This window comes from Artemia sp. Qi Xiang Cuo, chromosome 15, assembly GCF_049724085.1.
Source record: "Artemia sp. Qi Xiang Cuo chromosome 15, ASM4972408v1, whole genome shotgun sequence".
In the NCBI taxonomy this organism is placed as follows: Eukaryota; Metazoa; Arthropoda; class Branchiopoda; order Anostraca; family Artemiidae; genus Artemia; species Artemia sp. Qi Xiang Cuo.
This window is the reverse complement of record NC_142808.1, coordinates 18410191-18554369: the sequence shown is the minus strand read 5'-3', so window position 1 is coordinate 18554369 and position 144179 is coordinate 18410191. Positions and strand designations below refer to the sequence as shown.

Genomic DNA, 144179 nt, shown 5'->3' with positions numbered 1-144179 from the left:
TCAGTCTGTCCAGCTCCACTGGTGAGCAACAGAATCTCGGTGCATCCTGGGGGACTAATCTTTGTGGATTTTGGAGAAATGGAAACAAGGCTGCAACTGGCAAATGGTCGGAATTATCAGAAAGCAATACTTCGTTCTTAATGGAGTGTAGTGATGAAAAAATATTGTCAATTAATGTTGCTGTCTTGTTAGAAATCCTTGTCGGTATGTTTATACAAGGAGCTAATCCATACGAAATTAGTAAAGACAAATGATTAGAAGCCTGTCTAGATGACGGTTCCGCAAGGTCAAGGTTAAAGTCGCCCATCAATACAACTTCGGATTTTTCAGCATATTTTTTCCAAGAGCATCTTCTAATGTTTCCATAAATCAAGTTAGAGATCCACTTGGAGAACGATATACTTTGCCTATTATTACCCTTTCTTTAGTGTTGAATGGGACTTCTATAAAAAGTGACTCAAATACCTTTTTATTATTTGTATATAAATCATGTCTTAGTACAATCTGAAAATTATTTCGGATGTAAAATCCGAATCCGCCTTTTTGGGCCGTCTTGCGGTTGAGAAATATCGACATATAACCGGGAATATCCAAAAGTACCTGATTTTTCTCACTTAAAAATGTTTCACACAGACCGATAATTGCAGGGCACGGATTCCTGCATAATAATTGAATATCGTCAAACGAGGAATTCAGACCCAGAATGGTGAGATTCACAATCGGAAATACATCACCCCAGCGAGCTCCTGAGTCCCGAAACCCCAGCTCCTCTACAAACACACTATCAATAATATACTCAAAAATTTCATAGAAATTCATATCGGCGCTTTACCAACTGGATTATTTATAAGTTCATTAAAATTAACTCTCCGACATTCATTATCATTTAATTTCCCTAGTGTTATGTTAGCCTTAATCCCCAATAGAGAATCAGTCTCAGCTAAGCATGGGCACTGTTTCTGTTTTCTGTTTCTGTTCTGTTTTTAAAGTACCTGTTTCTGTTCTGTTTATGCGAGAAACAAGAACAGAAACAGATGACCTGTATTCTATTTATCTGTTCTGTTCTGTTTCTGTTTTTATAATAGCTATTTCGCCCTGTTTCTGTTTTTTTCCTACCTGTTTTTCTTCTGTTTCTGATTTTATTTAAGTGATACGAGAATGAGATACTTGAGAATTTTGAACTTTCAAAATGATTTTTCAAACATAATTTGAAATTGTATAGAAGCGTGGTTACACCTCACGCGATTTCTAGAATTGGAACGTAAGTAAAATGATGGAACTCAGTCTGTCAGGCGTATCAAATAGTGCTGCTTTATTGATACAGCTAGGCAGAATTAGGGACTAGGAATCAGATAATAGTAGGTGTTTTTGTAAGTGTTAGCAGTGGATAATCCAGGGAGGACCCGGCTCCCCCTCCAAGATTTTTTCCTGCACCCTCATTCCTTACTTTTATTTCCTTTTTTTCACTCCTTTGTTTAGAATAAATTTGCCCCCCCCCCAAGATTTTGCTCATTGGTTGCCTGTCACACTAGGCCTAACCAGAGATTTTACTTTAGATCCGCCCCTGAATGTTAAGACGGTAAAGGTGCAGTTCAGTTCCACTAAACGACGTATTTCTTACAGTATGTTATTCCATCAACTGAGCAGGAAAGTTGCACAGTTACTGTCCAGGAGAAGCAGGATTCAAATAAATCACTTATTACTGTGTATCCTGGTTCTAGTGGTAGCGGTAGGGCCTCTGTCTCCTACATTACACGATTACATGGGAAATAATTTGCACCATTAGACGCGAGAACTTTAATCTAACTTGTTTTTATGGAATTTATGCTGCTAAATAACATTGACTTGCTACGATTACTGTGCTGACCTATACATGATAAATACTGATTATTAATTTGTAAAATTCTCTTAAATGCTTATTCAGAGAGTAATGTAAATGTATTGAAATCTTGTCCAGTAGAAATATAAGTTTTTGCTAGCAAATCTTTATTGCATCATCCTAACAAGATAGCCAAATATACTTTTTCTCATGTTACTAAAATCATCTCTAAAATCAATAGAAAACCTTTCAAGGTAAAGTCTAGAGTTGAAACTAGCTGATTTTCTGGAAGGGAAAAATTCTTATAAAAGGCTGATATACTTTTCTCATTCAGTAAGATACCAATCTTCCGGTGAACACAGTATTATTTACCATACAGCAAAAGAAAATTAAAAAAATTAACACTAAATGGTGAAATATTTCATGTATCTGTCTCAAAAATACCAATTATAGATATGCTAATTCCCGTAAAAATTAATATTGTGCTTCAAATGGTCTAAGTTGTTATGAAACCGTAGTTGGGATATGTCATTTTGCCTTTATAAGCAGACATATTCTTTGACTTATTGTGCCAACAAAATAGCTCAGGAGGCAATTGGTCCCTTTTCCCCCAGTTATGCCAGTGAGGTGAAAGAGGTCAGATATTTGGGTGGAGGTGCAATTTTTAAAATAGTAGGCTACTGGAAGGTGCTTCTAATTTTGTAAAAAATCCTAAAATCAACCTTTGTGCTAAGAAAAGCATGATGTCATCTTCTGATGAAAACTTGGATGTTCCAACTGAAACTTCTAAGCTATCTCTCTGGGTATCCCATTTGAAAAAGGAATCACAGAAAGTATGAGGTGAAATTTCTGTAAAGTGTCTCTAAAGGCTAAGGGAGTCTCTACCACGACATTTATATACCATCTTAAAAGGAAGAATATAATTTATGTGCACAAAAAAAGTATATGCGGCTTGTGCAGTAAATAACAAACCCAAAGCAACTAAAAAAAAAATATATATCAAGTCAGGCTGCAGCCCTAAGGAAAACTCCCAATAGCAAAGCAAGTGACACAGAGGATAATGAATTAGTGAAATATTGAATAAGAAGAGTAGACATACGACCATTCCTTATTTCTAATCATAGGCAGCGCGATAGCGCTGCCTAATTAAAGAACGATGTGGGCACAATGTTTTTTTTCCTCCATACCTGGGAACTTCGTATCGCAACCCTCGGGGTGAGGGTTTTAAGTTATGCCCTGAGGGCATATAAGAACGATGTTGGCACAATGTATCATTTATTGTTTTTTTTCCTTTAGAGCAGGGCACTTCATATGAAAAGGGTCGTCGTAGAAACTTCAAAAGGGGCTCATTGGAAATCGAAAGTTCTAGTGCCCTTTTTAATAGTCGAAAGTGGTTGGACGGCAACTAGCCCCCACGCCCATCATTCCCCCAGACATCCAATCAAAATTTTGAGATGGTCATTTTGTTCAGCGTAGTTGATTTCAAGATAGAAAATATGTTTTGAGGATGACACTCCCCCACAACCCTCAGGGCAAGGGTTTTAAGTTATGCCCTGGGGACATACAAGGTTTTTATAGAATGCGTTGTCATAGAAACTTCAAAACAGGCTCATTCGATTGGAAATTCAAAGGGCTAGTGCCCTTTTTAATTGTCGAAAGTGATATGAGGGCATCTATCCCCCCCCACGCCCATCATTCTCCCAAACACATCCAATCAAAATTTTGAGATAACCATTTTATTCAGCGTAGTTGATTTCTAGAAAGTAATGACACTCTCCCATAACCCTCAGGGTAAGGGTTTTAAGTTATGCCTGGGGGCATATAAGGTTTTTATAGAAGGCGTTGTCGTAGAAACTAAAAAAAGGTTCATTCGATAGGAAATTCAAAGGGCGAGTGCCCATTTTAATAGTCTTAAGTGATTGGAGGGCAACTAGCCCCAAGGAGCGACCCGGCTCAATGGTAACCGAAATTCTAGAAAACGGGTTTTTGATAGCAATACATACATCAAAAGAATCAGATTTCAATACTGAATTCAAATATATAATTTTCATCAAGTTTAGTCCTAACCATCAAAAGTTACGCGCCTGAGAAAATTTGTCAGATTTTCGAAAAAAGGGGGAAAGACCCCTAAAAGCTATAAAACCTTAATGAAAATCACGTCATCATATTCAGCGTATCAGAGAACCCTGCTGTAGAGGTTTCAAGCTTCTATCTACAAAAATGTGGAACATTGCATTTTTTGCCAGAAGAAAGATCACGGATGCGTGTATATTTGTTTTTTTTTTTTTTCCCAGGGGTGATCGTATTGACCAAGTGGTCCTAGAATATCGTGGGAGGGCTCATTGGAACGGAAATTAAAAGTTCTAGTGCCCTTTTTAAGTGACCAAGAAAATGGAGGGCAACTAGGCCCCCTCTCACGCTCATTTTTTCCCAAAATCACCTGATCAAAATGTTGATATAGCCATTTGGTTCAGCATGGTCAAAATACGATAAAAATGTCTTTTAGGATGACTTAATCCCCCAAAGTCTCTGGGGGGAGGGCTGAAAGTTATGAACTTTACTCATTGTTAACATATTGTATTGGTTATTGGACAGTATACAGACGTATTCAGCGGGGATTTTTTCTGGTAGGTGGGGAGAGTGGGTGGGTCGGGGGTTATATGGGAGGATCTTTCCATGAAGGAAGTCTTCATGAGGGAAGGGGCATTGCTATGAAGGGGCGCTGGATTTCCCAGCATTATTAAAGAAAAAGTTTAGAAATTAAATAGAAAAAACAAGTTTTTCAACTGATCAACTGATTGTAATTAAGGGGTCATTTTTAAAGAATTGGAACAAAAAATCGAACTTTAGCTTAAACAGCAGGGTATTGACTAGGGGGCGAACCCCCTAATATACGTGTTAAAAATTTATGAATACAGAAGTTCGTTGCGTTAGTTAATTCGTAAGTTACGTATATTTATTACTAATAAAAACGTTCGTAAATAAAATTAAACAAGTTTCGAGAAAGCCATTTAACCAAATAAAAGTAAAATTAATATGCAAATTTTATTTTAATTATTCATATACGGTGAGCCAAAATCAAAACCTGCGTCAATTCAAAACGTTCAAAAATTAAATTAAAAAAAACAAGTTTTTTTAACTGAAAATAAGGAACGACGTTAAAATTTAAAACGAACAGAAATTATTCCGTATATGAAGGGGGCTGTCCCCTCCTCAATGCCTCGCTCTTTACGCTAAAGTTTGACTTTCTCACAACTCTATTTTTTTAAACAATAAAAAAAGTTTAGCGTAAAGAGCGAGGCATTGAGGAGGGGACAGCCCCCTTCATATACGGAATAATTTCTGTTCGTTTTATGTTTTAACGTCGTTCCTTACTTTCAGTTAAAAAAAACTTGTTTTTTTTATTTAATAACATACATATGATGATTTTCGTTCCTTAAAATCTTGATTATTTTTATTTATGAAAGTTATTAAAAGTGAAAACATCATACAATTTTTTTAAATTAGAATAAAGTGAAAAATTGGATCAAAGTCGGCGATACCCCAGCCACGGTACCCGTGGCAACAGTCGTGGTCACCTCCTCAGAAATAACTTTGCCTGTGGAGACATATGAAAGCCACGGGTCGAAAATGTGATTTTTTTGGAAATTTTTGGGGAGTGGGGCTACATTAGATATTTTCCAGCAACTCTTTTAAAAGTAATTTACAAGACCTAAGTTTCATATGTTTACAATTTCTACTTGTCTTAATAGTTTTTTTAAGGGTCTTAAGAGGGGAATCATTCATATTCCCTTGTGGGTTCTGGCATTAAAAAAAATCAATCAAAATCAATTTGGCTAAGAACGTGTACATGTTTACTCTTTCAAACACTTCGAGGTAACGAACTGTTAGTAAGGAGCGATGCGGCTCAATAATAAAACTCTAAGAAACTTTCTTGATAACAATAGATACATCAAAAGTATTTAATTTTGATGCCTATTTAAAATATGAAAAATTCATCAAATTTTATGTTACCCATTAACAGTTACCAACCTGAGAAAATTTTCCAAATTTTTGTTAAAGCTGGTAAATACAAGACATCAAGTGATCTTATCACGCTATCAGATTCAGAATCAGAAAATCACGCTATCAGATTGAGCACGTCACAGAACCCCGGTGAGATCAGGAGACGGCTCATTTGATCTGAAATCAAAAGTTCTAGTACCGTTTTTAAGTGAACAAAAATATTGAAGGGTAGCTAGCCCGCCCCTCTCCCCAAGCCTCTCTTTTCCTCAAAGTCGTCCAATCAAAATTGTGAGACAGCAATTTTGCTCAGAATAGTCGAAAGATCTAATAACGATGTATCTCAGGGTGACTTGACTTCTCATAGCCCCGTGGGGATGGACTTTGAGCTATGAACTTTGCCCATTGTTTACAAATAGAATCGGTTACTGGGAAGTATACGGATGTTATCAGGGAGGTCTGTGGGGAAGGGATATTTTCTACAAGAAAATTTTTCATTGGATGGGAAGTTTGGTGAACTTTCCAGAGAAAAGTTAACGTGGGGGGAATATTTGCCAGAATTCATATATAAAATTTACGTATTTTTCCGTATGAGAGTTATCACCAGGAATAATTCTTCAAGGGGAAACTTTCCATTGGAGGAGGAGGGTTCGAGAAAAAATTATCACGAAGGGGTGATTACAGGTTTGAATTGAAAAAAATATTCAGAAATCAAATACAATCAAGTGTTTTTTTTTCGAATGCGAGTATGCAAAGGAGAATTTCTCAGGCGGAATCGTAAGCGAGAAACTGTGTGAAGGGAATTTACAGCGAGGATGGAATTATACGGGGGTAATTTTCCAGCAGACTGTTTTACGTGCAAAATCTTCCCATGGAATTTTTTTTGAGGGAGTGGGAAATTTATTATTTGAAAAACGATCAGAAATTAAACTAAAAAAAATAATTTTTCAACTGGAAGTAAGGATTAGAATTAAAACATAAAACGAAACGAAACTATTCCGTATATAAGGGGGCTGCCTCCTGTTCAATGCTCACTCTTTACGTTCCAGTTGGAATTTCATACAAATTCTTAAAGAACCACTTCCGAAACACAAGGATCATTTAATTAGATTAACTAACTTTTTTTAAAGTGTTTAAAAACTATAGTGCGAAAAGAGGGGCATTGAGGAGGAGGCAGACCCCTCACAATCAGAATAATATCTGTTTGTTTTAAGATTTAATCCTGTTCCTTACTTTCAGTTGGATTTTTTTTTTATTTATTGTCCTGTAGTGGCTGCTGACGTTGTTTCATTTGTTTATAGCACACCCGAAATTAAGTAACGCCTCTCTCAGTTTTGGCTGTAAATTCCTTATCTCTGCGTTTTTTTGTATTTTTTTAGCATAAAAAGCGATCGCTTTCACTGGAAACGATTATTCATTTTCTCGATCTAAAAGATGAAAGGAAAACTTTTTATTGTGGTATTTGCTGTTCTTACATGTGTCTTCGCACATGTAGCAGAACTGAGAAGTTCTGCTAGAATTGAGAAGGAGGTAAACAAAAGTTTTTTACTGTCTTTTTAACCCGACATTAATTTAATAAGGATTATAGATAAAATTATCGTGCCCTAAGTAAAAAAAAAAACATTTTATAGCAGAATTATAACTATGCTGAAGTAATCTACCATTCCTTTTATAATGCTGGTAACCTCTCGATTGCGGCTGGTACCACTAGAGGCAATACATCTTGATATAGCCTGGTACAATTTGAGTTGAATGATTAATTGAATATTGAGTAAAAATACAATTTCAAAAATATTTAAAAAATTGAATAACAACCGAAGGAAACATGATAATTTGATTAACAGAATTATGCTGTACACTATAAAACAAAAACTTAATTGTTTTTTATGCTTGATATATATCCTTGACAAGTATATGGGATAATCATGCCTGGGGTAGGGGGGCAGCTTGGTTGCAGGGTCAAAAATTGACCACAATATTCACAAGCAGCATAAGATAAGGAACGTAATGGAACTAATTGTTTTGCATTAGGATTTGCAAAAAAAGCTTTTTTTTTCAGAGTCATAACTCAACAGTGTTGCCTAGAATTTTCCTGTCATTCTATCTGTAGCCTAAATAGTTGTAGATTCAGGCATGTTGTCTAGAGGTAGGGGAGAAGGAAGACTGGATTCTTCTCCAGAAGGGTCAAAATCTATGTTAGACAATGAAACACAAGAAACACACTAAGAAGTTAAAAAGCTGATTTAACTTATATATATATATATATATTATAATAAAACACTATAATATGGAGAACATTACAAGATTTAAAGTCCAGCTTCCTGGGAACGCTGTTTGGAAAATGAGTGACAAATTTGTCAATGCTGACGTGAATTTCACAATGCACATTTAAAAGAGGTAAGTTCACATCAATAACGTCACATCACATGACAAATAAATAAAACTTACTTCTTAATAACCTCGAAAATGCTGCAATGACTATAAAGCTTAAATAAAGCACACGAGAATGAAAAAGGGTTTTATGACAAAAAAAATGTCAATTTCTGTATATCATTGTCCTTTGCCATTTCTATATGTTCTATTAAAGCTTTTATAAGACAAAAACTACACAAAAGACTCATGCTGCTCAATCCACCTTGTTTTACACATCATGAAAAAACTGATCTTTCAGAATTTTAGTTAGGGTATAGTTTGTTTTAGCTGAAGTATAGAGGATCACAATAACTTCTCTTATAATTCCTGTTACATTCCTGTTAAAGGAACATTAGAGCTTTTTAAAATATACAGGTTGAACAAGGTTAAGGCAGGGGCATCAAGATGTATTTGTCGCTTCTTTTTTAATCTCAGCTACAGCTCCACAATTAGTTAATACCCACTTAGTTGAGTGGCTCACAAAGCGAGACTTAAGAAACTCACCAGTTGTCTCATCGAATACGATACTGGCATCACTCAATCAGTTGATTCTGGGATGTTTGACGTACATAGGTAGTATTCATGCATACTATTTTCAAATGCTCCTTTAGTCTAACCTCCGGTCACTCGTATGATATAGTAAAAGTTCCCTGAAAATTCATCAGTTTGACAGGGGAGCGTCATCATTGCATACGTACCATCATTCCTTTGACTTCGGATTAGAATATTCTACCATCCAAAAACACAACTACTCTACTATAAGCTGCAATCAAGCTTTATTTTCATTCTCCTGTTTCAAAAGCTGTCCATTTACTCCGTTATGTACAAATCTGTAGGGCATGTTAGTGGTCTTAATAAGGGCTTCCTACCTTTAACAGCATTACGATGATACCTGGAAGCCCCATGCGCTACCAGGTGCCGTTTATCTCCATTAGCTTTGTGAACTTTGTTAAAGACTGGGTTGCCAGCTTTGGAAGAGCAATTTTTTTTTCTTTAGTCCTCAGCAGCTCCTGTCACAAACAGAACATAATATTTACAAAAAAGACCTTTTTTGAAGTTGGAATACAGAATGTGATAAGAAATAGCCCCTTTTGAGTTTCAACAGTCTTTTATTTTGTGGGGTTTTCAATTATATTGATTGTGTTTAACAGCATGGCGATGATACTTGGAAGCTCCATGCGTTACCAGGTGGCTTTCAATATAATTCTCAGAAAAAGGTTATAAGGGTTGGTTGCAATTGAGGGGTTAGTCTCAAAAACTTTCACTGAACTATTGGGGACGTCTTGGGAGCTCACTCTGCTTGCTTGAAGGCTAATCGTGTCGAGTCAAATCCTCCTCTGATTGATTCCAAAATCAGAGAACTGTCTAGTATTTCTGGCTGCATTTTTACATTCTGAACAATTAGCAAAGATATTCAAATAATTAGAGCAGTTATAACAACTCATACGCGCAAATTCAAGAAGCAAGACTATCAAAATTGACTGCCTTTATTTTCTCAATGTAATGGGAGATCAGCCACATGTGACATGAAAGGCACTCGAGAGTTTAACATGCTTTATAATTAACAGATTTTGAAGACAAAGGATAATTGTAATGTGGACGGTTTCTCAACAACAAATAGTGACACAATACATAGAAGAACGGATCTATTTTTGAATATTTGGTGACTAAACGCATATGATAAATGTCTCGGCCAGTTTGAACACACCACAACAATTTTAGATAATGTACCAAAAACAATAAAGTCTAGGTACTCAGGGGACGCCACCCCCTTCTATGTTCAAGTTTACCTTCAATGCTCGAGGCATTTATCTAGAGCTATATCTGACAAGATTAGAGGAATCACGCTATTGTCAGAGTAGTGACTGTTAAATTTGACAAAAGTTTTGATTGGAGTTTATTATAGTAGTTTATTATTATTTGGCCCGTTTCTTAACTCATCAAATTCAAGGTTTTCCCTTCAATGTTCTATTTGTCAGTGAGTGGCAAGACCATAGCACTTTGGTAAAACGACAGAAACGTCAATTTAGAGAAGAAGGAAGTAAGAACTTCCATATAAGGTCTTTAGCACATTGATGAGTAAAACAATGGGCTTATCATGTTCCCTTCAAAACAGTGTGATTTTTCAGTGGTATTTGTGTTTTCGGTTGTTTCAGGTTTGGCTCCAATCTGTTGCCACCTGCTTCCAAATAAATGAATGCACATGGTTTAAACTGTCTTGAGCTGATCAAGCCTTTACAAAAAAGGTCTGGCGAAAAAAAAAATTTAACTTTTATTTTGGTAAAGATGATAGCGTTGAAAGGTGAGGTTTGTGGCTCTTTGACGTTTCAAACCCACAGATGCGCATTTTCAATCACTCATCAATCCTTCGCAAAAGGCATTTTCTTTTCTGAAAAGCTATTAAATGTTCTATGGTTGCTGCGATTGCTGCAAAAATGAACAAACCACGGATCAATGGCACCAAAAGTTTAAAAATAGTTTTTTTTCAAAAATTGTCTTCTATAAGAAGTTGTCATTTTTGATTGAATCAGAGATGGTAATAAATATTTACATTAATCTTAATAGTAAAACTATATTGCAAAAAATTTTCGATGAAAATATAAAAAAAAGCCTGAGAGCTATCAAAATGATGCTGAACGGAAATGAAAAGTGAAGTATTTGAATTGACACAATTCAAATTTCAAAGTTTATAAAATAACAGCAGCCTCCCCCCAACCTTTTACCACAAGGAAATCCCTTTTCTTACATGCGGAGCATTGCTTTGTCTCCTTTTTCTTCTATTTTATTACATCTATTTGTGAATTGCTTTCTAAGTTAGCACCAAGTTGTTTTTAAAATGCAGTCTGTAGCCTAAATAAGTCAGTTGAAAACCTAAATAGAGAAGGTTCATTCCTTCCCATCATGTCAGCAGTTACCAGTAGCCCTGGCAAATTAGAAGCGAAACGTAAAGGAGTCTGTACTTAGCCCAGAAGGTGCTATAATTAGGCTACAGAGACCTAGGTTAGCCCCTTCTCAGACAATTGAGTATTTATCTTTCCACTGTTTTTCCTTGAGTTTGGCATGGCTGACTAAGCACAAACTTATTAAGTAATTTGGTTAAGACTACTGGTTTGGTTCATTCCCGTTTTTTTCTGTATGTTTCTTTTTTAGAAACATACAGGAATTTTTTTTGTTTATGATTTGATCTAGGTGACAAGTTACAGGTTAAATGTATTATTTATTATAATTGACTTGTATAAACATTGCAATTACTGTTTGATAAGATAATTTTATCATTCTGGTTCCTGTTTATAATTGATGGCAGGTGTTGCTGATGACTAACCCCTATAATAAGCACGATAAATGGCAGATGGCTCCATATTATTTTAATCTTAAAGGCCATGATGCCTCCCCCCCTCAACATATTATTTTATTCTAGAGTTATCCTTTTTTCTATTTTATGTGTTTTATTATCATTATCTATCTTTTAATATTTTATCTGATTAAATTTCTATATCTGGAGGTATGCGGTAGGTTATAATGTAAAAATGTATTTATTTATTATAATTGTGATGTATATGCATTTTAATTGCTGTATGAAAAAGCACAGTTGCATTATTTTGATTCCTATTTTTCAACGCAGGCAGTTGCTGCACGTGTTTTGTTTCATTGATATGGTTGTTGTCGTTGTTTGGGGTTTGAAGCGTTTGACCAATAGGTCATATGCGTTCGTATCACTCGATTGTTCTGTGCCTTCTGTAATAACTAGGTTGCTTGGGTGTCACTTTGGTCAATATTCACTGAACCTGATCATGTATTACTTATCTTGCTATTGGCAGGGGGTAATTCACGTGCAGCAACTGCCTGCGTTGAAAAACAGGAATCAAAATAATGCAACTGTGCTTTGTCATACAGCAATTAAAATACATATACAATAAAATTATAATAAATAATACATATTTACATTGTAGCCTATCCCATACCTCCAGATATAGAAATTTAATCAGATAAAATCATTCCAGGATTCCCCCATCCAAACTTGTAAAATATCACTTATTAAAATTCTCCCAGAAAATCTCTTTCTCACAGTAAAACCTCCCAGAGGAAAATCCCCCCCTCTACAAAAAAATTTACCCAAAAATCTCTGTATGAAAATATAACGGAACAAAGGGGGGAATTGCAAAACTTGCAGCCCTTTCCAAAAGGACTAAGGCGGTCATCCCCAAAGGCATTCCTTTTGGACTTCTCAAATTCGGTGAACCAAATGTTCATTTCAAAATTGATACCCCCCTCCCTAGGAAGGGTCAAAGTGGGGGGCTAGTTGCCAAAAAATTTTTTTGTCACTTTAAAAGGGCACTAGAACTTTTGATTTCCACTCAATTAATTCCGCTCTATATAGATAACCCTGAGCCGGAGACAATCACTCCTCTGGGGGAAAAAGAAGAAAAAGCAAACAAGTATATGTGATCTTACGTCTGCCAAGAAATAGAAATTCCGCACGTTTGTAGATATAAACATTGCTCTATGACAATCTGAACTTAATGGTGTAATTTTCATTAAGGTCCATTGACTTTTTGGGGGTGTTTCTGCCCCTTCTTGAAAATCCGTCAAGTTAAGTCAGGCTTGTAACTTTTGATCAGTAATATTAAACTTAATGGACTCTTAACTTTTAGAATCAGCACAAAAAGTTAATTTATTTTATTTATCTACTGATTTTGAAATTCCGTTTTTTAGAGCTTTAGTCACTTTTGGGCCGATCTGCTCTTTACTGACAGCTATTCCTTACCAAAAATTGTTTGATAAGTCCAACTGGTTATATTATCTTCCATTGTGAGTGGTAGCTGTATAGCAAAACTATAAGATTTAAAGGGAGTATAAAGCTTAAACACCATTTTATTCTGGCTGATTTCTGCATTTAGGGTAAATCATTTTCATTTTTAGGATAATCCTAATTTGCTGAATCATGGATTGGAACCTTCTTCTGGTAAATGTCCTACTGCGTGTATAAGTGGATGCTGTCCATATTATATGGTACGATATTTTCTTTTTCTAATAGACTTTTACACTTTATTTCATCCAGCGAAGCAAGAAAGATGAGATTCTTTTTGTTACAAAAAAAGGCAAAATTAACAGCAAAATTAGCAATCTAGAGAAATTCCATTAACAAGATTTAACTTGAATCCATGGGATGGCGTCAATACTGGGAGGAACAGATGGGGTTTGATATCAAATAAAAGATAAAACTAAATGTAGTCCTTATTAAAGCTCTATTATACGGGTTCGCTGTCTTTTAATGCACCTCTTAATTTGAATGGTTTAAGGCAGGAGAAGAAAGGTTTATCGATTTGACTTATAGACACTGCTGAAATTTATGCTTAGTTTATAATACCCATACCAGGGAAGTTTTTTAAAGATGGTTTTCTACCCTGAGCCAAATGAAATTGATCGACCCAGAAAGTCTTGTGGGTATCTCAGAATTAATCAAACAAGAAGAAGAAGAAGAAGGGTGTTGAAGCTATATTTCAATGATATTCATTCCGTATCTGGATGTCCAAATTCCGGATGGCAACACAAGTTTTACAGTTACTGGGATATTCTTCTATTTCCAAGTAGTTCTTCTGGAATGATGAAGGGACATAATGAAAGGTTTCTTTAATCATGACAAGCACATCTTGAATGTCACTCAAATCATTTAAGGATAGACAGGGGTTAAAAAAAAAATAACTTAAAACACCTGTAAACTGGAAAAATGTCAAATGGACTGCCACAGGGAAGATGACAATGGAAGTTCCTAAAATGAAAATTGTTTATATTGTAGAGATGTTAATTCATAAAAAAAAAATTAAACGATGAAAACAAAGACGCCAACAAACAGAACTTCAGGAGACTGACATCATATGTTTTATTAAAGTAAAGATAGGAATAGGTCATATCATAGCTTTCTACTTGAAAAAAGTGTGGCTCTGGGCCATTACTTTTCAAAACTGGGTAGATTTGCTGCTGCTAAACTATGATATATATGTAGATACGATAAATGCCCCTTTGTTTACTTAAGAATTTTGTTTATAACGATTTAAAATTTCCAGACCTAATTTTGTCCTTAAAGTATAGGCCTAGCACATGGATAAGGCTCGTTCCTTTATCATCTTTAGAAGAATTTCTATTATATCACATAATAAATTCATACGGACACAACACACACTGGTGATCCTAGTCATAAGAAAAAAAACTTTTCCCATTAGTATACAGGCTTTACCCTTTAAATCATCTCCCCATCCCCGATCCTCCAAAATTACTATTTTTTAAATTTTATTCTTAATTAAATGCTAAAACAATGAAATTTGAGTTTTAAGAGCTTTTAAAAAAGCTTCTTGTTCTAATTAAACTGCCCTTGTGCTTCAGAGGTTGCTTTTAAAGAATTGGGACAAAATTCAAACTTTAGCGTAAAGAGCGAGGAATTGAGAAGGAGGTAACTCCCTTCATATACGTAATAGTTTCTGTTCGTTTTAAGTTTAAATGTTGCATCTTACTTTCAGTTGAAAAAACCTGTCTTTTTTATGTAATTTCTGATCGTTTTTTAAATAATCCTAGGAAATCGGGCCCCAACTCCACGGAGAAATACCCTTCCCACGGAAATATCCACTTGACAATTTAATCCCAGTAAAAATTTACCCAGAACAATTACTTTAACAATTAAATTAAAATGTATACATGCTTCCCAATAACAATTACCTTACGTAAACAATGGGCAAATTTTATAACTTAAAGACCTTTCCCCTGGACCTGTGGGGGGATTTTATATCCAATGACATAGTTATTAGGTTTTTTTTAACTATGACGAAAAGATTTCTATTTCAAAATTTTGATCGGACGATTTTCGGGTCAATGGGGTGGGGGAGGGGGCCTAAGCGCCCTCCAGTCCTTTTGGTCACTTAAAAAGGGCACTGAAATTTTTGATTAAATTTTAAATGAGACCTCTCACGATATTTAAGGACCACTAGAATGATAAAAAAAAAAAAAAAATTTTAAAACAACAACAAATAAACACGTATCCGTGATGTTTCTTCTGGTAAAAAAAAAAAATATAAAGTTGTGCATTTTTGCAGATGGGAGCTTGAAACTTCTAGAGTACGGTTTTATGATACACTGATTCTGATGGTGCGATTTTAATTAAGATTCTATGAATTTTGGGTAGGGGGTTCCTCTTTTTTCAAAAATCAGGCAAACTTTTTCAGGCTCGTAACTGTTAATGGGTAACACTAAATGAAATTTATTTAGTGTTACCCAATATATTTCTAATTTTTACCAGAGGTATTTCGTTGTTTTTCAATTTTTTGATATAAAATTAAAAATATACTGTCATTGGATGGGAAAATTTTTTGGAGGTTTTCAAATTCTGTTAACCCAATTACAGTTTCCCAATTTTCTCAAAAGCTTTTTGCTTTTTTTCTTTTTTTTTTTTAGTTCAGTATTTCGGGACAGCAGATAGGCCCGCAAGACTCTTCCAGGTAAAATTTATTATCTAGCATCGGTAATTTTGGAAACCCATACATAATTAATGGTAATATTTCGCTCTCTTTCACAGAATTGAATAAGAGAAAAAAGTGGGACGAAGAGGAATTTTCAGGCAAAGAAATATTTTATAATATTCCAGCAATCAAGAGCATCAAAAAAATCTGAAAAACCGGGAAAAATTTGAAAAAGAGTTAAATTGACCGTTTTAAAAATAGATAAAAGGAAGAATGTCACAAATTTATTTTGGGGGAAAGGAAAACTATTATGGCTGAATAGTGGCCGAAACTCTAAAAAACGGAATTTCGATACCAATAGATATATAAAAAGAATCGGCTTATTATGCTGATTTCAAATATATAAGTTTTATTAAGTTTAATGCTACCCATTAATGACTCCCCGGCTGAGAAAATTTACCTGATTTTTGGGGAAAAGGGGAACCCCCTAAAATTCATAGAATCTTAATGAAAATCACATCATCAGGTTCAGCGTATCGGAAAACCCTACTGTAGAAGTTCCAAGCTTCTATCTGCAAAAATGTGGAATTTTGCATTTTTTGCCAGAAGAAACATCACGGATACGTGTTTATTTGTTGTTTTTTTTTGGTTTTGTTTTGTTTCCAGTGGTGATCTTATCGATCCAGTGGTCCAAACTATCATGAGAGGTCTCATTTGAACGGAAATAAAAAAAAATCTAGTGCCCTTTTTAAGTGAACAAAAGGGCAACTAGGCCCCCCCCCCAAATCGACCGATTAAAATTTTGAGATAGTAATTTTGTTCATCATAGTTGAAAGATCCAATAACTATGCTTTTGGATATAACGTTACCCCTCCACCCCCCCCCAGCTTCAGGGTAAAGGTATGTAAGTTATTAAATTTGCTCATTATTTACGTAGGGTATTTGTTATTGGGAAACATGCATTCATTTTAAGGTGGAGGGACGAATTTTGTGCTGGGGTTTTTTCCAAGGGGGTATTTTCCATGGGCGGGGAAGTTTCCCGTTGGTGATGTTGTCTAGGGAATTATACAGTAGGGGAATTTGCAAGAATTCCAATACAAAATTCTTTTTATATATCTTGCTTCCTCTTTTTCGTCTCAATTTTACGCGTGGAGTTGTTAAGGATAATTGTCTTGGGTAAACTTTCATCGGAGTTGAATTGTCAAGTGGATACTTCCGCAGGAAAGATATTTTTTGTGGAGCTCAGGCCACTTTTCCTGTGATTATTTAAAAAACGATCAGAAATCCCAAAATAAAACAGGTTTTTTTCTACTGAAAGTAAGGAACAACTTTTAAACTTAAAACAAACAGAAATTATTACGTGTATGAAAGGGATTGCCTCCTCCTCAATTTCTCGCTCCTTACTCTAAAGTTTGAATTTTGTCCCAATTCTATAAGAGTAATATCTGAAACACAAGGGCCATTTAACTAGAACAAGAAGCTTTTTTGAAAGCTCTTAACAACTCAAATTTCAGATTAGAAACTCAAAAACTCAAGATCTAAAATTAGATTAAAAAATGAGGATTATAGAGTATTTTGCGGGCAAAATTCCATCATAGGCAGTGCAATCGCCCTGCCTAAGTTAACAACGATGTTGGCACAATGCATTATTTATTTATTTATTTTTTATTTAGACCAGGGCACTTCATATCGAAGGAGATGTCGTAGAAACTTCAAAAAGACTAATTCGATTGGAAATTGGAGTGGCTTGTGCCTTTTTTAATAGACGAAAGGGATTGGAAGGCAACTAACTCCCCTTCCACGCCCACCATTTCCCCAAACACATTCAATCTAAATTTTGAGATAGCCATTTTGTTCAGCGTAGTTGATTTCCACATAGAAATTATGTTTTGAGGAGGACACTCACGAACAGTCCTCAGGGCAAGGGTTGTAAGTTATGCCATGGGTGCATATAAGGTTATTATAGAAAGCGGTGTCGTAGAAACTTAAAAAAATGCTCATTTGATTGGAAATTCAAAGGGCTAGTGCCCTTTTAAATAGTCAAAAGTAATTGGAGGGCAACTAAACCCTCTCCCATGCCCACCTTTTCCCCAAACACATCCAATCAAAATTTTGAGATAGCTATTTTGTTCAACGTAGTTAAAAGTTCTGGAAATGAGGTCTTTGAGGGTGACACTCCCCCCACAACCCTCAGAGCAATGGTTGTAAGTTATGCCCTGGGGGCATATAAGGTTTTTATAGAAAGTGTTGTTGTGGGAAATTCAAAAAAGGCTCATTTGATTGGAGATCGAAATGGCTAGTGCCCTTTTTAATAGTAGAAAGCGATCGGAAGGCAACCAACACCTCTTCCACGCCCACGTTTTATCCGAACACATCCAATCAAAATTTTGAGATAGCCATTTTGTTTAAAGTAGTTGAAAGGTCCGAAAATTATATCTTTTAGGATGACACTGCCCCCACAGCCCTCAGGGAAAAGGTTGTAAGTTATGCCCTGGGGGCATAAAAGGGTTTTATTGAAAGCTTTGTCGTAGAAACCTGAAAAAGGGCTCATTCAATTTGAATTAAAACGCCAAGTGCCCTTTTTAATAGTCGAAAGTGATTGGAGGGCAAGTAACCTTCCTCTCACGCCCATTAATTCTCCAAATATATCCAATCAAAATTTTGAGATAGACATTTGGTTCAACGTAGTTGCAAGGTTCGGAAATTATGTCTTTGAGGATGACAACCCCCTCATAGCCCTCAGGGCATGGGCTGTAACTTATGCCCTGGGGCATATAAGGTTTTTTTTAGAAAGCGTTGTCGTAGAAACTTCAAAAAGGGTTCATTCAATTGGAAATTGAAAGGGCTAGTGCCCTTTTTTACAGGCGAAAGTGATCAGAGGGTAACTAACCCCCCTCTCACGCCCAACTTTTTCTCAAACACATACAATCAAAATTTTGAGATGGCAATTTTCTTAAACGTAGTTGAAAGTTCTGGAAATTAGGTGTTTGAGGATGACAACCTGACCCCCAGCCCGCAGAGGGAAAAAGTTTTTTATTAAAAAAAAAGCAACACATTAACAACAAAACCCGAAGTTTATTACACTTGTATGGGCAGACATCACCCTTTACAAAACCTTACATACACAATTACTACCAGCCATCCTTAGAGCAGAGCAAGGGTGATACCCTGGGGGTATATAAGGTTTTTTGAAAGCGTTGTCATAGAAACTAAAAAAAGGCTCGTCAGATTGGAAATTCAAAGGGGTAGTTCCTTTTTTAATAATTAAAAGTGATTAGAGAGCAACTAACGTCCCTCTTACGGCCATCATTTCTCCGAAGACTTCCAATCAAAATTTTGAGATAGCCATTTTGTTTAACGTTGTTGAAAGTTCTGGAAATTAGGTTTTTGAGGATGACAACCCCCTCACAGCCATAAGGGCAAGGGTTGTAATTTATGTCCTGGGGGCATATAAAGTGTTTGTACTTGCTTACTTGTTCTTTTTGCACGTTCAAGCCGCGTCCAGGCTCATCGTTGCGCCCAGCAGATAACGACATGTCTTCTTCCGTAGGTTTCACTCGAGGGTGGAAGGCTCTAAGATTTCAAGCTACTGGCGATCCCAGTGACGGTCATATGTTTGGAATCTTCTGATTGGCTCCAGATCGGACTTAATTGTTGCTAGCAACGTCTTGTTTCGGCCTCCCGCCCTCTTCTTCTACGCTGAGAGTGGTAGACATTTGAGGCAGTTTTTGCTTATATGGGCATCTGGTCTTCGCATTGTATGGCCAAACCATCTCAGTCTCCTCTACTTAATAATGTCAGAGACAAGTGGGCGATCCCCACATCTACTCCTGACTTCGTCATTCGAGATTCTATTTGAGAGACGGATGCCCAGGATATGGTGCATGCATTTCTGGTTGAAGATATTCAAGCTCAACGCTTCGTTGCTCTCAGTGACCACGTTTCACATTCATAGAGGAGAATAGAGAGAACCATAGCTTCATACACTCGGAGCTTCGTGCATGGCCATATTTCTCTCCACTTCCAGATATTCTTCCGTAGTTGAAGGAAGACACTCCAGGCTGACGATATGCGGCTCTGGATTTCTTCTGAAGATTCGCCAGCAGGGTTTACCATTTAGCTGGGGTATTTGAACAACTGGATGTCCTCGATCTGATTACCGTTTAGGGTCACAGGGGTCTCATACATCCCATCCGTTCGCATGGATTTTGTTTTCGGTAGGCTTATTTGGAGACCAGTCGAGAGTGCCTTGACTGCCACGTCAGTTATCATAGTCTGGGCTTCGGAACGGATTCAGCAAGCATGTTCACATCGTCAGCATAGTCAAGATCTGTGACAGAGATGGACAGGCTCACTGCAACGCCTTTATACTTGTCCAGGACCTTGAGGATCCAATCAATGACGAAGTGGAACAAAGTTGGTGAAAGGACACAGCCTTGACGTAAACCCTCCTCGATCGGGGCCAGAACTGAAAGATCGCCGTCAGCACTTACCCAGGCCTTTTTTCCAGCATAGTATGCCTTGAGCAGATTGATGATCTTCTCAGGTATACCGTCCTCTCTCATTGCTTCTTATTTGACATCACGATGGACCGAATCAAACGCGGTAATGAAGTCTATGAAGATTTGAATTGTTTCCTACTGGTGTTTAAACCGGTGTTCCAGGATCTGTCACAGGCTAAAAATCTGGTGCCAGCAATCCATGCCCGGCCTGAATCCTGCTTGGTTGGGTCACGTTCGGCTATTTCTGGTGTCTCTGAATTTATTTAAAAGTATGACTGCGAAACGATTGGCAGCAATGGGGATATGGGATATACCTTGGTAGGTTTTGCAGTCCATTGGGTCTTCTTTCTTAAATATAGGGGCAATTATAGAGGTCTTCCAGTCATCTGGGATGTATTCATTGTCCCAGCCTTTGGTGATCACGCTATGAAGTTCATCCACCACCACTTCGGGCAGAGCTTCCAGTAGCTCGGCAGGAATCCCATCTATTCCTGTGCTTTTATGGTTTTTAAAAACTTAGATTGCCTTAATTACTTCATCCCTGGAGGGTGGGTCCGCACATACATTTTTATAAGCCTGGTTGTGCGGGGGATTATGTGGTGCTGTAAGTGGTTGATTCTGGTTACTATTGTCTCCTGGTCTCAATAGTTTTTGGAAGTGAACTCGCCATCTTTTGATACCTTCCTCAGTGCTTGTGAGTATTTTTCCATCATGTCGTCTTAAGCTAGGGGATAGTAGTTTGCTTCTTCTTCCCAGTGAATTTTCCAAGTATTTGATAGAGTTTTTGTGTATCATTCTGTGTTGCGTCTCTTTCTACATCACTGGCAACCTTAGACCAGTAGGTTTTTTTTGTCAGCCCTTGCCTATTTGTGACATTCCTGTCGTAGAACTTTGTGTCTGTCTTGTTGGTTATCTCTTTTTTCTTGGCAGAGAGTTTGAGCGTCTTTTCTGAGATTCATTTCTTGGTTTTACGCTTGACAAACCCAATTATATTTGTGGCGGTTTCATTGATGTGGTCTCTGAATTTGCTCCATTTCTTTTCAATCTTTATTTTGGAGAAGTTGGGGTGTTGATCCGCCAGGGTTGATTACTCGGTGTCATCTTGAAGGACAGCGAAGCGGTTCGAGAGTTCAAGGACAAATGCTCCTCAGTACTCATCTACTTTCAGCTTCGACACATCTTTTTTCTGGTTCGGCATAGTTGTCTTCCTTGAGCTAAGTCTGTACTTTAGCCTTGTTTTCAGCAAGAAGTGGTCAGATCCACTTTTCGATCCCGAGTAAGCACCTCTGTGCACTCTCGAGTCAAACATCATGGATTTGCATCGTCTGGATACAAGGAGATAATCTATTTGGGTCTTTACTCTTCCATCACGGGAATCCCATGTATATGTATGACACGACTTGTGCCTAAGCCAGGTGTTAGCCACAGCGAGATTGTTCTGCATTGCAAACACCAAAAGCATGTTTCCATTTTTGCACCTGTCTCCAAGGCCGTGCTTGTCAATCGCCTGTTCCGATTTATTCAGCTTTCGCCAATTCTGGCATTGATGTCACCTCCAATTAGGAGGAAATCTTTCCGGGGAATCTTATCAATGACTGTCTGCAGGTCACTGTAAAAGTGATCTTTTTGCTGTTCAGTGGCATCTCTTATTGGGGCGTAAACGCTGAGGACAGTCAGATTATTCGTGTGACCTTTAATTCCTTGCCTGTACGATTCTCTCAGACAGAGGCTCATATCCGACGGGCCCAGTGGCCGCTTTGTGGGACAACAGGATGCATACTCCTTTTAGGCCAGATACATCAAATGGTCCCGAGGATTATTGGAATTGGAACAAAGTTCAGATTTTAGTGTAAAGAGCGAGGTATTGACTAGGGAGCGAACCAAATAATTAAGTAATGAGGAATCATCACGTAACTGTATAGCTCTTCTGAAATGAAAATAATAATTTACAAAAAAATTATCCAGTGAAAGAAAAAAACATCTGGGTTCACATAAAACAGAAAAACAGTTTAATTTTCTAAAACCTAATGGGAAACAAAAATAATATGGATATAAAACTCATGATTTATAGATATTATAATATATCAATTTGATTTAAATATATTAATAGATCTACAGATCCAAAGACTTTCGAATGTACAAAGGATCGTAGTTTTTCGAATAAGTAGCGTTATTAAGGAAATCGCTTTCAACCTTTACTCAAGCCAGAGAAAAACTGACACATTACGAAAAACTGTTTTTACTCAATCCAAAGAAGAACTGACACATCGCCTTTACTTGGAACCAATATGACTCAACAGATTTAACACCAAAATAGTTTTTTTAACACCAAGGAGTTGTTCCTTTGGCGCATTTTCACTAGAAAAACTGGGTTTTTGGCGTATTTTCATTTTATGACAGCAAAAGTTTAAATCCAACATCTGGTAACACTGGCTTTAAGATAAAAGGAAGAAGAGAGATGAGACTTATGCTTTGCTTACTACTTAACCGTTTGTAGGTTTTAGAGAAGGATCCAGGATAGTGTCAAATTTTGAAAACTCATTACCTAGAGCCACACATTTTTTAAATGTGAAGCTATAAGTAGGGAAGCCCTTGTAGATTTGGTACGAACACATGTGCTGCCATCTATAATCGAGTCTAATGGTTTTTCTCACTGAGGATGTTTTTTCATGGTTTTTCTCACTTTGATGGATGTTTCTTGGATGTCAATAACAATTTATGTATGTTTTCATGGTTTTTCTCACTTTGATTGTTGTTTTCTTGGATGTCAACAACAATTGCTGGGTGTTTCTTGGATGTCAACAGCAATTTATGTATGTTTTTATGTTTTTTTCCCACTGAGGATGTTTTTTCATGGTTTTTCTCACTGTTTGATGGATGTCAACATAAGTTCAACAACATTGCTGAATGTAGACATCTGGTTATTGGATGATGGTTATGGGTATTGGTCAATTTATTTATTGTTTTCTTGGATGTCGACATAAGTTCAACAACATTGCTGAATGTAGACATATGGTTTTTGGATGATGGTTATGGGTATTGGTCAATTTATTTATTGTTTTCTTGGATGTTAACATAATTTCAACAGCAACATGGATGTAGACATCTGGATATTGGATGATGGTTATGTGTGTTGCTAAATTTATTTGTTGTTTTCTTAAATGTCAACATAAGTCCAACAACAAAATGGATGTCAACAACAATTGCTGTTGTTTTCTTGGATTTCAACATAAGTTCACATCAACAATTGCTGGATTATCGAGTCTAACGGGTCAGGGTCAATGACACCTCTTTCTAGGTCAATTCATTTGTTGTTTCCAAATGTTATTGATCAAGTCTAACGGGACAAGATCATGTGTCTCTTTCTAAGCAAATCAGGGAGTTAGGTAAGGTTTGCCATTACATCACAATTCGCCCTTGAGATTGTTTATATAACGGACATGCGTTGAGGTTCACTAAGTCTAGAGTTAGCAGTGTGATAACATAAGTGAACAAATTGAGTTAGAAATATCCTTTTATTGCAACTGTTCTATAGCCTACGTAAAGGACATTATCATGATTTTGAACATTCTCATGAACCTACTACACGTTTAGACAGTGTAGACATAGGGATAGAGGAGAAAAATCAGGACGAAATAAGGAGAAAAATCATACATGATATGGAGAGAAATTTAAACAGATTGTAAGCAAACTCACATAAGACAAGGTTTGATATTCCAGAAAAGGAAGATCGAAAGAAGAGACTGGGAAAAGAGGGCTTTCTCTAAAGAGATACCTCAAAATATAGTATAAAAGACAATGATGAAAACTCGAAGAAAAACTTGCATAGTGCAAGATATAGCAATGAATATTATAATGAATATGATCTAAGAGAAGGGGAAAAGTGGCCCTTTAAGAGACAACATAAGAGTTTATTCAATGGAATGGATTTTAAACATCAAAAATCGTTCTGGAAGAGTTCTCATATACCATTTTACAATAAATCTCATTACTGATTTGATTGATAAGTTATGTATCGTAACCTTGCAATAAATTTGTTTGTACTATATTAATTTTCTCCTACTCGATAAGCCTAGAGTACGAATACCAACAGAGACTTCTGTACATGAATAGTTCAGATTGAATAGATCACCATATAGAGTTTTATCAATCCCCAGTCTAGTTTTCTATCAAAGATAAAAAATAAATCATTCTTCTAATCTTTATTCGTTTGATATATCAATATTTATAATAGTTTTTATATACACAATCTCGGGTTCAAATACGTGAACCTCATTTTCTTCAATTACCATTATATCTAGCAAAGGGGGCATCTCCTGAAATAAATTCTCTCGTATTCTTATGGGCAAACTAACAGCCAACCGCTCATCGTCCTTTATACAGACTCGGCCCGAAGGTCCCTGCCGTACCAAGTCGTCAGATGTATATGATAGTCCATCATCTGTATAATGAACTTCTAGCACGTCGTCATCATCATCTGTACTTTCAATCTCGGGTTTCCACAAAAGAAGGTCCTCAATTTCCGTGAGCTCCCACTTTGTCCATATATCCTAAAAAGATCGAGAACACTATGATAAAAAAAGCTCAGTGGAAAGGTATAGTCTCCTTAAATTTACTGAAGGGTGTTCTATAAATGTAATAAACAGGGTTACTTACAATTTTTCATTATATCCATAATTTTCATATCTAAAATTCATCAATTAGCCGGATATGGTTTTTTTTTATTTTTTACATACGGAACGAGATTTAATGTCCTTGATAAAAGCCTGTTTGAGATTTAATGTCTATGATAAAACCTGGAGAAAAGCTTTTCAAGAACTAAGTTTTTCAACTAAAAGTAAAGAACTGCTACATTATATCAAAGATAAGCAGAAATAAAGTCGAATAATAGCAAGAGAAAAGTATTTTCCATAAATTTCTTACAAAACTAGAGTTTACACAAGAAAATCTAAAAATTCTAGATCTGAAAACCCAAAACAGACAATTAACTATTCTAATTAATTATTTCAGGCCAGTCATACCACAAAATAATAAAGTTAAATTTTAAAATAATAAACTCCGGGAAACAACCACACATGAAAATCTAAAAAACCCTGAGAATCTGAAAAACCACAAAAGCTAATTAACTATTCTAATTCAGGATTTCAGGTAAGTCAAACCATGAAATACTAAAGTAAACTAGAGACTAACCTACTGAAAAGCGGCCAGTATAGGTACAGTATGCCGAGAGAGAAAGAGATCCCTGAAAAGCAGCCTGATAAACAGTAAAAAGCTTGTTACTCCTTTGCTCTATCTCTCAAAAGTTGCAACGCACCGTTTACTTCATGTAATGTGGAATTCATATTTTCTTTATGTTTCTCTTGAGATGATATTGAGAACCCTGACATACTTCAGAAGAGGTACCCCTCCCCCACCCCCTATACAGCGAGAGAGTTTTCTTCTGCATTTTCTTAAAGAAGAGAAAAAGTTAGCTAAATTCTGAATTTTACCAAAGAAAATGAAAAAAAGCTTCCACTTCAGCTCTTAATTTCACACAGAAATAAAAAATTTAAAGCTCTGTTCTAAATTTACCAATGAGATTACATTTTATCGGACCAGAGAAATGTATTTTCTATAATTTTCTTATAAAAACTAGAGTTTACACACGAAAATCTAAAAATTCTAGATCTGAAAACCCAAAACAGTCAATTAACTATTCTAATTAATGATTTCAGGCAAGTCATACCACAAAATACTAAAGTTAAATTTTCAAATAATAATCTCCAGGAAACAAACACCCACGAAAATCTAAAAAATGTAGATCTGAAAACCCAAAACAGCTAATTAACTATTCTAATTCATGATTTCAGGTAAGTCAGACCATGAAATACTAAAGTAAACTAGAGACTAACCTACTGAAAAGCGGCCAGTATAGGTACAGTATTCCGAGAGAGAAAGAGGTCCCTGAAAAGCAGCCTGGGAAACAGTAAAAAGCTTTTTATACTATGCTCCATCTCTCAAAAAGTTGCAACGCACCGTTTACTTCATGTAATCTGGAATTTATATTTTCTTTATTTTTCTCTTGAGATGATATTGAGAACCCTGAAATGCTTCAGAAGAGGTACCCCCCTGCCCCCTATATAGCGAGAGATTTCTCTTCTGATTTTTCATAAAGAAGAGAAAACAGTTAGCTAAATTCTGAATTTTACCAAAGAAAATGAAAAAAAGCTTCCACTTCAGCTCTTAATTTCACAAAGACATAAAAAATTTAAAGCTCTGTTCTAAATTTACCTATGAGATTACATTTTATCGAACCAGAGAAATGTATTTTCCATAATTTTCTTACAAAAACTAGAGTTTACACACGAAAGTCTAAAAAATCTAGGTCTGAAAACACCAAACAGTCAATTAACTATTCTAATTAATGATTTCAGGCAAGTCAAACCACGAAATACTAAAGTTAAATTTTCAAATAATAAACTCCAGGAAACAAACATCCACTAAAATCTAAAAAACGTTGATCTGAAAACCCAAAACAGCTAATTAACTATTCTAATTCATGATTTCAGGTAAGTCAAACCATGAAATACTAAAGTAAACTAGAGACTAACCTACTGAAAAGCGGCCAGTATAGGTACAGTATGCTGAGCGAGAAAGAGGTCCCTGAAAAGCAGCCTGGGAAGCACTAAAAAGATGCTTCTTTTTGGTCGAATTAGCGACAGTCAATCCTTTGAATTGCAAGAGGGGATGGGATGTTAGTTCTAATAAACAGTTTCATATAGTATTTGTTTTCCATTTTGAGTACTCAGTGTTTATATGGGAGAGGTTATACCCCCTCCCCCCAAAAAAAATCTCCACTCTGCGATGTTTATAGTCCTTAGAAAGCATAAAATACGCTCTTTTTTCCACTAACTAAACCTCTCACGCCTCCTCCCACCATTCATCACAATTTAGTTCTTTCAATTGTAGATATAACTCAAATAGTTTCATTTTCACACACGTTTAAAACCATTAAAATCTTCACACTTGTGATTTAACCTAGCCTGTGTGTGAATAAGAATCAAAAGGGGAGCTTCGTAAACAAATCTTCTCGCATGCGCGTTGTCTAAATTAACAAAAACAAGGGTGGTGGCTAGACACGGAAATGATTTAGGCTACAGGCTTTGCGTAATTCTAGACGGTTTGAAACAGGGATGGTAAAATTAGAAATGGTAAAATTATATCTATGTCTCTTAACAAAATACATCTTTTATTAACAGAACGGAAAAAGATTGCTTTTGCAGACAATTATACCTAATGAGAGGAGTGTTCTATTTTCAAATGACTTTGATGAAAGAAAATAATGTTTTAGTTAAATCTTAAAAGTTTTACCTTCCCGGAAAGGAACTGATGGGGCATTTAAATGCTCTTATTTTCAAATTCATGGATTTTATCTACTCTTTAGATGATTAAAAGTTTAAGAGGCTTTCATAAAAATCTTTCTTTCACTAATTTCCTTTCTTCAGTAAAACCAAAACACACACACACACACACACAAAAACACAAAACACACACACACACACACAAACACACACACAAACACAAAAACACAAAAACAATAACAATAACACACAAAACACACACAAAAAAACACACACAAACAAAAACACAAAAACAAAAACACACACACACACACAAAAACACAAAACACACACACACAAAAAACCACACACACACACGCAATCACACACACACGCACGCAAAAACACACACACACACACACAACACACACACAAAAAAACACACACACACGCAAAAACACAAACACACACAAACAAACAAACACACTAACAAAAACACACACAAACAAACACAAAAAAAAAAAAACAAAAAACATACACACAGATAAAAACACACAACAAAAAACATACACACTCAAAAACATACACACACGCACAAAAACACACACACACACAAACAAAAGCACGCACACAAAAACACACACACACAAAAACAGACACAAAAAAACACACATACAAAAACGCACACACACACAAGAACACACACGCACAAAAACACACAAACAAAAAACACACACACCGATGATAAAGCCTTTCGGTTGTGGAATTGAAATATGATGCAATTTGAATACCCCTAAAATTATAAGGTCTTCAAACTATGTTAGCAAGAAATCTAATGATGTAAAAGGAAAATATAAGCTAGAAAAGCGTTTTCTGTGCAATTATATCCCCACTAGCAGGGGAATCTGACACCAAAAATTTTATTTTATGCTAATAACCCTTTGAAATTCGAATTCGTATTTGAGCTTGGTATTGAGTTATTGTTTGAAATTAATCCTTATAAACTATTTCATTAGCTTAGAACAGGTCTTCATAGAAGGAAATTAAATGTTCTAGTGCCTTTTTTAAGTACTCGAAAGATTGGAGGTTACCCCTTACTTAAACCTCGTACTTTATACTCTAATTTTGACTTGTGTCACAATTTTTCAAAAACTACTTCCAAAGGCCGTCGAAGTTGAACGAGAAGCATTTTTTAAGAGTTTTTAATACTATAGCGTAAAGAGCGAGGGTTGAGAAAGGGGCAGTTCCCCTAAAATACAGAATAATTACTGTTTGTTTTTAATTTCTATGTTGATCATTACTTACAGTTGAAAAAATTCCGTTGTTTTTAAAACTAACATGATCAGAAATAGAGTTCTAAAATGATTTAAACTTAAAACAGTGTCTGATTAACGTTTAGGCTTCGGATCTCTCTTTCTTTATTGACAAACCAGGCAAAGAAGAGAGCAAACGAAGCAACTAATCTTTGTGTTTTATTAAATTAAAAAACAGATTTTTATAAGTGAAAGTAAGGAGCAACATTTAAAAAAAATGATAGTATCAAACAAAAAATCTTACAATGTTCGAGTTACTCATAGCAATTCTTTGTTTAACGAATCTCTAGTTCAATACAGACTGCTCCAATAAACAATAATCATGAACTTATATTGAAAAAGAAAGTAACGGTCCAACAATTAGATTAGTCTATGTTATTAAACAATTTCAAAACATGCAAATGTCCCCTCTCACTATCATATAGAACTCTTCAGGATGAAACCATTATAAAAATCATATAAAATATTATCTTTAATTCTCAGCGCAACTTATTTTTCGATCCAAAATCTAAGAGCCTGAGAGAATTTGTCTGATTTTCGAAAAAAAGGGGAAAGACATCATTAAGATAAAAGAATTTTAATGAAAATCAAAGCATTGAATTCAAAATATCAAAGAATCCTACTGTAGAGGTTTCAAACTCTTATCAGTAAAAATATGGGATTTTGCATTTTTGAAAGAATGTGGGGATTTTGGCACGGGGAATTAATTTTACATGAGGGGGGGGGGGGTTTCCAAGGGTGAAATTTTTAGGGGAATTTTCAGGGGGGAACTTTAAAAAAATTTTACCAAGGAGACTGAACGGACAGAATTCGAACTACAACGTAAAATTCAATATTATTACATAGAAATACCAAAACCATAGGTTAGATTAGCTTAGGTTAACCTAGTGTAAGTTAACCTAAAAATGTTACGTGCACACACGTAACCTAATGGCCCCGCTCCTCCTCCGAGCCCCCCGAAGGTTCCCCCTCTCCCCAAGGCCCTCTGGGCTCCCCAAGGGCCCCCCGTCCCCCAAAGGGCCCCCGAGCTTCAAAGAGATCCCCCACCTCCCCTCCCCCCTACATAGAAATACCAAAACCATAGGTTAGATTAGGTTAGGTTACCTAATATAACCCATGGTTTTGGTATTTCTATGTAGGGGGGAGGGGAGGGGGAGGAGAGGTGGGGGGATCTTTGGGGCCCGGGAAGCCTATGGGAGGGGGAGGGGACCCTTTGGGGGGCTTGGAGGGGGAGGGGCATTAGGTTACGTGTGCGCACGTAACATTTTTAGTTTAACTTACACTAGGTTAACCTAAGCTAATATAACCTATGGTTTTGGTATTTCTATGTAATAATATGGAATTTTACGTTATAGTTCGAATTTTGTCCGTTCCGTCTCCTTGGGAAAATTTTTTAAAATTCCCCCCTGAAAAACCCAGAAAATTTCACCCTTTGAAACCCCCCTCCTCATGTAAAATTAATTCCCCGTGCCAAAATCCCCCCATTCTGTCAAAAATGTAAAATCCCATGTTTTTACTGATAAGAGTTTGAAACCTCTACAGTAGGGTTCTTTAATATGTTGAATTCAATGCTATGATTTTCATTAAAATTCTATTATCTTAATGATGTCTTTCCCCCTTTTTTTGAAAATAAGACAAATTTTCTCAGGCTCGTAGATTTTGGATCGAAAAATAAGTTGCGCTGGGAATTAAAGATAATATTTTATCTGATTTTTATAATGGTTTCATCCTGAAGAGTTCTATATGATAGTGAGAGGGGATATTTGCATGTTTTTCAAATTGTTTAATAACATAGACTAATCTAGTTGTTGGACCGTTACTTTCTTTTGCAAAATAAATTCGTGCTTATTGTTTATTAGAGCAGTCTGTATTGAACTAGAGATTCGTTAAACAAAGAATTGCTATGAGTAACTCAAACATTGTAAGATTTTTTGTTTGATACTATCATTTTTTTTAAGTGTTGCTCCTTACTTACACTTACAAAAATATGATTTTTAATTTAATAAAACACGAAGATTAGTTGCTTCGTTTGCTCTCTTCTTTGCCTGGTTTGTCAATAAAGAAAGAAAGATCCGAAGCCTAAACGTTAATCAGACACCGTTTTAAGTTTAAATCATTTTAGAACTCTATTTCTGATCATCTTAATTTTAAAAACAACGGAATTTTTTCAACTGTAAGTAATGATCAACATAGAAATTAAAAACAAACAGTAATTATTCTGTATTTTAGGGGAACTGACCCTTTCTCAACCCTCGCTCTTTACGCTATAGTATTAAAAACTCTTAAAAAATGCTTCTCGTTCAACTTCGACGGCTTTTGGAAGTAGTTTTTTGAAAAATTGTGACAAAAAGTCAAAATTAGTGTATAAAGCACGAGGTTTAAGTAAGGGGTAACCTCCAATCTTTCGAGTACTTAAAAAAGGCAATAGAACATTTAATTTCCTTCTATAAAGATCTGTTCTAAGCTAATGAAATAGTTTATAAGGATTAATTTCAAATAATTACTCAATACCAAGCTCAAATGCGAATTTCATTTTCAAAGGGTTATTAGCATAAAATTGAATTTTTGGTGGTAGATTTACCTGCTAGTGGGGATATAATTGCATAGAAAACGTTGTTCTAGCTTATATTTTCCTTTTACCTCTTTAGATTTCTTGCTAACATAGTTTGAAGACCTTATGATTTTAGGGGTATTCGAATTGCATCATATTTCAATTCCACAACCGAAAGGCTTTATCATCAGTGTGTGTGTTTTTGTGCGTGTGTGTTTTTATGTGTGTGTGCGTTTTTGTATGTGTGTTTTTTGTGTCTATTTTTGTGTGTGTCTGTTTATGTGTGTAGTTCTTTTGTTTTTGTATGTTCGTGTTTTTGCGTGTGTGTGTTTTTTTTCGCGTGTGTGTGTCTGTTTTTGTGTGTTTGTTTTGTGTTTGTGTGTTTTTGTGTTTTTATTTGGGTGTGTGTGTTTTTTTTGTTTGTGTTTTGTGTGTGTGTGTGTGTGTGTTTTTGTTTGTTTTTGTGTGTGTTTTTATGTGTGCGTGTGTTTTTGGGTTTGTGTTTGTGTGTGTGTGTGTATTTTTTTTGTTTGTGTGTTTTCGTGCGTGTGTGTTTTTGTGTGTGTTTGTGTGTGTGTGTGCTTTTGTTTGTGTGTGTGTGTGTGTGTTTTGCGTGTATGTGTGTTTTTGCGTGTGTGTGTGTGTGTGTTTTTGTGTGTGTGTTTTGTGTTTTTGTGTGTGTGTGTTTGTGTTTTTGTTTTTTGTTTTTTGTTTTGTGTTTTTGTGTTTGTGTGTGTGTGTGTTTTTTTTGTTTGTGTTTGTGTGTTTTTGCGTGTGTGTTTGTTTTTGTGTGTTTGTTTTATGTTTGTGTGTGTGTGTGTGTGTGTGTGTGTTTTTGTTTTACTGAAGAAAGGAAATTAGTGAAAGAAAGATTTTTCTGAAAGCCTCTTAAACTATCAATCATCTAAAGAGTAGATAAAATCCATGAATTCGAAAATAGGAACATTTAAATTGCCCCATCGCATCCTTTCCGGGAAGGTAAAACTTCCAATATTTAACTAAAACATTATTTTCTTTCATCAAAGTCATTTGAAAATAGAACACTCCTCTCCTTAGGTATAATTGTCTGCAGAGTCAATCTTTTTCCGTTCTGTCAATAAAGGATGTATTTCGTTTAGAGACATAGATATAATTTTACCATTTCTAATTTTACCATCCATTTTGCAAACCGTCTAGAATTACGCAAAGCCTGTAGCCTAAATCATTTCCGTGTCTAGCTACCACCATTATTTTTGTTAATTTAGACAACGCGCATGCAAGAAGATTTGTTTACGAAGCTGCCCTTTTGAGACTTATTCACACACAGGTTACGTTAAGTCGCAAGTGTGAAGATTTTAATGATTTTAAACGTGTGTGAAAATGAAACTTTTTGAGTAATAACTTCAATTGAAAGAATTAAATTGCGATGAATGATGGGAGGAGGGGTGAAGGGTTTACGTAGTGGAAAAAAGAGCGTATTTTATGCTTTCTAAGGACTATAAACATCGCATAGTGGAGATTTGTTTTTTTTTTGGGGGGGGGGGGGTAAACCCTCCCCCATATAAACACTGAGTACTCAAAATGGAAAACAAACACTGTATGAAAATATTTATTATAACTAACATCCCATCCCCTCTTGCAATTCAAAGGATTTACTGTCGCTAATTTGACCAAAAAGAAGCATCTTTTTAGTGCTTCCCAGGCTACTTTTCAGGGATCTCTTTCTCTCTCAGCATACTGTACCTATACTGGCCGCTTCTCAGTAGGTTAGGCTCTAGTTTACTTTAGCATTTCATGGTTTGACTTGCCTGAAATCATGAATTAGAATAGTTAATTAGCTGTTTTGGGTTTTCAGATCCACGTTTTTAGATTTTCGTGGGTGTTTGTTTCCTGGAGTTTATTATTTGAAAATTTAACTTTAGTATTTCGTCATTACTTGCCTGAAATCATTCATTAGAATAGTTAATTGACTGTTTTGGGTTTTCAGATCTAGATTTTTTAGACTTTCGTGTGTAAACTCTAGTTTTTGTAAGAAAATTATGGAAAATACATTTCTCTGGTTCAATAAAATGTAATCTCATAGGTAAATTTAGAACAGAGCTTTAAATTTTTTATGTCTTTGTGAAATTAAGAGCTGAAGTGGAAGCTTTTTATTCATTGTCTTTGGTAAAATTCAGAATTTAGCTAACTTTTTTCTCTTCTTTAATAAAATTTAGAAGAGAACTCTCTCGCTGTTTAGGGGGCGGGGGGATACCTCTTCTGAAGTATGTCAGGGTTCTCAATATCATCTCAAGAGAAAAATAATGAAAATATGAATTCCACATTACATGAAGTAAACGGTGCGTTACAACTTTTTGAGAGATGGCGCATAGGAGTAAAAAGCTTTTTACTGTTTCCCTGGCTGCTTTTCAGGGATCTCATTCTCTCTCGGAATACTGTACCTATACTGGCCGCTTTTCAGTAGGTTAGTCTCTAGTTTACTTTAGTATTTCATGGTTTGACTTACCTGAAATCATGAATTTGAATAGTTAATTAGCTATTTTGGGTTTTCAGATCTACATTTTTTAGATTTTCGTGGGTGTTTGTTTCCTGGAGATTATTATTTGAAAATTTAACTTCAGTATTTCGTGGTTTGACTTGCCTGAAATCATTAATTAGAATAGTTAAATGACTGTTTTGGGTTTCAAGATCTAGATTTTTTAGATTTTCGTGTGCAAACTCTAGTTTTTGTAAGAAAATTATGGAAAATACATTTCTCTGGTTCGATAAAATATAATCTCATAGGTAAATTTAGAACAGAGCTTTAACTTTTTTATTTCTTTGTGAAATTAAGAGCTGAAGTGGAAGCTTTTTTTCATTTTCTTTGGTAAAATTGAGAATTTAGCTAACTTTTTCTCTTCTTTAAGAAAATTCAGAAGAAAACTCTCTCGCTGTATAGGGGGCGGGGAGGGGTACCTCTTCTGAAGTATGTCAGGGTTCTCAATATCATTTAAAGAGAAAAATAAAGAAAATATGAATTCCACATTACATGAAGTAAACGGTGCGTTGCAACTTTTGAGAGATGGAGCAAAGGAGTAACAAGCTTTTTACTGTTTATCAGGCTGCTTTTCAGGGATCTCTTTCTCTCTCGGCATACTGTACCTATACTGGCCGCTTTTCAGTAGGTTAGTCTCTAGTTTACTTTAGTATTTCATGGTTTGACTTACCTGAAATCATGAATTAGAATAGTTAATTAGCTGTTTTGGGTTTTCAGATCTACGTTTTTTAGATTTTCGTGGGTGTTTGTTTCCTGGAGTTTATTATTTGAAAATTCAACTCTAGTATTTCATGGTTTGACTTGCCTGAAATCATTAATTAGAATAGTTAATTGACTGTTTTGGGTTTTCAGATCTAGATTTTTTAGATTTTCGTGTGTAAACTCTAGTTTTATTATGGAAAATACATTTGTCTGGCTATTATTCGAATTTATGTCTGCTCATCTTTGATTTAGTGTAGAAGTTCTTTACTTTAGTTGAAAAACTTAGTTCTTGGAAAGATTTTTTCCAGGTTTTATCATAGACATTAAATCTCATACAGGCTTTTATCAAGGACATTAAATCTCGTTCCGTATGTAAAAAAAAAAAATATCCGGCTCATTGATGGATTTTAGACATGAAAATTATGGATATAATGAAAAATATTAAGTAACCCTGTTTATTACATTTAAAGAACACCCCTCAGTATATTCAAGAAGACCATACCATTCCACTGAGCTTTTTCAATCCTAGTGTTCTCGACCTTTTTAGGATATATGGACCGAGTGGGAGCTCACGGAAAGTGAGGAGCTTCTTTTGTATAAACTCGATTGAAAGTACAGATGAGGATGACGACGTGCTAGAAGTTCATTATACAGATGATGGACTATCATATACATCTGAGGACTTGGTACGGCAGGGACCTTCGGGCCGAGTCTGTATAGAGGACGATGAGCGGTTGGTTGTTAGTTTGCCCATAAGAACACGAGAGGATTTATTTCAGGAGATGCCCCCTTTGCTAGATATAATGGTATTTGAAGAAGACGGGGTTCAATTACTTGAACCCGAGATTGAATGTATACCACACCCTCTGGTAGATATAATGATAATTGAAGAAGATGAGGTTCACGTAATTGAACCCGAGATTGTGTATATAAAAACTATTATAAATATTGATATATCAAAGGAATAAAGATTAGAAGAATGATTTATTTTTTATCTTTGATAGAAAACTTGACTGGTAACACTCTATATGGTGATCTATTCAATCAGAACTTTTCCTGTACAGAAGTCTCTGTTGGTATTCGTACTCTAGGCTTATCGAGTAGGAGAAAATTAATATAGTACAAACAAATTTATTGCAAGGTTAAGATACATAACTTATCAATCAAATCAAAAATGAGATTAATTGTAAAATAATATATGAGAACTCATCCTGAACGATTTTTCATGTTTAAAATCCATTCCATTGAATAAACTCTTATGTTGTCTCTTAAAGGGCCACTTTTCCCCTTCTCTTAGATCATATTCATTACAATATTCACTACTATAGCTTGCACTATTCAGGTTTTTCTTCGAGTTTTCATCATTGTCTTTTATACTATTTTTTGAGGTATCTCTGTAGAGAAAGCCCTCTTTTCCCAGTCTCTTCTTTCGATCTTCCTTTTCTGGCATATCAAGCCTTCTTTTATGTGAGTTTGCTTGCAATATGTATAAATTTCTCTCCATATCATGTATGATTTTTGTCCTTATTTCCTCCTGATTTTTCTCCTCTATCCCTATGGTAATACTGTCTAAACTTGTAGTAGGTTCATGAGAATGTTCAAAATCATGATAATGTCCATTACATATAGAAAAGTTACAATAAAAGGATATTTCTAACTCAATTTGGTCACTCATGTTATCACCCTGCTAACTCTAGACTTAGTGAACCTCAACGCCTGACCGTTATATACAAAATCTCAAGGGCGAATTTTGATGTAATGGGAAACCTTACGTAACTCCCTGATTGGCTTAGAAAGAGACACATGATCTTGTCCCGTTAGACTCGATCAATAACATTTGGAAACAACAAATGAATTGACCTAGAAAGAGGTGTCATTGACCCTGCCCCGTTAGACTCGATAATCCAGCAATTGCTGATGTGAACTTATGTTGAAATCCAAGAAAACAACAGTAATTGTTGTTGACGTCCAAGTTGTTGTTGGACTTATGTTGACATCCAAGAAAACAACAAATAAATTGAGCAACACACATAACCATCATCCAATAACCAGATGTCTACATCCAAGTTGTTGTTGAACTTATGTTAACATCCAAGAAAACAATAAATAAATTGACCAATACCCATAACCATCATCCAATAACCAGATGTATACATTCAGCAATGTTGTTTAACTTATGTTGATATCTAAGAAAATAATAAAAAAATTGACCAATACCCATAACCAACATCCAATAACCAGATGTCTACATTCAGCAACGTTGTTGAACTTATATTGACATCCATCAAACAGTGGGAAAAACCATGAAAAAACATCCTCAGTGAGAAAAACCATAAGAACATACATAAATTGCTGTTGACATCCAAGAAACACCTAGCTATTGTTGTTGACATCCAAGAAAAGAACCATAAAAGTGAGAAAAACCATGAAAACATACATAAATTGATATTGACATCCAAGAAACATCCATCAAAGTGAGAAAAACCATGAAAAACATCCTCAGTGAGAAAAACCATTAGACTCGATTATAGATGGGAGCACATATGTTCGTACCGTATCTACAGGAGCCTCCCTACTGCTATAAAATAATCTATTCCTATCTTTACTTTAATAAAACATATGATGTCAGTTCACTGAAATTCTGTTTTTTAGCGTCTTTTCCTCCATCATTTAAAACTTTTTTTAAATAAATTAACAACTCTACGATATAAACAATTTTTGTCTTATGAACTTTCACAGTCATCTTCCCTGTGATAGTCCGTTTGACATTTTTTCCGTTTACAGGCGCTTTGATTTTTTTAAACTCCCTCTATCCTTAAATGATTTGAATGAAATTCAATTTGTGCTTGTTGTGATTACAGAAAGCTTTTTTTATGTACCTCCGTCATTCCAGAATAAAAACTTGGAAATGGAAGAATATCCCAAAAACAATAAAACTTGTGCTGCAATCCGGGATTTGAACATCCAGATACGGAATGGATATCATTGAATCTTAGGTTCAACATCCTTCTTCATCTTCTTGTTTGAATAATTCTGAGGTACCGAACAAATATACTTTTAACTTTTAATAATGCCAAAACAATACCTAATTTAAGCCCTCTGTAGCTCTACTGCCAAGCTTAGGTCAATTCACTGTGTGGCCACAAGTTTAAGAATTTACGACCTTTCTTTTTCTTCTCTTTTTCAATTGTATGCTAGCTTGAAGATGTTTACGTGATACCCCTCTTAAATGGCAACAAGACGTCCAGAGAGCCTATTTTTCTTAAATGAGTCTTTTGCCTACATCACAAAAATCATTGGTTTGGAGTTTGAATCTAAAATCAAGGTCTTTATAATAAAAAAGAATGGTTATAGCGATTGATGCTATAAGAATTGCGCAAAAAATGCGCAAATTTGTTATGTCATCTTCACAGTTTGACTACTAAATATCGTTTTTTTTTAATTTTCAAATTATTAGTGACCAATATTTTAAATATTGAGCTCTTAAGTAGTGCAGCTGAATAGTAGTGGAAGAGCTTGTGTGGTCTTTGATAAGCTCCGAGCGAGTTTTTGAGCTCCTACAAGATTGCTAAGATCACACCAAAATTTATAACCTTTAAAAATGTCAGTATAATTCCTTCACCTGTAAAACATAGTTTATAAAACAAAAACGGCAGATTGGTGGAAAATCATAAGGTATTTCAATTCTTGATTTTTCATCATTGTGGAATTATATCTTTATTGTTTTACCCATCCTATGGTGTCGTACCCTGCTGGCTGCTCTTTTGGTTCCCTAAAATGCTAGTATAAAGTAAACCATATCATTCATTATTTTTAAATGAAAAAGCTGAAATCAAACATGTGCTTCATCGTCTGTATATCTTCTGAAAATCTTCGCAATGAGCTCCGCACTTTATCTAAAAAAAAATTAATCATTAGAATTTAGCTAGTTATCCCATATGTGGTATACGAAGCATGTTCGAAAAGCGAGTTTCGTTTTCTAAGAAAAACAAGTGAAAATCAAGCACCTAAATATATTATATGAAATTACATCCTTTACACTCTCACTCCCGCTATTTTCTAGGCATTTATCATAACATGGTACAAGTTTTTATATACCCTCTCCACAGACTTGCCACCTGCGTTGGCAAGTCTGTGATAATTTTTTCTTTCTGCTGTTCATCGCTGTTGAAGCATTGACCGCCAAGGAAAGATTTGAACACAGAAAGAACTCACTAGGACAGAGGTCGATCCTGTCCGAAGGATTGTCAAATACGTCGCAGAAAATTCCTGTAGGACTTCTTACACATTTATTTTCACAGTATGGGACTGAGCAATGCCTTGAATGAAAACAATGTCTTTTGCACAATGATTCTTCTGTATCGTAGAGCGGATTTTTTTTAAAGCATTTGACTATAAACTTCTTTATTGATCCTTCCCCTCAGAGTCAAGAAGTCAATAGGTAAAATGCCTTGCCTGTTAAAAGAAAACTGTTTAGATGACTTTTTGAAGCGCCAAGATTTTCTTCACTTTGACTTTTACCGGTGATAAAGTGTACCTCCATACCATGAAATACTGCTTGGTGTCAGGGGTTTCATAAGAAATCAGGTATCATAAGGTATCATAAGGTATCAGGGGTCTCGTAACCCTGGTGACTATCTGCAATAAAAATGAATCGCCACTCTCGATATAAAAAAATCCAGTATTTCTATAGGAAAACTATAACGCTTGACAAACTATAAGTTTCAAGTTCAGGTAAGTTTCAAGTTTGTCTGCAAGTTCGGGGGACTTGTTGGTCATCTGTCAATCCTATGACAAGGTAAACTACCTTTAGACTACAAGTGGCCAACCCTATTAGGCTTAGGTTTCACTTGTTCACCGCCTGTGAGTCCAAAAAAATTCAGTCTCAGATTTTGTATTCAAGTCGAGCAGACATTGTCCGTCACGCGTCACCCCAAAATCAAATCAATCTCTTATCCCTTATTGCTATGATTATCTTACCTTAGTTCTACCCTAGGAATTAGATATGTATGGATGATAGATAGACTTATCTATCAACAAATGAAATAACATCATTTTTATACAATCCTAAAAAGGGTTTATCCCAGATTTGCCTCTCAATCGCTCGGACTATCTGTCTTGGCTTTTTCTACAATTAGCCATGTCTTGATGCCTGCAAAACACTTTATTTTCAATATAAAAAAAAATCGAGTGAAATGACTTTGGGCACCCAATATTTCAAAAGTTGGTGAAAGCCTTGTTTTTCAGTTATGATCTTCTGAAATACCCATAAAATACCCATGGGAAATGGGAAATACTAAATTATGGGAAATACCCATAAAACTTGTAGAAAGTGTAGGGTAAGTGCATTAATTGTAAATGCACGGTAGACCTGTTAATCTTGTTTAAAATATTAAACAATGGATTATAGACTCTTATTTATCTTTTGGCTGAAAGAGAGAATCACTAAACATTGCGCGTTGTGAATTTGCCAAAACGGCCAAGTTTCAAATTTTATAAGAAACTAGGAAAGGCTCATTCTAATAAAATGACTGTCATATGTCTCAGAATAACTTTGATATGCCAGACTGAAACTTAAGATGAATTGGACTTAGGCTTATTTTGCTCAGCACTGCAGGCTTATAAGTATTGTTGGAACACGGCTTTAACTGACCTGAGTAAGTTCTATTTAGAATAGATTTTCGTAAGTAAATTATTTAGATTTTAGGGCTTTTTCTTATTAAATCATTATGAGCAATTAATGAATATTTGAAAAACTAATATTATTATTCTACAACTGTCTTGTCTTTAGTTTGTTTAAGTAAACTTAAGATTATGCGAGAAATATTAGGCAAATTTTCGAAATCTGTAAACATAATACAATTTATTTTGCTTACTAATGTTTCTCCTTTCAGGGAATATGTTGTCCAAACGCCAACTTTTGTTGTCCAAATTATTGCTACGGGTGCTACCACGATTATTGCGATTGCCCATATGGCCCATATATGCTTATCCAAATGGCATCAAATCAAAATGCCTTATCGAAGAAGGAGTCACACGTATTGGTTAAAGCTGAAAGCCTTTACGAAGTAAAAAATTTAGTTTTTTGCAAAATCAAATTTAGAGCTTTGACAGCTTAATTTTAATATTTATATATCTTTGGTTAAAGAAAATTTTGTACTATAAAAGTACAAAGATTATAACACAACAAGAACACAATTTTCTAGCTTTTAACGGTAGGTTAACATAATACTTTTATAAGCAGGATGTTTGATAGTCCTCTTTCTCTGGCTTAGGTATGAAAAAGTCCCTGGCCTTGAGCCTTGTACAGGGGACATAGCACAAAGCAAGGCTCTTCTTTGCGATACCAATGTACTAGCTTCACCTGACTTTATACTATCATAGAAAGCCGTCCTTGAGGTTCTCGTTGCTCTCCTTATTTTCTTTTTCAAGAAATTTAAGCCTCCTGCAGACCCACCGCCCTAAGCCGTGTTACTTCCCATCTCTTCCTCCGGTTGGGTTTCTTTCTGAAACGGGGTTTCTCTCACTACTCATCGTTCTGATTTTAATCGGCTTTGCCCCCAATTCAGGCTTACTCTGTTCTGGATGAGAGCGACAGCTTGCGTTGTCCGTTCTTCTCTCAGCTTTACAATTCTTTCAGCCCTCCGCCATTTATTGCTTCAAGCTCTGGGAACTCTTGACTTTCGACAAAGATTCACAACGACTTTTTAGAAACTCCTTATCCAAGCTCATAGAATCTGCAGATGGAGGTTCTTCATCCATGGTTTTAAACTCTAAATTCCTTATTTTCCATCACATAACGAAAAATTCCATTTGACTTTGATTTCTGACCGCCATTTTAGGGCCCTGACTCGCAACAAAGAATTTCAAGACTCCTGTTAGGTCGCAACCTAGAGGGAGTCCCTCAAGCACACCCTAACCAAACCCTTCTGGTTTGCCATCCAGCGTGTATTGGGGGCACGAAAGATTTTTCTTCGTCTGTCTGGGCGACTGCCTGGGTGGCGGGATCAATACACAGCTCATAGGCATGAGCCTTTACTCTTTCCCTTAATCCTCCTCCAAAATTTCATTATCATTTAGTCCCCATTATGACTTACGTCAACCTCCATCATTCCACCCTTCAACAGTGCTCCCCACTCACCACCTCAATGGTCAACAAAGGGCCAAGGAGCACCAAAAATCGTGGGGTGGCTTAAATTGAGTACTTCTGGCCCTCATACGAGATTATGAAGGAGGGACTGGCCCTAGGGGATGAAACCGGTCCAAAGATGCACGCTGCCAAGATAAAGGAAGGAGCGTCCAACTACCATCTAAAACGTGCTCTACCATCCATGTCACTGATATTTCTGCCCTATACCTCTGGCTCTCTATTACCCTCCTCTATTCCTTGCTTCAGGTTTAAGTTCCGCTCCCTTGTCTTCTGAAATTTTTGGTTTCAGGCTTGGGATCGTCTATGTCTCTCTTCTTCATCCCTTGCTCCACGCTTAAGATTTCACCTAGGAAGCTCTGACTAAAGCTCCGTCATCGGTCCCAGACTACGTTATGGAATATTATATGCAAACTGAAAAGTATTATTTAATGTTATAAGATTAAGAATAATTTAGCTTAATTAGTAGCAAATCTTGCTCAAAAAATTCTTTTATTGACCGATTTCCATGAGCTCAGTGCGTTTTTAGCTTTTGGATACAGTACTCTAACATTCCAAAGGGAGATCTTAGACGGTTTGTTTAAGTTTAAAATTCTTCTCCAGGAACTTTTGTGAGTTGCCGTCATGTTGAGAAAGTTAGACGAGAGTATCAAAAGTAGCGAGAGTATCGAAAAAGTATCGTTGATCTTTCTTTAGTGGACTTTGTATTGCAGGGATAGCATTCAATGATAAGTCCCAATCATTCTCCTTTCCAAGGCTTGAAACAGGGTGAAAAGAGTCAAACAACAATCCTCAGGAGGAAGGACCTAAAAACAGAGATCAGCATCACCAGTAAAGACTGTAGAGCCTAATGTCATATTCTTTATGTTTTTTGCCTTTACCAATTCAATATTTCTTGTGGTGTAGGAAAGGGCATTCAAAAAAGTCTGAAGAGGCTAGTTAAGTTGGGTTTTTTTTTTTTTTTTTTTTTTTTTTTTTTTTTTTTTTTTTTTGTAGTTAATCATTAATTAGTAAATGAGTTGTATATACCCGCCTAGTCGCAAGTGCTTTTTGGTATCTTTCTTGGGGCGGGTATTGGCATATTTGTTAAATGTATTTTGATGTTAAATAAAATGAACTGAACTGAACATTATTCTTTAATTAACACCCTTGTCTTTCTTTAAAATTATCAACTACATGCCCTTAGCTGTTAACAAGATATTGCCAATACACTCTTCTAACAACGATTTAGTTTATAGCTTGTTTTGTTATATTCAACATCTACCTTAACTATTTCAAAAATTTTCACCTAAATAAGCTAGACTTTATTCGAGACCCAGGATAAAAAATGCTCTCGTTTCCCAATAATAAACTGTATATACAAACAATGGGCCGCTTGCGCAGGGAGGATTCCTTTCTCTGGGGGCCCTTGGCTGTAATTTTTGTGGAGATACATGTTTACATACGAAACTAACATGTGACCTACTTCAAGAGAGGTCTAGAATCTTATACGAACAAGATCAATAAACGAGACATGTGACATTACCAGATAAGGAAATTTCAAAATTGGAATATTCTTATCAGGGAGTTAGAAATACTGACGGGACAAGATATCTATTAACACGATTTCTCCATAAGACATGTTTATAAATTTGGAAGGTCTCATTGGAATTTAAAATGTATCTGTGCACAGTTGCCAGAACTAAAGGAAACTTCAGAGATTAATTGAAATTAGGGGATTTGAAAGTAGAAACGAAAAAGGTAAGGCATCTGAGGGAACGCTAACTTTATTAAGAGATACATATTATTTTTTATTTTGTAGTTCTTGACTGTTTTCTGTATAATACACAAGTATCATTTAAGCAGCGTTTTCAAGATACAATATTCTTTAACAATCTAGTATACTAAAAAGTTAATACTAATAAAGAAATTCAGAACAATCCTTAGAAATCCTTAGAAATCAACCAGTGAGACGATTATGGATTTGAGCATAAGGAACCGCAACCACCAATGACCCTATTCCCCAAGGACCTCAACCTCCAAGTTCGCCTCTCCCCAAACTCCAAGAAGCCCCCCTCCAACTTTTTGGGGACCACACCCCCATTTTCATACTTTTTGGTTTATTTTTTAACGTGAAAATTTTATTTCAACTTTTTTTTACATGTCTTAGAATGAATAAGTACATCATATGGGATTAGTGAGATGATTATGGATTTGAACTTCAAGGACCGAAACCACCAATGACCCTAGCCACCAAGGACTTCAACCTCCAAGGTTCACTCTCCCTGACCTCCACGAAGACCCCTCCAACTTTTTGGGGCCCATCTCCCTATTTTTTCATACTTTTTTGAAATTTATTTATTAACATGATATTTTTATTTCAACTTTGTTTAAGTGTCATAGAATGAACAAAAACACAATATGTGATTAGTGAGACGGTTATGGTTTTGAACATCAAGGACCACAACCAGCAAGGACTCTAAACACCAAAGACCTCAACCTCCAAGGTCCCTTCTCCCTAACCTCCAAGCGGCCCCCTCCCTCAAACTTTTTGGGGCAAATTCCACCCTTTTTTAGAACGTTTTTTTGAAGTTTATTTTTTAACATGATAATTTTATTTCAACCTTTTTTACATGTCTTAGAATAGACAAGTACACCATGTGGGATTAGTAAGATGATTATGGATTTGAACATCAAGGACCACAACCATCAATGACCCTAGCCATAAAGGACATCAGCCTCCAAGGTCCCCTCAACCAAACCCCTAAGGGGCCCCCTTCCTCAAACTTTTTGGGCCCATCCCCCCATTTTTTACACTTTTTTGCAGTTTATTTGTTTAACATGATAATTTTATTTAAAAATTTTTTTACGTGTCTTAGAATGAACATGTACACAATATGGGATTAGTGAGATGATCATGGATCTAAACAATCAATGACCCTACCCACCAAGGACCTCAACCTCCAAGGTCCCTTCTCCCCAACCTCTGAGGGGCCCCCTCCTTCCAACCTTTTGGGGCCCATCCCTCCATTTTTTAATGCTTTTTTAAAGTTTATTTTCTGAACTTTTTTTTATTTTTTTAAACTGTTTTTTTTCAACTTCTTTAATGTATCTTAAAATAACATGAAATATGCTTGTGGCTGTACTGATCCTTGTCTATGCTTGCTCATAGACCCGACGCAGCTTTCCCAGTGATACTCTATGCCTGGTTATCGACACTACCTACTTTATTGCATATCTTAGATCAGTAATTTTTCTACATTGGAAAGATTGATATCTGAATGATATTTTTGTTTAAAAAGTGAAAATGAATGATTCGAGGAAAGTGTGTACACGTGATAAAGTCATTGTTGTCTTGAATGTTGACAAGGAGAAATATTTGAACTATGAAACAAGTACAAGTGGTAGCATTATTGGAAATATATCCGTGCGTTGTCATGACCGTGAGAGTTGAAAGTGACGGGTGCACACGTAACCTAGTCTAAAATACCCTTAAAAGGTTGAATTATCTCCCTCTTGAAAGGCATTGCTTGGTGTTGGGGTATGCAAAAAGTCGTAATGTAATGTTGGGAGTAAAAAAGATGAGTACTTCAACTTGTAAAACGGGTTTAGGAGGAATATTAAGAGAACTTGTTCTCAAATGATATAATAAAGCCATTTGAAAAGTATTACTTGGTGTTTGGGTATGCAAAAAGTCGTAAAGTAATGCTGGGAGTGAAAAAAGATGTGTACTTCAGTTTATAAAACCGATTTAGGAGAAGTTTTAGGAAAAGAACTTGTTCTGAAATAATAAAATAAAAGCCTTTTGGAAAGTATTGCTTGGTGTTGGGGATATGCAAAAAGTTGTAAAGTATAGTTGAGAGTGAAAAAGATGAGTACTTCAACTTGTAAAATGGGTTTAGGAGGAATGTTAAGAAACGAACTTGTTCTGAAATAATATAAAAAACCTTTTGGAATGAATTCCTTGGTGTTGGGGTATGCAAAAAGTTGTAAAGAAATGTTGAGGGTGAAAAAAGACGAGTATTTAAACTTTTAAAACAGGTTTATGAGGAATATTAAGAAAATAATTTGTTCTGGAATAATATAATAAAGCATTTTGAAATGTGTTGCCTCGTGTTGGGGTATGCAAAAAGTCGTAAAGTAATTTTGGGACTGAAAAAAGGTTAATGCTTCAACTTGTAAAACAGGTTTAAGAGGAATATTCAGAAAAGAAGTTGTTTTGAAATGATATAATAAAGCCTTTTGAAAAGTATTGCTTGGTGTTGGGGTATGCAAAAAGTCATAAAGTATTGTTAGAAGTGAAAAAAGATGAGTACTTTAACTTACAAAACAGGTTTAGGAGGAATATTAAGAAAAGAACCTGATCTGAAATGATATAATAAAGCCTTTTGAAAAGTATTGCTTGGTGTTGGGGTATGCAAAAAGTCGTAAAGTAATGTCTGGAGTGAAAAAATATAAGTTTTTTAACTTGTAAAACAGGTTAGGAGGAATATTAAGAAAAGAACTTGTTCTGAAATAATATACTAGAGCCTTTCGACAGGTATTTTTTGGTGTTGGTGTATGCAAATAGTCTGTTGACTATATATATCAAGAAATGTTGAGGGTGAAAAAAGACGAGTATTTAAACTTTTAAAACAGGTTTATGAGGAATATTAAGAAAATAATTTGTTCTGGAATAATATAATAAAGCATTTTGAAATGTGTTGCCTCGTGTTGGGGTATGCAAAAAGTCGTAAAGTAATTTTGGGACTGAAAAAAGGTTAATGCTTCAACTTGTAAAACAGGTTTAAGAGGAATATTCAGAAAAGAAGTTGTTCTGAAATGATATAATAAAGCCTTTTGAAAAGTATTGCTTGGTGTTGGGGTATGCAAAAAGTCATAAAGTATTGTTAGAAGTGAAAAAAGATGAGTACTTTAACTTACAAAACAGGTTTAGGAGGAATATTAAGAAAAGAACCTGATCTGAAATGATATAATAAAGCCTTTTGAAAAGTATCGCTTGGTGTTGGGGTATGCAAAAAGTCGTAAAGTAATGTCTGGAGTGAAAAAATATAAGTTTTTTAACTTGTAAAACAGGTTAGGAGGAATATTAAGAAAAGAACTTGTTCTGAAATAATATACTAGAGCCTTTCGACAGGTATTTTTTGGTGTTGGTGTATGCAAATAGTCTTAAAGTAATGTTGGGAGTGAAAAAAGATGAGCACTTTAACTTGTAAAACAGGTTTAGGAGGAATTTTACGAAAAGAACTTGTTCTTATATAATATAATAAGGCCGTTTGGAAAGTATTTGCTTAGTTTTGGGGTATTCATAAAGTCATAAAGTAATATTGGAAGTAAAAAAAAGATGAATACTTCAACTTGTAAAATGGGTTTAGGAGGATTATTAAGAATTGTTCTGAAATATTACCAATTATTCTGAAATAATAAAATAAAGCCTTTTGAAATATATTGCCTGGTGTTGGAGTATGCAAAAAGTCGTAAAGTAATTTTGAGACTGAAAAAAGATTAATACTTCAACTTGTAAAACAGGTTTAGGAGGAATATTAAGGAAAGAAGTTGTTCTGAAATTATATAATAAAGCCTTTTGGAAAGTATTGCTTGGTGTTGGGGTATGCAAAAAGTCGTAAAGTATTGTTGGAAGTGAAAAAAGATGAGTACTTCAACTTATAAAATAGGTTTAGCAAGAATATTAAGAAAAGAACTGTATCTGAAATGATATAATAAAGCGAGGCCGTATCCAGGGGGGGGGGTTACCCGGTTTGAACCCCCCCCCCCCGAAATTTTTTGACCGACTCGAAAATAAGTTGAAAATTAGTAAAACCTAGGAACAAATCAGTAAAATTAGTCGGAAACTGAGTCAAAAATTAGTAAACCCCCCCCCCCCAAAAAAAGTCAAAAATTAGTAAAACCCCCCTGAACAAAAATCCTGGATACAGCCCTGTAATAAAGCCCTTTGAAAAGTATGCTTGGTGTTGGGGTATCCAAAAAGTCGGAAAGTAATGTTTGTAGTGAAAAAATATAAGTACTTTAACTTGTAAAACAGGTTTAGGAGGAATATTAAGAAAAGAACTTGTTCAGAAATGGTATAATAAAGCTTTTTAACATGTATTTTTTGGTGTTGGGGTATGCAAAAAGTCGTAAAGCAATGTTGGGAGTGAAAAAAGATGAGTACTTCAACTTGTAAAACAGGTTTAGGAGGAATGTTACGAAAAGAACTTGTTCTGATATAATATAATAAAGCCGTTTGAAAAGTATTTGATTAGTGTTGGGGTATGCAAAAAGTCATAAATTAATATTGGAAATAAAAAAAAGATGAGCACTTCAAATTGTAAAATGGGTTTAGGAGGATTATTAAAAATTGTTCTGAAATATTAGAAATTATTCTGATATAATAAAATAAAGCCTTTAGAAAAGTATTTCTTGGTGTTGGGGTACGCAAAAAGTCGGAAAGTAATGTTGTGAGTGAAAAAAGATGAGTACTTCAACTTGTAAAATCGGTTTATCGTTGATTTCGGCAATGGAATTACTTTATAAGAAAATCAAATCTTATTAATAATGCCTAATTTATTTTTAACTTGGATATTCTTATTTCTGAAAACTAAAACCCTACTTTATTAAAAAAATCAAATATTATTAAAAAAACAGATGTATTTTAAACTTGGATGTTCTTATTCTCGAAAACTAAAACCCAACTTTATTAGAAAATCAAATATTAGCCTGCTATTAAAATCAGGTGTATTTTAAACATGGATGTTCTTATTCCTAAGAACTAAACCCTACTTCTTTGGAAAATCAAATATTATTGATAGAATCGGATATATTTTAAACGTTGATGTTCCTATTTCTTGAAAACTAAAACCCAGCTTTATTAAGAAAAATCAAATATTATTAATAAAATCATATGCATTTTAATTGTGGATGTTTTTATTTCCGTAAACTAAAACCCAACTTAATAAATGAAATAAAAATTGTTAATAAAATCAAATGTATTTCAAATGTGGATATTATTATTTCTGAAAACTAAAACCCAACTTTATTGAAAAATCAAATTTTATTAATAAAATCATATGTATTTTTAATGTGAATGTCCTTATTTTCTGAAAACTAAAACCCTAGTATGATTTATCAGATGTATTTCTAACGTGCATATTCCTATTTCCAAAAACTAAAACCAAAACCTTATTGAAAAAATATCAAATATAAATAATAAAATTGGATGTATTTTAAACATGGATGTTCTTACTTCTGAAAACTAATACCCAACTTTACTGTAAAATTAAATATTATTAATAAAATCAGATGTATTTAAAACATTGATATTCTTATTTCTGAAAACTAAAACCCCCTTTATTAAAAATCAAATATTATTAATATAATCAGATATGTTTTTAACGCGGATGTTCCTATTTCCGAAAATTAAACTGAAACTTTATTAAAAAACATTATTATTAAAATCAGATGTATTTTAAATATGGATTTTCTTGTTTCTGAAAACTAAAACCAAACTATATTAAAAAATCAAATATTATCAATGGAAACAGATGTATTTTAAACGTGGATGTTCCTGTTTCTAAAAACTAAAATTCTCTCTGCCGTGTGTCAGGACGGATGTTTGCTTGTCTGCGGAGAGTTTTGAGAAAAAATTCAGCTTATCTCTCTCAGACTTTGGTAAAAGTTCTGTTAAAGTATCACGTTTTCTAATTTATCCCTTATGAGCCTGCTAGTAGTATCTTTATCTATGAAAATTCCTTTTCTTACATCACTGACCTTTTTAATAGATATTTTTAACGTTAGACGGTCTAGCATACCCTAAAAATAAAGATCATGTAAAAAAGTAATCTATAATATATATTTAATGAAATAATGATATGTAGAATATTAATATAACCATATGTTTCATACATTATTATACATTATTAACATCATTGAACAACTTTGGACATTATTAATCTGTTCCACAAAATAATTTATCATGTTCTTTCTTGATACTATATTTATTCTCTTCTCTTGGTTCATAATCAGTACAACAATCATTCATTCATTTTGAGTCATACACAATTTTTAATGAGGTTTCACCTACAGGCTCAATCTGCATTTCATCTTTGGCACTATTGGATTCATTGACTATATGATCAATAGTAGTAATAACGTCAATTTGTGCTTCATTTTCCATCAATTCATCTTTATATTCATTGATGATATTGTGTGACAATGCTCTTTTTATTTTGCTAGCGATTTCACTGTCTATTTTCATATTGTGTTTACGCAGGCAACAATTCTGGCAGGTAGACATGATATTATTTATTACATTAGTACAACAGTTGGCTTTTCTTTTCCCTTTTTCATTCTTTTCAATACTGATATCAGAACGAGGGGAATAAGATGCATCAGTAGTTAATGTGTAACTAGGACCAAGAATAAGAAAATGCCCCTTTTCATCAACTATTATTTTTATGTTGGCAATCTCTTTGAGCATTATCATCTCTGGTAATGATACTCTTGCATATCCACCATTTGTACAATGGAAATTCTTGGGTACTCCAAAGAAATCTAAACTCTTACTGTCATGACAACACACGCATAAATTTCCAATAGTGCTGCCACTTGTACTTGTTTCATAGTTCAAATACTTCTCTTTGTCAGCATTCAAGACAACAATGACTTTATCATGTGTACACACTTTCTTCTAATTTTCCATTTTCACTTTTTGAACAAAAATATGATCCAGATGTCAATCCTTCCAATGTAGAAAAATTACTGATTTAATATATGCAATAAAGTAGGTAGTGTCGATAACCGGGCATAGAGTAAACTGGGAAAGCTGCGTCGTGTTCATGAGTAAGCATAAAGAACGATTGGTACAGCCGCAAGCATGAAAAAAAACCATGTGTAAAAAATAATAAAAAAAAGTTCATAAGAAATAAACTTCAAAAAGTATTAAAAATGGGGGAGAGGGCCCCAAGAAGTTGGAGGGAGGCGCCCCTTGGAGGTTGAGGTCCTTGGTGGCTCGGGTCATTGATGGTTCAAATCCATAACCATGTACTTGTTCATTCTAATACATTTAATAAAAATTGAAATAAAATTACCATGTTAAAAAAAACTTCAAAAAAGTATAAAAATAAATGGCAGGATGGGGCCCAGCAAGTTGAAGGGAGGGCCCCTTGGAGTTCGGGGAGAGTGAACCTTGGAGGTTGACGTCCTTGATGGCTAGAGTAATTGGTGGTTGGGGTCCTTGATGTTCAAATCCATAACCATCTTACTAGTCCCATATTGTTTACTTGTCTATTCTAAGATATGTAAAAAAAAGTTGAAATAAAATTATCATGTTAAAAAAATAAAATTCAAAAAAGTATTTAAAAATGGGAGGATGGGCTCTAAAAAGTTGGAGGGAAGGGGCCCCTTGAGGTTAGGGAGAGGGGACCTTCGATGTTGAGGCCTTTGGTGGCTAGGGTCATTGCTGGTCGTGGTCCTTGATGTTCAAAACCATAACCATCTCACTAATCATATATTGTCTACTTTTTCATTCTACGACATGTAAAAAAAGTTGAAATAAAATTATCATGTTAAAAAAATAAACTTCAAAAAAGTATTTAAAAAATGGGGGGATGGGCCCAAAAAGATAGAGAGATTTGGGCCCCTTGGAGTTCGGGGAGAGTGAACCTTGGAGGTTGAGGCCCTTGATGGCTAGGGTAATTGGTGGTTGCGGTCCTTGATGTTCAAATCCATAATCGTCTCACTAATCCCATATTGTGTACTTGTTCATTCCAAGACATGTAAAAAAGTTGAATTAAAATTATCATCTTAAAATATAAACTTCAAAAAAGTATAAAAGATGAGGGATGAGCCCAAAAAGATGGAGGGAGGGGCCCCCTTGGTGGTTGGGGAGGGGTGGCATTGGAGGTTGAGGTCCTTGGTGGCTAGAGTCATTGGTGGTTGCGATCCTTGACATTCAAATCAATAATCGTCTCACTAATTCAATATTATGTACTTGTTCATTCTAAGATATGTAAAAAAAGTCGAAATAAAATTTTCAAGTTAAAAAATAGACTTCAAAAATGTATAGAAAATGGGGAGATGCTCAGAAGTTGGCGGGGGGCTCCTTGGAGTTTTGGGAGAGGGAACCTTGGAGGTTGAGGTCCTTGGTGGCTCGGGTCATTGGTGGTTGCGTTTCTTGATGTTCAAATCCATAATCACCTCACTAATCCCATATTGTGTGCTTGTTCATTCTAAGATATGTAAAAAAAAGTTGAAATAAAATTATCATGTTAAAAGATAAAATTAAAAAAGTATAAATAAATGGGGGGATCAGTCCCCAAAAAGTTAGAGGGGGGATCCTTGGAGTTTGGGGAGAGGGTACCTTGGAGGTTGAGGTCCTTGGTGGCAAGGGTCATTGGTGGTTGCGGCTCTTGATGTTCAAATCTATAATCGGCTCACTAGTTGATTTCTAAGGATTGTTCTGATTTTCTTTATTAGTATCAACTTTTTAGCATACTAGAATGTTAAACCATATTTTATATTGAAAATGCTGCTTAAATGAAACTTCTGTATTATACAGAACACAGTCGAGAACCTCCAAAATATAAAATAATATGTGTATCTTAATAGAGTTAGCAGTCCCTGAGATGCCTTATCTTTTTCGTTTCTACTTTCAAATCCCCTAAATGTCAATTAATCTCTGACGTTTCCTTTAGTTCTGGCATGTCTGTAGAGATACATTTTAAATTCCCATGAGACCTTCCAAATTTATAAACATGTCTCATAAAAAAATTGTGTCAACAGATATCTTGTCCCGTCAGTATTTCTAACTCCCTGATAAGAATGTTCCAATGTTGAAATTTCCTTATCTGGTGATGTCACATGTCCCGGTCTTTGATCTGGTTCTTACACGGATTCCAGTCCTCTTTCTAAGTAGATCACTTGTTAGTTTCGTATGTAAATATGTATCTCTACTAGTTTCATCCGTGGAAGCAAAGCAATTTGACCTTTAGATGATTTTAAAAAAAACTGCCATTTCAAAATTGTGATTGAATATCACTGGTGAGATATCAAATAAAACGGCAACGGGGGCTGTCTCTTAATGCCCTCAGTCATTTTTAAGATATTGCGCACATGCCTTTTTGATTAACTAGAAGCACAGGATGTCTTTTGGTTTACTTTAATATACCCATAACATTTATTAAGTTTCACCTTAATGCTCTTGGCATTTTCAGACGTATCAAGAATCAAACCAACTCCCTTTTTCCCATGATAAACCTTGGTTGTAGGCAATGGACACAGTGTATAATTAACTATCCTTGTCCTGAGGATGTAGGGATCCATGTCCTCACCTGATCTTATCCTGTCCTGTGGATCTTGTCTTGGGCCTGGGGTATCCTAGAAGAAATAGTAACTAAACATTTTGTCTATTTAAAGCCAAATAACTTTTTGAAATTTCAAACGGGCGGGGGTATTTGTCCTCTTATCGTCCTTCAATATCCACCTCAATATACTCTAAAAGTTATAACTAAATACCTTTTACTGTACTTTGTTAAACCTTACATGTAACTGTAATTGTTACTCCCGGTGATAATAATGATACATAACGTAAATGTTATATATTAAAAGTGCCGGCTGATAAAGAGTAAAAGAAAGTTGTTTTCCTAAAAGGGCACCCAAAATTCAGAATTTTGACCTAGGGTCTTACAAGATTAAATATTTTTTTTCGTTTCTTTTCTTTTTTTTACTTTAAGCTATCTAAAAAATACAGATTTATTATTTATGTGTTATTTTTTATGACATATATAAAGGACTCAACTAATCAGTATTCAGAATTTAAAGGTTTCTTTTTTCAGTTTGAAGTTTTGCCTCATCTCGATGCCTATCATCCCAACAAAAATGAAAAGTTGCCAATCGATTAGTGAAAACAATGCCAACGGTTAGTGCTATTGTCCACAATGACAACAGTGTTTTCGCTTATTTTTCAATGTCACAATCTTCTTTATATTACAATCTTTATTTTAGAAAACTATGGAATAGTCTAAGAATAAATAGGGTCTACTACCATTTTATTCTACTACCGACTTAGAAGTAGATATTTTTGGCTTTTTGTGAATCAATGTTGTAACAAAATAAATTTTATGTATCACTCTTGTTTATGTTTTTTTTAACCATGGCTTGGCTGTCAAAGCCTATTTTTTCTCTAGACCCGAACTGAGGACCCTTGCCCCACAAAAAAATTCTGAAATATTTTTGCAACGTCAAGTGCTAAGAAAAAACAATTTGTGTGCCACCTCCTTCCATGATAGCCAGCCTATGTTTCCTTCTAAAAGACAAAACTATGAAATCTGATAGTCATTGCTGGTGACTACTTAAATAACCTAATTCGTTCACATCATTTGGTCAGCATGGCTACTCGTGCATAAGCTTGTCCATTAATTTTCTGGTATTATCTCAGTTGATCAGAGGCAACGCTTCATTTTTGCAAAAAACAAATACCATACGGCTCCAATTTTATATTATCTATTATTGTTTTTCTCCTCAAAGGCACTTCTTATGACAGGGGTCGTCGCATAAAATTCCAAAACGGAGTTCAGCTTATTACCGACCTGGAGCCGAAAAGGAATATTGTTGTACACCGCGTTCTTTTGTGGTGGATTCTTGCCAACGGTTTCAATGTCACAAAGATTCATAGAGCCCTCAAATTTGATCGAAAACCTTACAAGAAAACGTTTGTTGACACTTTTGTCAACAAACGGTCTCAAGTAAAAACAAAGGTCAAAAAGAGATCTTTGAACTCATTTTAAAATGGGCCTTTTGTGAGATATGTGAGAATTTGCCTAACAGGAGTCGTTGTGACGTTGTGACTGACCCAAAAGAATGTGCCCGAATCATTGCGGATCCAAAATTTACATTATTTATGATGTAAAACGGATGAAAAATGGAGAGTACATTAGCTCTCGGACGGTTTATACTAACTGGGATGAGTCTTTCTATCTCTAGATGGTAAACACCAGACCGACCCAAAAGAATGAGCCCGAATCATTGCGTATCCAAAATTTACATCATTCATGATGGAAATTCATGATGGAAAATGGAGAATACAATAGCTCTCGGATGGATTATACTAACTGGGATGAGTCCTTCTATCTCTAAATGGTGAAACACCAGGCCCCAAATCGGTTGTTGAAATTAAAATCAGAGCCGGGAAGTGACTAGGTATCGCTTGATGTTTTTCCCGGTTCGAAGGTGTACTGCATGGAAGCGCACAATTAGTCTACCAAAAACGTTTGCAAGGGGGTGACATCATACCATGTAAAGGAAAATTTCAACTTAAGTGTTTATAGGAACTTTGGAAAAAATAGTTCAGTTCCAAGAGCGATTGTCATGGTCATTCACTCTTTAAAATATAAAAACTATACGGTTCGGGTCGAAAATAATGCCATGTCCACCATATCGGACAAAGTCTATTTACTTGAGGGTTGTATAAAAGTACTACCACATGACCACTATCTTACTTCAGATCGAGCTGAATGTTTAAATTATAGAAAACAACTCGGTCAGGAGAAAACTCTATAGTTGTGGAATGGAGAAGGGGGGGGGCGTCTGCTGGGGGGGGGGGGTTCCGTCACCAGCTTGGCACTGCCTTTTTTATTCATATTCCTGGTGTTTTTCCATGAATCATTTTTTTTCATGGCGCAAAGCGGTAATTTTCAAGTGTTTATTAAGTGTTTATTTTTACTTGTTATCGCTCTGTCCGGGCCTCATTGTCGGCCGCCATGACATCATCCGCTGGCTGTCCTTCCATGTTCTCCGGGGGAACGTTCGGCCCTCCGAGTGGCATGTTCAGGTGTATATTGTATATATATATATATATATATATATATATATATATATATATATATATATTATATATATATATATATATATATATATATATATATATATATATATATATATATATATATATATATATATATATATATATATATATATATTTATGATGTGATTCTTATGAATTAAAGAAATCTTGTTTTTCATTTCCTTTTGACTATTTATTCAACAGATTGAGGTTAGGTTAGTTGCATTTTGACATTGGAAGAGGATCTATCAATTTTAAACACCGTTCAGATCATTTCTCTGCGGATTAGCCATGTCCTGTAAAACAACACTTTTAATGAAAATAATTCAGAATCGTGATAAAAGTTTTTAGAGAAACTGAAAAATATCTATTATTGCTATAGTATATGGCAAGAATCTTATGATAAAATAAAGAATATTGATCCAAGCATAAAATTCATAAAAGGAATTGACCTGTTTACTAGTATTGCGCCAAACTCGTGATTGGTTATCGACGATTTAGTTGAATCTATTGTAGAATGTTCGCAAGAAATTATTGACGGTGCGGTCACATCACGAAATAATTTCTTTAACTATTGTGCTCTATAATCTTTTTCATCAGAGTAAATGTATGAGAACACTTACATTGAATTGAACCTGCTGTATCATCCATGGAGTTGTTCACGATTCAAATTCTCTTATAACTCTAAACACACAAATCTACCCTGGCAAACCGAAACTTTTAATTTCCGCAAACAATCAAGCAACTAATAAACTTTATGGATACATATTATTGGACCTGAATTACCCGCTTTTTCGCGGTTGCCATAGAAACTGATGCATTGTGTGAACCGACCTCCCCGATATGCGAATATTATGACTAGCCAGTTCTTGTGCCGTCACCGAGATTTTATTATCTAAACCGGTTGGGGAGATATTATGGGTGAGTAGTAAAATTTACGAAAGCTTACCATCGACGTAACTTTTTCATGTATTTCAGGAAAAGGGATTTTTTTATCAAAACTTGGTAATTAGTAAGCTCCTTCGGACAATGAGGTCAGATCAGTTTTTTAACGTTATTGACAAGCTTCGTAGCAAATTTCGTGAGGATATTGCACATGAAAATGCTGAATTTGGCTATTTTCTGATTTAACAAATGAGTAGCAAAAATTTTTCACACTGACAAATAGAAATGTCACGACTGACAACTGGTTTACATCGATTCCGTTTGCAGCAGAACTACTGAAAGAACCATATCAACTAACTACAGTTGGTACAGTACGAAAAAACAAGAGAGAAATTCCGGAAGAGCTGCTTGTAAGCAAAGGGAGAATCACAGGAACCTCAATGTTCTGTTTCGATCGGGAGCTGACTCTAGTGTTATATCCTCCTAAGCTATCAAAAATGGTCCAGCTTTTGTCAACTTGCCAAGAGGTTACCAGTATCACGTATCAAGCCAAGAAGCCTGAGATCATTGAGCACTACAATAAAACTAAAGGTGGTGTAGACACATTTTACAAAATTTGTTATCCAATGTCAGCGATTCGGAAGACGAACAGGTGGTCCATTTGCATGTGTTTTGGGCTTGTCAACATCGTTTGTCTCAACAATTATGTCATATAATCCTTTAATATTTCCAAATCTAGTGGAAGACCACTTTCATAAAAAGATTTTATGAATGTTCTGTTCAAAGAGTTGACCCAGCCACATATGACCACTCGCTTAGAAACCCCCACTTTGCAGTGCTCGATCAGACTTGATATCAGTCAAACAATGGAGGTGACAGGTGAAGTACATTCGGGAACGTCTGTGGAAGGGAGAAGAATGACCTGCAGCCTTTGCCCCGCACGCAGTAACCGAATGACTACCAATGTTTGCAACCACTGCAAAAAGCTGTTCTGCGGTGAACACCGTGCGAAGTCATGCATACCATGTGACTCCAAGAAATGAAAGCAACCTTTTGTGCTGTGTAAAACATTATCTGAAGATCTGTTTTTGATAATTCCCACTTACTTTTAAAATACACTTAAGTGATGAGTTTTAAAAGTCAATGTTTCTGCAAGTAGTAATTTTTACGAAAGCTTACCATCTACGTAACTTTTTGGGAAGCTTACCTTTCTAGGGTTAAGTTTAACAGAACTTAATGTTCAATTGTCAGAACGTGTTAAGCAATGAACAAAGCAACATCGATCACTTGTACATGCGCTAGCTTGCAACACAAAAACAAATTGTAAAAGAAAACGTGTTGTTCAAGCGGGTGGTACTTTCTTTTCAGTGTTACTACAGATAGTCGCCGGACTTGTAAACACTATTCTCTAGAAATGGCATAAACCCAATAAATTAACGTCAATTGAACTTTCTCTTTCACCAAAATAGCTCTTTGAAGATTTTCTTGATAAATTTATTAACAATGAAACAATTGCCTATGATGAAAAATTAATTTTGCTTCATAATGCCCTTCGTCGTTTCAACAAGCATAAACCTTATCGTGAAAAACCACTCAAAGTCATTGTCATTGATCCCCTTCAAAAATTAGTGAAAGTTTTGAAACTTTGAAAAAGGAAGATTTATTAACAAGTGTTATAGACTTGTTTTCTGAATCCTATCGTGAACAAGGTAAAAGGCTTTGTACGTATCTCGCTAAAAATGAACAAATTAATGAGAAAAAGAATGAAGTTATAATCCGGGGCAAGCCCTACAATTTCATTGATTTATTATCGGATCTGATTGCAAATCGTTTAAAAGTCGAATCCTTTGATACTCATCTATATAATTTTCTAAAGTCGTCAGATTTTCCTAAAAGTCTTATTAGCAATAAGCAAATTCAAAAAAAATTAAAATAACATAGTCCATCAACCACATTAAAGGTAGAAGATGATGATTCCAAATCTTCCTTGGGAAGCATACCTAGTGGCGTACTGAAGACGTACTGATTCACCCAGTAGTATGCAAAAGGGTAGCGGGCGGTTACGTTAAAATGGATCAAGTTTTGAAAGATGGTTATGAAAATAATGAAGAACCAAGAATTTTAAGTTCTCTCACTACACTTGCTCAAGTTGCCGGAATTAAAAATAAGCTAGCAAAACAATATTTAAAAAGGAATCCAGTTATACTCTACATCGAAATCACTGGACTAGGGATCAGGACTTTCAAAAAAGTAAAGCCTTTCATCCTCTGCATATATTACAAGCAGATCCTTTGACTCTAGACGTGATTCAAGGACGTCATAATAAACCCTACAAGTATATTTCACTTGCAATAAGTATTTTTAGTCAGTAAGTCTATACAGTTCCGTTCTAGTCGAAGAGAGATATTAAAGTTGATGAGTCTCTTGAATCCATCTTTGAACAAGATTCATATAAAAAATCCAAACAGACCGTGGGAGTAAATTTGGTAATCCACATATAAGGAATGTTTTATTGAAATATAATACAACGCTCTATCATAGAAATAGTGCTATAAAGGCAGCATTGGCTGAATGTTTAATACAAACAATTCGACTTTTAATTTCAATATATTGTACATTTAAAAATAAGGCTGCTTTTATTCATGATTTAGCTAAAATAATGTTGATTTATTATCAATGTCCTAATTGATCCTTATTCAATGCTAGCCCTCAGGAAGTTCATCATAGTGACGATACACGTTTCCATAAACAATATTCTAATGAAAAGGCTGGGAAGAAAAAATTTAATGTTGCTGATACTGTTTAAATCAATCGTACAAGAAATATTTTTGAAAAGAAAAATTGCTTGTGGTCCATTGAGCTTTTAAAAGTGTCAAAAGTCTTGGATATTAAAAATATAACGTATCGTTTTCGTGATATGAAAGATGATGAGATTCTTGGCGGTTTTTATGATTATGAATTACAAAAAGTTGGAAATAGTGAAATTTATCAAATTAAACGGGTATTAAAAACACGTACTCGCAAGGGTAAGTAACAGTTGCTTGTTTGTTGGCTATGATAAAACTCCAATCTTGTTTCATTGATATCCGCTGAAGACGTTCATAATGCCTAATGGTTTTTATGCGACATTAGTGTTCAATGTTTCTGATCCTCTCTATGACGATATGAATAACACGAGCGGTTTTTGGACAAAACTTTCCCCTGTCATTAAATTCGAGGGAAAGTATGCTCTTGTAGATTGGTTTCTTAAAATACATATGATATCCTAAGAAGCGAGCGTTAATATCACATTAAAATTAGACTACTTGATTGATCAATCGTTAATAATCAATATGTTATTAAAAATATGAATTCATTTGAATACCCCTTTGCCACATTGTTAAAGAGTTTGGGACTGTGAACGAGTTATATCCTGCTATCAACAAAAAATTTCATATCCTAAAAATAGTGCCTTTCAATTCAAATATTCAAAGGAAGAGGGTAAAATCTAAATTAGTTCACCTATGACAGTGAAAAGGTTATTCTCAACGATAATCTAGGAAAAATTCTTGGTTTTAAATATAATGTAATCAACGGTAAAAGTACAGGAAGCGCTAGTGGAAGGACTCATGTCATTTTCGCAGACCATCCTTCCACCTTTTCCTCTGACAGTAGTATATTTTTATATGCATCCTTTGTCGAGAGAGTTGGTAATACCAATTTCTCGTTCCTACGTATTCTTGAACGGAAGACCCCGTGGAAAACGGAAACGGACAACGCACCGGTGAAAAGTTGTTTGCGGTTTTTCTGCATATGAAGTCCCTTTATCCGTCGGCAATGTCTCACTACTCTTTTCCGTGTGGGAACTACAAATGGCCGGACAGTCCGTGTGTTCCAAGTGTCGTCGACATTGCCACTGTTAAGGAGAATGGACTATAAGGAGGGTTTTTCAAAATTGATGGTGAAATACCATTGGAACTTCATGACGGCAAATTGTGTCTGAATTAGCGATTGAGATAGACTCTTGCTTGAAAAAAAGAATATATATACACTTAGGTGTTTTTATTTTTTTTTTTTTCTCTTATCAGAGACAACACAATAGCGTTGGCTATAGTGAAGGCCATACGGCTCCAATGTTTTATTATTATTATTTTTTTCCCGGAGTCACTTCATATGGAAGGGGTTGTCGTAAAAAGATTTCGCTGTGTGTTGCTTAGCCAGGGATAGGTTTGAAAAATAATATATCTTCATTTATCTTATTTTCTTCAACACATCAATCAAACGCAATTAAATGGGCGTCTTTAGCTCCATCAATGGCTTCATCTACTTGTAAGGTGAATTTTGAAGGGTCCGCAGAAAAAGACCGTCTGATACATCATTGTTTCGACTATCAACTTTGTTGCCAGTAAGCGCTATTTTTCGCAGCCATTTTGCTTACGGTCCGCCATTTTTTCGACCACATGAGTAGATACTGGCAAGACTCCTTTTGTGTACGTGTATTTTTAATAACTTGTAATCAACTGTTAAGTGTCTTTAGATACTTTGGGTAACTGCGTAGTTTTAATTTGATTTAAATTTTTGTCAATCCTTGTATAATATTTGCATCTCCCCTTAGACTAGTCTGTGGCCCCAGGCGGGAAAACATTGTATCAGAGTTATTGAAATAAAAAAAAATGGATTTAGTTCGGTTTAAGAAATTATTCAGGGTCAATCAAGTCTTAAGCGTCTAACTGTCCTTAGAGTTTTCTGTAGGGTTTATAATATTTCTTGTCTAAATAGTCTTTTTGGGCATTTGGAATCAAGCCAAACTCTTACAACTTTGGTGACAATCGGATGGGGGGTATTTGCCAAACCTCCTAAGACTTTTAACCCTGCCCCCTAGATTTGGAAAAATACTTTTATTCTGGTATTTTCACTGAAAAAATTACAAAAATATAATTACCCCTCATCCTACATTTTGAAACAAGAATTTCCCCCCTTAATTTCCATGAATTGAAGCCACTCTTTTAGAATATTTTACAGTCTTTAGAATCAAGAGTATTTTACAGTCCCTAAAGTGTTATAGTTGAAGTGTTTACCTAAAAGTGTTTATTTTAGAAAATACTCTTCTCTGAGGTTGGACTAAGGTGAGTCACAGGAGCAAACAGACTCTCAAATTTACATTGAGTAATTCTCTTCTTCTTTTTACAAATAAAAAACTTTAGAAAATGAGCGAAACTTGAAACAAATCAGATACAAAAAAAAAAATTAGGACGGCCATCTAAGGTTAATACGTAAAAGTAATTCTACTAATCCTCATATGATTTATAGATGGCGTTTCAGTTCATCAATTCAAAGCTAAGTGTTTCTTTAAGTAATTCCGGTACTTTCCCATTATATGGGCACTTATAGAGTCAAGTTTGGTTAATGCTAATGAAATAAAATAGGATGAATATATAATAATGTATAAACAAATTTGGGCTATATTTTTGCAAATTAGGCGGGAGAGTAAAGCAATGCATATATTAAATACGTAACCTCACCTAGGTACCTTTTTCTCCCCCTAAACACCAAAAAACAACAGTTTAAATATAGTTCCTAGAGTTAGGTAGGTGCCCATATAATGGAAAAGTACTGTAATTCCTTATCCTCCAATTGTAGAAGATAAAAACATACTAATTGAAACTTCTAGACAAGGTTCTCGGAGAGAGATTCTCTGGTATTGAATTAAATATTTTAAACGTGGATTCGTACGAACTTCAGGGGGGGGGGCATTTTGGTTGAGACTGTGTTCAACTCCTTGGATTTAGACGTTGAACTTAAAAGGCAAGGTCTAAGCTTTTAATCACTCGGCTGTCATCTGCCAGAGCAGAGTATAAATATAAAAACTTAAGTTTGAATTTTAGGTAAATAATTTCTTAGGCAACGTTGCCTTTCCGTTGACAATTCGAACAAAATACAAATTAAAAAAAAACAGGAAAAATTTGAAGTAAAACATTGAAAAAAAATAGTTTCATTCAAATAATGAAAGTTTACATTCAAAATGGCTTATCTATAGGAGAGAAAAAACAATAGCCTTCCAAAAACTTACCTTAAACAAACTTATAAAAGGTGCGAAAAAATTAAATATTTTCATTTCGTTTTGATTATGAATGTCACATGTCACGTAGATACAACAGACTAAATATTTCGTTTGCATTGAAGCATACTTGACCTTTTCTATATACCTATACAAGGTTAGCTGAAACAAGACAAGTTCTAAGCACCAATAGAATTATAAGAAACTATTAAAAAGTATATGTGTAATTTGCAGAAATTAAAATGGATAACACTGGCACAATGAGCGTTGGATATTAAGTATACTATTAAAAATATGTAAAATCATTGTGATTTCATGGATTTTATTGTGATTTAAGCTTGTAAAAGTTTGTTCAAAGGCTGAGCTCCACTTCCATAATCATTATTTTCTGTTTGAAATCCGTAGTTGTCGTACTCGCTCTGTTTGTAATAGCCGAAATTTCCAGGTGCTTCGGGTATCTGTAAAAAAATGGAGTTAAGAAGAGGCATTATACTGGAGTGTGAAGATCAAAAGACACACATAAATTGTCATATATTTCAATTTAAGGATTTCAAGTAGCATATACATACGTAAGAAGGCTTCAGCCCCCACCCCCCTGTAATTTTGACATTTAGAGGGTTCCTTATTTAAGTAAGGCTTGTTACATTCTTGTTATATTTCTCATGCAGTTTGCCATTTTTACTCTTTTTTTAAGTTCCCCCCTCCATGGGCGTACGAAGCTCCTTCTCTGGGAGGAGGGGGGACCAGCCGATTCTGTGATAAAGAATGGGGGAGCTGAAGTTATATTTGCAGTTCACAAAACCTTAAATTGTCAGCAAGTTCTATCACACCTATGAAATCTTTATTGATAAGTAATCACCAAAAATCATAAGTCATCAATAAGCTTCAGCATTAATCAATCTTCTTGGATTAGAGCTAAATATTTCCAAGACATTATGGATAATTGCTTCTTGTAGAGAAAGAGAAGGATTTATTGAAAAAAACATCAACAAAAAATTATTGCTATTTCCCCTAAGAAGCGAAGCTTGTCCAAGGGGGAGGTAGATTTTGAATTTTATTCTGTCATTACAGCTGTTTATTTCCAGCTTTTTCAAACATTTACCTTTTATCAACTGATTTTTTAGCCATCTACCTTTTGACTGCTTTTTCAACCATCTACTTTTTCATTCATTTGCTTTTTCTGCCTTATCTGGTGTAAATTTGAATTTCTAGGGGGGTAGGTGCCGCCGTACGCCTATGCTCCCCTCCCCTTTCAAAATTTGTAGGCTAAGCTACTGGGCTATCAAGATTGTTGGCTGTTATGCCAATCCCATTTGTAAGCATTCTAGAAAAGAAGAAAAAAAAATATGCAAATGAAATTAATACACATTGGTCAATAAACACCCATTTTGATTTGATGGCGGAGTATCAAGAACATCAAATTAATGTTTTTCACTTTCTTCTCCATCTTAGGCCAGTCTGACCTAAAAACTGGGATTTTCTATGGTTTTTCTTTCGGTTGTAACAAAATGATGAACTTTACATGCGATGCACAAAGCTTCATCAGTGTTGCCACACTGAACCGTAAAAAAAATAGGCGGAAACTAATTCGGTAAATTTCGCAAGTTTTTCCTGTTCCCACAATAGACTAGTCTAAGTGATTGCTATATATCAAAGAATGTAGACCGATGGAGGGGAGGGATCATCTGCACCATTACGTAATCAAGTGATCGTTTAATATGTGATTTATGCCTTTGAACGCATTACTTAGATGTTTTAGCAAGTAATTAATTAACAAGTAATTTTTAATTTTTAATCCTGAATAAGTTTTTAATCTTGAATAAAGTTTATAATCTTATAATAATAAATACAGCGATGCATATTTTGTTTTGTTTTTTTGTTGTTCAGTGGTATATAGGCCTACATCTTTTCGATTCCTATTTGGTAACAAAACATTAGGGTTATATTCTTACGTTACTTTACTAAATCAATCCATGTTTTTTTTTTTACCCAATCAAAATCCTATGAAAAAATCTAGTTGGCTTAAACTACCAATAGTTAAATTTCGGTACTATTAAAATCTCATTGTAATGGATCTTAAGGGAGTTGAGATACCTAGCTGGGCTGCTGTCAACATATCTCCTGAACAAAATAGACGAATATAGTACCTCTTTCCCCTTCACCTCACTCTGTACTTGGTAATCAGTCGTCCTTGTGACTGTGTGATTGGTTCGACAATGTTGACCCAAATAGGGGAGAAAAATAACATTCCTGCTGTGACATATATGATTGCCCCTCTGGGAATGAATTTGGCCTTTGACAACACCCAACACAATGATAGCTGCAACATAGTGAAGGGTTTTAGGCGTTCGGCTCCCCGGAGATTACCCACCCTGAAAATACACACACCCCCCACAACCTTTAAGGCAAGGGCTGTAAGCTATTCAATTTGTTCAGTGTTTAAATATAGTATATTTTGTTGAGAAAGCTGGGCATGTTTGACCTTTACTTTCCAAAAAGACGAAGGGCATTCAGGGTAGCCTTTTAGAAAATGTTGAGAGAAGTGTTAAGTAAATACACATTATTTGCATACGGGCTGTCAAAAAGGCTAAACTCAGGAATGACTGAGTTTATTAATTTGGAACTTTCAGGAAACAATAAGGGAGATGAGCAATGACTAAAAAGGCCAACATTTTAAAAGTCCTTTTTTACAAATCAAAAGGTATTTCGACAATGATTTTCTAGGGGGGTGTTTTCATGGGGGGTAAACACCTTGACCCGTTTTTCACTATGGTGGTCGGTGTTTACCCCCCCCCCTCTCTCCCTTCTTCCCCAGGAAAATACCCCCCCTCTGGAAAATATTTCCGTTGAAAATACCCCCCCCCCACCGGAAAATACCCCACGTGGAAGATAAGGCTTTTCAAATTTGAGGATTTTAATTGAGTTTTTTTTGTTATTTCCTTAGGTGGAAGGAATTTTGGTACTTGGGTATTATGCGCCACTCACTTATATTCACGCTGTGTAAAACTCGAGAACAAACCGGTTTCTTCGTTAGTTTTTTTTTTCAGCTTAACGCGAGACAAGACAAGACAAGTGACAGAATAAATGGGAAATATAAAATTTGGGCTATATATTAGCCCTTAAGGGAGGAGGGGGGTAAAGTATTTGGCCATTTTCAAGTCAGAAAATAGTTCTTTCTAGGTACAGTCACTAAAAAATTACAGAAGAATAGGTAAGCATCTAGAAATTTAGTATCTAGAAAAAAAAAAAAAAAAAAAAAACATACCAAATCCCAGAATAAAATATATGTAATGTTTCATTTAGGTGTTTTTTTTCCATGTGTTAAGTGTTTTTTCAATGACTGTTTTTCCAAGTATTAAGTAGGCTACTATTATAAGGTTAATGTAGTGTTTCATTTGAGTGTTTTATGGATGATCGCTGATCAAAGTTTATGTTATTTGTGCCTTTTATTTATGTTATTTTACTATGTTCATGGCCGTATATTTGGCTTTAAAATACACCTCTATGTATCTATCTAATATGCAGAATAATTGTACCAAACACATTTTGTATGCAGAACCGCCATAATTTACCCCCCTCCCCTAATATGCAAATCTATAGCCCAAATTTATTTCTAAAGTAACAGTAGAAAGGCCTCAGGAGGTCCGACGATTCACCCCTGCTGCCACCTACAACTTTTTTTAACACCAAATATGGGCATAGAGTCATTAGGGAGAACACGTGGTTAATCAAAGCGATTGGGAATTTGGAACACCTGTGCTGTCAGTCATTAATCAAATTGTTTCCGGGCAAAGTTTAATAATGTCTGACAGGTACTGCTCCAGGAATAGATCCAAGTCATTAATGTTCTTGCCTCGGAAACAATTCTACTGGTCGAACTCCAAAAGATATTAATAACCAAACGCCATGGAAACAATTCACACTGAAATTACGTTTAGGGGTTATTTGGGCGAAACCGTTTTAGAAATTTTAGGGAATCATTTCGGCGAAACAGATAGACACATTTTAAAAGATGATTTAAAAGATGATTTTAGAAGAGGATTTGAGGGTGAAACTCTGTGGTCGTTATAATACACAAGTTCCATTTGAACAGTGTTGTGCTCCAGGTATGTTGCTAATGTTCAAATACTTTTTTAATTTTTCTCTTTTCAATTTTGAACTTAACTTTCCTAACTTTTATTATAAAAGAAACAAAACTATACACCATGTAAAATGTAATCGTCCATGACGACTTCTAAAATATCCATACATCATTGCAAGTACCTTTGCAATGAGTGACTCTATAACTTCAGACGCAGCCACAAGGGACTCCTTTAGGTTGCTGGTAAAGACTCATTGAAAGTTAGACTTTATTATTACCGAGAACTAGCTAAACTGATAGTTTAAGGCAATCAGAATTTTTCCCAGAATTTTTCACTCAATCGGAAAATCCTATGAAAAAAAAAAATCAAGTTGGCTTAAACTAGCAATAGTTAAATTTTGGTACTATTAAAATCTCACTGTAATGGATCTTAAGGGAGTTGAGATACCTAGCTGGGTTGCTGTCAATATATCTCCTGAACAAAATAGACGAATATAGTACCTCTTTCCCCTTCACCTCACTCTGTACTTGGCAATTAGTCGTCCTTGTGACTGTGTGATTGGATCGACAATGTTGACCCAAATAGGGGAGAAAAATAACATTCCTGCTGGGACACATATATGATTGCCCCTCTGGGAATGAATTTGGCCTTTGACAACACCCAACACAGTGATAACTGCAACATAGTGAAGGGTTCTATGTGTTTACCTCCCCGGAGATTACCCAACCTGAAATTACCCCCCCCCCCCCGGAAAACAATCCCTACGGAAAATACCCACCCCCGGAAAATACCCCCGTGGAATATACCCCCCTCCCCGCGGAAAGTACCCCCCCCCCCGCGTAAATACCCCCCCCCCCCCCCCCCCGTGGAAAATAAATCTACAAATTTGAGAATTTTATTTGAGTTTTTTTTTATTTCCGTAGGGGGAAGGAATTTTGGTACTTATGTATTATGCGCCACTCACTCAAGTTTATGCTGTGTCAAATTCGAGAAAACACCAGTTCTCTCGTTAGTTTCTTCGTTACTAGTAGAAAGGCCTCAGGAGGTCCGACGATTCACCCCTGCTGCCACCTACAACTTTTTTTAACACCAAATATGGGCATAGAGTCATTAGGGAGAACACGTGGTTAATCAAAGCGATTGGGAATTTGGAACACCTGTGCTGTCAGTCATTAATCAAATTGTTTCCGGGCAAAGTTTAATAATGTCTGACAGGTACTGCTCCAGGAATAGATCCAAGTCATTAATGTCTTTGACTCGGAAACAATTCTACTGGTCGAACTCCAAAAGATATTAATAACCAAACGCCATGGAAACAATTCTCCAAGAAACATCTTAGCGATGAATTGTTTTAGCGCGGGAATCAGGTTTCTTAGTAATTTGAAATGTGACAGTGCAGGGATGCCAAAAACAAAAGGAACTCGCTGAAATTACGTTTAGGGGTTATTTGGGCGAAACCGTTTTAGACATTTTAGGGAATTATTTCGGCGAAACAGATAGAGAAATTTTAAAAGATGATTTAAAAGATGATTTTAGAAGAGGATTTGAGGGTGAAACTCTGTGGTCGTTATAATACACAAGTTCCATTTGAACAGTGTTGTGAGGTCCCCTACCACAACCCCAAAGGGTTCCGATTCCCCCACCCCAACCCCGAAGGAAGCCCCCGGTCCTCAAAGGTTCTCCGGGCTCCCAAAGGGCCCCGGCGCCTCAAAGGCTCCTGAGCCCCCATTTTAATACTTTTTTAAGGCTTTATTATATCTTTTCAGAACAAATTATTATTTTAGGGAATTATTTCGGCGAAACAGTTAGAGACATTTTAAAAGATGATTTTTGAAGAGATTTTAGAAGAGGATTTGTGGGTGAAACTCTGTGGTCGTTATAATACACAAGTTCCATTTGAACAGTGTCATGAGGTCCTCTATCCCCAACCCCATAGGGTTCCGATCCCCCTACCCTAACCCCGAAGAAAGCCCCCGGTACCCCAACGTCCCCCAAGCTCCCAAAAGGCCAACCGGCCCTCTAGGGCCCGCTCAGAACCTTACAGACCTTCCTCGGGCCCCATCATTTTGTTTTATGCGTTGCCTGGACAAATGGACTTGGGGTGAATCGGCTGCTATTTTTGAATGCTCGTGCTCTGATATCTTCATCTTTCATAGGTCTATGTTTCACAAAGCCTATCAGATTAGCTGTATTGTTCGTTATTTTTGAAATTTCCGAGCTAGATTTCATACCCTTTCATAGGTGTGTGATGTCAGAAAATTATGATTTGGGAATGTGTAGTTTGCTATTTGGACTTTTCAGAGCTAGGATTCTTAGTCTCTCATTGGTGTTTGTTGTCTGAAACTTCTAGTTTGGGATGAGTAGTTTGCTATTTCAGGCTTTTATGAGCTAGGGTTTCCTAGTATTTCGTAGGTGAATGTTGTCAGAAAATTATGATTTGGGATATGTAAATTACTATTTCCCTCATAGCTGTTTGTTGTCTGAAACCTATAGTTTGGGATGAGTAGTTTGCTATTTTTGACTTTTCTGAGCTAGGTTTCTTAGCCTTTCATAGGTGTGTGTTGTCAGAAACTTATGATTTGGGATATGTAAATTACTATTTTTGACTTTTCTGAGCTAGATTTCTTAGCCTTTCATAGGTGTTTGTTGTCCGAAATCTATAGTTTGGGATGAGTAGTTTGCTTTTGGAATTTTCAGAGCTGGATTTCTTAGCCTTTCGTAGGTGTGTGTTGACTGAAACTTATGATTTGGGATATTTAAATTACTATTTCGGGCTTTTCTAAGCTAGATTTCTTAGTCTTTCGTTGGTCTGTGTTGTCTGAAACCTATGATTTGGGATTTGTAGTTTGCTTTTTGGACTTTTCAGAGCTAGGATTCTTAGTCCTTCTAGTTTGGGATGAGTAGTTGGCTACTTCAGGCTTTTCTGAGCTAAGGTTTCTTAGTATTTCGTAGGTGAATGTTGTCAGAAACTTATGATTTGGGATATGTAAATTACTATTTCAGGCTTTTCTACGCTAGATTTCTTGTCTTTCGTTGGTGTGTGTTGTCTGAAACCTATGATTTGGGATGTGTGGGTTGCTATTTTTTGACTTTTCTTTGACTTTACTAGTGCCCCCATATATTAGCTTTTTTATTTCTATAATTTCCCTGAAGCTTTGTAAAAGTCCTACAGACGTATCTACTATTTTTGTTTGAACAAATAAAATACTGTGATGAGGAAAATTATAAAGATGTTCTGCAATAGCTGACTCAAACTTGTCTGGAGTTTTTTTTTGTTTTAGAGCGTAATCTATTGCATTCTTGTGTTGTTGTAGCCTATTTTCTAAAGTTTGTTGCGTTCTTCCCACATAAAATTTACCACAGGAACATGGACTTTTGTATACTCCCTTTTGCAATTTTTTCGGTACCTTGTCTTCCCCTTTATTTAACAACGAGCTTATATTATGTCCTGATTTAAATGCTGTATTTATATTATGTTTTTTTAATTCTCTTCTTAATTTTTGTGATAAAATTGGTATAAAAGGCAAAGTTATGTAATTTGTTTCTTGATTTGACCAATCTTCTTCTAATATTTTTGGTTCCGTCAACTTTTTTTTTCCTTGTTTAATTATTTGATAAATCATATTTTCCGGATAGCCATTACATATTAGAATATCCTTAATAAAAATTAGTTCATTTTTTATTTATCCTGGTGATGCTAATTTTAATACCCTATCAACTAAAGAAATAGCCACACCCCTTTTTACCTGGATCGGACCTGAAATAGCCAACTACTCATCCCAAACTGTAGGTTTCAGACAACAAACACCTATGAGGGACTAAGAATCCTAGCTCTGAAAAGTCCATAAAGCAAACTACAAGTCTCAAATCATAATTTTCTGACATCACACACCTATGAAAGGCTAAGAAATCTAGCTCAGAAAAGTCAAAATAGCAAACCACTCATCCCAAATCATAGGTTTCAGTCGACACACACCTATGAAAGGCTAAGAAATCCAGCTCAGAAAAGTCAAAAAATAGCAACCCACACATCGCAAATCATAGGTTTCAGACAACACACACCAATGAAAGACAAGAAATCTAGCTTAGAAAAGCCTGAAATAGTAATTTACATATCCCAAATCATAAGTTTCTGACAACATTCACCTACGAAATACTAAAAAACCTTAGCTCAGAAAAGCCTGAAGTAGCCAACTACTCATCCCAAACTAGAAGGACTAAGAATCCTAGCTCTGAAAAGTCCAAAAGCAAACTACAAATCCCAAATCATAGGTTTCAGACAACACACACCAACGAAAGACTAAGAAATCTAGCTTAGAAAAGCCCGAAATAGTAATTTACATATCCCAAATCATAAGTTTCAGACAACAAACACCTATGAACGGCTAAGAAATCTAGCTCAGAAAAGACAAAAATAGCAATCCACCAATCCCAAATCATAGGTTTCAGACAACACACATCAACGAAAGACTAAAAAATCTAGCTCAGAAAAGCCCGAAATAGTAATTTACATATCCCAAATCATTAGTTTCAGACAACACACACCTACGAAATACTAGGAAACCTAGCTCATAATAGCCTGAAATAGCAAACTATTCATCCCAAACTATAGGTTTCAGACAACAAACGTCTATGAGAGACTAAGAATCCTAGCTCTGAAAAGTCCAACTAGCAACTTATACATCCCAAATCATAATTTTCTGACAACACACACCTATAAAAGGGTAAAAAATCCAGCTCAGAAAAGTCAAAAATAGCAAACCACCCATCCCAAATCATAGGATTCAGACAACATATACCTATGAAAGACTAAGAAATCCAACCCAAAAAAGTCCAAAATAGTAATTTACATAACCCAAACCATAAGTTTCAGACAACATTCACCTACGAAATACTAAGAAACCTTAGCTCAGAAAAGCCTGAAATAGTCAACTACTCATCCCAAACTAGAAGTTTCAGACAACAAACACCTATGAGGGACTAAGAATCCTAGCTCTGAAAAGTCCAAAAAGCAAACTACACCTCCCAAATCATAATTTTCTGAAAGCACACACCTATGGAATGCTAAGAAATCTAGCTCAGAAAAGACAAAATTAGCAAACCACTCATTCCCAAATCATAGGTTTCAGTCAACACACACCTACGAAAGGCTAAGAAATCCAGCTCAGAAAAGTCAAAAAATAGCAACCCACACATCCCAAACTATAGGTTTCAGACACCACACACCTACGAAAGACTAAGAAATCTGGTTATGAAAAGTCGGAAATAGCAAATTACATACCTCAAATCATAAGATTCAGATAACACACACCTATGAAATACTAAGAAACCTTAGCTCAGAAAAGCCTGAAATAGCAAACTATTCATCCCAAACTATAGGTTTCAGACAACAAACACCTATGAGGGACTAAGAATCCTAGCTCTGAAAAGTCTAAAAAGCAAACTAAAAATCCCAACTCATAATTTTCTGACAGCAAACACCTATGAAAGGCCAAGAAACCTAGCTCAGAACAGGTGAAAAATAGCAAATTAACCATCCCAAATCTTAGGTTTCAGACAACACATACCTATGAGTGGCTAAGAAATCCATCTCAGAAAAGTCAAAAATAGCAACCCACCCATCCCAAATCATTGGTTTCAGACAACACAAACCAACGAAAGACTAAGAAATCTAGCTTAGAAAAGCCCGAAATAGTAATTTACATATCCCGAATCATAAGTTTCAGAAAACATTCACCTACGAAATACTATGAAACCTTAGCTCAGAAAAGCCTGAAATAGCAAATTACACACCTCAAATCATAAGTTTCAGGCAACACACACCTACGAAATACTAAGAAACCTTAGCTCAGAAAGCCTGAAATAGCAAACTACTCATCCCAAACTATAGGTTTCAGACAACAAACACCTATGAGGGACTATGAATCCTAGCTTTGAAAAGTCCAAAAAGCAAACTAAAAATCCCAAATCATAGGTTCCAGACAACGCACATCAACTAAAGACTAAGAAATCTAGCTTAGAAAAGCCCGAAATAGTAATTTACATATCCCAAATCATAAGTTTCAGTCAACACACACCTACGAAATGCTTAGAAATGCAGCTCTGAAAAGTCCAAAAAGCAAACTACTCATCCCAAACTATAGGTTTCAGACAACAAACAACTATGAAAGGCTAAGAAATCTAGCTCAGAAAAGTCAAAAATAGTAATTTACATATCCCAAATCATAAGTTTCTGACAACACACACCTATGAAAGGCTAAGAAACCTAGCTCAGAAAAGTCAAAAATAGCAAACTACTCATCCCAAACTATAGGTTTCAGACAACAAACACCTATGAGGGACTAAGAAATCTAGCTCAGAAAAGCCCGAAATAGTAATTTACATATCCCAAATCATAATTTTCTGACGACATTCACCTACGAAATACTAGGGAACCCTAGCTCATAAAAGTCTGAAATAGCAAACTACTCATCCCAAACTAGAAGTTTGAGACAACAAACACCAATGAGAGACTAAGAATCCTAGCTCTGAAAAGTCCAAATAGCAAACTACACATTCCCAAATCATAATTTTCTGACAACACACACCTATAAAAGGCTAAGAAATCTAGCTCGTAAAAGTCAAAAATAGCAAACTACCAATCCAATATCATAGACTTCGGACAACACGTACCTATTATGGACTAAGATGTCAGACTCAAAAAGGTCAAAAATAGCAGCCCATACAACCTAGATCAAATTTTTCAGACGACGCACAACAACAAATGATAGGGGTCGGGGAGGGCCTTTAAGGGTCTGGGGGCCCTTGAGGGTCGGGTGGTCCTTTGGGTGCTTGGGGGACCTTTGAGGACCGGGGGCTCTCCTTCAGGGGTTGGGGTAGGGGGATCGGAACCCTTTGGGGTTGGGGATAGAGGACCTCATGACACTGTTCAAATGGAACTTGTGTATTATAACGACCACAGATTTTCACCCTCAAATCCTCTTCTAAAATCTCTTCAAAAATCATCTTAAAAATGTCTCTAACTGTTTCGCCGAAATAATTCCCTAAAATAATAATTTGTTCTGAAAATATATAATAAAGCCTTAAAAAAGTATTAAAATGGGGGCTCAGGAGCCTTTGTGGCGCCGGGGCCCTTTGGGGGCCCGGAGAACCTTTGAGGACCGGGGGCTTCCTTCGGGGTTGGGGTGGGGGAATCGGAACCCTTTGGGGTTGTGGTAGGGGACCTCACAACACTGTTCAAATGGAACTTGTGTATTACATTGACCACAGAGTTTCACCCTCAAATCCTCTTCTAAAATCATCTTTTAAATCATCTTTTAAAATTTCTCTATCTGTTTCGCCGAAATAATTCCCTAAAATGTCTAAAACGGTTTCGCCCAAATAACCCCTAAACGTAATTTCAGCGTGTTCCTTTTGTTTTTGGCATCTCTGCACTGTCGCATTTCAAATTAATAAGAAACCTGATTCCCGCACTAAAACAATTCATTGCTAAGATGTTTCTTTGAGAATTGTTTCCATGGCGTTTGGTTATTAATATCTTTTGTAGTTCGACCAGTAGAATTGTTTCCGAGGCAAAGACATTAACGACTTGGATCTATTCCTGGAGCAGTACCTGTCAGACATTATTAAACTTTGCTCGGAAACAATTTGATTAATGACTGACAGCACAGGTGTTCCAAATTCCCAATCGCTTTGATTAACCACGTGTTCTCCCTAATGACTCTATGCCCATATTTGGTGTTAAAAAAGTTGTAGGTGGCAGCAGGGGTGAATCGTCGGACCTCCTGAGGCCTTTCTACTAGTAACGAAGAAACTAACGAGAGAACTGGTGTGTTCTCGAATTTTACACAGCGTAAACTTGAGTGAGTGGCGCATAATACATAAGTACCAAAATTCCTTCCCCCTACGGAAATAAAAAAAAAAAACTCAAATAAAATTCTCAAATTTGTAGATTTATTTTCCACGGGGGGGGGGGGGGGGGCGGGGTATTTACGCGGGGGGGGGGGTACTTTCCGCGGGGAGGGGGGTATATTCCTCGGGGGTATTTTCCGGGGATGGGTATTTTCCGTAGGGATTGTTTTCCGGGGGGGGGGTAATTTCAGGTCGGGTAATCTCCGGGGAGGTAAACACCTAGAACCCTTCACTATGTTGCAGTTATCACTGTGTTGGGTGTTGTCAAAGGCCAAATTCAGTCCCAGAGGGGCAATCATATATGTGTCCCAGCAGGAATGTTATTTTTCTCCCCTATTTGGGTCAACATTGTCGATCCAATCACACAGTCACAAGGACGACTAATTGCCAAGTACAGAGTGAGGTGAAGGGGAAAGAGGTACTATATTCGTCTATTTTGTTCAGGAGATATATTGACAGCAACCCAGCTAGGTATCTCAACTCCCTTAAGATCCATTACAATGAGATTTTAATAGTACCGAAATTTAACTATTGCTAGTTTAAGGCAACTGGATTTTTTTTTTCATAGGATTTTCCGATTGAGTGAAAAATTCTGGGAAAAATTCTGATTGCCTTAAACTAACAGTTTAGCTAGTTCTCGGTAATAATAAAGTCTAACTTTCAATGAGTCTTTACCAGCAACCTAAAGGAGTCCCTTGTGGCTGCGTCTGAAGTTATAGAGTCACTCATTGCAAAGGTACTTGCAATGATGTATGGATATTTTAGAAGTCGTCATGGACGATTACATTTTACATGATGTATAATTTTGTCTCTTTTATAATAAAAGTTGAGAAGTTAAGTTCAAAATTGAAAAGAGAAAAATTAAAAAAGTATTTGAACATTAGCAACATACCCCTATGCCTTCCCAAGACCAGGACAAAATTTGCACTTTACTGAAAAAATACAAATATTTTTACTTTTAAAACTTTAATAAATCAAAAAATATTAACATTTTGATTACTAAATATCAGTATATATATATTAAACTGACAATGCACATTCATTTGTATTTTTTCAGTAAAGTGCAGATTTTGTTCTGGCCTTGGGAAGGCATAGGGGTTTTGCGCCCAACTTATGTTAATTTCTGCTCGTTTTGAGTTTGACTCGGTTAATTATTGTAATTTCTGTTCGTTTTGGGTATCATTTATTTATCGATGCTGATTTCACGCTTGGTAGATTATTTGATTTTTATTTTTGCTCATTTTTTCTTTAATGGAGTTCTTTACTTTTCTTTGAAAAACTTATTTTGTAGAAACAGTTTTTAAAATTATTTTCTGTTCGTTTTATATTGACATATTCTTTTCAGGGAAAAAGAAAATAATACTTTAAATCTTTTTGTTTTCTAAGACTTTATAGTTTGGCCTGCTATTTGTATGCTGGAGAAATATTTTCAGCAATTTTTAACAACATACACCCACACTCTTTTAAAAATCTGGACACAAATAGTACTGTTTAACTTAAATAGTACTGTTGACCTGAAATGGAAAACTTGATACCATTCGCAAAAAAGTCTGTTTACTTTCTTTGATAGCTTGAATACACTTACGCTATTTTGATTTCGCTAAATTTTAAGAGCAGAAATGGGAGGGTTGGCGTGGGAGGGCGGGAGTGGAAGGGGGATTAGTTGCCCTCAGATAAATTTTGACTATTAAAAAGGGAATCAGCCCTTTTTTATTTTCAATCGAATGAGCCCTTTTCGAAGTTCCCACGACAACGCCTTCCATACGAAGTGCCTTGGTCTAAACAACAACAACAACAAAAATAATACATTATACCCGCATCGATCTTTACTATAAAAATGTCAAGCCTTCCAATCACTTTTGACTATTAAAAATGGCACTAGGCCTTTCGATTTCCAATCGAATGAGCCCTTGTGGAAACGATAACGCTTTCTATCAACACCTTATATGCCCCCAGGGCATAAATTACAACCCTTACCCTAAGGTGTCTTAGGGTGGTTGTCTTCCTCTAAGACCGAATTTCCAGAACTTTCAACTACGTTAAACAACATGGCTATCTCAAAATTTTTATTGGATGTGTTTGGAGAAGTGGTGGGCGTGAGAGAGGTGTTAGTCGCCTTCCAATCACTTTCGACTATTAAAAAGGGCACAAGCCACTCCAATTTCCAATTGAATGAGCGCTTTTCGAAGTTTCTACGACAACTTCTTCGATACAAAGCTCTTAAGGAAATAATTAATAAATAATACATTGTGCCAACATCGGTCTTATATGCCCCCAGGTCAGAACTTTAAACCCTGGCCATGATGGCTGTGGGCTAATGTTCTCCTCAAACACATAATTTTCATCTGGAAATCAACTACGCTGAACAAAATGGCTATATCTAAATTTTGCTTGGAAGTATTTGGGGGAATAATTTTCGTGGGGGAGGGGGGGCTGGTTGCACTACTACGATTGTATACTCTTTAAAAGGGCATTATCCATTTGAATTTCCAATTAATTAAGCATGTTTAGAAGTTTCTGCGAAGACATCTTCTATATCAACGATATATAGCCCCAGGATATAGATTAAAACCTTTGCCCTGAGGGTTATGGAGGACGTTCCTCCTCAAAAACAAATTTCATAGCTGGAAATAAACTACGCTGAACAAAATGGCTATCTTAAAATTTTGAGTGAATTCAAGTCGGTGAATGATGGGTGTGGGGGGCTAGTGGCCCTCCAATCACTTTTGACTGTTAAAAAGGGCACTAGAACTCCCGATTTCCATACAAAAGGACCCCATTTGAAGTTTCCACGACAACCACTTCCATATGAAGTGCCCAGCTCTAAAGGAAAAAAATAATACATAGTATATTGTGCCAACATCGTTCTTATATGCCCTCAGGGCATAACTTAACACCCTTGCCCTGAGGGTTGTGGGGGAGTGTCCTCCTCAAAAACATTTTTTATAGCTGGAAATCAACTACGCTGAACAAAATGGTTATCTTAAAATTTTGATTGGATATGTTTGGGTGAATGATGGGCGTGGGGGGGGGGGGTTAGTTGCCCTCCAATCACTTTCCACTATTACAAACGGCACTAGCCACTCCAATTTACAATCGAATGAGCCCTTTTCGAAGTTTCTACGACAACTCCTTCGATACAAAGTGCCCGGCTGAAGAAAAAAAACACATTGTGCCCACATCGTTCTTTACTAGGCAGCGCTAGCACGCTGTCTATGATAATGCTGGGAAATCCGGCACCCCCTTCATAGCAATATCCCTTCCCCCATGAAAAATTCCTTCATGGAAAGATCCTCCCATATAACCCCCGACCCAACCACCCCCCCCCACCTACCAGAAAAAATCCCCCCTGAAAATGTCTGTATACTTCCCAATAACCATTACTATATGTTAACATTGGGTAAAGTTCTGAACTTTCAGCCCTCCCCCGGGGATTTCGGGGAATTAAGTCATCCTAAAAGACATATTTATCATATTTTCGACCATGTTGAACAAAATGGCTATCTCCGAATTTTTATCAAATGACTTTTGGGAAATAAATGAGCGTGGGAAGGGGCCTAGTTGCCCTCTATTTTTTTGGTCACTTAAAAGGGCACTAGAACTTTTAACTTCAGTTCCAATGAGCCCTCCCACGATATTCTAGGGCAAGTGGGTTGATACGATCACCCCTGGGAAAAAACAAACAAAAAAACAAATAAACACGCATCCGTGATCTTTCTTCTGGCAAAAAATACAAAATTCCACATTTTTCTAGATAGGTGCTTGAAACCTCTACAGTAGGGTTCTCTGATACGCTGAATATGATGGGGTGATTTTGACTAAGATTCTATAGTTTTTAGGAGGTCTTTCCCCTTTTTTCTAAAATCAGCCAAATTTTCTCAGGCGCGTAACTTTTGAAGGATAAGAATAAACTTGAAACTTACTGAAACTTATATATTTGAAATCAGCATTAAAATCTGATTCTTTTGATGTATCTATTGGTATCAAAATTGCGTTTCTTAGAGTTTCGGTTACCATTTAGCCGGGTCACTCCTTACTTACAGTTCGGTACCACGAATTGTTTGATGGTAGAAAGATGGCGTCTTTCATGCTTTTTGCTAACATCAGTGAGCTGTAAGATCTTAGAACAAAGATGAGTTGAAAAAATGATAATCTTTGCAGAAAGATGAAAGATCTTAGATGTAAGATCTTAGTGCTAAAAAACGGCCCTATTGTTTATAAGACAAGAGATTGTATCTTCTTAGTACGACTTCTACAGTAAACAGTATAAAAAAGAAATAAGCTTCACGACTTACGGAATCAAGCATACCACAAAAAAAGCAAAATTTACATATTTGATCATTTATCTTCCTAAAATAAGCCCCCATGCATGTAACTTCTATTTAATCTCCCCCCAATTAAAAATATATGTATATAATCAATTAAGTTTTTTAATTAAATTCAGTCATCCATCCATGAAATTTCTGACCAGTTCTTAATATCTTTTCGAAATAAATGCTAAATTGCACTTATTGAATGAATAGCATATTTAAGGGTATTCTACCTAGTCCATATCTCGTCAAGATATCAAGATTGGGACTAGTATACAAAAGATTAGTGAGATCTTATTAAGGTAAATTGATGAGTTTTCGTAAAACAAATAGATTCCCAAGGAGATCCAGGAGTTTCAACTCTTTAATTCATTTCTTTTACTCATTAACTCAACTTTTCGTTAACTCTTTAACTCTTTTACTCGTTTGTTAACTCTTTAACTCAACTCTTTTACAAAAATAGCGAGATTGACATCCAAGTGAATGTTTGAAACCTAGACTATGACCTTGACGCAGGGTCAAATATTATACAATTTTTGTTTTACGTATCCTAGAAAAACTCCCTAATTGCCTGTAGTTAAGATTATATAGAATTATAAGCATATTAGAATTGACATATAGAATATAAGGTATATTATTACAATATAGTATAATATTTTACCTCCTAGAACCACCAGAAAGCAAGGAATGTTCTCGCAGAAAGGCATGACTTTAACAATTTTCACAATAATTTCTAAAATATGTTTTCAAATAGTTGACCCATGTTCAGGCTATCCCCCCCCCTAATCCAAAAGCATATTTCTAATCGCATGTCTTTTCAAGGAAATCATACTTATGCAAGATAGTCCAGCCCTGAAATAAGGTTCTTTCGGCTGTCTAACGGCTAAAAACGATGATTTTTGCAGTTGGATGAGTATAGGGGTTTTGAACCTCCTTCTCCCCAAAATTTTTGTCCGACTCGTAAAAAAGTAGCAAAATAAATATGAACAATCTTCTGATGTTGAAGTTTTCTGCGACCCCCTCCCACCGGAAAAATTCTTCTGTAAACTTCTGTTGGCTGAGATCTTTGAAATGACCTAAAACATAAGCATGAGAATGAATAAGAGGCTTGGAGCTGACCGAAAACGAGACTATTATGAAGATATAATACAATTTAAATAAAAACAGAAATATTTTATTTTTGTTGCCAGGCTTTGGATTTATACTTTAAGGCAGTTCTTGAAATCTAATTTTCACACACTATTTGCCAAATAATTGGATCAAGATCTCTGCGTTATATAATAATAATAAATAATTTTGAATTTATGACTTGAACAATTTTACTTGTACAATTATATCTTTATGGATATGGCTTAAATAAAAGATGCAGACTATTACTGTAATTTTGAAGCTCAGCTAATGCGGTGTTTTCCTTGTTGTTCAAGGGGGGGGGGGCTGTAACTCTCACATATAAGGTTTTGACCATGGTGACTCCAATAGTTAATTCCAATATTGGGCCGATATTGGGGCTTCATTTCGATCAGCTGGTATCACTTTAATGCTTCCCAGCCTTTAAAATCCAGAAATGGCACCACAAAGTGTCATTTTTCTTGCAATGTGGCGCTCTAAAATGACATTATCGAGATAAGATTACAAAAGCTTTGAAATTACACATTAAAAATCTCTGCGAGGTTTCAGTAGCCTGCTAGTTAGAATGCTTTATCAAACTTAATAATAAGTGGATGGGGGAGTAGACATGAGGGAGGATTGTAAAATTTAGTTGACACCGTTAGATAAAGCCAACCAGAGGTACTCCCCCCTCCCCCTTAGGAAAACTCCTGGACACAATCCTGTGTTTTATATTTTCCTTAAAAATCTCCATCTTAGAGGTTGTGTCACCCTCCCTCCGAAAAGCTCTAACCATGTGCCTGAACAAAGTCCAATATAAAATTAAAATTTTTTTACAAGGAAGCGTGCCACTTGAATAAGACAGAGAATCGATTGCACTCGTGCCGCAAGATATTTCGAAAGAATAAAATCACTTAAGTCTGACAAAATCCATTCAATTTAGTTTATGAATTTTCAAATCACGAGTAATTATCTATGCTAATTTGCTCATCAATAGTCTATACAGACAATTAAGATGGTTAAAGTTCAATAATCTCCTAGAATCGGATTATTAGAATAGTAGCCATGTTAAATTAAAAAATTGAGTTAATGTTCACATTTAAGATCATGATTTTCAGGGGTGATTTTTTTTTTAAATAGGATTGCTTGTCTGATGATATCAATACATGTAAAGTGATAAGCAGCTACTTTTCCTCATTTTTAAATAAGATTTGAACAAAAATTCAACTGAAAGTAAGGAGCAATGTTAAAACACAAAACGAACCGATATCATTCCGTATTGAGGGGGAGTGCCCCTCCTCAATCCATCGTTCTTCACGCTAAAGTTTTTTAGTACTTTAAAAAAAAGTCTCTTGTTCCAATTATACGACCCTTGTGATCATTCTTTTTAATATTTTCCACATAATTTCAGTGGCATAATTTCTTCAAAATCCGGAGGGGGGTGGGGGCACAGCTGTAGCCATTTTTTCCCAAATCAAGTGAAAATGACAGTGAAAAGAGAAAAGTAAGCCATATAGTACCAGAAAGGTAAAGATATACCAAGGCCGTATCCAGGGGGGGGGGTTACCCGGTTTGAACCCCCCCCCCCCGAAATTTTGACCGAAAAAAATTAGTCTAAAAAATACCTATAAAGACGGAAATACCTGTAAAGATAGGAATAAATAGGGTAACCCCCCCCCCCCCCCCGAGCAAAAATCCTGGATCCGCTCTTGAGATATACTAAGGAAAACTTGCCCGTTTCTGTAGGTGATAGAATTATGAAGGCTTATCTTAGTTTTAAAAAATTTTTTGAAGAAAATTAATTTCAGTTGGGGGGGGGGCAAACTCAAGGGCCTGGGGGGGCGAACCAAGGCCTGGGAGGAGCATTTCCCCCTGTCCCATAGCAAATTACAACCCTGCATTATTTGCCAATTACTTTTGATTTTTAAAACCTATGCCCCTCCTACGAATTAGATCCATGAGAAGATGCCTGTGGCATCTATGAAGATGATTCATGGTTCATATGGCATCATGAAGATGTCTGTGGCATCTAACACGTTTGATATGAAAGGCTTCCAGTTATTACCCTTTGATAGAAGCGAGGGCATAACGTACTTAGAAAACAAAGAAACTTATAATTTAGCTTGAAAACCAAATTAAAAGCTAAAATATGGTCTGAGCCACATTATTCAGCGTATTTATATCATATAAACAGTAGATGAATACAAATCTTATCGACCAAAATTGACAAACCGTTTTGAATTGTTGCAACCGAAAGGGAGAAACAAAATTTGTTTTCTGGCTGAGTGCTATTCTGAGATATTTTAAAAGATAACAAATTTTACGAGCTTGGCTAAAAAGTAAAGGTAACTTTTAAAAGTAGATATTGGCACCAGTGTCGACAAAAAAAAAAATACCAACAGCATCTTGCGTCCGGAGTTTCTTGGTATTTTTTCAGTGTAATAAAAACGCAAAATCAGTGTAATTAGCAAATTTACTTTAGTAAGAAGTGTCTGATTTCAGTTTTCGAGAAAAAAAAACTTAAGAAGCTTGAAAAAATGACAAAAAATGCCAGAGGCTAGATTGCATTGTGACTTTTATCGACAATAGCACCTGTTTCCCTCTTACAATTTGTCGTACTCTTCTGAGCTGAATAGGTAGAATACCCTTAAATGTAAGCTATTCTTCAATCACATTCCATAAGAATAATTTAGCATTTATTTCGAAAAAGTATTAAGAACTGAATTTCATGAATGACTGAATATAATAAACAAAAAATGTAATTTGCTATGTATCTTTTTTTCTAAAATAAAAACAGAAAAGGGAAAATTCAAAATGGGATTGGGATGATGTTACTTGTTTTATGTCTGCGCGCTATTCTGAGACATTTTCGAACGAAAAAAAAATTTACGAGCCGAACTAAATAAAGAAAATTTTTCCCAGAAGAAATTTTGAGAAATAGGCGTGAATCTAAAACAAGACTTAAAATGTGAAATGGGACTGATATGACATTATCTGTTTTTATCTGTATGTTATTCTGATAAATTTTCAAATTGAAGAAATTTTATGAGCTGAGCAATACAAGAATCTAATATGTTAACAGAGACATTAAAATAACTGAACCAAATATAATCCTAGGTTCTTTCTGATGCAAGGCTATAGAAAATTGTTTCTCAGTGAAAGAATTTCCGATTTCGTCTGCTGCAGGTTTGTACACAGTAATCTATTTTTGAAGACAGGTTAAGCTAAATTTGACAAATAAAAAGTCGAAAACCAGCGATGATTGGAATCCGTGGCAATTCAGATTCAAGAAGATTTAGGGGGGAACATATTTTTCGAAACCTTAAGGGGGACAAAATTAAATCGTTCAAGACCTTTGGGGGGCAAATCTATAGTTTTCTGCCATTATTTGAAATGGAAATACTGAAAAAAGACATTTTCAGTGAACATATCCCAAAACATGTTTTGAAACTTTATGGAGTTAACTTCCGCCGTCCAAGAATTGACGCCAGCGTGGTAAACTATATACAATACTGAAGATTATGGGAAAGATTTTTAATCAGGGGACATGGTCCAAATACCTCCTCCCGTCTCTACGCGCCTGCTTTATCAGTCCTTTTTTATTGCCAGTTTGCTTTTGTAAACAAAAAATAGGCTTAGGGTAAATAATTGCTTTCTGGAACAACTTTCTTTAAATTTTTAAGGAAGGGGTGGAGAGATTTTCTGAGATGAGCTTTCGAAAATTATTTAAAGTTTTCATTCACTACTTCTTAGTAGTTGCTTAACTACTTTCTTAGTAGTTGAGCTCGTGTGGAAAGAGATTGTTTATTTTCACATATTATGGGTGATAGACTAGTATTAATACTCACTATTTTTTGGATGGCTTTTAATGTACAGCTTGGATCTGAGCCAGTCCGACTTGGGCTATATCGTTCTGCTTCGGTTTTCAAAATATAAAACGGGCTTGCAATAATGTTGGCCACCAGATTTGATGTTCTCTTTTGATCTCTTGTCTAAAAAAATTTAAACACCCATTAATAATTGAAAATCAAAAACTTCACATAGAAGAAATGTATTTCTTGTTGGATCAAAACAAAGACGAGGGTCCAATTTGCGTTATTTCTTACTCATGGCTGGAACTTGTATTTTACACGATGAAATAAGTCAAGAACATTGGGGAAGTAAGACAAGAAGGAAACCAATATATCAAGGGTATTTACGATTTTAGACATAGTTCTTCATATAATCCCTAGTTTTTTCGAAGCCCCCCGCCACAAAAAAAAAGAATATGTTCGAGCACACACACATGTTTAAAATTCTGAAACACAAAAAAAAGAAAATTTGTACGCTGCTAATACAAAAATAGGCATCCAAGGCTCTACGGTTAATTTCTTACACGAACATTTTGAGAAGATAAAACATTGCTTTTAGGGATATTATTTGAAAAATAGAAGGAATGGGGTGGATAAGAATAAATTGACAACCTCTTTGAAAAATAAGCAATGGGGAAAATTCCTAAGATGGTGCGCTATAGCGTACCAATCAGGTAGTCAGTAATCTACGATCCTCACAAATGAGTTTAGTGCTTTCATTATCGACAAAAACAGTGGCCTCAAATTTTAGTTTCTTGTTTTATGTAGAGTTGTCCATGGGAGTACCTAGATCTATCCTTACACAATTCTTATGAAAAACACCTAGTATAATTTTTCACAAACTTCTTTGGTGTTCATGTTTCAGAGTCATAGTTTATGACTGTCAGCACTGTTGATTCTAGTATCTAAATGGGTACTTGTATGATATAACCTAATATTCTTCATCTAAGTAGAACCTGTTTCTACTTGTAGTAACAGAACAGTAGAACAATTATTCTGCATATTATGCAGTAAGAATTGTTTTCGAACTTCACACTGTCCAAATATTTTACCCCCACGCCACCTCTAGTATGCAAACATATAGCCCAATTTGTATATTTTCTAGCTATTCTGTCACATCTCTTTGTCTTGTCTCACGCCAAGTGGATAGAAACTAGCGAAAAAACGGTTTTACAATGCGTCAATGAATGAACAACTTGAGTCGTCGGGGAAATATCATAAAACTACCTCTGAATGTTATCTCTGAGTTTTTTCTTCCAATTCTTCTATCAAAATTGTCGAGTACCATTCAATTTAGCGTACCAATCAGGAAAAAATATTCAGAACTTTTAGATGTTCGCTTATGTGAAAGAAGAGAGGCCGGTCACCGTTGCAAATTAAAATAAACCCGAATGCGAGTACTAAAGGGAAGTTTGGATCCTGAATATTTTCATTTTAAAAGAGTCCCTTAGTGAATGTATATTCATCAATTACAATTCTATTGCATGTCTAGGCAAGAAATCGTTTTTCGGCCTGTTCGTCAACATTTATGGCCTTGGTAGCGAGGGTTCATGTCATCCCCAGAGGCATATTTATTTGACCACTCAACTATGCTGAATTGAAGGACTGTCTCTATTTTGATTGGATGTCTTTGAAGAAAATGGTACAATTTAGGAGGAGGGGGGCTAGCTGCACTTCAATCTTTTTTGTAGTTTAGAAAGAGCACTAGAACTTTCAATATCCGTTCGAGTGAGCCCTCTTCTGATCTTATACGATTATTTGTTAAATACCGTATTCTGGGATTTCGGATTGGGGGTGACATGTTGGCAAATATACAGAAATTTGTCTAAGAGCGGGGAATTTTCTGCAAGGGGGAATTTTCCTTGAGGAGGAAAGCTTCCAGGAAGTCAATCGATGCTGAACTGTTTTGGCTGATATTATGGTTTTTCATTATTCTCTCTATGGTTTGTTTTTTTTTATTAGAGAAGTCATCAAGCAGTTCGTAGGAACAAATAATTTCTTAGACCACACTGCTTTTCCATTTACAAAAAATTAAACAAGAAAAACGGGTTTTAATTTCTATAAAGCAGTGAATACAAACACTTAATTAAACAAAAATACTCCGAATATTTCGGCCCCACATCCGGGACCCTTTCTCAACGGAAAAAAAAATGAAACAAAAAAAGTTCTTTTTTAAAAAACCTTAACTTACATCAACATAAAAACATACTAAACAAACAAAAGAAAAAATATAAATAAATAGGAAAACAAAACTCACATATTAAATAAACACTTCCATTCACTGGCGTATAAACAAAATCGAATTTTTATATTGATTGGAACAGGCCTTCTTACAGTATATAAATGGAAATCTATCAAAAAATGAAAATATATTTATGCTTAAACCAAAACAATAAAGGTCAGCTAACCCTCGGCCCATAACCACTAATTAGATCACACAAGTTTATCACCCATTGTTTGAATTATAAATTGAACGGATTCTTTTGCTTGCAAGCTTAGCTGCAGTTCGTTTACCTTTCCCAGCATTTAACCCAGTCTGACCTTTAGTCCGTAAGGTCATCTTTCGTATCAGAACTATTATCAAAATCAGCATTGGTTGAAAATCTTACCTGCTTTTTAATTCAACTATTATAAATCGAATTGATCCTAAAATCCCCTTCATCTCTATTGATACTAATACCCCCATTTATTATTTTTTTTATTTCTATAATTTCCCTGAAGCTTTGTAAAAGTCCTACAGGCGTATCGACTATTTTTGTTTGATCAAATAAAATACTGTGATGAGGAAAATTATGAAGATGTTCTGCAACAGCTGAATCAAACGTTTCTGGTGTTTTGTTATGATTTAGAGCGCAATCTATGGCATTCTTGTGTTGCTGTAGCCTATTTTCTAAGATCTGCTGTGTTCTTCCCACATAAAATTTACCACAAGAGCATGGAATTTTGTATACTCCCTTTGCAAATTTCTCGGTACCTTGTCTTTCCCTTTATTTAATAAAGAGCTTATAGTTTGTCCTGATTTAAATACTGTATTTATATTATGTTTTTTTAATTCTCTTCTTAATTTTTGTGACAATATTGGGATAAAAGGTAAAGTTATGTAATTTGTTTCTTGATTTGACCCATCTTCTTCTAATATTTTTGGTTCCGTCAACTTTTTTTTCCTTTTTTTAATTATTTGAGAAATCATATTTTCCGGATAGCCATTACCACAGTTTATATAATTATCCAGTATGATCATTCCCTATCTCACCCATTATAAAAACCCGGACCGAGGTGCAAGTGCTCCAAAGAACGTAAAAACATAAGCGGCATTAGATCTTTTCACGGGTAGACAAAGAATACGGAACAAGGAACAAGTACTGACAAAACCACTTGGCCGGCTCAACCAATCAGTGGACAATAAGTGCACAAATAAGGGGGAGGAGCTTTTTGTTCGCACCGAGAATGAAGACCAGAAATGATCTGCGATAAACTTACTGGATAATTCTATAAACTGTGGCCATTACCTACTAGAATATCCTTAATAAAAATTTGTTCATTGCTTATGTATTCTGGTGATGCTAATTTTAATATCCTATCAACTAAAGAAATAACCACGCCCCTTTTTACCTGGATCGGATGATTTGATGTGAAATCACCAGAATACATAAGCAATGAACTAATTTTTATTAAGGATATTCTAGTAGGTAATGGATATCCGGAAAATATGATTTCTCAAATAATTGAAAAAAGGAAAAAAAAGTTGACGGAACCAAAAATATTAGAAGAAGATGGGTCAAATCAAGAAACAAATTACATAACTTTACCTTTTATCACAATATTGTCACAAAAATTAAGGATAGAATTAAAAAAACATAATGTAAATACAGCATTTAAATCAGGACAAACTATAAGCTCTTTGTTAAATAAAGGGAAAGACAAGGTACCGAGAAATTTGCAAAAGGGAGTATACAAAATCCCATGCTCTTATGGTAAATTTTATGTGGGAAGAACACAACAGATACTTGAAAATAGGCTACAGCAACATAAGAATCCCACAGATTGCTCTCTAAAACAAAACAAAACACCAGAAACGTTTGAGTCAGCTCTTGCAGAACATGTTCATAATTTTCCTCATCATAGTATTTTATTTTATAAAACAAAAATAGTAGATACGTCTGTAGGGCTTTTACAAAGCTTCAGTAAAATTATAGAAATAAATAAAATTATATATGGGGGTATTAACGTCAATAGAGATGAAGGGTAGTTTACGATCAATTCGATTTATAATTGCTGGATCAAAAAGCAGTTAAGATTTTCAATCAATACTGATTTTGATAATAGTTCTGATACGAAAAATGACCTTGCGGACAAAAGTCAGACTTGGTTAAATGCTGGAAAAGGTAAACGAACTGCAGCTAAGCTTGCAAGCAAACGAATCTGTTCAATTTATAGTTCAAATATTGGGTGATGAACTTGTGAGATCTAATTAGGGGTTATGGGCCGGGGGTTAGCTGACCTTTATTGTTTTAGCTTAAGTATAAATATATTTTCATTTTTTGATAGATTTCCATTTATATACTGTGAGAAGGCGTGTTCCAATCAATATAAACATTCGATTTTGTTTATACGCCAGTGACTGGAAGTGTTTATTTAATATGTGAGTTTTGTTTTCATACTTATTTATATTTTTTCTTTTGTTTGTTTAGTATGTTTTTATGTTGATGTAAGTTAAGGTTTTTTAAAAAAGAACTTTTGTTGTTTCATTTTTTTTTCCGTTGAGAAAGGCTCCCGGATGTGGGGCCGGAATATTCGGAGTATTTTTGTTTAATTAAGTGTTTGTATTCACTGCTTTATAGAAATTAAAACCCGTTTTTCTTGTTTAATAGTCCGTAGGAACGATCTGTAATTAATTAACGACTCGGCCCAATTGTCGCCGAAAATCAAAAAAGTAATTTTGATAGCAATTGATACATCAAAAGAATTGGCTTTTTATGGTGATTCAAATATATACAAATTTATTAAGGTTATTGTTACCCATCAAACCCTACGAGCCTGAGAAAATTTGTCTGATTTCCCAAAAAGACCAGAAACGCCCTTAAAAATTCAAGAAATTTTAACAAAAATTACACCATTAAATTCAGCATATCAGATAACTCTACTAGGGAGGTAAAAATTTTCACCTCAGTAATAATCCTACAAGATCAGGTGACTGCTCATTCGAACGGAAATTGAAAATTCTTGTGCCCTTTCTAAGCTACCAAAAAGACTGAAGGGTAGCTAGTGCCCTTCGATGCACGAATTCCCCTCAAAGATATCCAAACAAAATTTTGAGACAGTCATTTAATTCAGCATAGTTGAATGGTCAAATAACTATGCCTATGGGGATGACATGACCCCCCCCCCCACTACTCCTGGGAGAAGAGATTTAACTTGTACAATTTGCCCATTATATATAAATATTATTTGTTTTCGGGAAATCCACGGAAATTTGTCCGGAGCCGAGATTTCTGTGTGGGGGGGGGGGAGGTTTTCTACGGGGAGACTTTTCCGTGAGGACGAAAGCTTTTTGGGGAAACTTTCCAGGAGAAATTTTACACGAGAGAAAAGAGATTTCCCTGGCATGATTTGAAAAATGGTAAGAATTCAAAAGAAAAAAACCGCGTATTATTCCGTGTATGAGGATGACTGCCCCTTCCTCATCACTCGCTCAATGCTCAAAAATTTCAATTTTTGTCCCAATTCTTTAAGAACGACTCCTGAAACACGAGGGCCTATAAATTTCATTGAGAAGTATTTACGAAGAACTTAGGACTTTCGAAGAGTTCTTGGTAACGAAATGTAACTAAGGAGCGACCCGGATCAATAGTAACCGAAACTCTAAAAAATGGAATTTTGATACCAGTAGATACATAAAAAGAATTGGGTTTGTATGCTTATTTCAAATATATAAATTCATAAAGTTTAGGCTTACCCATCAAAGTTAGGAGCCTGAAAAAATTTGCCTTATTTTCGGAAAAAGGGGAAAACACCCCCTAAAAGTGGTAAAATGTTAATGAAAATCAAACCATCAGATTCAGCGTAACAGAAAACCCAACTGTAGATGTTTCAAGTTCCTATCTGCAAAAAATGTGGAATTTTGTATTTTTTGCCAGAAAAATGATCACGGATGCGTGTTTATTTATTTATTTTCTTTCCAGGGGTGATCGTATCGATCCAGTAGTCCTAGAATATCGTGAGAGGGCTCATTCAAACGGAAATTAAAAGTTCTAGTGCCCTTTTTAAGTGACCAAAAAATTGGAAGGGAACGTGGCCCCATCCCATGCTCATGTTTTTCCCGAATTCATCCGATGAAAATTTTGAGATAGCCATTTGTTCAGCTTAGTCGAAAATCTAATTACTAAATCTTTGAAATTGAATTAGTCTCCCACAGGCCTCAGGGAAAGGGCTACGAGTCACGGATTTTGCTTATTGTTTTACGTAGCGAATTAGTTATCGTAGACCGTATGTACACTTTCAGGAATGTTTTTTTCTGGTGTGAGGAGGGTTAACGGAGGGGGTTACATGGGATAATCTTTCCATGGAGGATATTTCCTTGGGGAAAGGGACATTTCTATGAAGGGCAGGGGCGTCCCAAGGCTCGTTTTGTTCGGGGGGCGATCTTCGTAAATTTTATCGAATCGCTACCTGTTGCCGAATTTTCTGCAAAAATCAAGAATTTTGCTAAATTTTTGCCGATTTTGCTAAATTTTTGCCGAAATTTTTGCCTTCGGCTGAAATTTTACCGAATGCCAAAAAAGTTGGGGGGGGGCGCGCCGCCATAAATTTTAATAATCTATTGTTACAGAGAGTTTTTTAGTCACTTTATGGCATTTTTTTAGTTTTACCTGTATAATCCAGGATGAACATGTGCACAAAGGGAGGAGCGCTAGGGGCCTAGTCCCCTCTATCGAAACCCTACATATATGTGATTTAAGTCACTTCTTACAAAAACTTTCAAAAATATTTTTTTTGCATTCTGCCCCCCCCCCCTTCGAAAAATAAATACTGTGTACGTGCCAGATTTCTTCCTCTTCTTTTTTGCTGAAAAAAACTTTTACACATTAAGTAAAAGAATTCAGGCTGTGAACAAATGTGAACTTGAAATAAAAATTTTACGCGCAATTTGAGTGATTTCCTTTCATTTTATTCAAGCGTCTTTAAATTGGAATTAGTCGCATTGATTCCTGAAAGGTTCAATTGTGGGCAAGTTATTCTTCTTTGGCTTCTTTAAAAAAAAAAAAAAAAAAAAAGTGCTAACATAACAAGATTTCTTACCTGCTTTTCGGGCGTTTGAAATCCTAATTCAGTTTTTTGCCTCTTATTTTCTGTATTTTGTAGATCAATTCCGACGGGTTGGGTTAATACTTTAGAAGTGCTCAAAGTAGCTATTTCGATTAGACTAGGTTTCTCACTTTGCTTTTTCTAAAAATAAAATACAAAGTGAAGATAAAACTGACTTTTCTAGAAAACTAAACAAAATGAAAAAAAAATACTGAACATACTTTTCAATCCACAAGTTTCTCCTCTTTTCGGAAAATCAAAGTAAATTTCACCACCGAGAAATAAAGAATGCACTCCTAAAATTTGTCATGACGTAACATCTTCTCGCCATTTTCACAGGGTTATTAAAAAGATCCAATATTGTAAAGTCTTAGAAAAGTCTTAGAAAAGTCTTAGAAAAGTCTTAGAAAAGTGGGGTTATATTTAGAGAACAACATGGTTGACTTACAAAACTGCGTCACAAAAATAAACCTATGGAATGATACGGAAGTACAGAACAGTAGCCTCTCTTTTCTTTCTTTGATTAAATAAAAAAGAAACAACAAGTTTTTCAATTTAAAGTAAGGAGCAACATTAAAACTTAGAATGAACAGAAATTATTCGGTACATGATAGGGAATACCCTTACTCAGCCCTCGATCTTTACGCTAAAGTCTTAAAGTTCTTTAGAAATACTTCTCATTCAAATCCAATTTCTCATTCAAACACAGCATTCAAATCCTGTGTTTCAGGAACCTTTCTTAAAGAATTGGGACAAAAAAGCGAAACTTAAGTGTAAATGGCAAGGGGCAGCCCCCTCATGTATGGAATGATTTCTGTTTCAATTTAGTCTTAACATTGTTCCTTACTTTCTGCTGAAAAAATCGTTTTGTTTAATTTTTGGTGGTTTTTCAGATCGTTCAAGGAAGTTCAACCCCCCTTTCCTCGTTTAAAACTTCCCTCGGAAAATTTCTCTGAAAACTTTACTCCCCACGCAAAACCCCCGCCCCCTCTGAAAATATAACTTTTCTAACAGCAAATACCATATGCAAACAATGGGTAAATTGCACAACTTAAACCCCTTTCCCCAGGGACTGTGGGGGGGGGGGCACACCCAGATGCATAGTTATTGGAAGTTTCAACTATGCTGAAATAAATGGCTGCCTCAAAATTTCGATTGGGTATCTTTGGGAAAAAATGCGTGAGAGGGGGGGGGGGCTATTTGCCCTCCAATATCTTTTACCACTTATAAATGGCACAATAGACTTTAATTTCTACTTGAATGAGCTCTCTCCTGACCTAATAGGACGAATTGTTTGATACGATCGCCCTTATAAAAAAAAGAAAAAACACACATTCGTGATATTTATTCTGGCAAAACACAATATTTCATATTTTTGTAGATAGAAGCTTGAATCTTCTACGGTAGGGTTTTCTGATATTCTGAATCTCATGGTGGGATTTTCTTTATGATCACTTAACTTTTTGGAGGCATTTTACCCCTTTTACAGTAATTAGATGAATTTTCTCAGGCTTGTAGCTTTTGATAAAAAACCCTGCACAATTAAATTTAAGCAATTTGCAGCTAACAACCCTCTTGTCATTCTAAACGATATTATTCAATTTTGTTACTGAAACATTTTAGTTCCTCCGAAGTTTTTTCTATCTTTTTAGTGTACATGTCACAAAGTAATTGTTTCATTGACATAAATTTTATATTCAAGATAGATACAAGTAACTACAGGTATATACAAGTCCATCCTGCCTTTCTGTTATAGAAGATCAAAATAATTGTACAAAACGTGAGCATTTTTAAAACTAAAATGCTTACATACAAACTAATATGACCTAGCTATGGTTACAGGGACTATGTTCCTCCGGATCCCTCTTCGCTTAGGGTAAATCAGGTATCTCAAGATATTATCGATCTCCTATGATTATATCAGCAGTTTCTCTCAGACAAGTTAGATTTCTAGCACTTTGCTATCAAAAGTTGCTCCGTAAATTGCAAAAAAAAGAGCAAAATAATATTTACGAAATATCTTAACTATATAACTATTTGCTATCCTCGGCGAAAGAAAAATATGAAATACAGACACAGATTTTTCGTCAAAATTCAAACATACAGCCCAGCTCCTTATGTCAAAATGGCATAGAAATTGATCATTTTGAAAAGTCATATTTGGCTCTCAAGTCGCTTACTTTTTTTCGAGATTGCCTTACATCCCTTTTCTTCACTAGCGATATTAATTGGATCAGGATTATAATCATTAATTTTTTGTTGGTTTGTTTGCTGTTTTCTGATGTCGATACGCCCTTACTACTCTTATTATATAAAAAAACAAATTTTTTAACTGAAAGTAAGGAACTACGTTAAAATTTAAAACGAACAGAAAGTTTTCCGTGTATGAAAGGGGCTGTCCCCTCCTCAACGCCTCGCTCTTTACACTAAACTTTTTCAATTTTTAAAAAAAATAGTGTTGTGAGAAAGTCAAACTTTAACGTAAAGATCGAGGCGTTGAGGAGGGGACAGCCCCGTTCCTATACGGAATAATTTCTGTTCGTTTTAATTTTTGATGTCGCTCCTTACTTTCAGTTAAAAAAACTTGTTTTTTTTATTTAATTTTTGAACGTTTTTGAATTAATACAGGTTTTTATTTTGGCTAACCGTACATGAATAATTAAAAAAAAATTGAATATTAATTGTACTTTTATTTGGTTAAATGACTTTCTCGAAACCTGTTTAATTTTATTTACGAAAGTTTTTATTAGTAATAAATATACGTAACTTACGAAATAACTTACATAACGAACCTCTATATTCTTATATTTTTAATACGTATATTAGAGGGTTCGCCCCCTATTCAATACCTTGCTCTTTAAGCTAAAGTTCGAATTTTGTTCCAATTCTTTAAAAATGACCACTTAATCACAAATGCCGTTAATTAGAATAAATAACTCTTATGAAAGTACTAAATAATCTTTGGCTTAAAGAGCGAGGTATTGACTTGGGGATGAACCCAATCATATATGTAATGTTTTCTGTCGTTTTAAGTTTTGATGTTGCTCCTTACTTTCAGTTAAAAAACTTGTTTTTTTATAAATAATTTCTGATCTTTATTTAAATAATGCTGGGAAACCCGGCGCACCCTTCATAGCAATGTCCCTTCTCCCATGAAAACTTCCTTCACGGTAAGATCCTCCTACAAAACCCCCGACCCACTCCCCCCACTACCAGAAAAAATTCCCCCTGAAACCGTCTTTATGCTTCCCAATAACCAATACTATATGTTAACATTGGGTAAAGTTCATAACTTTCAGCCCTCACCCCGGGGACTTCGGGGGATTAAGTCATCCTAAGAGACATAGTTATCATATTTTCGACCATGCTGAACAAAATGGCTATCTCAAAATTTTGATCAGGTGACTATGGGAAAAAAGGTGCGTGGGAGGAGGCCTAGTTGCCCTCCATTTTTTTGGTGACTTAAAAAGGGCAGTAGAATTTTTAATTTCCGTTCGAATGAGTCCTCCCACGATATTCTAGGACCACTGGGTCGATACGATCACCCCTGGGAAAAAACAACAACAAACAAATAAACACGTACCCGTGATCTTTTTTCTGGCAAAAAATGCAAAAGTCCACATTTTTGTAGATATATAATTGAAGCTTCTACAGTATGATCCTTTGAAACGCTGAATCTGATGGTATGATATTCATTAAGATTCTATAACTTTTAGGGGGTCTTTCCCCCTTTTTTGGAAAATCAGCCAAATTTTCTCAGGCGCGTAACTTTTGAGGTAGGACTAAACTTGATGAAACTTATATATTTTAAATCAGCATTAAAATCTGATTCTTTTGATTTATCTATTGGTATCAAAATTCCGTTTTTTACAGTTTCGGTTACCATTGAGCCGGGTCACTCCTTACTTACAGTTCGTTGCCACGAACTGTTTGATTACGAGAAACTGGGAATACACAATCAGTATTCCTATTTAGAGTATAGTGATGACTTAATGTGTGCCTTATCATTTTTACGGGTTTCCTTTTGTGATCTCATCAAAATTTAAACTATATTAATAGAAGCTTTTTCGTGACCTCAGGTTTCAAGGGCATTTATTTTTATAGTTAACTTTCGGTACACTTGCAATAGTGACCTGGTCTCGTTCTGCAAAAATACTTCAAGCAGTGTTCCCAGTTTCGATTAGTTTTCACGGATAATTGTGTATATATTACACAGAGTTGGTAGGGAAAAACGGCTAGAATTTGCTCAATGGAAAACAAATTGACAAATCCCAATAAAATAAGACCAATAGAAATGCTTTTCTCCATTTCGGGTAACCCGAAAAGATCTGGTGTTGCGCATTTGTCGCACACTGTACTGAATTTAAGTTTTTCATGAATAGGTGATAGTTTTCTAAAACGCAGCAGAACTAACTAGACAAGTGCTGAATGTGAAATTTCACTTTAACCCAAAATATTAATTTAATGCAATTTAATGTAATAATTAATATATTATTTTAGCATCCTTGTTTTTTAGTTTATTTTTGTGGTCTATGCTGGCCCTTCCATATCTAAAAGGTTCTGAAAAGCTTACATATTTAAAAAATATTTAGATACAGTATTTTCTTTACGCATGTTTATAGTGCCGCACAATTTTTAGTTAAAAAAAGGTTAAAACTTTTCAAAGTTTTTAATATACAAAATTAACGACTAAGAATATACTAAGTCAAACATGAATGCAGTGAAATCTTTCAGACTTATAAGCTAGACAATGACATCGTCAAAATCATTTTTCTCAGGGATTTGAACCAACAACCATTTGAGGAGTAAACTAACTTTTTTTCTTAATTTAATTCATGATTTATTTTGTTCTTGATTAATTTTTCTTACTTTAATTTAATTATATAAAAATAAGCACAATACAAGATGAAGCTGTTAAATACTTACAAGATCTTGTGCAATAATACTAGCGAAAATTTCTGGTTCTAAATGAGGCCGTATTTTTCCTAACGAATCGATGTCGAAACTTGGTTGTTTTGATGAAAGTCCTGGCAGCATCGAAGTCGAACTTATTGAAATAACTGTTCTGGGAGAGGTAATGCTACCCTGTAATATAACAATGGACTGTAGCAGACACAGTGGCATAAATTTTATATATATATATATATATATATATATATATATATATATATATATATATATATATATATATATATATATATATATGAAACATACATACATATATATATATATATATATATATATATATATATATATATATATATATATATATATATATATATATATATATATATACACACACACACACACACACACACACACACACACACACACACACACATATATATATATATATATATATATATATATATATATATATATATATATATATATATATATATATATATATATATATATATATATATATATATATATATATATATATATATATATATATATATATATATATATATATATATATATATACATATATATAGCCTATATATATATACATATATATATATATATATATATATATATATATATATATATATATATATATATATATATATATATATATATATATATATATATATATATATATATATATATATATATATATATATATATATATATATATATATATATATATATATATATATATGTATATTTATATTTTTTTATGTGGGGGGAGGTTAAAAATTTTAAACTAGGGGAAGTAAATTTGTCTTTTCCCCAAAATTTGGACTAAATACCAAATAAAGGTATATTCAGAGAAATCATCTGCCACCCCCTCTTAAAAGGGTATTTTTCCAAAATCTAGGTATCCGGGGGAATACAAAAATTCCTGAGGGTAAAAATGGGTGGGGGTTAAAAATCTTCTCAGTAATTGAAGTCACTAGGTGGATAAAATGTGATGCAATATGAAATTGACAAAATCATAAATTTGTTAAGTTTTGAATTAATAATACAGCTTTCGTTATCACAAAAAATAAGTTCGGTTAGTTTTTTGTTCTCCCGGATCCCCTAACTATATTCTAGGACCATTGGTTCGCTACAATCACCCCTAAGAAAAAAAAAATAAAAACGCATCCGTGATCTTTCTTCTGGCAAAAATATCCGCATTTTTGCAGATAGGAGCATGAAACCTCAGAAGTAGGGTTTACTGATATGCTGAATCTAATGGTGGTATTTTTGTCCCATACAATTTAAAACTCTCTGAATTTTTGGGGTGTTTTTCCATCCTTTGGAAAATCAAGCAAATTTTCTCTTTCTTAGTCTCGTAATCTTTGATGGATAGCACTAAACTTATTAAATCTTATATTTTTGGAATCAGTATAATAAACCGATTCTTATAATATGTGTATTGGTATCAAAATTCAGAGTTTCGGTTACTATTGAGCCATGTCACTCCTTACTTATAGTTCGTTACCACGAACTGTTTGAAAAAGTGCTCTGGGGATGTATTGGCTTTATAGATCAACTTGGATATAATTTTTCCTTAACCACGAAAACTGGCAAACTCCTCAACTTTTATATCTCCTTTTTGCTTGCTCTTTTGACTAGCTTCCACCTTCAAAAGAATATGCACTAATGTACATGGGCTAATCCAACTGATTAAAATGATAAAGTTATTTCTAATGTCAGTCCATCCAGTTGACCCGAATATCGTCAGTGGAAAGGTCGCATCTTCACATTTCTAAAATAATTTCTAGTAACAGTTTGCTAGGCTATTTTCAAAAGGATCGCCACAAGGACAATATAGATCTGGAGCATCAATGTGTTAAGAACATACATTGCCCTACACTACAGATCTTCACTCTGAGAACAGCTTAGTCAACGGTTTTTGGTAGCTATCTCAGTAGCGCTAAACTGCAGATACGGCCTTTAAGAGGGACAGTGGTGATATATTGGTGCCAGATCAGCCAGTTTTTTAAAGCTCGGCTTTTTAAGACCCTTCTGGCCAAAACCTTATATCATGCTTTTACAATCTCGGCCACGAGATTGAGCAAGACTTCCAAAAAAAATGTGGCATCCAAACCAGAATTTTACGAGCGTAATTGGTAAAAATTAGCCTAAACTGGAAACCAGTACCTTAATATTACAAAAAAAAAAATTTTGATTTATAACTTACTGCTTCACAAAGTGCATTGTCATATTTCCTCTTCCCTAGCTGATCAACGTCAAAACCCGCTGGTCTAGTAAAAATTTTTGAGGAACCAATAGAAACAGCTGTAGTTGTTCCTTTATGCTCTTCTTGCTTTCTTTGTCTTGCCTCTTTTATGGCAACTCCGACCAGGCCAAAAAGGAAGAATGCAGCTATAACACTGCAGAGTACACCTCTGGAAAATACAAAGAAAGGACGCTGAAAATTATTCCAATAAAAACGAAGAGCTAAAGAGAATCGTACCTCTGGCAGTTAGACTCGTATATACGAGCCAAATTGCAAATTCGAAGGATCACCGTGAATACTCTTAGAGAAGTTTTAGAGAAGTTTTAAAATCTAACATTGAAACTTTTCCATCCCCCAGGTTACGAATTAATATCCATCATCTCTCTCCATCACCTACGAAGAGGTTAGTTTATATACTTTAAATTCTTATTATATTTACAAGATGATACATAACCGAAAGATCATTTCTCGTTTCAAACTTTACATTCTATGGATCAACTTAATGGGATTCAATCAAACAGTTCGTGATAACGAACTGTAAGTAAGGAGCGACCCGGCTCAATGGTAACCGAAACTCTAGTTTTGATACCAACAGATATATCACAAGAATCACATTTCAATGCTGAATTCAAATATATAACTTTCATCAAGTTTAGTCCTACCCATCAAAAGTTACGGGCCTGAGAAAATTTGGCTGATTTTCAAAAAGGGGGGAAATACCCCTTAAAAGTTATAGAATCTTAATGAAAAACACACCATCATATTCAGCGTATCATACAATCCTACTGTAGAGGTTTCAAGCTTCTATCTGCAAAATGTGGAATTTTTTACTTTTTGCCAGAAGAAAGATTACGGATGCGTGTTTATTTGTTTGATTTTGTTGTTTTTTCCCAGGGCTGATTGTATCGACACAGAGGGCCTAGAACTTCGGGAGAGGGCTCATTGGAACGGAAATTAAAATTTCTAGTGCTCTTTTTAAGTGACCAAAAAAATGGAGGGCGACTAGGCCCCCTCCCATGCTCATTTTTTTTCCCAAAGTCACCTGATCAAAATTTTGAGATAGCCATTTTGTTCAGCATGGTTGAAAATATGATCAGTATGTCCTTTAGGATGACTTAATCCCCCGAAGTCCCCGGGGGGAGGGCTGAAAGTTATGAACTTTACGCAATGTTAACATATAGTATTGGTTATTAGGAAGTATACAGACGTTTTCAGGGGGAATTTTTTATGGTAGTAGGGGGCTGGATGGGTCGGGGGTTATTTCGGAGGATCTTTTCAGGAAGGAAGTTTTCATGGGGAAAGGGACATTGCTATGAAGGGGTTGCCGGATCTCACAGCATTATTTAAAAAAAGATCAGAAATTAAATATAAAAAAACAAGTTTTCCAACTGAAAATAAGGAGTAACATCAAAACTTAAAACGAACAGCAAATATTACGTGTATGATTGGGTTCACCCTCTAGTCAATACCTCGCTCTTTAAGCCAAAGATGTTTTTTTCATTAGAGCTATTTATTCTAAATAACGGCCTTTGTGATTAAGGGGTCATTTTTAAAGAATTGGAACAAAATTCGAACTTTAGCTTAAAGAGCGAGGTACTGACTAGGGGGCGAGCCCCCTTATATACGTATTAAAAATATATGAATATAGAAGTTCGTTACATAAGTTAATTCGTAAGTTACGTATATTTATTACTAATAAAAACTTTCGTAAATAAAACTAAACAAGTTTCTAAAAAACCATTTAACCAAAAAAAGTAAAATTAATATACAAATTTTGTTTTAACTATTCATGTACGGTGAGCCAAAATCAAAACCTGCATTAATTCAAAAACGTTCAAAAATTAAATAAAAAAACAAGTTTTTTTAACTGAAAGTAAGGAACGATTTTAAAACATAAAACGAACAGAAATTATTCCGTATATGAAAGGTGCAATCCCCTCCTCAACGCCTCGCTCTTTATGCTAAAGTTTTACTTTCTCACAACACTTATTTTTTTTAAACAATAAAAAACTTAAGCGTAAAGAGTGAGGCGCTGAGGAGGGGACAGCCCCTTTAGTATACGGAATAATTTCTGTTCGTTTTAAGTTTTAAAGTCGTTCCTTACTTTCAGTTAAAAAAAACTTGTTTTTTTTATTTAATTACAGTGAGAAAAGGAGGTGATACCCAAACTCTTGTGTGTAGTCATTTTTTTCATTTCAAGCTTGATTTGCATATTCAATTTAGGTTTCACTCGTTTTAAGATTTATTTATTAATTTACATTAATATCTATTGTATGTTTGTTTGCATTGATTATTTATTTAATTTCTGTTTGTTTTAAGTTTCATTTATACTTCAATAGGAAAATATTTTTCTTCGTTTTAAGCTTTATTTTCATGGTCAATCTAACCATTACTCGCTTTAAGATCTATTTATTCATTTGTATTATTACTTGCTGTATGGTTTTTGCTATGATAGTTTATTTAATTTCTATTCGTTTTGGGTTTAATTTATTCTTTAATAGTAATTTCTGGTCGTTTTGAGTTTGAATTTTAACAGGTAATTTTATCTGAGGGGCTTAAGTTTAAAATGACCTTTAATTTTCTTTGAAAAACTTAATTTTCTGAAAGTTTTTTTTTTAATTAATTTGTGTTCGTTTTTGATTGCAAAGAGTTTCAAGTTTTTGAAAATTCCTCATTTCAAAATCAAACTTTTAAATACAAAAAATCAAATGTTCATCAAAGTATCAAAATTGGTATTAAAGTAACAATATCAAAGTGAAAAATGGGTTTGTGTCAACCTCGGAGTTTTTATTATCTGATGATTGAACTGTTTTTAACAAAATGGCTATTTAAAAATTGTTATCGGATGGGTTTGAGGAAAAAAGGCGTGGGGGGGGGGCTAATTAACCTTCGGTCTCTTTTGAATCTTTGAAAGTGAACTAGGACTTTCTATTTTCAATTAAATGAGCCATATCTGAAGTTTATATGAGCATCCATTCTATAAGAACCTTATTCACCCCCAGATTATAACTTACAACACCTGTCCCTGGACCCTGGGGGTTGTGTCGACCCCGGAGTTTTAATATCTGATGAGTGAACTATTTTCAACAAAATGGTCACCTCAAATTTTTATCGGATGGGTTTATCCATCCAAAACACCCAAAGGCGTGGAGGGCGAGAGGGGCTAGTTGCCCTCAGATCTTTTTCACTCTGAGAAAATGAACTACGACTTTCAATTTCCATCCAAGTGAACCCCCTCTGAGAGTTATACGAGCATCCCTTTCATAAGAACCACATACAGCCCCAGGACATAGCTTACAATGCCTGCTCCCCGGGCCCTGAGGGGCTGTGTCGACACCGGAGTTTTTGTTATCTGACCTTTGAACTATTTTCAAAAGATGGTTCTCTCAAATTTCTTATCGGATGGGTTTGAGGAAAATAGGGCGTAGAGAGGGGGGGGGCTAGTTGTCCTCTGATCTCTTTTGACTCTTAAAAAGTGAACGAGAACTTACAATTTCCAATCATGTGAGCCCTCTACCTTCCATAAAAACCATATATGCTCCCAGAGCAATACTTACAACGCCTGCCCCGGGCCCTGGGGGGAGGGGGTGTGTGTCGACACAGGATTTTTTCTTATCTGAAATTTGAACTATTTTTAATGAAATGGCCATACGTAATGGAGTTTTTGTTATACGATCGTTCAAATATTTTTAACAAAATGGCTACCTCAAATTTTTTATCAGATGTATTTGGGAAAAAAGGGCTTGTGGAGGGGGAGGGCTAGTTGCCCTCCGATCACTTTTGACTCTTAAAAAGAGCACTAGAACTCTTGATTTCCAATCGAATGAACCTCCCTTTGAAGTTTATACGACAACCTCTTCTATAATAAGTGCCTCTTGGAAAAAAAATGAATGGAGCGTAGGGGGAGGCTATCCAATTACTTTTGACTCTTAAAAAGTAAATTACAACTTCCAATTAAAATCAAATGAACCCTATATGAAGTTTATACGAGCATCCCTTCCATAACAACCATATATGCCCCCAGGGCATAACTTACAAAGCCTGCCCCCGGCCCCTGGGGGGTTATGTCGACACCGGATTTCTTTGTTATCTGACTTTTGAGCAATTTTTAACTGCTGTCATAACAAAATTTAAGATAAATATTTAAAATTATAGTAACATTTTGAACTGATGAGCTTTCAGCACTTAATATCATTATGCATCAAATATTCAGTTTAATTTATTAGCTCTTTTTAAAGTTGCTCAAGACAAATATAGTTTTCCTAGAAACAAGTGTTTGGATACTGCCCCTTTCCCTAACTGTAAATTAAAATAAAAAGCCTACTGTCTTACATATACTTAGAGTAATACAAATTACGTTTCAAATGTATTCTTTCAAAGTTCTTGGAGCATTGAAAATAAAAATAAAATTATAGAGAAATAAATTCCTGAGCGGCTCGATATTTCAAAATTTAATATTATTATACACCAAATATTCAAGTCGATGTTGTTTATGTTTTCCAAGACTGTTCAAGACGCATATAGTTTTCAGTACACCACTAATGACGCAGTAGGTTGTCGGCTTCTGCAGTAAAAAAGGAGGTGATATCAAAACTCTTACTTGTAGTAATTTTTGTTCGTTCCAAGCCTGTTTTGCATATTTAATTTTAGTTTAACTCGTTTTAAGATTTGTTTAATAATTTACATTAATATCTATTATATGTTTGTTTGCATTGATTGTCTATTTAACTTCTGTTCGTTTTAAGTTTCATTTATGCTTCAATAAAACATTTTTTTTTCGTTTTAAGCTTGATTTTCATATTCAATCTAAGCATTACTCGCTTTAAGATCTATTTATTCATTTATATTATTACTTGTTGTATGTTTTTTCCTATGATTGTTTATTTAATTTCTGTTCGTTTTGGGTTTCATTTATTGTTTAATAGTAATTTCTGGTCGTTTTGAGTTTGAATTTTGACAGGTATTTGTAACTGCTGAGCTTAAGTTTAAAATGGCCCTTAATTTTCTTTGAAAATCTTATTTTTCGGAAAATTTAGTTTTAATTTATTTTTGTTCGTTTTTGATCGCAAAAAATTTCAAGTTTTTAAAAATTCTTTATTTCAAAATCAAACTTTAAAAAAAATCAAATGTTTATCAAAGTATCAAAACTGGTGTCAAAGTAACAATATCAAAGTGAAAAAATGGGTTTGTGTCAACCTCAGACTTTTTTTTATCTGGTCTTTGACAAAATGGTTATCTAACAAAATGGTTATCTAAAAATTGTTATCGGATGGGTTTGGGGAAAAGTTGGATGGGGGGGGGGCTATTTAACCTTCAGTCTCTTTTGAATCTTTAAAAGTAAACTAGAACTTTCTATTTTCAATCAAATGATCCCTCTCTAAAGTTTATATTAGCATCCCTTCTATAAGAACCATACATATCCTGAGAGCATAACCTACAACGCCTATCCCTGGGTCCTGGGTGGTTGTGTCGACCACAGAGTTTTTATATATGATGGTTGAACTATTTTAAACAAAATAGTCACCTCAAAATTTTATCGGATGGATTTATCCATCCGATAAACTCAAAGGCGTGGAGGGCGGGAAGGGCTAGTTGCCCTCCGATCTTTTTTCACTCTGAGAAAATGAACCACAACTTTTAATTTCCATCCAAGTGAACCCTCTCTGAAGTTTATACGAGCAACCCTTTCAGAAGAACCACATACGGCTCCAGGACATAGCTTACAATGCCTGCCCCCCCGGGACCTGGGGGGTTGTATTGAATCAGGAGTTTTGTTGTCTGACCTTTGAACTATTTTGAAAAAATGGTTCTCTCAAAAGTTCTTATCGGATGGGTTTGAGGAAAAAGGGCGTGGAGAGGGGAGCTAGTTGCCCTCCGATCTCTTTTGACTCTTAAAAAGTGAACGAGAACTTTCAATTTCTAATCATATGAGCCCTCTCCGAAGTTTATACGAGCATACCTACCATAAGAACCATATATGCTCCCAGAGTATTACTTACAACGCCTGCCCGGGCTCTGGGGGGGGGGGGAACGTTGTGTCAACACAGGAGTTTTTCTTATCTGACCTTTGAACTATTTTAACGAAATTGCCATACGCAAAGGAGTTTTGTTATATGATCTTTGAAATACTCTTAACAAAATGGCTACCTCAAATTTTTTATTAGATATATTTGGGAAAAAAGGGCTTGGGGGGTTAGTTGCCCTCCGATAACTTTTGACTCTTAAAAGGGCACTAGAACTCGCGATTTCCAATCGAACGAGCCCCCTTTGAAGTTTATACGACGACCCCTTCTATATGACGAACTCTGTAAAAAAAAAAAATGGAGTGCGGGGGAGGCTAGCTGCCCTTCAATCACTTTTGACTCTTAAAAAGTGAATTACAACTTTCAATTTCCAATCAAATGAGCCCTATATGAAGTTTATACGAGAGTCCCTTCTATAATCACCATATATGCCCCCAGGGCATAACTTACAAAGCCTACCCCCGGGCCCTGGGGGGCTGTGTCGACACCGCAGTTTGTTATCGGAACTATGAACTATTTTTAACAAAATGTCCATCTCAAAAATTTAATCTGATGCAGTTAGGGCGTGAAGGGGGGGGGGGCTAGTTGCCTTCCGATCTCTTTTGACTCATAAAAAGTGAACAAGAACTTTCAATTTCCAATCAAATAAGTCCTCTCCGAAGTTTATACAAGGATTCCTTCCATAAGAATTGTATATACCCCTAGAGCATTACTCATAACGCCTGCCTCCAGGCCCTGGGGGGTTGCGTCGACACAAGAATTTTTCTTATCTGACCTTATTTTGAATGAAATGGCTATTATAAAAGTTTCATCGGATGGGCTCGGGGGAAAAAGGGTGTGTGGGGGAGGGCTAGTAGCCTTTGGATATCTTTCGACTCTTAAAAAATTGAAACTTATAATTTCCAACCAAATGAGCCCTCTCTGAAGTTTAACCGAGCATCCCTTTCATAAGAACCATATTCGTCCCCAGGACAACACTTACAACGCCTATCCCCCGGGCCGTGAGGGGAGTTTTTTTTATCTAATTTTTGAACAATTTCCAAAAACTGGCTTTCTCAAAATTTGTACCAGATGAGTTAGGGAAAAAAAGGCTAGTTGCCCTTAAGTCTGTTGCCTCTTAAAAAGTGAACTAGAACTTTCAATTTCTAATCAAATTAATCCTCTATTAATTTTATACGAGTATCCCTTTCATAAGAACCCTACATGCCCTTTGGCAAGGCCGTATCCCGGGGGGGGACTACCCATTTTGAACCTCCCCCCCCCGAAATTTTTGACCGAGTCGAAAATTAGTATAAAAAATACCTGTAAAGACAAAGCCAAGGGATATTAGAAAAAGTCCACGGGGGAAAAATCGGGTAACGAGCCCCCTTCGTGAAGTTTATACGACGACCCCTTCTATATGAAGAACTCTGGGAAAAAATAAATGGAGTGCGGGGGGAGGCTAGCTGCCCTCCAATCACTTTTGACTCTTAAAAAGTGAATTACAACTTTCCATTTCCAATCAAATGAGCCCTATATGAAGTTTATACGAGAATCCCTTCCATAATCACCATATATGCCCCCTGGGCACAACTTACAAAGCATCCCCCCGAGTCCTAGGGGGCTGTGTCGACACAGGATTTTTTTTTATCTGAACTTTGAACAAGTTTTAACAAAATGTCTATCTCAAAATTTTTATCTTATGAATTTAGGACGTGAAGGGGGGGGGGGCTAGTTGCCCTCCGATCTCTTTTAACTCTTAAAAAGTGAAGAAGAAGTTTCAATTTCCATCAAATAAGCCCTCTCCGAAGTTTATACAAGGATTCCTTCCATAAGAACTGTATATACCCCTAGAGCATTACTCATAACGCCTGCCTCCAGGCCCTGGGGGGTTGCGTCGACACAGGAATTTTTCTTAACTGACCTTTGACCTATTTTTAATGAAATGGCTATTATAAAAATTTCATTGGATGGGCTCGGGGGAAAAAGGGTGTGTGGGGGGGGGGGCTAGTAGCCTTTGGATATCTTTCGACTCTTAAAAAATTTAACTAGAACTTATAATTTCCAACCAAATGAGCCTTCTCTGAAGTTTAACCGAGCATCCCTTTCATAAGAACCATATTCGTCCCCAGGACAACACTTACACCGCCTATCCCCCAGGCCGTGTGGGTTTTTTTTATCTAATTTTTGAACAATTTCCAAAAACTGGCTTTCTCAAAATTTGTAGCAGATGAGTTCGGGAAAAAAAGGCTAGTTGCCCTTAACTCTGTTGACTCTTAAAAAGTGAACTAGAACTTTCAATTTCTAATCAAATCAATCCTCTATGAAGTTTATACGAGTATCCCTTTCATAAGAACCATACATGCCCTTAGGCAAGGCCAAATCCAAGGTGGCTACCCGGTTTGAACCCCCCCCCCGAAATTTCTGACCGAGTCGAAAATTAGTCTAAAAAAATACGTGTAAAGACAAAACCACGGGATGTTAGACAAAGTCCACGGGAAAAAATCGGGTAACCCCCCCCCCCCGAACAAAAATCCTGGATCTGCTCTTGCCCTTAGGGCATAACTTAGAACGCCTTCCCCGGGGCCCTGGGGGGTTGTATTGACACCGGAGTTTTTCTTATCTGACCTTTGAACTATTTTTAACAAAACGTCTATCTCAAAATTTTCATCAGATGGGTTTGGAAAAAGAAGGCGCATGGGGGGGGCTAGCTACCCTCGGATCTCTTTTGACTATTAAAAAGTGAGCTCGGACTTTCAATTTTCAATCAAATGAGCCCTCTCTGAATTTTATACGAGCATCCCTTTATTAAGAACCGTTTATGCCCCAGGGAATAACTTACAACGCCTGCTCCCAGCCCTGGGGGGTTGCGACGACACCTGAGCTTTTTTTATCTGACTTGTGGGCAATTTTTAACTTAATGGCTATCTCAAATTTTTTATTGGATGCATTTGGAGAAAAAGGGGCGTGGTGGGGCTAATTGCCCTCTAACCTCTTTTGACTCTGAAAAAGTGAACTAGAACTTTCAATTTCCAATTAAATGGGCTCTCCTTGAAGTTAATACGAACATCCCTTCCATTAGACCCATATATGCCCCCAGGGCATAACTTACAACGTCTGCCCCGGGCCTTGGGGGGGGGGGTTTGCCGACACCAGACCTTTTGTTATATGCTCTTTGAACTAATTTTAACAAATTAGCTATCTCAAAATTTTAATCTAATACATTTGGGAGAGAAGGGCTTGGGGGGGGGGGAGCTGGTTACCCTCCGATATCTTTTGGCGCTTAAAACGTGAACTAGAACTTTCAATTTCTAATCAAATGAGCCCTCCCTGAAGTTTATATAAGTATTCCTTCCATAAGAACCATATATGCCGCCAGGACATGGCCTATAACCCTTGCCCTGAAGACTGTGGTAGGAGTGTCCAGCTCAAACATATAATTTCCAGAACTTTCAACTACGTTGAATAAAATGGCTATATCAAAATTTTGATTGGATGTGTTTGGGCAAATGGTGGTCGTGGAAGGGGTGTTAGTTGCCTTCTAATAACTTTCGACTATAAGAAAGGGAACTAGCCATTTCAGTTTCCAATCAAAGGAGCCCTTTCGGAAGTTTCTACGACAACGCTTTCTATAAGAGCCTTATATGCCCCCAGGGCATAACTTACAACCCTTGCTCTGAGGGATGTGGGGGGGGGGTTATCCTCAAAAACCTAATTTCCTGAATTTTCAACTACGTTGAATAAAACAGCTATCTCAAAATTTTGATTGGATGTGTTTGAGGAAAAGGTAGGCGTGAGAGGAGGGTTAGTTGCCCTCCAAACACTTTTGACTATTAAAAAGAGCACTAGCCTTTTGAATTTCCAATTGAATGAGCCCTTTTTGAAGTTTCTACGACAAAGCTTTCTGTAAAAAAAAAACCTTATATGCCCCAGGGCATAACTTACAACCCTTGTCCTGAGGGCTGTGAGGGAGTGTCCTCCTCAAAAACATAATTTCTATCTGAAAATCAACTACGCTGAACAAAATGGCTATCTCAAAATTTTGATTGGATGTGTTTGGGGAACTGGTGGGCGTGGAAGGGGTGTTAAATGCCTTCCAATCACTTTTGACCCTTAAAAAGGGCACTAGAACTCTCGATTTTCTATCGAATGAGTCCCTTTTGAAGTTTCTCCGATGACCCCTTCCATATTAAGTGCCTCTGGGAAAAAAATAACAAATAATGATAAAACATTGGAGCCGTATGGCCTTTACTATAGGCAACGGTATAGCGTTGCCTCTGACAACAGTCAAGGCAGATATCACCTCGTACCTAAAGAGATTGACATATGTAACTTTTTCGGTGCCCTAATCGCAAATTAATAATGAAAGAATTTAAAATTGAATTATTTTTCAATGAAATAAAACCTTAAACATAACAAAAATCTTAATAATAAAAAAAACTTAATAACAATCATAATAAAATAACTAAACAATAAGTCGAGATCAATCTTGCAACCTATCGATAACCCGATGTTGCCTCATGGCGTTCATGATGTTTAGTTTTGAAAATCTTGTGCAAAGGGCACTTTTTTGTACTACTATCGTTTGTCCACTGAGCTGCTGAGACCGTTGCCTGAAAAGAGCTACGTATGTCAAGCCCCGGAAAAACGAAGGGTCTTTATGAAAACCAATGGTTTCCCCATTCGTGTGAATTAGGCATAAACGATAATTGGTTTACATTCTAAAATAAACACAAAATGAGAGGTTTGCTTTTCAGCTTATACAAACCGTTTATGAATAAATTTTGTCTTTCCAAGAACCCTTATGGAATTCTGCATCTGCTTAGGAAATAAGCTGAATAATAATAAACTTACGCAGTGTACGGTAAAGTGTCAAGCTCGTCAAGCTTAGCTTCGTCAATTCTGACTTTTTCATGTATACGGGCGGAAGGCTGTGGCAGTTTATCAGATAACGCAGAATCTAGAGAGGAATATCCCGTGGCATTTCGTTGATGGACACCTTCAGTATGATAGCCACGTGGTGGTATACCCGAGGGTTCAGTTTGTTTTACAGCTTCCATTGCGGCAAATATCCAATTCTCTTACTTAAAATTTCACCTGAAAATCAACTTTTCAGTCAAAAACCATGTATAAAACGTGATTATTTGAAATTATGAGTTATAAACAAAACTAATTTACATATCTGTCAGGAATTAGTTTTATACTTTATAGAGTTTTCTAGGAAGCACCCAGTGTCGTAATTTTGTCATAATCCTGAGGGGTTGGGACAAGTTGGAGCCAATTTTCCCAAATCAAGTGAAAATGACAGTGAAAACTGAAAAATGAGCCACAGAGTACCATAAAGATAAAGATATACTAAAGAAAACTGACCCGTTTCTGTGGATACTTGAATTATGCAGCCTTATCTTAGTTTTAACAAGAATTTTAGAGAAACTAAATTCCAGCTGAGGGGGTGAACTGGGATCGGGGGGGGGGGATGGCGAACTGAGGTCTGGAAGGGACAGTGGTACTTGTCTATTATATAAAGATACTCGAGAAGTGAAGTTTGGTTTATGCTAATGAAGAAAATATGATGAAAATAGAATACTTTATTAGCATTATCTATTATATAAAACACACTCGATGCAAATTGGGGTCGGGGGGGGGGTGTAAACCAAGGTCTGGAAGGGACAGTGGTACTTATCTATTATATAAAAAACACTCGAGAAGCAAAGTGTGACTTATGCTAATGAAAAAAAATGATGAAAATAGAATACTTTATTAGCGTTATCTATTATATAAAACACACTCGAGAAGTAAAGTTTGGTTTATGCTAATAAAAAAAAATAAAAAAAATGAAAATAGAATACTTTGTTGGCAAAATTATGAAAACTACAACTTGGAAATATGCTCTCAGAATGCTGAAATATTCTCAAGATTCACATCAAAACGAAGTCGGCCTTCTGCCTTTACTGCCTCCCGCCTCCTGCCACATGTACTCTACAAAGGATGAATGTAGGCTAAATGAGGGCGGGATGTACCTTGGTGCCGATTGTTTCTCCACTTTGCGGAACCCCACATTATCTCTACTTTTTGGTTAGAGGCGCTCAAGCGACCTTCACAATTTTGCTAACAAAGTACTATATTTTCATCATATCTTTCTGAGAGCATTCTGGGAGGCCGAACTTCAGTTCTCGAGTGTGTTTTATATAATAGACAAGTACTGGGACAGTTTCCCCCTGTCTAATAGCAAATTAGAGGGGGAGGGGTCAATAATATGTAAATTTGATCAATGAGTTGTTAGAAACAGAAACTTTTATCCTTTGATATTATCCTTTCCATCCTAAAAAAAAAGAAAAAAGAAATGAAAGAACAGTCAGTAAGTCCAAAAACAACTTAGTATAAAGACCATTTACTAGGACTCGAAACTGGTATTAAGATATCAAACATTACACACTGTAAAAAATGAGATATTGAAAGTGAGAGCTGCCAGGAAAAGGCCTGTCAAGGAAAATCTGAAGTTCTTCTGGGAATTTAGAAAATTAGGGTAGGCCTATTCATGGTTATGGGTCATAATTCAATATACGACTGAATTTATTCTGAACAGGGAAGGGGAACAGTTTTATGGTAATAACAAAAAAAAATATGAATCTATGGAATTTGTAGGACTCAGCAGTACAACCAGTGGCCTAGATAGGAGGTCAAGATCCCCCAAGATGTGAAAAATATACGGAGTCAACTCGGCAGAAACTAAAGAGGCTAAGCCCTCTGCTGAGCTATTGTGCCGGCGTCAATTCACGATAATTTAGGCAGGGCAGTATCCAAGATTTTTTCTCCAGGGAGGGGGGGGCTTACAATTTTTTTTTTTTTTTGGGGGGGGGGGGGTTACAAAATTGTGTTACGTTTTTTACGAGTCGGACAAAGATTATGAAGGGGGGGGGGTTAAAAGCCTAAACCCCCTTGATACACCCTTGTATTTAGGGGAGGTTGGATGTATTTTTAAAATCTGTGGGGGGGGGGAAAATTTGTCTTGTCGGTAAAATACTACTTTAGCTAATTTTTGCCATCTTGGAAAGGGGTTATATTAAGAAAATGAAACTTTCAGAAATGGAACCAGAGCTAAAAACAGACTTTTGGAAAGTATTGCCAAACTTCTATGTTAGCCCTCTTCCGATTTCTAAGTCTTAGAAATTTGCCCACTTGGCCTATTGAAATTTTGACAAGAAAATATTTAACCTTAATTTTCAGTTATCAGTTTCTTTTTCTCTGATTTTACTTCTGAAATTAAAATCCTGTTGTTTGAGTAGAATTTTCAGTCATATCAATAGGTTTTTTCCCTAAATTTAAGAAATGTATTAGCAAATCGTTGAAACCTCATAAAATGGGATTGAGCAAACTTGTGAAGCTGAAAACACTTTTCGTGTACTTAACTTAAGCAGAAGATCTCTTTTGTAAGGTTTCACTTTTTAGGCACAAAGATTTTTAAAAAGTCATCAAAGTTTACTGCCCTCTAGAGGGAGAAGGAGTGGAGATATGTACTTCAAAATACCTTCCCGTGATATACTTTGGTACTTGTGCATTATATCCTACACAGCACGAAAGAAGTCAGGCTTGGTTAATGTTAATGAAATAAAATAAAATAGGCTGAAAATATAACAATTTAGGAAAAAAAATTGGGCTATATATTTGTACATTAGGGGGGCGGAGTGGGGGGTAAAGCATAGCATATAATAAATACGTAACCTAACCTACCCTAGGTACCTCCCCCCCCCCCCAAAAAAAAACAACCAAAAACATCATCATCATCCCGTAAAAACGGGTTTTTCATCGCGTCTCCAGTTTGAGATATATAAAAGAGTAGGTATAGGCTACTAAAGGAGTACCCTAACATTTTATCTTTTCTTTTTTTTTAATGAAAATATCAAAAAAGATAGCTGTCAATGAAGATACCCCCAAAAAAGGTATTTTCCGAGATCTGGGGGAGGGTCTAGAGGGCACATACATTGATTGTATGATGACTATCTAAGAGACCTTTCCATGTCTCAACACCCCAGAATAAGATCAACCTCCTGAGGGGTGAACTATGGGATATACATATATGTGCAATACCCACAAAAGTAACTATAGCTAACTTTAAACGGTACTCTTTTACTATACGGACTCTTTTATATAGTGCTAGTTTGGTTAGTGCTAATGAAATAAAATCGGATGAATATATAATAGTTTAGAAACAAATTTGGGCTATATATTTGCACATTAGGGGGGGGGGCAAAGCATACCATATATTAAACACGTAACCTAACCTAGGTATCTTCCCCCCCCCTAAACCCCAAAAAAAACACTTTAAATACAGTTCTTGCCTTTGTTTATATCCCAGAAGGCAGCGTAAACCTGTTTTTTATAACTCGTTTCGGTCTGTTAGATGACTGCTTTGCATTGCCGTATATAAAAGAGTCCGTTTAGCAAAAGAGTACCTTTTAAACTAAGTCCCTTGTCCCAACACATTATACAATAAATTATGTACGATTCTATTTCCATCATAACTACAAAAAAAAACTAAGAAGACGAGTCTCAGACCTCACTACCCTCGCCCCCAGTCAAAATCCTGAGTTGACACTCCTGGAATAAGAACAATTTCCCTAATACGAATTGTGGCTATGCGTCGGTGTGTCAACAGTGGCTAAAATTACCTTGAAACTAAAGAAACTGTTTTCTCTGAATTTAAAAAAAACACTGAAAGATTCGGTTTATAAATCTCTAAATCATCCATAATTAAACACGAGACTTTCCAAAAAAAGATTGCCAAGTCAATGGTGACGTTATGTTCAAAGTCTGTGATCCTCAATACACCTAATTAACCGTTTCACAGAATAATTGTACTACAGTCATAAACTTCACAGATTTTGGAGGAAAATTGGCTAAGTGGTGTCAATTGGGGGGGGGAGGAGGAGATGTGCCCCGTGGCTTTTTGAACCCCACCCCCTTTTAGTGGTAATGGCATTTTTTATTACAAAATTGGAAAACAACAACTTGCCCTCCTTAGGTTTAAAAATTATATTCCCTCTCCTAAATTTTAGTTAATTGACACCACTGGATAAACTCGTAATTTTTAGTTTGACTGAATTTCATTAAACTGACGATGAATATTTATAGATCATATAGAGCTATCATTGGATATTAGTCGTTAACGATACCGGGTGAAATATCAAACCTTTATTTTCAGTATCGATAAATATTCTTTCGAACATTTTAACTATATTTGACTCTGAGCGAAATCCGTTGGCGAAAAGAAACGTGACACAGACAATACTGTTTTTGGAATGCTAAAGCAAATATCAATGGTACTTATTTTTTCGATTTTGAAAGTATCTTCGAAAAAATCCAATTACTTTTGATTGTATTTTCCCCTTTTTATATTTCATTCAGTGTTAATATGAATTAGAACTTTAGGGACTTTTTTAAACCTTTTTATTAACAGGCCATTCTAAGGTCACAGCAACTAAACCAACTAGGAGCATAGGTCAATATCTACCAAATCATATTATTGAGTTAGGTCTAAAGTGAATCCACCATTTAATGCCTTTTTTTTATGCTTATTACGACTATAATAAGCATTTCTATCGGAAATGAATTCCAGCACCCCCCCATCCCTATATATGCCAAAGCAGAGTTAGGTTAGGTTAGGTATATCCTATATAGGGGGGGGCTGAAATTCATTTTCAATAGAAATGCTTATTATATTCGTAATCAGCATAAAAAAGGCATCGAATGGTGTATTCACTTTATTTGAAACTCAATAATATGATTTGGTATATATTGACCGGTTAGGTTAGATTAGGTTAGGTATAGCCTTAAAAGGGGGGGGGGGGGCTGAACTAACAGTCCGTTATAAAGGATAAATAAAGTCATAAAATGAAAAAAAAACTGAAACAAATTTTTCTTTAAATTTATTTTAAAAAAAATAAAATTATTTGGTATATATTGACCGGAGCATACACCCTTAAACTAAATAGAATTTGTTCCTCATAATATTGAGCAATCTACATAGACTATTAATTTATACAGACTACAGACAGTAGTCTATAGACTACAGACTCGAAAACACGTTTTCTTCAGCTTTGACCCGACTAGTTAAACTATCATTCCCCCCCCCCCATAACAAAATGAAAAAGAATTATATACCCCTGGCCCTGGGAGAGGCGTTTGATTCATTAGAAACATAGCAAAATTAGATGAATATGCTCAAATTAGGCAAATCAAGAATCTGCTATAGCTACCTTAAATAAAGCGGTGCACTCCTCAATTTGACAATAGGCAAACACACACCCCCTTTGGATAATCAAAAAACATTTCACCGGGTCTAAAAACTCATGATATACATGCCAAAAATAGGAAAAGCTTCCAAAATAGCAACTTGTCCAGCTTTGCCCCTGCCATTAAAATAGCTAGCTGCTGCCCCATCCCCTATGGATGTCCTCATATGTGAAAAATTTCCTTTGCCGTTGCACACAGTTATTTGGCTCAAAATTAATAGAACATATTTGATAATTTGGGTAAGAAGTGCTAAGAGTTTAGGATTTTGAAGGGAGCCGGCCCCAGAGGCTCCTCCCCCTGCGCAAGTTTATACGTAGACAGTATTGTTTTACTCTATTCTTTCAAGCTTAAACACTTCAATATTTACCTGGAATGAATCCCCCTCCTCGAATATTTCACTGCGTAACCAGCAACTGATCTCAGTTTAATTTGTGGATACTCAACCCCTAGATCACTACGGAAAGGATGCTAACTCCAAACTCAAATGATGACATTATGTACAAAGTCCGTATTTCTCATCATAAAATGAAATTTATAAACAACTCAAGTAGTGCAATCTGAACTTGACCAGAGTTTGACTGAAACTAATCCGAGATGTTTTTTGCCCGTTATTTATATGACCTATTGTATAACTTACTATATGATAAGATACTTTTGTTTTTACTGGTTGTACTGGTATGGGTCGTTTTATTATCTTGATGGAATTTTGAATAAGTGGCTGAACCTAGCTATCCAAATGGATTAGTACGAGAACCTTTTTTTTGTCAAAACCTAGTCGCGCTTTGAGAGATCTCTACATATAGTAAAACTTAAATATATAAATGGTCTGTCGATTTGATGAATGTTTTTTTACGATTTTGACACTTATTGAAATAATTATTATTGAAAGATTTTGATTCTAAAATTGCTGTTGATACTACCAACAGCAATTTTAGAACCAAAAACCTTTTGGTTCATCTTTTGACGCAAATTTTTTAACCTGTACTCTTTTTAAGCAAACATCCCTCTTTTTGGGGCTTGATTTGAAGTCCTTTGAGATGTCGGCAGTTGGCAACCCTGGTTGATAGCCCCATCCTTCTTCTCTGTTTTTTTCTTAACATTGTGATTATAGTCAAAGTGATCAACACAATCAGGGGAGGAGCAAAATTCCGCCAAAGCTGAGAATATGGACACCCACAGGGGCGGTAGGGAATAAACCCATACCTTAGCCCACCTCCAAACAACCAAAAATATAGAGACGGGAACGTTCTTCAATATTTGGGAAATGGTCGAAAAAAGCTAAGGCGAAGAAAACAACACTTTTCTAACATTTGCACACTTGTCTCCTCTCTTGAAAATTATTAAAATGAAACCCTTGCCTGCATCCATGTACGTACACAGGAACTTTTTTCCACAAGAGGAGGGGGATTTCTGCGGAAATCTCTATTCAAGTCACCGTAAAGAATTTAATCCACACTAATGCCCCCTCCCCGTTGAAATTACCGACGGTGCTCATGTTCAAAGGCCGATGTATTTACAACCTAAAGTTGCACCGCAAGGGGTACAGAATATTGTGTATTTCCAAAGTTTCCTTTATAATAATATAATAAATCATCCTTCGTTTTTTCTGTCTTAGAATGGTCCCCTAAATCAATTCCTATGCATATGCGTTTACCTAGGTTTCAAATTTTACAAAATAATCGACAGCAAAAATAGGCTCGGGCATGGCCGTATCAAGGGGGGTAGGGGATTTGACCCCCCCCCCGGAATGTTTTCCCAACTTGTGAAAACGTAACGAATATGAATATAAACAAACTTTTGATGCGTTTAAAATTGTTTTTTGTAACTCCTACCTCCCCCCCCCCAAAAAAAAAATCCTGGATACGACCCTGGGCTTGGAGGTTTTTTTTTAGCTTTTGCAAGAAAATGCTTGGAAGTTTCATTTGTTGTATCTGTTCGTCTTATTGGCATTGCGGGTTTTCTGGAGCTCCGGGGTGCCATTTTGGTGCACCAGAAAATTATGGACGTTTACAAGGTCAACGAGTTTGTGGAATCAGATCCCCTCAGAAATATTAGAAAAAAGCTGTTCAAAGCTATACAGTTTTATCAAACGATTGCGCTAAAAACACAAAGAAGACATTCTTTGTCGATAAGTTAGTTACATATTGCGAATGACCCTGGTTTTTAATTCAATATTTTGCCCATAATAATGACTGACAGACCTTACATTGGTACCAGATCTAGACTCTTATGCTTAGGCAATGTGTATCCCTAGCGGGTTTTACTTAATCACCATTAAACTTTCACTGGATTTACTCCGTCTCATTTTAACTAATCACGCTGTTTAGAAGTTTTAGTTTCTCGTAAGCGTTTCAAGTTCATACCTAAGTGCCTTATCTGTATCTAATTTATCAATACTTTAGCTAAAAGAATTACCGAGGGGTTAGCCTATTTCAAATTCGTGTATGCCAAGAGGTACGCGATACACATTGCGGAAACAGGCCATGTGTTGCCACGAAAGGGAGCCTCATGGCGGAACATGTTAGGACCCGTGATGTACGCCGCGTGGAAGAGAAGAAGCCCCACTCGAAGACTACCTAACCTAGTGTAATAAAACTTTTTTTTACATTGATTTATTTGCTGTAGAATATTCATTCTACAGATGTGGGGTGTAGTTGCTTGAGATGTGGGGAAAATGATTATGGGTTGGGCCATTTCCTCCTCCGGTGTAAGCAACTCTCTCATTTAAGGGGATTGATTATCCAGGAGGGGAAGATAGGCTGCTTTGTGAGTTAATGAGGTCTAGGACTCCCCGTTATATTGTGGCAGTAGGAAATTTTGTATTGATGGGAAGGATGTCAACTGAAGTGTAATTTTTCTTTAGTATTTGTCTTTTTGTATATGGCTTTAATTGGCTTTAAATACAGATTATTATATTATTCAAAAAAATTAATTTACTCGAAAAGCTTAAATACCTTATCGTCAAATACGTCCGATCATAAAATTTTCAAAATGTACAAGGTACGCTATATCGTTTTTGGCGCAGCGGCGTTCAAGTATATACTTTTTGATCCCGTAATGATCGTATAATAATAATAATAATAATAATAATAATAATAATAATGATAATAATAATTTATGATAAGCCAAAAAAAAACAGGCCATACAGAGCAGTATTCTTAAATACACTCCACAAGAAAAATAACATAAAAATCAAGTTTCACTCATTGATGTCAACGCTTCATTCACATATTTACACAACTGCCTGATTGTCCTTTTTACAGTCGTTTGTAGGATCCCCGGGAACTCCAAGTTACCACCCTCAAAATACTTTCCCGTTAAAAGAGAAAGTTGCTGGTACACGGCGAGAATATGGGCGAGAATAGAGTGTTCCCGGAATGATCGTATATAGTTCCTTTTTCTTTTTGATTAGACCCCCTTACCTAAAAAAGACCATCTAAGCACCTAAGCAAGCCAATGTGGTTTACGAAATTATCTTAAATTTCAACCCCCTCCCTGAGGAGGGATTGACTTTAACCTAAAGTAATACAGTGTAACTGTTTGTTGTTGTTTTTTTTTCTTCTTTTTGTTATAAGTGTTTAAAGTCAATAGTAGGAATATATGGAATAATACATTCTAGAGAACTCACCCTTCATGGTGGGGGGGGATGGGTAAAAAAAGAAATGACAAAATATGTGGAAGAATTGAAGGTATATCTGGAAGGAAAATTATGTATCTTTAGAGATTTGAAGGTGGCACGGACCCAAAGCCCCCACCGTGCTAATGTACCTGGCTTAAAATCCTGGTCTATAATAATAAAGTTTGTGCTTCGTTACATTCGAAAGATTTATGTTTATTGGATTATCATAGTCACTTCCAGTTTAACTGCGTCCACCCCCCGCCCCCCCCCCAGAGGCCTAAATACCTCCCAAGGCTATATTCACGATACCAATTCTGTTGGTTTACATTGCTGCTGTTTGCTTATTCCTCATTAACTGTTGTTTCATTGACCAATAGTTCCAATCATGGAGAAAAAACACAACAAAACTTTGCATATTGTCTAAGGCTATGTCTTGACGCTAGGGTGGAGTGGGTGGCAGTGACGTGCTTTCGTCAAAATTCGGGGGAGGGGGGAAATTTGGTACCAATTTTTCCAATTGAAGTGAAAAATAAAAAATAGGTCATATACTACCACAAAGGCAAAGGTATACTAAAGAAAACTGATCTGTTTCTGCGGATACTTGAATTATGTAGGCCTATTTTAGTTTGGCAAAATTTTTGAAGACGCCAAATTTCAGCTGGGGAGACTGGAGTCTGGATGGGAATTTTCCCCCTTCCCCATAGCAAATTACGCCCCTGGAAGGTGGGAAGCAGTTAAACTAGAAATGGCTCTGATCAAACAGTTTGTGGCAACGAACTGTAAGTAATGAGTTATATATTTTAAATATATAAGTTTCATCAAGTTAGTCTTATCCATCAAAAGTTACGAGCCTGAGAAAATTTATTTTATTTTCGAAAGTATTTTTGAAGACGCCAAATTTCAGCTGGGAGGACTGGAGTCTGGGTGGGAAGTTTTCCCCTTCCCCACAACAAATTACGCTCGGTAATGTAATGTAAACACCCCCTAAAAGTCATAGAATCTTAATTAAAATCACACCATCAGATTCAGAGTATCAGAGAAACCTTTTGTAGAGGTTTCAAGCTCCTATCTGCAAAATTGTGGAATTTTGTATTTTTTGCCAGAAGAAAGATCACGGATGCGTGTTTATTTATTTTTTTTATATTGTTTTCCCCAGGGGTGATCATATAGAACCAGCGGTCCTAGAATGTCGCGAGAGGGCTCGTTCGAGCGAAAATTAAAAGTTCTAGTGCTCTTTTTAAATGGCAAAAAAAAATAGAGGGTAACTAGGCCCCCTCCCACGCTCATTTTTTCCAAACTTACCAGATCAAAATTTTTAGAAAGCTATTTTGTTCAGCATGGTCGAAAAATCTAGTAACTATGTATTTGAGGAAGACTTAATCCCCCACAGTCCACCGGGGAAGGGCTGCAAGTTATGAACTTTGCCCATTTTTTACATATAGTATTGGTTATTGGAAAGCATACAGACGTTTTCAGGGGAGATTTTTTCTTGTGTGTGGGGGGGGAGAGGAGGTTACGTGGGAGGATCTTTTAGTGGAGGAATGTTTAATGGGGGAAGAGAATTTCCATTAAGCGCGCTGGATTTTACAGTATTATTTAAAAAAAAATCAAAAATTAAATTAAAAAAACAAGTTTTTTCAACTGACAGTAAGGAGCAACATTAAAACTTAAAGCGAACAGAAATTATTGCGTATATGAGGGGTTTGTCCACTCCTCAATGCCTCCTTCTTTACGCTAAGGAATTTTTAGTAATTTCAAAAGAGCGATTTATTCTAATTAAACGGCCTTTGTGATCCAGGGGTCGTTCTTAAGGAATTGGAACAAAATTCGACCTTTAGGGTAAAGAGCGAGGTATTGACGAGGGGACGAACCCCCTCATATACGTAGTAAAATTATACGAATATAGAAGTTAGAAACTTAAATTAATTCGTAAGTTACGTATATTTATTACTAATAAAAACGTTCGTAAATAAAATTAAAAGGTCTATTGCCCTTTTTGCAAATTTCAAATGCAAATTTTGTTTTAATTATTCACATACGTTGAGCCAAAATAAAACCTATATTAATTCAAAAACGTTCAGAAATTAAATAAAAAAAAACTTTTTTTTTATTAATATTATAGATAGTAATCAGTGTTTCGGTGTGAGAGAAGGTGGATAAACTAGATTTTTGCGTTATGGTCTCTTGTAAAATTTGAATCCTATAACATAAAACTTTTGAATTATCGTAGCCAAAAGTAATAATTAGTCTACTTACGTATGCTCTTTGAATGATAATAGTTCTGTTTTTTGGCTGTAACCACCATTAAACATAACTATCGATGAATTCATATAACTTTTTTGTTAATCTTCTAGATTCACAGTCTTAAATAAATCTCTAATATCAGCTTCTTTTGATTACAGGCTGGTAACTGAACTTCACGAATAAAGAACCTGCGTATAAAGGGTCCAGGCTCAATAACCCGGATTTACGCAACTAATGATGAAGGATTGTCATTTAGTAAACAGTTCTTGCGAATCTTAAAGGGTTAGAGATAAATCTTGTAATGATATCTCGGTTGAACTAGCTCAAAAGATGTTACGAGACACAGGAGCTTACCCAGGGCGTATGCCCAAAAAAGGCTTTTGACTCAGATTTTATAATTTAAATGTTTTTTTTTCAATTACTAACCCCCCCCCCCCCCAGGAAAAGATTATGTATGATTGCCTGATGAGACGTATCTATTAAATTGACATTTACAGCCGTTCCCTCCGGAAACTCAAAACGATTAACTGATTCGCCCATCCACTTTCTCCGTATACCGTATGTGTACTTAATGTTGTCTTAAAAAAAAGGGTTCCAGAGGCTATATCTCCTTTTTGCTCTTTGAAGAATATTTGGAAGCTTGAAATTCTTACAGCCCGTTGAAAGCTTTTCATAATCTGTAAAATTCCGCAAAGTATATATTCCTAAATAAAATAAAAAGGCTGTCGCTGTCACCCCTATCAAACCTTTGCTTTTTATTTTAAAGTTTGATTTCAAATTAATTTTTTGTCACAATACACAATTACTATTATTCTCCATGACCACACTGCCTTTTCTATGACGAAATCAATAAGAATTCCAAATTGGGATAGGTCCTTTTATTAGACAGTGAAACGAAAATATAAAACAAAGACTCTAAATATTTCGATGACACAGTCGGTCATCATCATCAGTAGTCACAATACACAATTATTATAAAAGGTTTTGCCACAACTTCAACTCTTTATCACAATGACTTAAGACATCCAACTACCTGAAGGATTTCAAACTTAGGCACAAATTTGTGCTTTTGAGAATTTAAGCACCCCTCCTCCATTAAAACATCCACTAAAACCTCTCCTCATAAAAGCTAGGCGATTATACAATACTGTTTTGCCGTTATTATAGGCTCCATGAAACACTGCTATCACTACCACTATTAACAGCTCACTGCAGCACAAAGCCGCCTCAGCCCAGTACAGCCATGCAATCTCCTCCTTCATCCCAATCTATTCAAAGTCCCCCTCTTTATACCCTCCCAAGGAGTTACCATTTCCCTTGAATCTTTCCTTGTGAAATCGTCCCATCCCATTCAGGGACGACCAACTTTTCGTTTAACCCTAGACGATTGGTTGAAAAAGACAATCTTTGGCAATTTGTCATCCTTCATCCACAGAAAGGGTCCTAGATATTTCATCCTTTCTCTCATCATAGCCCTAGAAAGAGGGACTGAACCACAATTTTTACTATTTTTACACAATTTTTACAATTTTACTGAACCACAATAATTTACTATTTGAGATACGGTCAGTCAGTCGGGTACCCAAAAAAATCCGGAACCAATTCCCCGCGAAGACATCTAGCAACTCCTCTTCAGTTTTTTGAAGCTCTCACGCTTCAGAACCATACTTGACCGCTGCCATCACTGTTGCTTCCAAAGTTCCAATCTTAGTTCGCAAACTTATCTTCATTTTCTTCCGAACTCTTTTAACTGTGCAACACCCTTTGCCTGGCTACTCTACTTTTAATATCCACTGCATCCATCATCTTTACTAATGATTAAATAAAAAAAAAACAAGTTTTTTAACCTGAAATTAAGGAGCAACATTAAAACTTAAAATGAACAGAAATTATTCCGTATATGAAAGCGGCTGTCCCCTCTTCAACGCCTCGCTCTTTACGCTAAAGTTTTTTATTGTTTTGAAAAATAAAGTTGTGAGACAGAGTTAAACTTTAGCTTAAAGAGCGCGGCGTTGAAGAGGGGACAGCCCCTTTCATATACGGAATAATTTCTGTTCGTTTTAAGTTTTAATGTCGCTCCTTACTTTCAGTTTAAAAAACTTGTTTTTTTTTATTGAATTTCTGATCGTTTTTTAGTTAATGCAGCTTTTATTTTGGATCACCGTCATTGAATAAGTAAACAAAATTTGCATAAAAATTTTACTCTTCTTTTGCTAAATGGTTGTCTCTAAATTTGATTCTGACGTAATTTACAAATTAACTTACGTAACAAACTTCTATATTCGTATATTTTTTTTCTGGCAAAAAATACGTTGCAGATATAGTTCCAGATTTTTCAATATATGAGCTTGAAACCTATGTAATAGGGTTTTGTGATACGCTGAATCTGAAGGTGGGATTTTCATTAAATTTCTTTCACTTGTAGGGATGTTTCCCCCCTCTTTAAAAAACCTGGTAATTTTTTTCAGGCTCGTAGCCTTTGATGAGCAATACTAAACTTAATAAGATTTATATATTTAGAATCAGCATTATAAGCCCATTCTTTTGATACATTTATTGACATCAAAATTCCATTTTTAACAGTTTCGATTACTATTGAGCCGTATCGCCGTTTTTTTTTTCACGTATATGTTATTACGTATATGAGGGGGCTCTCCCCGTAGTCAATACCACGCTCTTTACGTTAAAAGCTAAAAAAAAATTTAATTCACAAACCCCTGAATCACAAAGGCCGTTTAATTAGAATAGATAGCTCTTTTGAAAGCACTAAAAAAAACTGTAGCGTAAAGAGCGAGCTATTGACTTGGGGGAGAACCCCCTCATATACGTAATAATTTCTGTTCATTTTAAGTTCTAATGTTGCTTCTCATTTTCAGTTGAAAAAACTTGTTTTTTTTTAAATTTAATTTCTGATCGTTTTTTTAAATAATGCTTGGAAATCTGGCGCACCCTTCATAGAAATGACCCTTACCCCGAAGAAACATCCTCCACGGAGAGATTCTCCCGAGTAACCCCCTCCTCCAGCCCCCCCCACCAGAAAAAAATCCTTCCTGAAAATGTTTGTATACTTCCCAATAACCAATACAATATGTAAGCAATGGGCAAAGTTCATATCTTGCAGCCCTTCCCCTGGGAACTGTGGGAATTAAGTCATCCTAAAAGACATATTTATTAAATTTTTGACTATGCTGAACAAAATGGCTCTCTCAAAATTTTAATTGGGTGACTTTGAGAAAAAAAAGAGCGTGGGCCTAGTTGTCCTCCTTTTTTTGGAGGGCACCCATCGTGATCTTTCTTCGAGCAAAAAATGCAAATTTTCACCTTTTTGCAGATAGGAACGTGAAACTTCTTTAATAGGGTTCTCTGATAAGCTGAATGTGATGGTGTAATTTTCGTTAAAGTTAATTAAAAATGCAAAATTCCACATTTTTGCAGATAGGAGTTTGAAGCTTCTTTAATAATGTTCGTTGATAAGCTGAATATGATGGTGTGAATTTCGTTAAAGTTAATTAAAAAAATTTGCAATTAAAACAAAATTTTATTGTTTAAAAAAATTGAGTTGTGAGAAAGTCAAACTTTAGCGTAAAGAGCGAGGAGTTGAGGAGGGGACAGTCCCTTTCATATACGGAATAATTTCTGTTCGTTTGAAGTTTTAAAGTCGTTCCTTACTTTCAGTTAAAAAAAATAGTTTTTTTTTATTTCATTTGTGAACGTTTTTTAATTAATGCAGGTTTTGATTTTGGCTCACCGTGCAGGAATAATTAAAACGAAATTTTTGTGTTAGTTTCAATTTAATTTCGTTAAATGGCCTTCTCGAAACCTGTTGAATTTTATTTCTGAATATTTTTATTAGCAACAAATATGCGTAACTTACAAGTTAACTTACTTATCGATCTTCTTTATTCATATATTTTTAATACGTTTATTAGGGGGTTTGTCCCCTAGTCAATACCTTGGTCTTTAAGCTAAAGTTCGAATTTTGTTCCAATTCTTTAAAAATGACCCCTTAATCACAAAGGCCGTTAATTAGAATAAATAGCTCTTATGAAAGTACTAAAAAATCTTTGGCTTAAAGAGCGAGGCATTGACTAGAAGGTAAACCCAATCATATAGCTAATGTTTTTTTGTTCGTTTTAAGTTTTGATGTTGCTCCTTACTTTCAGTTGAAAAACTTGTTTTTTTATATTTAATTTCTGATTTTTTTAAAATAATGATGGAATATCCGGTGCCCCCTTCATAGCAATGCCTGTTTCCTCATGAAAACTTCCTTCATGAAAAGATCCTCCCATATAACCCCCAACCCACCCCGACCCCCTACTACCAGAAAAAATTCCCCCTGAAAACGTCTGAATACCTCCCAATAACCAATACTATATGTTAACATTGGGTAAAGTTCAAAACTTTCAGCCCTCCCCCTGGGGGCTTCGAGGGAGTAAGTCATCCTAAAAGACATAGTTATAATATATTTCGACCTTTCTGAACAAAATGGATATCTCAAAATTTTGATCGGGTGACTTTGGGGAAAAAATGAGCGTGGGAGGGGGCCTAGTTGCCTTCCATTTTTTTTGGTCACTTAAAAAGGGCACTAGAACTTTGAATTTCGGTTCCAATGAACCCTACCGCGATATTCTACGACCACTGGGTCTATACGATCACCCCTGGGGAAAAAAAAAAAACAACAAAAAAACAAAAAAAAAACAAATAAACACGCATCCGTGATCTTTCTTCTGGCAAAAAATGGAAAATTCCACATTTTTGTAGATAGGAGCTTGAAACCTCTACAGTAGGGCTCTCTGATACGCTTAATATGATGGTGTGATTTTCATTTGGGTTCTATAACTTTTAGGGGGTCTTTCCCCCTTTTTTCGAAAATCAGCCAAATTTTTTCAGGCGCGTAACTTTTGATAGGTAAGATTAAACTTGATTAAACTTATATATTTGAAATCAAAATGAGAATCTGATTCTTTTGATGTGTCTATTGGTATCAAAATTCCGTTTTTTAGAGTTTCGGTTACCATTGAGCCGGGTCGCTCCTTACTCACAGTTCGTTACCACGAACTGTTTGATTAAACAAAAACAAAAAAAGTTTTTTTTAACTGAAAGTAAGGAGCGACAACAAAACTTAAAACGAACTGAAATTATTCCGTATATGAAAGGGGCGGTTCCCTCCTCAACGCCTCACTCTTTACGCTAAAGTTTTTTACTGTTTTAAAAAATAAAGTTGTGAGGCCGAGTCAAACTTTAGCGTAAAGAGCGAGGCGTTGAGGAGGGGACAGCCCCTTTCATATACGGAATAATTTCTGTTCGTTTTATGTTTTAATGTCGCTCCTTACTTTCCGTTAAAAAAAACTTGTTTTTTTTGTTTAATTTCTGAACGTTTTTGAACTAATGCAGCTTTGATTTTGGCTCACCGTATATAAATATTTAAAACGAAACTTATGTATTGATTTTACCTCTTTTTTTTTGGCTAGATGGTTTTCTCGAAATTTTGTTCTGACGTAACTTACGAATTAACTTACGTAACGAACTTCTATATTCATATGTTTTTATTGCGTATATTAGGGAGTTCGCCCCCCCCCCCAGTCAATACCTCAATCTTTTCGCTAAAGTTCAAATTTTGATCGAATTACAAACCCCTGAATCACAAAGGCTGGTTAATTAGAATAGATAGCTCTTTTGAAAGTACTAAAAAACGGTACTTTCCCATTATGTGGACACCTCTAAAAAGTCAAGTTTGGTTAATGCTAATGAAGTAAAACAAAATAGGATGAATATATAATATTTTATAAACAAATTTGGGATATATATTTGCACATTAGGGGGGTGTGGGGGTAAAGCATTGCATACATTAAATACGTTTAATGTTTATATTAAACCAGAGACAGATACCCAGTTTTAATGCAATAACCCCTTATAAAGTCATGGTGGTTCCATTTTCGCACTCTTTTGTCTTGGGCAATAGCCCCTTATCCTGTAAAAATTCAACTGCCTCTTTTTCTGTCTTTGGCAAATCCGAAATTGTAATTTTAACACTCATATTACACCACCCGTTATACTCAATTCCACTGTAACAACTGTTTTAGTGCCGGGTCGATATCTGTCTCATCCGTTTCACTGTTAGCATTTTAGAGGTGTCCACATAATGGGAAAGTACCAAAAAAACTTTAGCGTAAAGAGCGAGGTATTGACTAGGGGGCAAACCCCCTCATAGACGTAATCATTTCTGCTCGTTTTAAGTTTTAATGTTGCTCCTTACTTTCAGTTGAAAAAACTTTTTTTTATTATCTGGCACCCCCTTCATAGAATGTCCCTTTCCCCAAGGAAACATCCTCCATGGAAAGATACTCCCCCGTAACTCCCTCCTCCGAGCCCCCACCAGAAAAAAACCCTCCTGAAATCGTCTGTATACTTCCCATTAACCAATACTATGGCTGTGTCTAACCAAAAGGCGGTAATTGACATGTTCGCGAAAAATGAGTATTATCCCTATCTCCGCCAAACAGAACACGCTCGATCGATTGATCTATTCAGAATGTACTTATCTCCTTTCGTTTCTGAGATATTTAAAGCTTTGTGATCCGTTAAAAAGGCGTTATGTGCATTTCTCGGGCTGTCTTGCAGGCCAAAAGGAGTTAAGTACACCGACGGGCAAGTCCTGCACTTTTCTCTTTTTGGGCTGCCGTGGATATGAGTAAAACAAGTTTTCAAGTTGTCACTTAGCGCATTTTGGTCGTCCACGCCAGGATTTTTTCGTCACTTTCATTACTGTCTGAAGGAAAGAAGAAAACTAGACTATGATTGCAAAATGAACAGAGGAAAGCGCCTTTTAACTGCTGTTGGAAGAAGCTGATTTGAAGAAGCTGATGGAAGATTCCAGGGAAAATTCTCGCATCAGGGAGCTTTACATCAGTGACTTTCGCGAGTGGAAAAACGAAAAGTACTTCAAAAAGAAGAAAGATAACCAACCAGTGCTGCTACAGAAAATAGTTGAAGTTGTCTTCAAAAAAGGTGAATCCTCTATGTTTTATCGTGAGGATTTTGATCAGGAGCTTGTCTCTTACTATTTCCTTACAGTTGCAGTGAAGAAAGGACTTGGTAAAGGATTGCCAAAGTCAAAAGACACCAACGGAAGACAAAGCATCAGCTGATCTCACTTTTGAGGGATGTGAAGAACAAGATGGACTTAAATGATGTTTGCTTTTTTGAGTTCCTAAAAGTTTAATTGAAGCTGAATGTTGTTCCTGTTTTCTGGTCAGTTTCCAAATAACCGAACAATTCTTTTATACGTTTTTTTACAGTAAAATAGTTGAAGTTATGGTTCTGAGAATTCGATACACAGGAGAAGTTTCTGCACGATTTTGACCCCTGCTTTCTGTGTTTCACAGGCGTGGTGGGCATTAGAGAGGGTAGTTTTCAACATGATCTATTCAGTTAAAAAGAAAAAAAATGTCGGTAAAAAAGTTTAATAGCTATAAACATTGTTAAAAGTTTAATTGTTTTCGCATTTAATTTTAAACGCCAAAATAGCACATACCTCCTTTTGGTCTGCCGAAAAACGCGACCAAAGGAGATAAGTGACAAAAGTCCCAAAAGTAAATGTAAAGTTGGATTTTTGAAAGCACCCCGTGATTCAGCAGGAAAAATTACTTCTGGTCATGTTAAGAAATTAGTCCCAGCAACTTATTTTCCTAGTTTTAAATTTGGTTAATTGTTTAAAACGTTGTTCGCGTCTCCTGTAAAATTTACAATATGTTACTTACTGCCTTTTGGTTTGCCACAGCTGACTATATGTAAACAATTGGCAAAGTTCGTAACTTGCTGCCCTTGCCCCGGGAACTGTGGGGCATTAAGTTATCCTCAAAACATATTTATTAGATTTCCGACTATGCTGAACAAAATGGCTATCTCAAAATATTGATTGGATGACCTCGGGAGAAAAATGAGCGTGGGAGGGGGCCAAGTTGCCCTCCAATGTTTGTGTTCACTTGAAAAGAGCACTAGAACTTTTAATTCCCGTTCGGAATAGCTCTCTCACGATATTCTAGGACTACTGGATCGATACAATCACCCTGGGGAAAAAAAACAACAAATAAACACGCATCCGTGATCTTTCTTCTGGCAAAAAATACAAATTTCCACATTTTTGCAGATAGGAGTTTGAAGCTTCTATAGAAGGGTTCTCTGATACGGTGAATTTGATGGTGTGATATTCATTAAAGTTCAATGACTTTTAACGGTTGTTTCCCCCTTTTTTCAAAAATAAGGCAAATTTTCTCAGGCGTGTAATTCTTTTGATGTATCTATTGGTATCAAAACTCCATTTTTAGAGTTTCTGTTACTATTGAATCGGGTCGCTCCTTACTTAAAGTTCGTTACCACGAACTGTTTGTACTAGATAGTTTCTGAAGCGGTTCACTTGATCGATCTTCTCATTACCTAACATCCCCTCTTCACCTTCACTTATTCCTAGTCTTAGCAACTTAGCCTTTAATGGTGAGTCATATAGTACAGAATCATTTGTCTGAATCAGCTCGAAGATACCACTCATTCAGTTTGTTCAAAAAAATTGTTAAAGCCTCTTTCCCTTCTTAGAAGCTCTTTTTATCTATTTTTTTAATTTTTCTTATATATTTTTATTTTATTGGAGTCTATTTAATGTACTTAACTGATTTAGCCAATCCAAATCTTTTTAGTTTTGTGTATAGTTTTTATTTTACTTTTATTTACTCTTTCTTCTCCTTTTTGCTCTTCTCTCTGTGAGAGTAGAACCCCCTTATTGACTCCGAACGGGAGTCCATATATGGGCATAGAATACTACGCGAACACATGTGCTGCTATCTACAATTGAGTCTAACGTTGTCGGGACATAATTTATTCAAGGAATCGAGTCTAATGAGGTCAAGGTCAATTGAATTGTTATTGTTTGGCCAGGTGTAATGACACTGGGGGTGATTTACATAATCGATGGGGAATGTATTGATCTAGGGGAGACAATTTCCGAGAACTTGATTTACATAATCGAGGGGAATGTATTGATCGACTCGAGGGGAATTTATTTGTTGTTGTTGTTCGTCCAGGTGTATAGTCCCCGGAGTTAAGTTTGCACATGCGCATTAACGGTGGGAAGAGATGTATTGATCTAGGACAAGTGAATTTCCGAGAACTTGATTTACATAATCGATGTGGGGAATGTATTGTTCTGATAACGGGAAACAGGATCACGTATGTCCTTCTAAGCCAATCGTAGAGTCGGTTATATCACATTCTCATCCCATCAGAGAGTCGGTTATATATTGTTTCCCAATACATCGCAATTCGCCCTTGAGGAAACTTCATCTACATTGATTAACAATGTGAGTTCTGTTTAGTAAATTTTCATTCTTTATTTCCAAATAAAATCATTTTACATAGCCCCCACAGTATATTCAGGGTATACCCCCTCCCCCCACTGTACAAACTCCACTATATATTGTTTACACTCGCTAGAAAGCGTAAAATAAGTTCTTTTTTACCACGTAAACCTAACCTCCCCCCCCTCCACACCCCTCTCAGTTTATGACTTTAATTCTTCCAATAGAAATAACTTTGTTTTTGTACTATCCTTTTGACAGCCAACGTTCTGTCAATCCCTTAGCTATTAATATACCGTATCCATTTAAGCTGCCACTAACTTGACTTAAACATTTCCGCAATGATTTAATTAGCTGATAATTAGCTGTCACCCTTTTAAAGTACATCCAGACTTTTTTCAGGTTAGGTTAACGGCTTAACCAAATGGTTTCACAGATCAAAAGGATTGTTTTCCCATCGAATTAAAACTGTTTCAAGCAAAAAGAGATTGCGATAATCAAGCTAAGCCTACGCAACCTGTATGGAAGTAGAGAAACGAGTTATTTACAAAATTATGGTCTAACAATATTTTTTAGGACATTATGTAAAAAGGGGGAAAGGCAATGCCTCAATTCTAACACCTTCATTGTAAAGTGAAAACAAAGTGTTTCTTCGTGTGAAAAGTAAGGGGTCGGGATTTCTATGAAAAAGGTACGTAACTTTATTATGTGTAAATTGAATAGCATTTGATTTCCAAGCATAGTATATTTCTCGTAAAATTTTACGAGGGGGAGCTTCTTTGCGATAAATGCTTTCTAGACAAAATTATGGTTACGGGGTTGGGGGGTACTAATTTATCTTCTGTAGAAAAGGGAATCATTATTTAAATACTAAATTTTTTCTTCTTTTAAGGACAATTATGAGCATTGCACCCCTCATGAAAAGAGGGCTAAGGGCACCGACCCAACCCCCATGCAGCGTTTGGAGATAGCTGACACATCTAGGAACGTTCTATACTAGTCCCCTGTCCCTTTTCAAATCACCGCGCTCTGTATGAAATATCTCCCTTGGACATTCAAGGTTGCAGTAGAAGTGCCAAGGGGACATCGACTAGCCCTAGAATGGAATGAATATGCCTGTGATCTATTAAATGACATTGAGAATAAGAAGGAGATCCCTAATATCACCAAGGAAATTAAAGACATTGTGTTATAGATTTCAGAAATAAAGTTTCATATATTTATTATTATTGTTTTCTTAGGCTTAAGGGTCGAGGTTTGAGAATTTTAAGAGACTATTTTCACTATTTTAATATATTTATTCAGATGACTACTGACTCAATACGGAATACAACCTGATAACCAAATTCAATATTTGTTATCTACCAGAAACTTCACGGAAAATGGACGCCGCCCCACCTAGTTGTAAAGGTTAGGTTAGATCGATTTCAGACTGAACAGTGTAAAAGGGGAAAAACATGAAATGGTTTACAAAAGAATAAAATAAAAAGCAATAACCCTTTCAATTCAAGGGAAAATGAGAGGAGAGGACTCCGGGGGAGGAGAGAGTGTCTTTTAGGGACGGAGAGCAGTTTTTGGTCAACAGCTCAACATTAAATTTTTTCAGCTGGATCGTTTTCATACCGCACAATACAAATAATGAAAAACATGAAATGGCTTATAAAATAATAAAAAAACAATAACCCGCTCAATTTAAGGGAAAATGAGAGAAGAGGACTCCCGGGGGGGGAGGGAGTGTCTTTAAGGGACGGAGGTCAGTTTTTTGGTCAATAACTCAACATTTAATTTTTTCCGATGGATCGTTTTCAGACTGAACATTACAAATGATGAAAAATATTAAATGAGTTATAAAAGAATAAAATAAAAAGCAATAACCATTGCAATTCAAGGGAAAACGAGAGTAGAGGACTCCGAGGGAGGACAGAGTGTCTTTGAGCAACCGAGAGCAGTTTTCGTCAACAGCTCAACATTAAATTTTTTCCGATGGATAGTTTTCAGACTGAACAATGCAAATGATAAAACATGAAATGTGTTATAAAAGAATAAAATAAAAAAAAACAATAACACGCTCAATTTAAGGGAAAATGAGAAAAGAGGGCTCCAGGGGAGGAGGGAGTGTCTTTAAGGGACGGAAGGCAGTTTTTTGGTCAACAAGTCAACATTAACTTTTTTGCCGCTGGATCGTTTACAGACTGAACAAAAAAATTTATGAAAAACATGAAATGGGTTATAAAAGAATAAAATAAAAAACAATAACACGCTTAATTTAAAGGAAAATGAGAGAAGAGGACTCCAGGGGAGGAGGGAGTGTCTTTAAGGGACATTGGACAGTTTTTTGGTCAACACCTCAACATTAACTTTTTTTCCGCTGGTTCGTTTTCAGACTGAACAATGTAAATGATGAAAAACATGAAATGGGTTTTAAAAGAATAAAATAAAAAGCAATAACCATTGCAATTCAAGGGAAAATGAGAGGAGAGGACTCCGAGGGAGGAGAGAGTGTCTTTGAGGGACGGAGAGCAGTTTTTGGTCAACAGCTCAACATTAAATTTTTTCCGCTGGATCGTTTTCAGACCGCACAATACAAATGATGAAAAAACTGAAATGGCTTATAAAAGAATAAAAAAACAATAACCCGCTCAATTTACGGGAAAATGAGAGAAGAGGACTCCAGGGGGGGGAGGGAGTGTCTTTAAGGGACGGAGGTCAGTTTTTTGGTCAACAACTCAACATTTAATTTTTTCCCGATGGATCGTTTTCAGACTGAACATTATAAATGATGAAAAATATTAAATGAGTTATAAAAGAATAAAATTAAAAGCAATAACCATTGCAATTCAAGGGAAAATGAGAGTAGAGGACTCCGAGGGAGGACAGAGTGTCTTTGAGCAACCGAGAGCAGTTTTCGCCAACAGCTCAACATTAAATTTTTTCCGCTGCATCGTTTTCAGACTTAAAAATACAAATTATGAAAAACATGAAATGGCTTATAAAATAATAAAAAAAAGAAACAATAACACGCGCAATTTAAGGAAAATGAGAGAAGGAGACTCCAGGGGAGGAGGAAGTGTATTTAAGGTACGATGGATAGTTTTTTGGTCAACAGCTCAACATTAAATTTTTTCCGATGGATTTTATAGTGACTTGACAATGAAAATAATTAAAATCATGAAATGCGCTATAAAAGAATAGAATAAAAAACAATAACACGTATAATTTAAGGATAAATGAGAGAAGTGGACTCCAGGGGAGTAGGGAGTGTTATTAAGGGACATTGGACAGTTTTTTGGACAACACCTCAAAATTAACTTTTTTTTCCGCTGGATGGTTTTCAGACTGAACAATTTAAATCATGAAAAACATGAAATGTGTTATAAGAGAATAAAAAAAAAATAACACGCATAATTTAAAGGCTAAATGAGAGTAGTGGACTCCAGAGGAGTAGGGAGTGTCTTTAAGGGGCGGAGGTTAATTTTTTGGACAAAAACTCAACATTAACTTTTTTCCGCTGTTATATTTATAATTTATTTTTCGTTGCGCAAAGCACTAGTTTTTAAGTGTAGATTTAATGCTGCCCAACCTCCTTAAGTGAAAATGATTTATTCTAAGAAAGTGATCTGTATTTATTAGAGTTTCAGAAACATTAAATATTTATTTGATTTAAGCGCTTTTTTCAACTATAACAATGTTCGGTGTGACTGACACAGAATATATTGGTCTGAAATATTCCTCAACTGGAATTATTTTCGAAGCGGCCTTCTTACTTCTAGACGAACAATGACGTGAAGTTCATAGCTATAATTGGAACTTAAGATACAATATGTATAAGTACGAGAAAAGCAGATGGTGTCCAACACTAAATTTTATAAATAGAAACGGCTTTTACGTTAAAACCATAAGACCACGTAATGAAAATGGCTATGAAATAAAACATGTACAAGAGGAAATTCAGGAAATATGCAGTTTTTCAGTGTGTAAGCTGTTTATGTTAATGGAAACGTGACGATTGATAAACTCTTACTAGGAAAATGTGATAAAAACATAGCATTATTCAATTTAGAAGACTTCAAATGTGAGAAATACCTGCATTCAGTACATGACCCGGAAGATGAAGTTAGATATTTCGCTCAATGGGTACCGGAAAAGATACCTGACATGAAAAAATGCATCAGATATCCAAAGACCTAAACTCTTGCTCTTCCTCATGTCAAATGGATTAAGCTTTTTTTTTAATATGTCATTATGTTTTTTTTCAAATGTTTTAAATATAATTAAGCAATAAATATCTTAAGCCTCAACCGTCTTTATTCTTTAGAATAGTTCATCGCAATGAAAATTATACTTTCAGATTCAACATGCCAGGGAACACACTTTCAAGTCCACCATGTTGGAGAACCCTAAATAGTCACCCCAAAAAAGGTAAGTTAACCCTAAAAGGTTAAAGAATTTTTCTGAAATCACACTTTCAGATTCAACATGTCAGGGAACACACGTTCAGGTTCAGCATGTAGGAAAACCCTAAATAGTCACCCCTAAAAAGGCAAGTTAACCCTAAAAGGTTAAAGAATTTTTCTGAAATCACACTTTCAGATTCAGCATGTCAGGGAACACAATTTCAGGTTCAGATTGTTGTAGAACCCTAAATGCTCATCCCTAAAAAGGTAAGTTAGCTCTAAAAAGTTAAAGAATTTTTTTGAAATCACACTTTCAGATTCAGCATTTCAGGGAACACACTGTCAGGTTCAGCATGTTGGAGAACCCTAAATACTCATCCCTTAAAAGGTAAGTTAACTCTCAGTGGTTAAAGAATTTCTCTGAATTTACATTTTCAGATTCAGCATGACAGAGAAGTCATACATTACTTTTCAACTTCTTTTATATCTAAACACCAAATTTTCGCAATGAAAAAGAAATATATTGCAGATCAATTCTAATTTTTTTCTGAGAAAATAAAAAGATTCTACTTCAGTTCTTAATTTCTCAAAGACACCAAATTTTAAGTTCTGTTCTAAATTTTTACATCGAAGAAAGAAAAAGTCATAGTATAATCGTGAATATTTCAATGTAGATAAAAAGTTTCACTTTAATTTTAAATTTTCTTAAATTTAGATTCGATTTTTTCTCAAATACATAAACAAATTTAAAGTTCTGCTCTAAATTTTTCATAGAAGATAGAAAAAGTTATACTATGATCGGGATTAGTTTCCAGGAAGATAAGAAACTTAAGTGTGAATATTTTGACTAAACACAAAGCTGTTCTTCAATTTTAGATCTTTTAAACGAAATGAAGAAAAATTCAACCTCTTTTCCGAATTTTCTCAATAAAAAAAGAAATTAGTTATTGATCAATTCTTTTTTTTCAAAATAATATAAAAAGGTTCCACTTCAATTCAGATTTTTCCCCAAAGACATAAATTTAAAGTTTTCATCCAAATTTTTTGTAGAAGATATAAAAAGTTGCACATTGATCGTGAATATTTTACTATGAAGATAAGGAGCTCCGCTTTATTTCTCAGATTTTTCCCAAAGACATAAAAAAATTTAAAGTTCTATTCTAAATTTTTCCGTAGTAGATAGAAAAAGCTATACCATAGTTGTGAATATTTTCCCGGAAGATAAAAAGTTCTAGTTCAATTTTTAATTTTCTCAACGAAGTGAAGAAAAGTTCAAGTTCTCTTCTGAATTTTACCAAAGAACACAATTCAATTGTAATTCCTACAGAGAAAATAAAAATCTTCAACTTCAGTTCTTTATTTCACAAAGACATAAAGAAATTTAAAGTTCTATTCTAAATTTTTCGGTGGAAGATAGAAAAAGTATTACCATAGCTGTGAATACTTTCCCGGAAGATAAGAAGTTCTAGTTTAATTTCAAATTTTCTCAATGAAGTGCAGAAAAGTTCCACTTCTCGTCTGAATTTTCTAAATGAAAAAGAAATTAGTTATTAATCAATTCTATTTTTCCAAATAATATAAAAATTTTCCGCTTCGGTTCAGATTTTTCTCAAAGGGATGAAAAAATTTAAAATACTGCTCCAAATTTTTCATAGAAGACAGAAAAGTTCAATTCCTCTTCTGAATTTTACCAAAGAACACACTTCAATTCTAATTCCACTAGAGAAAATAAATATCTTCCACTTCAGTTCTTTATTTCACAAAGACATAAAGAAATTTAAAGTTCTATTCTAAATTTTTCGATGGAAGATAGAAAAAGCTATACCATAGTTGTGAATATTTTCCCGGAAGATAAAAAGCTTCACTTTATTTCTAATTTTTCTTTCCAAATTTTCTCAAAGAGATTAAAAAATTTAAAGTTCTGTTCCAAATTCTACATAGAAGATAGAAAAAGTTATGTATTGATCGTGAATATTTGCCATGAAGATAAGGAGCTCCACTTTAATTCTGAGTTTTCTCAAATGTTCAAGTTCTCTTCTGAATTTTCTTAAAGAAGAGAAAAAAGTTAGCTCAATTCTGAATTTTACCAATGAAAATGAAAAAAGCTTCCACTTCAGTTCTTTATTTCACAAAGACATAAAGAAATTTAAAGTTCTATTCTAAATTTTTCGATGGAAGACAGATGGAAGATAGGTTAGGTTAGGTTAACTTATCATGAACAAAGTCGACCTGGGGGTATTTTCCGGTTAGTATGGTTAGGTTAGGTTAGGTTAGGCTAGATTAACCTAACCTAACTTAAACATGGAGAGATGTTTCTATTTATTTATTAATATTTATTTATACCTAACCTAACCTATTGTTTCGGAGGTTAGATGAACGAGATTTCGGAGGTTAGATGAACTGAGTTTTCTTCTTCGAGAAAACTGTGGAAATTAAAGTGGAGCTCCTTATCTTCATGGCGAATATTCATGATCAAAGTATAACGTTTTCTATCTTCTATGAAAAATTTGGAACAGAACTTTAAATTTTTTCATCTCTTTGAGAAAAATCGGAACTGAATTTAGGAAAATTTAGAATTAAAGCGACACTTTTTATCTTCACTGGAAAATAATCACAATCATAGTATAACTTTTCCTATCTTCTACAGAAAAATTTAGAAGCTGAACTTTAAATTTTTTATGTCTTTGAGAAATTAAGAACTGAAGTGGAAGTTTTTTTCATTTTCATTGGTAAAATTCAGAATTGAGCTAACTTTTTTCTCTTCTTTAAGAAAATTCAGAAGAGAAGTTGAACATTTGAGAAAACTCAGAATTAAAGTGGAGCTCCTTATCTTCATGGCGAATATTCACGATCAATGTAAAACTTGTTCTATCTTCTATGTAGAATTTGGAACAGAACTTTAAATTTGTTCATATCTTTGAGAAAAATCGGGACTGTATTTAAGAAAAATTAGAAATAAAGTGAAACTTTTTATCTTCCGGGAAAATATTCACCACTATGGTATAGCTTTTTCTATCTTCCATCGAACAATTTTGAATAGAACTTTAAATTTCTTTATGTCTTTGTGAAATAAAGAAATGAAGTGGAAGATTTTTATTTTCTCTAGTGAAATTAGAATTGAAGTGTGTTCTTTGGTAAAATTCAGAAGAGAAATTGAAGTTTTCTGTCTTCTATGAAAAATTTGGAACAGTATTTTAAATTTATTCATCCCTTTGAGAAAAATCTGAACCGAAGTGGAAAATTTTTAAAATATTTGGAAAAATAGAATTGATTGATAACTAATTTCTTTTTCATTGAGAATATTCAGAAGAGAAGTTGAACTTTTCTTCACTTCACTGAGAAAATTTAAAATTGAACTAGAACTTTTTATCTTCCGGGAAAATATTAACAACTATGGTATTACTTTTTCTATCTTCCATCGAAAAATTTAGAATAGAACTTTAAATTTCTTTATGTCTTTATGAAATAAAGAACTGAAGTGGAAGATTTTTATTTTCTCTGGTGAAATTAGAATTGAAGTGTGTCCTTTGGTAAAATTCAGAAGAGAAATTGAACTTTTCTGTCTTCTATGAAAAAGTTGGAACAGTATTTTAAATTTTTTCATCCCTTTGAGAAAAATCTGAACTGAAGTGGAAAATTTTTATATTATTTGGAAAAATAGAATTGATTAATAACTAATTTCTTTTTCGTTGAGAAAATTCAGAAGAAGAGTTGAACTTTTCTTCACTTCGTTGAGAAAATTTTAAATTCAAGTATAACTTTTTATGTTCCGGGAAAATATTCACAACTATGGTATTACTTTTTCTATCTTCCACCGAAAAATTTAGAATAGAACTTTAAATTTCTTTATGTCTTTGTGGAATAAAGAACTGAAGTGGAAGTTGTTTATTTTCTCTGTAGAAATTAGAATTTAATTGTGTTCTTTGGTAAAATTCAGAAAAGAACTTGAACTTATCTTCACTTCGTTGAGAAAATTAAAAATTGAACTAGAATTTCATATCTTCCGGGAAAATATTCACAACTATGGTATAGCTTTTTCTATATACTAGGGAAAAATTTAGAATAGAACTTTAAATGTGTTTATGTCCTTGGGAAAAATCTCAGAATTAAAGTGGAGCTCCTTATCTTCATAGTGAAATATTCAAGATCAATGTGTAACTTTTTATATCCTCTACAAAAAATTTGAATGAAAACTTTAAATTTATGTCTTTGGGGAAAAATCTGAATTGAAGTGGAACCTTTTAATATTATTTGAAAAAAACAGAATTGATGAATAACTAATTTCTTTTTTTATTGAGAAAATTTAGAAGAGAAGTGGAACTTTTCTTCACTTCGTTGAGAAAATTTAAAATTGAAGTACAGCTTTGTCTTTCGGGAAAATATTCACACTGGAGTTTTTTATCTTCATTGAAAATATTCACGATCAAAGTATAAATTTTTCTATCTTCTATTAAAAATTTAGAGCAGAACTTTAAATTTGTTTATGTATTTGGGAAAAAATCAAAACTGAATTTAAGAAAATTTAGAATTAAGATGAAACTTTTTATCTTCATTGAAAATATTCACAATCACAGTATGACTTTTCTTATATTCTATGTAGAAATTTAGAACAGAACTTTGAAATTTTTCACGTCTTTGAGAAATTAAGAACTGAAGCGGAACCTTTTTCTTTTCTCAGAAAAAATTTAGAATTGATCTGTAATATATTTCTTTTTCATTGCGAAAATTTGGTGTTTAGATATAAAAGAAGTTGAAAAGTAATGTATGACTTTTCTGTCATGCTGAATATGAAAATGTAATTTCAGATAAATTCTTTAACCATTTATGGTTAACTTACCTTTTTAGGGATGGGCATTTAGGGTTCTCCAACATGTTGAACCAGAAAGTGTGTTCCCAGACATGCTGAATCTGAAAGTGTGATTTCACAAAAATTCTTTAACCTTTTAGGGTTAACTTACCTTTTTAGGGATGAGCATTTAGGGTTCTCCAACAATCTGAATCTGAAATTGTGGTCCCTGACATGCTGAATCTGAAAGTGTTATTTCAGAAAAATTCTTAACCTTTTCGGCTTAACTTGCCTTTTTAGGGGTGACTATTTAGGGTTTTCCTACATGCTGAACCTGAACGTGTGTTCCCTGACATGCTGAATCTGAAAGTGTGATTTCAGAAAAATTCTTTAACCTTTTAGGGTTAACTTATCTTATTAGGAGTGACACTTTCAAGTTCACCAACATGGTGAACTTGAAAGTGTGTTCCCTGGCGTGTTGAATCTGAAAGTATAATTTTCATGGTGATGAACTATTCTAAAGAATAAAGACGGTTGAGGCTTAAGATATTTATTGCTTAAACATAGTTAAAACATTTGAAAAAATACATAATGACATAATTAAAAAAAAGAATCTTAATCCATTTGATATGAGGAAGAGCAAGAGTTTAGGTCTTTGGATATCTGATGCATTTTTTCATGTCAGGTATCTTTTCCGGTACCCATTGAGCGAAATATCTAACTTCATCTTCCGGGTCATGTACTGAATGCAGGTATTTCTCACATTTGAAGTCTTCTAAATTGAATAATGCTATGTTTTTATCACATTTTTTTAGTAAGAGTGTATCAGTTGGCACGTTTCCCTTAACATAAACAGCTTGCACACCGAAAAAACTGCATATTTCCTGAATTTCCTCTTGTACATGTTTTACTTCATAGCTATTTTCATTACGTGGTCTTATGGTTTTAACGTAAAAGCCGTTTCGATTCATAAAATTTAGTGTTGGACTCCATCTGTTTTTCTCTTACTTATACATATTGTATCTGACGTTCCATTTATAGCTATGAATTTCACGCCGTTGATCGTCTAGGAGTAAGAAAGCTGTTTCGAATATAAGTCCGGTTTTTGAATATTTCAGACCAATATATTCTGTGTCAATCACACCAAACATTGTTATATCTGAAAACAGGGCTTAAATTAAATAAATATGTAATGTTTCTGAAACTCTAACAAATACAGCTCACTTTCGTAGAATAAATCATTATCACTTAAGGAGGTTGGATAACATTAAATCTACACTTAAAAACTACTGCTTTGCACAACGAAAAATAAATTATAAATGTAACAGCGGAAAAAAGTTAAGGTTGAGTTGTTGACCAAAAAACTATCCTCCGTCTCTTCTAGACACCCCTCCTCCCCTAGAGTCCTCTTCTCTCATTTTGCCTTAAATTGAGCGTGTTATTGTTTTTTTTATTTTATTCTTTTATAACCCATTTCATGTTTTCATCATTTACATTGTTCACTCGCAAAACGATCCAGTGGAAAAAAAGTTAATGTTGAGCTGTTGACCAAAAAACTGTCCTCTGTCCCTTAAAGACACTCCCTCCTCCCCTGGAGTCCTCTTCTCTCATTTCCCTTAAATTATGCGTGTTATTGTTTTTTATTTGATTCTTTTATAACCCATTTCATGTTTTTCATCATTTGTATTGTTCAGTCTGAAAACGATCCAGCGGAAAAAAATTTAATGTTGAGCTGTTGACCAAAAACTGCTCTCCGTCCCTCGAAGACACTCTCTCCTCCGTCGGAGTTCTCTCCTCTCATTTTCCCTTGAATTGCAATGGTTATTGCTTTTTATTTTATTCTTTTGTAACCCATTTCATGTTTTTCACCATTTACATTGTTCAGTCTGAAATCGATCTAACCTAACCTTTACCACTAGGTGGGGTGGCGTCCATTTTCCGTGAAGTTTCTGGTAAATAACAAATATTGAATTTGGTTATCAGGTTGTATCCCGTATTGAGTCAGTAGCCATCTGAATAAATATATTAAAATTGTGAAAATAGTCTCTTAAAATTCTCAAACCTCGACCCTTAAGCCTAAGAAAATAATAATAATAAATATATGAAACTTTATTTCTGAAATCTATAACACAATGTCTTTAATTTCCTTGGTGATATTAGGGATCTCCTTCTTATTCTCAATGTCATTTAATAGATCACGGGCATATTCATTCCATTCTAGGGCTAGTCAATGTCCTCTTGGCACTTCTGCTGCAACCTTGAATGTCCAAGGGAGAGATTTCATAGAGGGCGCGGTGATTTGAAAAGGGACAGGGGACTGGTATAGAACGTTCCTGGATGTGTCAGCTATCACCAAAGGCTGCATGGGGGTTGAGTCGGTGCCCCTAAACCCTCTTTTCATGAGGGGAGCAATGCTCATAATTGTCCTTAAAAGAAGGAAAAATTTAGTATTGAAATAATGATTCCCTTTTTTACAGAAGAAAAATTAGTACCCCCCAACCCTCTAACCATAAGTTTGTCTAGAAAGCATTTATCTTAAAGAAGCCCCCGCCCTCTTTTTCAGCAAAGCAAAAAGTAAAATTTTACGAGAAATATACTATGCTTGGAAATCAAATGCTATTCAATTTACACATAATAAAGTTATGTACCTTTTTCTTAGAAATACCGACCCCTTACTTTTCACGCGAAGAAAGAATTTGTTTTCACTTTACAATGAAGGTGTTAGAATTGAGGCATTAACCCTTCCCCCTTTTTACATAATGTCCTAAAAAATATTGTTAGACCATAATTTTGGAAATAACTCGTTTCTCTACTTCCATATAGGTTGCGGGAGGCTTAGCTTAATTATCGCAATCTCATTTTATCCTTTTGATCTGTGAAACCTTTTGGTTAAGCCGTTAACCTAACCTGAGAAAAGTCCGGATGTACTTTAAAAGGGTGACAGCTAATTATCAGCTAATTAAATCATTGCGGAAATGTTTAAGTCAAGTAAGTGGCGGTGGCTTAAATGGAAACGGTATATTAATAGCTAAGGGATTGACATAAAGTTGACTGTCAAAAGGAGAGTACAAAAACAAAGTTATTTCTATTGTAAGAATTAAAGTCATAAACTGAGAGGGGTGTGGAGGGGGGGTTAGGTTTACGTGGTAAAAAAGAACATATTTTACGCTTTCTAGCGAGTATAAACAATATATAGTGGAGTTTGTGTTGTGGGGGGGGAGGGGGTATACCCTGAATATATTGTGGGGGCTATGTAAAATGATTTTATTTGAAAATAAAGAATGAAAATTTACTAAACAGAACTCACATTGTTAATCAATGTAGATGAAGTTTCCTTGTAAATAATTTCAGATGCTCTATCCATTGTGTCTTGGAACTATATGATAATTTAATCACAACTCAATATACGAAATCTCAGGGGCTATTGGCTTTGTATGGGGAAACAATATTTAACCGACTCTCTGTTTGGCTTAGATTGATATGTAACCGACTCTCTGATTGGCTTAGAAGGAGACACGTGATCCTGTTTCCCGTTATCAGATCAAAATGCTCTCCACATCGATTATGTAAATCAATTTCTCGGAAATTCACTTGTCCTAGATCAATACATCTCTTCCCACCGTTAATGCGCATGTGCAAACTTAACTCCGGGGACTATACACCTGGACGAACAACAACAACAAGTAAATTCCCCTCGAATCGATCAACACGTTCCCTTCGATTATGTAAATCAAGTTTTCGGAAATTCTCTCCCCTAGATCAATACATTCCCCATCGATTATGTAAATCACCCCCAGTGTCATTACACCTGGCCAAACAATAACAATTCAATTGACCTTGACCTCATTAGACTCGATCAATAATTCTTGAATAAATTATGTCCCGTCAGCGTTAGACTCAATTGTAGACGGCAGCACATGTGTTCGCGTAGTATTCTATGCCCATATATGGACTCCCGTTCGGAGTCAATAAGGGGGTTCTACTTGTGAGTAAGTGGTTTTTTTTTCGTTGAGTAAGTGACTCGTTTGTCTTCTCCCTTCTTTACAGGCCAATGAGCCTTTGGGGAAATAGTAAAATGTAAAAGTGTATGTGTATTTTATAGTGAATAAATCTTATCTTATCTTCTTGACATTTATTTTCAAATCTATTCTGGCACCCTGAACTAGCAAAAGCTCTAAAATTTCATTCATTTTGGATACTTAAATCATCAGCATAATATCACAGCATCAGCATCAGCATAATCATCACATCTAGGATACTTAAATCATCAGCATAATTCAAATCTAGAAGAGTTATAATTCTCCATTTGATTCCATGTTCTCCCATTGCCTTTGTTGTGCTCCTTAGGCCATAGTCTATCAAAATCATCTATATAAATGGAAATAGAAACCCTGTTTAATTACTGAGTATATATGAAACCAATTACTAGCCTCACTTCCTACCTTAACCGCAGCAATGTTATTCTCGTACATAGCACTAATCACTTTAATGTATTTGTCTGGTATACCATGCAGGGATAAGACCTTTGCCAAGGCTCTTACAATAAGAATTAGGACTAAAGGCGCTTAATGACTCAGGCACTTCTCAATCATTATTCTAAGAGTGAAAATCTTGTCGACGTATTCTACACTTTTTCTAAAACCACTCTGTTCTTCTCTTGAAATCTTATCTACAGCACCCCTAAGTTTAGAAAGTACCAGGCTAATTCCTCTATAATGGTACTTATTAAGAATCTAGTAAACACGTGAGAAGTGAATTTTCGTCAATAATAATGAAATAAAACAAAATAGGATGAAAATATAATAGTTCAGAAACAAATTTGGGCTATATATTTGCTATATATATACAAATTTGGGCTATATATGGGCTATATAGGTAAGGCATAGCATATAATAAATACGTAACCTAACCTAGGTACCTTTTTTGCCCCCTTCAACCCCAAAAAACTAAAGTTTAAATCTTTGTCACGGAGTGAGCAACACCTCACAAGGCAGCGAAAACCTGTTTTTTCATAAAGTATCTTTGAGATTTCGATGCGGTCTTTCTCGCGTGTTTACCGGATTCTGAATAAGTACCTCTATAATTACCACACTCACTCTTGTGGCCTTTCTTATGAAGGAGTTTAATTACAGTATTCCTAAAATTGCTAGGTACTTCCCTTTTTTCAAAAATCATACTCATAATCTTCAGTAGCTTAACTGTAACCTCGCGCCCACCATATTTAAAAAAATTCATTTACTATACTATCAGCACCTGGGGCCTCATTATTTTTTAATCCTTTTA

At 35.3% G+C, this 144179-nt stretch overlaps 2 protein-coding genes across 3 annotated transcripts; one reads left to right on the top strand and one right to left on the bottom strand.

Moving 5' to 3' along the window:
• The first annotated feature begins 7216 nt into the window (after positions 1 to 7216).
• On the top strand, positions 7217 to 53833 carry LOC148943411 (uncharacterized). Its single transcript, XM_089100995.1, has 4 exons — positions 7217 to 7351; positions 13154 to 13243; positions 40478 to 40651; positions 53541 to 53833. Exons 1-4 carry the CDS (start codon positions 7256 to 7258, stop codon positions 53604 to 53606), a joined length of 426 nt encoding a protein of 141 aa, XP_088957121.1. The 5' UTR covers positions 7217 to 7255; the 3' UTR covers positions 53607 to 53833.
• An 8849-nt stretch (positions 53834 to 62682) lies between these two features.
• On the bottom strand, positions 62683 to 120514 carry LOC148943410 (uncharacterized). 2 transcript variants are annotated; one of them, XM_089101455.1, is made up of 7 exons: positions 120379 to 120514; positions 109065 to 109307; positions 98170 to 98377; positions 95961 to 96119; positions 91029 to 91175; positions 83727 to 83870; positions 62683 to 62926 (listed from the first exon to the last, which is right to left on the bottom strand). In XM_089101455.1, the coding sequence occupies exons 2-7, from the start codon at positions 109268 to 109270 to the stop codon at positions 62801 to 62803; spliced, it is 990 nt and encodes a 329-aa protein (XP_088957581.1). In that variant the 5' UTR covers positions 109271 to 109307; positions 120379 to 120514; the 3' UTR covers positions 62683 to 62800. The 2 variants fall into 2 exon arrangements, with proteins under 2 accessions (XP_088957581.1, XP_088957580.1); XM_089101454.1 differs by lacking the exon at positions 120379 to 120514 and adding an exon at positions 114871 to 115065.
• Between the last annotated feature and the right edge of the window lie 23665 nt (positions 120515 to 144179).

What these genes read in the sequence shown, in the direction of transcription:
- LOC148943411 (XM_089100995.1), top strand. Translation starts at nt 7,256, where the DNA reads ATGAAAGGAAAACTTTTTATTGTGGTATTTGCTGTTCTTACATGTGTC. An exon ending in GATGCTGTCCATATTATATG is followed by an intron (nt 13,244 to 40,477) that starts GTACGATATTTT and finishes TTCTCCTTTCAG; the next exon opens with GGAATATGTTGTCCAAACGC. An exon ending in AAGCTGAAAGCCTTTACGAA is followed by an intron (nt 40,652 to 53,540) that starts GTAAAAAATTTA and finishes TTCTTTTTTCAG; the next exon opens with TTTGAAGTTTTGCCTCATCT.
- LOC148943410 (XM_089101455.1), bottom strand. Translation starts at nt 109,270, where the DNA reads ATGGAAGCTGTAAAACAAACTGAACCCTCGGGTATACCACCACGTGGC. An exon ending in GACACTTTACCGTACACTGC is followed by an intron (nt 98,378 to 109,064) that starts GTAAGTTTATTA and finishes TGTATTTTCCAG; the next exon opens with AGGTGTACTCTGCAGTGTTA. An exon ending in ACAATGCACTTTGTGAAGCA is followed by an intron (nt 96,120 to 98,169) that starts GTAAGTTATAAA and finishes GTTATATTACAG; the next exon opens with GGTAGCATTACCTCTCCCAG.